General features: G+C 44.3%; 2 protein-coding genes across 2 annotated transcripts; both read left to right on the top strand.

Moving 5' to 3' along the window:
• The first annotated feature begins 7,833 nt into the window (after positions 1 to 7,833).
• EPCAM (epithelial cell adhesion molecule) lies at positions 7,834 to 19,340 on the top strand. Its single transcript, XM_035111065.2, has 9 exons — positions 7,834 to 8,217; positions 13,461 to 13,565; positions 13,702 to 13,945; positions 14,587 to 14,652; positions 15,086 to 15,146; positions 15,856 to 15,957; positions 16,282 to 16,476; positions 17,749 to 17,790; positions 18,882 to 19,340. Exons 1-9 carry the CDS (start codon positions 8,148 to 8,150, stop codon positions 18,921 to 18,923), a joined length of 927 nt encoding a protein of 308 aa, XP_034966956.1. The 5' UTR covers positions 7,834 to 8,147; the 3' UTR covers positions 18,924 to 19,340.
• Positions 19,341 to 19,479: 139 nt separating this feature from the next.
• Positions 19,480 to 74,310, top strand: MSH2 (mutS homolog 2). Its single transcript, XM_035111064.2, has 16 exons — positions 19,480 to 22,318; positions 27,012 to 27,166; positions 28,674 to 28,952; positions 30,761 to 30,907; positions 35,100 to 35,249; positions 37,358 to 37,491; positions 51,401 to 51,597; positions 53,011 to 53,120; positions 61,763 to 61,886; positions 63,130 to 63,280; positions 63,426 to 63,523; positions 68,933 to 69,178; positions 69,845 to 70,049; positions 70,658 to 70,905; positions 71,942 to 72,114; positions 73,855 to 74,310. Exons 1-16 carry the CDS (start codon positions 22,048 to 22,050, stop codon positions 74,014 to 74,016), a joined length of 2,850 nt encoding a protein of 949 aa, XP_034966955.1. The 5' UTR covers positions 19,480 to 22,047; the 3' UTR covers positions 74,017 to 74,310.
• The last annotated feature ends 55,754 nt before the right edge of the window (positions 74,311 to 130,064 follow it).

Below are 130,064 nucleotides of genomic sequence, written 5' to 3' on the forward strand. Positions count from 1 at the left end.
AGCTTATTAGTTTTGGTTCAAGAAAATTGTGTAAATCTCCTAGTAAAAATTTCAGAGCAACATCCAACCAATGTGTATGTCATTCCAACTAGTAGCCCATCAGATTATTTTTTTTAATTAGAATCTTTACGAGATAGGTTATTTTCAGAAAATTGTTCTTTGTATTTAGTCCTCCTCAGTTTTAGTACAATGAAGGGATTACCCAGAACCTGAAGTGAGATGAAAAAGCAAGGACATGGGGTTATTGCTTCTGTCAGTAAGCGGTTGAAATATTCACAGCAAACTTGAATTACAGCCACAGACTTGTGTATTGACAGGCCCTCCATCTCTCACACACAATTTTATGACTTTACTAAAGCTTTGGTTTTCCCAGTAGTGATGTATGGAAGTGAGAGCTGGACCATAAAGAAGGCTGATCGCCAAAGAATTGATGCTTTTGAATTATGGTCCCATGGACTGCAAGAAGATCAAACCTATTCATTCTGAAGGAAATCAGCCCTGAGTGCTCCCTGGAAGGACAGATCGTGAAGCTGAGGCTCCAATACTTTGGCCACCTCATGAGAAGAGAAGACTCCCTGGAAAAGACCCTGATGTTGGGAAAGATGGAGGGCACAAGGAGAAGGGGACGACAGAGGACGAGATGGTTGGACAGTGTTCTCGAAGCTACGAACATGAGTTTGACCAAACTGTGGGAGGCAGTGGAAGACAGGAGTGCCTGGCGTGCTATGGTCCATGGAGTCATGAAGAGTCGGACACGACTAAACGACTAAACAACAACAACAAGATGCAACTTTGAAGGTAGTTCTTCTTCTAAGTATGTCATTTTGCAGCACATTTGGTTATGCCTATGTGGAATGTTTACTCTTATGAAAAATGTTCCTTGTCTGCTTTTGAGAAGACAATGCTTAAGTAAGTCAATGTGAACTTTCATACTGGACATTTTAGGAAGCGGTAGGTTTGCACTTCTTAACAGGTCACAAAGTGATTTTAATGACTCATACCGTATCACGAGAGGAAACAGAAAAGATTGCTATCACAAAAGTTCTGTACACTCAGGAGCATGAATAGAGCTGGTGGCTGTGTTTCAACTTGTTAAGCTACCATGTTGAAATGCAACATGTTCTGTATATACGTCTTGTTGATAATAACATGCAAGCAATGAGTTCTGCTGCTTGTTTTAGTGCTAAATTGCCAAAGCATGAGTAAGACGTTGCCATGAGAATATATGTGCAGTTCCTTTTATATCAGGAGTCAGCAAACTTTTTCAGCAGGGGGCCAGTCCATTGTCCCTCAGACTTTGTGGGGGGCTGGACTATCTTTTTTTGGGGGGGGGAATGAACAAATTCCCAAGCCCCACAAATAACCCAGAGATGCATTTTAAATAAAAGCACACATTCTACTCATGTAAAAACACCAGGCAGGCCCCACAAATAACCAAGAGATGCATTTTTAACAAAAGGACACATTCTACTCATGTAAAAACATGCTGATTCCCGGACCGTCCGCAGGCCGGATTGAGAAGGCGATTGGCCAGATCTGGCCCCCGGGCCTTAGTTTGCCTACCCATGTTTTAGATCAAGACCCAAGTTGTGCATTCAGGGCCCAATCCACTGAAAAGTCCTTTGCGAACTCCATTGGAATTAATAGGAGTGCAACTGTGCTCTTGCACTTGCCCCCACTCAGTTCCAAAGGAGTTGTGAAGGAGAACGTCCCACTTAATGGTGCCATGAGGCAAGAGCAGGTCAGCTGGAATACAGAAGGAATGGATAAATTCCAGACTAGAAATTAAGAAGCCCATAAAACTGGATGGAAGCAAGTGACAAGCAAAAAAGTAAAGCATTAGCTAGCTCAGAGGTTTGAATTTGGGAAGTGTAGCCTCAAGGCCAGGCTGGAGGATCAGATCAAGAAGCAGAACAGACCACATGCTAACTGGGTTGATTCAATATGAGGAAATTTTATAAGTTCACTTGATGGGAGCAACACACATGAAACCATACAGGTGTCCTAATAAGGGAGTCAGAGTTTTGCCCATTCCCAGTAATCAAGGCAGCCCAAACTCATTTTTATAATGACGAGGATGACATTGGGCCCTCATTATTAATTATTATTTACATCAGGCACTGATTATGATTTATGGTATACTGGGGCCCTGATTAATTTTCTATGGCATTTTGGGGCATTGATTATTGGGCATAGCAAATTTTGCTATGGGGCCCTCTGATTTCTAATTACGTCCCTGTTTTGCGGCTCCCAGTTTATTTTTTTTCTTCGGAAACGGGTCCAAGTGGCTCTTTTTGTCTTAAAGGTTGCAGACCCCTGTTCTAGAAAAAAAGAAGCAATGGGTATTAGGAGCACCATGGGCTGCCTAGCCATGACCTATGTGCACTCCATGCTCTTGGTCTGGAAGCAGGCAGAGAGATCTACATCACACAGGTGATGTCTGTCTGTCTGCTCACAACCCTTTCTCCCCAGTTGCTGTGATGGTCACAGCCACATGTCAGTGAGGAGATGCAGCTCCAGTATGAATTGACCCTGGGATATTTTACATCCAGTATATTTCTTTTACATCCAGTATACTTAGGAAGACTGGTTATCGGAAACCACTGGAGTTCTCTCCTGCATGGGGCTGACTGGCAGTTTCCCACAGGCATTTAGCTGACCACTGTGAGAACAGGATGCTGGACTCGATTGGGCCATTGACCTGATCCAGCAGGCTCTTGTTCAGTTTTTACGAGAAAATGTGTCATGAAAAAGTGAGTGTTGTTTCTGTGTGACCAAATAGAATACGAGTGAGTAATGGTTTCTTGTCTAGCAGACAATGATCGTGCTTTGCTTACACTGATGACGAACTCAAGAATCCACCCCTTGCCCTTTGCTTCTCCTTTTAATTTCTCTCTTATATTCCTGATGGTTTCCATTTGCCTGTTACTCCTCCTCGCCTAGTGCTCTCTCTCTCTCTCTCTCTCTCTCCCCCCTGTTCAGATTGCCCTCGGGCATTGTATAAAAATAGCTTGCTGAGCTCATGGAAAGTTGTACCTGGTTCTCAGCACTTGGGTGCCTCTGCCTGTTCTTCTTGGGTTCTATGCACAAGTATATAAGCAGTACCTTACCTTTTGAAGGGGGCAGATCGTACACTTGTACAAATAATCCGTTTACATATGGAGCAGATAGAGAAACTCACTTCATAAAGATTGCTTAACAAACATACTCTTGTGTTCCCCATCACCGTGACTTAAAGAGTGGTAAAAAAAATGTGATTGGGGCTTTAGGGAGCTGTCAATTAATTTTAAAAGTGTATTGGTTTTCCAAGGCTTCTGTTAACAGCAATTATACTTTCTGATACACACACAACTCCGTGTGCTCTCTTTCTATTCTCACACACATGTACACACAAGAAACAATAAAAGGAGAATAAATCAACAAATCAATAAATCAAATAAAACAGGTAAAAGGGGGGAGCGAGAAAAGGCAGAAAGCGCCTGCTGTTTCTTGTTCCGATTCATTTGTAAGGTACTTGTCACCAGATAGCATGGGTGGCAACAGTATGGAAGTTTTCCGTGACTCTTTCATTGAATACTTGTGGGCGGAACGGGGATTTTTATGTTTTTGTTTTCCTGAGGGCTGAATCCATGGGAAGTAGCCATGGAATGCTATTATCAGTATTTAGTATAACCGGTTGCCATTTCTGTAATGCTTTGGTGTAGAATATGTTTTATAATTCTTGGCTCATTTGTGTATCACAAATTTGTTTGTTCCTGGAGTATTTATACTTATTGGGTCTCTGTAGAATTTGAAGCAAGAAGGAAAGGAAGGAATGCTTGTCTCCCAGGGATTGCAGAAATGAGGGGAATAACTTTATGGCTTTTGTCACTGCCCAGAGGAACAAGGGACCCTGGGAGGTTGAATCCCTTCCCTTCCATCTAGGAAGAACACATGCTAAGTGAAACACCAACCTGGCCCCAGGCACCAACCAGAGAACAAGCAGCAGTGGGGAGCTTGCCTTACCCCACCAGAAAAATTACTGTTCTAACTCCCAGTTACCCTAGGACTGTAAAAGCAAGGACACAGTGGCCGGAGGAACAAGGACCACTTGCTTTTGTACTTCTGTCAAAGAAAACACACTTGTGAGGCAGATCAGCCTAGCTCAACTTAGCAATAAATGCCTGCTTACAACTCAGCATTACCAAATCAATCATTACCAAATCAATCTTCCTCCTCTAACTTTTCCCATCTACTCCACCTTACTTTGTGCATCTTGTCTTTTTTGTTCGTATGCCCGAGATCCTGTGCCCCCTTTTTTATAGACAGTATCTGCCACAAGTATCTTATTTTATTTTTGACTGGTGTGAGCCACCCTGGAAGACAATTTTTGTCTGAAAAGCAAGCAAGCAAACAAACCAAAAACAAATAAGGAATTCCTAGAGGGGGAGTTATAGGCTATCAGTATTTAATTTAAAGTTTAGAATGGATATTTTTGATTATTAAAGGGAGGTATTAGTTTAATGGTAAATATTGTAAGGTGGAAGATGAGAAATGAAACTGCTAAAGATGATATAAAGTGAAACTCAGAAGGAAGAGATTGAGGGAAGTCATTTAATATTGTTAAAGAAAGTTAGAAGAGAAATAATATTTTTATGTTTTAATTTTTGGTTTTTATTATGTGTGTATTGTGTATTTTTGCTGGACTGTTGTTTATCTGAAAATGAATAAAAATCAATTAAAAAAATTGGGGGAGAGGATTCATGTATTCAAATACCAATGATTTCAGGCATATTCCTTGCAGTTCTCTGGGTCTGGTATATGCTCACTGCTCCGTATTATTGTTACGGCAGTATTGCCAGTAGTATGTTTGTGTGAAGGGCAATCCCATGTCACAAAATGTACTTATTTAAAGTATTTTTACGCTGTTCCTTCAGCCAAAAAGGCTTTCGGATCTGCTCAATAAAAAGGAAAGACAGTACCTCAAGCTAAACATTGATGGTCATGTGTCAGAGAGCCCTGATTCATCTGTAGTGCTTGTACTACACGTTTATGGTAGTGGAGGGAAACCTGTAGTCCTCTGGGAGTTGTTGGACTCCAACTCCCACCAGGCCCAGCCAACATGGCCAGTGGTCAGGTATGGTGGGCACTGCAGAACAGCAACATGTGGAAGACCACAAGGTATTCACCCCTGTTTCTTGAAGGACAGCTCTGTCCCTTTTAAAAATCCACATGGTCTTTGTGGTTGAAACTTGGCAACAAGGGTATGTTCTGTGTACTAAGAACAGGCAGAAGTCATTTCTTGTGCTGGGAGAGGCCAGAGATTAGACCTGGGAGAGGCATAAAGAGCACATCTCTTTCACTGAACTATGGCCCTGCTCCATGTTTTATGGTACCTGAAAGACCGACAATTTGATTGTAGCACAACTTTTATTGTTGCCAAAGCTCCTCCCACAATAATTCTGTTTGTCTTAAAAATGACACAAAGCTCTTTTGGTGTTTGTTCCTTTTCCTTTTCCAGTTTGCTGGACATTCATAGACTCACAGAACTGTCGAGTTAGAACTTAATATTTCTTGAATATCTGCTTTTCCCCAGTTCCTCTGACTGTGAATAAAAAAACCCAAGGAAAATGCAAATAAGGAACTGGGAACCAACTTCACTCTCCTGTAAAACAGGATAGTTAAAGAGCGTTAGGAGCAGATCTTGACTATGCCCAACTCTGAATACAAAAGAGCGATTAAGGGGTGCAGAATCATTTTCTGCGGCTCTCAAAGCAGATTATGGATGTGTGAGCGAATCTCAAGTTTCCTCCATAAAGTAAGGTTATTAAGAAAAGCATGAACATACCAATGTAAAGCAGCTTCTTGCAGGCTGATCCATCAACAGGGTGGGCATACAACAGGAATAGCTTGGTATTAATACCGTAAGTATAATATTATCTCTTTATCTGTGAACCAGGGGTGGAGTACTTAGTCAGCTTTCTATGCTTCAGTAGGTTCTGTTGTCAGGTCAGCACTCAGTAGAGACAGGTCGACATATAAGCAGCTTCCTTTTTAATAGGGACAATATATGACAACATAAATTTATTGCAGCTAAGCTGAACAGCTAATGCAGCTTTTTACTAACTCCAACATTATAGAAGGGAGAGAGATGGGACTACAAGGTTGAAAGACCAGCAACTTTATTTTCCTTCTCTCCTTAAAACCTTTCTATTCCTGCTACTCAATACAGAATGCTATAACTAAGAAAAAAATGCCTGTTTGCTTTTTTCTCCTCCCTCCCAATTCATTTTTCTTTTTGTGTTGTGCTCTTTTAGATTGTACTGTATGCTTGATGGCAAGGACTGTCTTATGACAGACCTTTGTAAGTCGATCTGGGCCATTTTTGGCTAAAGAGTGGGATTTATGCTTTTAAAAAATAAACATATACAGTATGCAGAGAGACAGAACAAGAGCCATACCTAGTGAGACTAAACTATAAAAGGGAAGCTCTGGGCCCAATTCAAACTGCTGGTTTTGACCTGTAAAGCCTTAAACAGTCAGGTATTGCTTAAACAGCAATCCCTCAAAGACCACCTCTCCCATGCCCCAAAGGTCCATCTCTCCCATAGGAACCAACTCAGACCTTGTGACCCCCTTATGAACCTACCTGGACCCTGTAATCATCATCCAAGGCCCTTCTTCGTGTCCCCCCTTCACAAGATGTCATGGAAACACCAAAATGAGCCTTTTCTGTTGTGGTTCCCCATTTGTGCAATGCTCTCTCCAGGGAAGCTCATCTGGCACCTTCAGTACCTATCTTTAGGCGCCAGGCGACAATGGTTCTCTTTAACCAGGCCTTTGGCTGATTAATATTCCATAGCCTTCAAGTGTTTTCATGGGCGTGGGGTTATTGGTTTTTGTTCTATTCTGTATTCTGTGTTCTCATTTTGTATTTTTAGGTTGGGAACTACCCTTCAGATGAAGGGTGGTATACAAATTTAATAAATAATAACAGAAGAATAGAATGTTAGAGTTGGAAGGTACCACGAGGATCAGTTATGTAGTTTTATTAGTGGACATTAGAAACCCCAGTTCCATTAGAGGTCCTTGAAGATACATTTATTACAGCACAAGGAAGAAGCTTTTGATATATGCAGCTCACGATCCATTAACTTTATAAACTCTGAGGGCATCCCGTATCCTTTCTGACTTTCCCTACAGGTGCCCTGAATTCCCCCTCTTGTCCCTGTGTTTGCCACAGATTTCACCAGTGCCACCAATTATTTTGGGCACAATTGCATAGCTGCCAAGTTTTCGCTTTTCTCTCGAGGAAGCCTATTCAGCATAAGGGAAAATCCCTGTAAAAAAGGGATAACTTGGCAGCTATGCAATTGTGACAGTTACCAGAAGGCAGGAAGGCTGTCAAAACTTATTTGTTGAACTTTAAATTCTTGCCGGCTAACTTCTTGGTTTCTTGTTGGGGTGTGGGGAGAAAAGAGAGCAAGAGTTTTCAGTTTGCGCACTGCGCTGCCATCCACCTGGCGAGCCCCAGCCTTCCCCAGTCGGACCAGCACACAGGTAAATTGTGTAAACACCACCGACACCCATTTTCAAAGGTACATTCAGACGGTGCTCCAGGAGGATCCACCTGCATTCCCTCAGACAGCAGGTGCCAAGCGACTCTTACCTCAGCACCCATCCCGCCCCGCCCCTCAAAGGTGTCTCGCGCCGGAGAAGTCCATATATGGCCCACCGGGCGGGCAGGTGAGCCTCTCTCGCCTTGGCCGCCGGACTCGCCCCGCCCCGCCGGCCGCTCCCAGTTTCGCTCAGGTGGCGCTGCGGGCTATAAGCGCTCGCGGGAGCCCCGAGAGACTCATTTGTCCTTCGCGGGAGGAGAAGGAGGAAGCAGCTGCAGCAGGAGGTGGAGGCGGGCGCGAGAAAGCGAGCGACCCAGGTGCCAGGAGAGGCGGCGTTTGAGAGGAGGCCCCAGGTGCAACCTGAGACGTCGGGCGCGGCCGGGCGAGAGGGGGCTTGGTCTACCTGCGGAACCTGCTGATCAGCTTGAGAGTCTTCGCGAGGGGAGAAAGGGCGCCGCGGAGCCTCGAGGAGAAGGCGCGTCGAAGCAGCGCTCCTCTTTATTACTCTTTTGCCTCCTTTGCCTACCTGTTCCTTCGACTTGTCCGGCGATGGAGCTGCCCCGCGGGACCGTCTACCTGGCGCTGGCGATGCTGGCGCTCGCCGCCACCGTAAACGGCAGTACGTATCCGTCGAGGAAGGCTCCTTCTCTTTTCCCCTTTCCTTCTCCGATGCTGCTTCTTCCTTTCTTCTTCCTCCTCCTCCGACTTATCCTCTCCTGTGAGGGGGTTTAATGGCGCCTTGCCTGGAGAGAGCCCCTTCAGGAGCGAGGCGAGCTGCGCCCGCTCGCCACAAAATGGCGCCCCGTCGGGGCGGGGAGGGAAGGGGCGAGGCGCTTCTTCTCACCGGGGCAGAAAGAGCTTAGGCTGGCCTTCAGTGGGTGGCGAGGTGGGTGGGGGTTAGGGGACGGGGGCTGGGGGTGCCCCCCCATCGAGGATCCTGCTGCTTGGGAAAGAGCTCCCTGGAGATAGGGTGAGGGCCTCCGAGGAAAGTTGCGGGTGGCGGCCCGACCCAAGCGCGGTCCTTGGAGTTTTTCTTCAGATTTTGACCCTACTGAAGTGTTATGACTACTCACCGAGAGTAGATCCGTCGAAGTCAATGGACGGATTTGGATCCTCTTAAAATCTAACTTGGCTACAACCCCGCGCCTCGAAGACTTCCCGTCCTGGAAACTAACTTTAAAAAAAATATGCTTGCATATTCAGAACTTAGATTGAGGTTATTATTTTTAAAAAGGTGTGCTGAGATGTGGACAGCTAAGCACACTTGTTTGCCTTCTAGTATATAGTATTTGTGTGTCCCGGGTGAAGCAGCGCTTCAATATGGTATGGCGAAATTCACCATTTCTCACTTGTCTGAAGAAATGGGAGGCAAGGCCAACTTGGACTCAGCAGCTACAGGGTTCCTTTCTTGAATGTTGTCTCTCAAGTTAAGGAATTCCCTGTGCAGAAGAATCCCCCCCCTACATCTAAGCATCGCCAGAGGTACTTTTCTTTCCTGGGATCGTTGCTTTTCAAACGTTGACTCCCCCCCCCCTCAAAAGAACTGGAATGAGGCTCAGTCTGTGACATCACAAAGAGGAAGTAGTTTTAAAATACAGTATAGCCGTTGAACTGCTGGTGTTGTGCAGAGCTGGCCTCACCACTAGGCGGAGTGAGGCGGCTGCCTCGGGCAGCAGGTGCTATAGGGCAGGTGAGATGTTTGAGGGTAGAACTGTGTTTACTATACAACCTGTCCTGCAACTCCCTACGGTTGTGGCTCATGGGTGTGTTGGAGGACACTGACCCATTACCAATGCTAGGTCCAGTTGGTCACTATGTAGAATGATGATGTCATCTTATCCTTCGCTTCGGGCAGTACAATTTCCTGGGGCAGCCCTGGTGTCGGAACCTTCTAGGATTGTGATATTAACGGATCAATCACCTGATTAACCAAACCAGCCTTTTTCCTCTCCTGCTGCTGTGTCTTCTATGGGTGACTGAGCTGACCTGTGAATAGAGCTCATCAGTGTTGGTTATATCTGCTGTCTGATGGGAGTGCCTGGAAGGACAGGAATATGATTATTTTGTACAGTTTACAAACCCATGGGGTTAAATGGGCTGCAAGGAGCACAAGAGCTGTTGCAGCTGTTGCTGGGCACCCCTCCCATCAGGAAGAGAAGAGGCTTCATTGTTATAGAGTGGTACCTCGGTTTAAGTACACAATTGATTCTGGAAGTCTGTACTTAACCTGAAGCGTACTTAACCTGAAGCGAACTTTCACATTGAAAGTAATGGAAAGTAGATTAATCCGTTCCAGACGGTCCGCGGAATACTCTACCTGAAGCGTACTTAACCCGAAGTATGAGTGTAATTGGTTCTGGAGGTCCGTACTTATCCTGAAGCGTACTTAACCTGAAGCGAACTTTCCCATTGAAAGTAATGGAAAGTGGATTAATCTGTTCCAGACAGTTCCGCAGAGTACTTAAACTGAAAGTACTCAAACCGAAGCGTACTTAAACCGAGGTATGACTGTAGTTCTAAGAGCCCTGGAAAGAACAGGCTAGTAACCTTTTCTTTCCTTTTTAATCTGTGTCAGCTCCTATGTGACTCCTGTTGGTAAATGGAAGCCCACCCCAGAGGCCTTGAGCTGTTTTCAGATTTCGCGTTTCCTGGTAGGAGAAATAGAGCAGAGATGAGATGTGACTGGCTCCTTTCTGCAATTGAGACTACACCCAGGGTTAGGGGAGGTGCCTTAGAGGAAATCTGGGCTTCTACTAGAGGAGCGATAATATTTGTAAAATTTATCTTGAAAATGCCCATGTGTTGTGACTCTTGCGGAAGGAGTGCTTCTTAGTATGTCCCAAGTAGGTTTCTTTTATATAAGCATCTGTCACAAATTTTCAAACCCTCGCTTAAAATTTGAAAATTGGTAGCATAAATTATTAAAAATCTAGCATCTCATCTGCAGCTAGTACAGCATCTCACACTTTATTTATATTTTTTTAAATAGTCAGTGGATATTTCCTTCCTGGAGAGAGAACCAAATCCTTTAAATGTGTGTATTCAAATTATTCAACATGCAAGTCTTAAATTTCTTGTTTTACTTTTAGATTAGTAACTTCCTCCACTGAGTTCTTGAGAATCTTTTTTCTTTAGACTTTGCGAGGAAGCTGCCTTACACAAAACCAAGCCATTGAAGCATTAAGCTGTGTACAGTCATACCTCATGTTACGTTTGCTTCATGTTACGTTTTTTCAGGTTGCGTCCCGCAGTGACCCGGAAGTATCAAAGGGTTACTTCCAGGTTTTGCTGCTTGCGCATGCGCAGTAGCACTAAATTGTGCTTTGTGCATGTGCACAAGTGCCAAATCACGCCGTGCACCTGCACAGATACGGCACTTCGCTTTTCACGTTGTGAACGGGCCTCCGGAATAGACACTATACTTCTGTTGATGCAGCCTAGAATAGCATGAGCTGTTTTTGTTCCTGCATCACACTGTTGAGTCAGGTTAAGCTTATGGTCCACCAAGACTTCTAGATCATTTTCACATGTACTGCTAGTAAGCCAGGTGCCCCATCCTATATTTTTGCATCTGGTTCTTCCTGCCTAGGTGCAAAACCTTACATTTATCCCTATTGGAATTCATTTTGTTAGCGTGCGCCCAGTTCTCCAATCTGTTAAGGTCATTTTGAATTCCAATTCTGTCTTCTGCAGCATTAGGTAACCCTTCCTGTTTGGTGTCATCCGCAAATTTTTATGAGCATCCCCTCAATTCCTTCATCCAAATCATTTACAAAGACGTTGAACAACAGTGGGGCCAGGACAGAACCCTGTGGTACCCCACTTCTCTCTCCTTTCCAGGATGACAAGGAGCCATTAATGAGTACTTTTGGGGTTTGGTCAGTCAACCAGCTACAAATCCACCTAATGATTATCTCGTTCATTCCACATTTTACCAGCTTCATGAGAATATCATGGGGGTCTTTGTCAAAAACCTTCCTGAAATCAAGATACACTATGTCCACAGCATTTCCCTGATCCACCAAGTTTGTAATTCCATCAAAAAAAGAAATCAGATTGGTCTGGCATGACTTATTTTGAGAAGCCCATGCTGGGTCTTGGTAATCACAGCATCCTTTTCTGAATGCTCACAGACCAACTGTTGAATTTTCTGTTCTAGGATCTTCCCTAGTATCTATGTCAAGCTCACTGATCAGTAGTTACCTGGGTCTTCCTCCCCCCCCCCTTTTTGAGGATGGGGATGACATCTTCAAAAGCAGAAGGCTCCCACTTTGCTACTCCTATCTAGCCAGTGGGAGCAACACACTGTAATTTCTTAGTTATTTCCAAACCAGGGTGGATTTGATTTAAATCAAATTGATTTAAATCACAATTTAAATCACTAGTCGGTAAGACTTGATTTAAATCCCTTTTTTTACAGAAAGACTCAATCTTGCTGGTATAATCTTAATATTTAAAATCAGATGAAGGCTTCATTTTTGAAATGTTAGTTTTTACAGGTATATCAAAAATTACTGATTTTATGAAATATGAAATTATTGTGAGGTTTAATAAGTTAACTGTTTATATTTGCACAACTTTTCTGCTGTACTTTATTGGAAGGAGAAAAATAATCATTTCCTTAATGACAATTTAAACAATTTATTTAACTAAAACAATAACATAGCATATGTATCCATGTTTGTATACTGATGTGATTAGAGACTTTATTGTTTGGACAATGTCAGGTGAGCCCTGGGGAAAAGGGCCTGGAACCAGTGAACTCTTTTTTAGTTGACTGGCAAGCACTTCAAGGTCTCGCCAAGGACTTACAGATCCCAGTTTCTATTTCCACCACCACCACTACCCTTTTGGATTTGCTTCTACATTCAGGTGCCTATTCTGTACAGTTAAGAGTTAGTGCAGTTGTTGGAACCCAGTGGGATTGGGAAGAGGTTGCCAGCCCTGAAGTGCCTTCAGCACTTGCCTCAAGTCTGAGCTGCACAGGCATGTAACTGACTTGCACAATTATTACACAAAGATCCCAAGACTTGTGGAGTATTCTGCTCACAAGGTTGCACTTTCATTTTTACTGCTTCACACTTAGCTACTTGTGCAGATCTATTCCACTCCAAACAATCTGTTCATTGAATCTCTTTGAACTTAGCATTTTAGAGGTATGGGGTTGATTCTATGTATATAAATTTGCAAAGGAACAATGGGATTAAGGTTTTTTCCTTAAGTTAAATAGAAAACTATCTTTAGAAAGATTTTTCCTCCAAAAGCATTTTATTTTAGAAAATCCAATTTAAATTTTTTAAAAATCCATTAAAAAAACATTGATTTTTTTTTTTATCCACCCTGATCCAAACTAGAGATTGTGGTTCGTCCGTGATGTTGTTTGAGCTAAACAAAACTCCTCTCTGGCTTGGATGTAGCATTGTTGTTCCTGCTTGCTAGAAGGGAATAGTAAAGCAGGAGTCTCCTGTGTGCTGATGGTAAAGGTAAAGGGGCCCCTGACCATCAGGTCCAGTTGTGTCCGATTCTGGGGTTGCGGCGCTCATCTCGCTTTATAGGCCGAGGGAGCCGGCGTTTGTCCGCAGACAGCTTCCGGGTCATGTGGCCAGCATGACAAAGCTGCTTCTGGCGAACCAGAGCAGCGCACGGAAATGCCGTTTACCTTCCCGCCGGAGCGGTCCCTATTTATCTACTTGCACTTTGATGTGCTTTCGAACTGCTAAGTGGGCAGGAGCTGGGACCGAGCAACGGGAGCTCACCCCGTTGCAGGGATTCGAACCGCCGACCTTCTGATCATTTACTTGCCTATTTGGTGCATGGTACCTGACTGATTTCCTTTCTAACTGATACATTTAATTATTACAGGTTGCTTATGCCTGAACAACAAGCGCACAGTAAACTGTACTTCAATGGGCAATACATGCAGATGCACAAGTTTTGGGTCCAATGTCACAGTGGACTGTGGAACACGTGAGTACAACAACTCCTTGATAACTTGCTTCACAGTTTCAAATATGAGCTGGGAAGGCCGTGCATTCCAACACAATCAGACATTTGAAACTGAAATGGTAACTTTAAATGTGGTTCTTTATGATCTTATTTTCAGTGTCGTCAAAATGCCTGCTGATGAAAGCAGAAATATTCTCTACAAAGACTGGCAAAAGTAACAGACCACAACATGCTATTAGAGACAATGATGGCATATATGATCCAGAATGTGATGACAATGGTAACTTCAAAGCTAAGCAGTGCAATGGTACAAGCACTTGCTGGTGTGTGAACTCAGCTGGAATACGAAGAACTGACAAGGGGGATAAAGACATTAAATGCAATGAAGTAGTAAGGACAAGGTAAGCCTCCAGTGAAACTGCATGTACCTTGAAATATATAGATTTGGTGCCATACTATCTTAAGGCAAATATATAAACATGCAGGTATAAAACATTAATGTTTTACATCACAGGTGGGCAACCAGCAGGCAACATATGACCCTCAGTAGTGCTCTCTGCAGCTTGCCATGACCCACTCACTCACTTCCCTTGTTGCCCGGCTGATCAGCCATCAGTGCAGAAATAGATTTCTCCTGCATAATAGGCTGGGTGGGAGTGTGGTTTAATTTCCTCCCCACACTACAAGGCACTCCTAATGCAGCCAATATCACTGTCCCCACACTGCTAATAGTAACCTAAGGCACTTTGTCTACTTCAGAGCATGGGAATTAAATAGTGAATATGTGTATATACAGCCCTGTGCACTGCCTGCCACACAATTTGCTGACTACACCCAGTGGTATGTGTCTCCAAATGTCTAGCAACTGCAGATGTAGCTCTAGGAGTGGTGGTGTTTGAGGTTGCCCACTCCTTATATTGTCAAGTTTGTTCCCATTGTAATTTTACAAATAAAAGATTATTTGAAATCCTATTTCTTAAGCTTGTATTTAATGTGTGGAATTGGCCAGCTAAATTCCTGAGGGCAATACTTTATTTTTCAGCTGGATTTCGATGGAAATGAAACACTCTGAGACAGAAACTGATTTGGACAAACATAGCCTTGAGAGGTACGTCTTCACTCTGTTTGAAGTAATTAGGACTGCAAAACATACAATTTCTAGAGATGGGGGTGTTCTTCAGAATATAGTTCAAAAGGAAGTGATTTGTATACTAATGCAGTGTTAACTTCCTCCAAAGCCATTGTTCTTGCTATACTGGATCTACACTTTGCTTGTTTAACTGATGTTGGTAGCAAAATATAACTGGACAGGAGGGCTGGTTTAAGCCAGCTTTGCCTCTGTTTCTGCTAGTGCCAAGTATTGGGAAAGGTGTAAATACAGTTGCAGAAGTTGCAGTTGACAGGAAGGAACCAATAGAAGTTGCTGATATGTCCCTTAGGGGTGAATGCAAAGATGTTAGATTGTTGTTAGAGGATGACACAAGATTCAGTTCTAAATCACATGTTCAAGTACTAACAGTTTCTAATTCTTGTCTTTGTAGTGAAATCAGAGATGAACTTTCTCAGCGTTACAAATTGAATAAAAATCACATAACTGCTACGGTATGAATAGCAATTTTTGCAGTTTTTCTGTCATATTTGGATTCCTACAATTTTGTGCTAGTATTCACATATTTCTGAAAATGGCTTTTAAACTTTCAAGATACAGGAGATATACTTGAACCCCAACGTTAAATATTAAATTTTACTATATAAAGCACTTTGCTGCAAGTGTTTTGTATTAATCTAAAAAGCCAAGCTAAAAGCAAAAATATATAATCGGCTACTGAAGGGAAAACAAAAAAGAATTGAGAAGGTTCAAGATGGAGTCACACAGAATTCCCAAGAACAAGTTTTAGGAATGGAACGTATTAGGGCTTCCCAAAAAATGTGCCTCTTGGTAGTTTCCACATGTAATTCTATAGCCTGCTAATTCAAGATGTTTTGTCAGTGTATCATACAGCTGTGATATTTGAACTGCTATATTAACCTCTTTTAATACAAGTTCTTGAAACAAATCACTTGTATCAAAGCGTATGTTTCATATATTCTGTAAGCTGCCCAGAGTGGCTGAGGAAACCCAGCCAATTGGGCAGGGTATAAATAATAAAATTATTAATACCATTTTATTGTTATACTGCTATTCAAAAGGAACATGATTTTTAAACTCTCAAGAGACTTCTAAAAACCTAACAAGTCATATTCTGTTCATATATTTATTTATTTATTTATTGGTTATGTGGATCTAACTGCTGTGTTTTACTTCATCCAGTATGAAAAGCCTTTCGTTTTTATCGAACTGAAACAAAATGCCACAGAGAAATCTGCCACAGATGTAGATATAGTTGATGTGGCGTACTATTTTGAAAAAGATGTAAGTATACCAATCCCCTTGTGCAAGGTAGAATACGTAGAATGGTTCATGTAAACTCAGTGCTTTACAGGCAACAGCTGATTTATGCATGTCCAATTTATATGCAATTGAGCACATGTGCAGTTGGTGACCCGGAAGTGGCCAGAAAAGGGGGTGGAACAGGGTGGGGACATAATAGGCTTGTGTGCACGCCACCAATGTGCACGGGGGTCAGAAACGTAACCCCACACAAATCAGTAGTTGCCTGTATTTCAATGACTGGATATTGCTTGGACTGCTTATTCCGAAAGAGGAAATGAGTAACTAGTGCTTCTACTCTTTCAGATCAAAGGAGACTCTCTGATTTTAGGACCAAGTCTTACCCTTGACAGTTCAACAGGATCTCTTCGATCTAATGATGTTATAATCTACTATATTGACGACAAGGCACCAGAGTTCACAATGCAACGTTTGACGCCTGGTATTATCGCTGTGATTGTGATTATAATACTGGCAATAGTTGCTGGTATTCTTGTACTGGTATGTTTTTCTAACTTTATAAAACATTTTAACCCCATTCTTCAGGTTAAAAATGTTTCAGGGTTATGTAATAAGGCAACAGCCACAGTAGCAGCAGAAATAAAATAGCCAGTTATAATATAATGGAACTTGGTATCTGAAGTCTCTATTTCAGCAGAGACTTTTGTACTAGATGAACCTCCTTGGGCGAGTATTCTGAAGGTTGGGGGACCTGATCTTTAAGGTTGAATAGCTTCATGTATTGTGTCCAAGGTAGTAATATTTTATGTGGAAATAGGATAAGAATAAGCGAGGTAAATACTTGACCGTCATACATGCTATAGGCTGAATTTAGGTAATAGGAAGCTATCATAGTGAGAACAAATGCACAGTTTGTTAAAGAAGTGGCATGCAAACCTTTTTGGAGACCATATTGTAAGTCTCTGTAATAGGCAGACACTGGTGTGGGTGGCTGCTGCTGTGAAATATGCTCATTCCAGTCCAGTTTTCATACCTTGGTCCAGATTACACAAATGGTAAAAGGTGCTTAACAGAGTTGGATCACTGGATCATTATTCTCACAATTGACTATATTGATTGACAGTGGCTTTCCGGGCTTTCATTCCAGGGGGGTCTTTCCCTGTCCTACCTGGTTATGCCAGAGACTAAATCTTCAACCTTCTGTATGCAGAGCATGTGCTCTACCACTGAGCTACTGTGCTTCCCACAGTGACCTGCATTGCAGTGATTAACAAAAAATTATTATGGTAGATAATGACAAACTTAGTTGGTCTCTAAGGTGCTGCTGGAAGGAATTTTTTTATTTTGTTTCGACTACGTCAGACCAACACGTCTACCTACCTGTAACTTATAGTAGATAAGACTTGGTCCTGTGTGCACATGAAGGCAGAACCAAGCCCACCCATGAGACGGTGCAGCACCCACCTCACAACACTGCTTCCAGTGTGCGGCGTTGCCAGTCATCTTTCTTGCCCCACTTGTGAAACACCTGAGTTTGATGGGAAGCTGGAGCAATCTGGTGGGACACTGGCAGGGTGTGGGGGCAGGAGGTGGCAATTCCTGTTTTGTCTTAGGTGGTGAAACAGGCTGGGGCGCCCCCTTCTTGCAGGTCTCATAGGCAACATGGACATGACTGGCCAGAAGGTTTTATTGTTTAGGGGGGACCTCAGTGAATGGGACCTGGGAAGTCGTCGATGTTGCATGAGTGTTCTGTGGATCCTTGAACTGCTAAGCTTTGCAAAAACTTGGTATAACCTGTTGCTCTCCCTGCAGGTCTTTACTAGAAGAAAGACGGGGAAATATGAAAAAGCTGAGGTGAGTTTTAAAAAATCAAAATCAAAGGAACTGTTAAGAATTTAAACAATAGCATAAAACAGTACTGTACTATAAAAATTCCTTTGACCTTGTAACATCTGAGGTGCATATTTTATGACTTACTCTAGTTTCTCATGGTTTTTGTTGTTAATTTTTAAAATTGTTTTTAATGTATGTAAAATTGTTTTGACCTGCCCTGTGACCTTAGTGTGAAGAGTTAATGAATCAAAATAATAATGAAAACTATATTCTAGTAAGAAAGTGAACAGGAAGAATTCTCAGATTCTTACAGTATCTATTTACTTAACTGCCATGCAATAAGCTGCTGAAAGGTTCATATGCCATGTTTATAACAAGTATGGCCAACATTTTGTGTGTGAGAGAGGGGATGTGTTTTGACATCTAACAGTTTGGGTATTCACTTAAATCAGGCGTCGGCAATGTTTTCGGCCTATGGGCCGGAAGATTCCCATGGACTATTGTCCATGGGCTGAACATGGGCTGCGCAGGCGCAAAAGCGATTTCCGGTGCTGCGCTGCCCGTGTCCGGAACACCGGACATGGCTTCTGCGCATGTCTGTGGCTGCGCGGAAGCGATTTCCGGTGCTGGCTGCCCATTTCCAAAATTGTAGGCGCGATTTCCAGCACCGCTTGGCGAGTCCCGGTGCTGCATTGTGCCGGTTTACCGCAGCGCACAGGGGACTTGCCAAGCAGGTGGCTCGGTTCACGGGTGGCCCGTGGGCCGGATAAACGGCCTCCATGGGCTGGAGGTTGCCGATGCCTGACTTAAATGCTGCACACAGAAAATATTTTCTATAGAGCTTAGGATCTGATACATACATTGGCCCAGGGAAGAGGTTTTTTATGTAGTAAAACAAAACTGCAAATTACAGCTTTGTAGATTCTTCTGTAGACTAATTCAGCCAAAAAGCTGAACATACAACATTATTGGGGACAGGGGGAGTTACATTATAGCAAAAATTAATTTCTAGGCTGGTGATTGGTGTCCATTCTATTGGTAATATTAATAGATGAACATGTTCTAAAGGCATCAGAACTGAAAAGGAATAAAACTTTTTTTTTTGTCTTCAGGTAAAGGAAATGAACGAAATGCACAGAGAACTAAACTCGTAACTGGTGTAACATGAAATAAGGATAAGCATGGCAAAAGCATGTAAACTGAAGATTTCCTGTAGAGACTTTTTTTGTTTAAATATTTCCTTATAGTTTAATAGGAGGATTACTTCAAATTTTGACACTATGCATTTTGCTGCGCTGTAATCCATTTTTAAAACATTTTTACTAGTTGGGCAAGATGAATGTACTTTGTGTAAAATTACTGATGCCTTTTTGTTGAATGTATGTTAAATAACTGTTTTGTATAAACTTTTTTGAGGTGTCTAATAAGTTACTAAATGAATTTGGCCACCTTGCATCTCTTGCAGATCATGGAATATAGTGTGTGTGGTTTTTTTTAAAATGCTTGTAAATATTTTCCTTCAAATTTGCTCTTTTTTTACATGTAATAATTTTAATAAATTCTGAATCTTTTCGGCTCTTTTGTGGTATTTCTAATAATGACTTAATGGGACACTTCCCGATATCTTCATTCTAGTTTCATAGATGGATAACTCTAATTATATTAGCATTTAGGAAAAAGGTATTTTGATATCATAGAATTGTAGAATTGGAAGAGAGCCCAAGGGTCATCTAGTCCAACCCCCTGCAATACAGGAATCTCAACTAGGTCATCCATGACAGATGACCAACAACCTCTACTTTAAAACCTCCAATGAAGGAGACCACCATCTCCCGAGGGAGTCTATTCCACTGTTGAACAGCACTTAGTGTCAAAAAGTTATTTCTGATATTGATCGGAATCTCCTTTTTTTTGTAACTTGAATCCATTGGTTCGGGTGTCATGCTACTTATTTGGCAGTAAGTTCCATTGAACAGAGAACGTTTGAGTAAACAGGTATAGGACTGGGCTGTAGGGAGGAAAACCTGAAGAGTAACAGAAGTGCAAAGAAGTAGTACAGTGGAACCTCAGGTTACAGACGCTTCAGGTTACAAACTCTGTTAACCCAGAAATAGTACCTTGGGTTAAGAGCTTTGCTTCAGGATGAGAACAGAAATCGTGTGGTGGCGGCGGGAGGCCCCATTAGCTAAAGTGGTACCTCAGGTGAAGAACAGTTTCAGGTTAAGAATGGACCTCCAGAACGAATTAAGTTCTTAACTTGAGGTACCACTGTACTTGGCTGGAGGACAGCAGAGCTATCATTTGTTGCACATTTCCTTAGGAATAAATTCCACTGAAGACTGCATGCCTAGGTTTTCTTAATTTTAGTTATGTTCCCACCTTTTGCTGTACCTGTCTAAAAGGCAACATTTGGCCCTCCAGATGTTGCTGAACTGCAGCTCGCCATTCTCCCTTGCCATTGGCAATTCTTGCTGTAGCTGATGGGAGTCATAGTTGAGCAATATCTGGGGGAAGAAATATGTCTCCCTCCATCTGAAGTGTGTTATGGCAAGTTATCTCCAACCTTTTCTGACTCTGGACTCACTTTTCATCCAAACAAACCTGAGGAGAGGACTCATTTTTTTAACCACTTATCATATATCTGCATGGTGGTACTGCTGCTGTTGTGACCCAGTTTGGATCAGGCCATGAGCACCAGTTGAAAATCAGTGTATTATGGGGCCTGCTATACTAGCTCGATGAAGGTACTTGTGTACAGAGGCCGTGAAAAATAAATTCCATGCTAGGGATCATTGGGAAAGGAGCTGAAAATAAAACTGCCAGAATCACAATGCTGTTATATAAATCTATGGTGTGATCACATTTGGAGAACTGTGCATGGTTCTGGTGACCTCGTCTCAAAAATATTGTAGAGTTGAAAAAGAGGCAGAAACTGAAAATGAAATTGCTGGACTGTGGAAAACATCAGGGAAAAATATTTCATACAGAACTAAGGCAAAAGTTGAACAGACCAGTGGTTGTGAAAGTAAATGAAAATTATGTGAAGGAATAACATTGGAATGGCTTATTGATTAAGAAATGCAATATTAGATGATCAACATTTTGCGAAATTCAGAGCATGGGAAGTCACCCAAAGATATAAAATTTGGCATTTATATTTGGCTTTTTATTGTATTGCAATTTGGAATGTTTTAATGTGCTTCATTGGATTATTAAATTGGAAAACTTAATAAATATTATATTATTAAAAACAACAGAAAAGGGGCACCAAAATTATCAAGGTTATGGAGTGACTCCCCTAATGAAAGGTTGCACCATTTGTGGCTTTTTAGTTTAGAGAATAGGCAAGTAAGAAGTGACATGATAGAAATGTATAAATCGTTCGTTCTCAAATGGTGTGGTGTGTCACACTAGTGTTGGAGGAGAGGATGGCAGTGGTGGGAAAATACAGGTGAGTATCTTTTCAAAATGAGAAGAATATCACCAGGTGATACTGAGGACAATCCCAGTTGTTTTTCAATGCATTTCCCCCCCTGAAAATGCAGCCTGCAAAGTCAAGAAAGTCAAGACTATGGAACTCCCTCCCACAAGGATGGCCAAGTTCACGGAGGAGAGGGCTACCGAGGGCTACTAGCCATAATGCATATACTGTATGCTCTGCCTCCACAGGCAGCAACTCTTCTAAACACCAGTTGCCAAATGCTGCAGGGGGGGGAGGGTGCTCTTAGGCTCATGCTCTGCTCCCTGGTTTTCTGGCTGTGCCCTCTTTCAGAGCAGGATGCTAGACTACCTGGGTCATAGTTCTGATCCAGCAGGGCACTTCTTTTTATATTTTTAATAAGCACATTTTAGCAGCGCAGTCCTACGCCTGTCTGCTCAGAAGCCAGTCCCACGATTCGAAGTTCAGCGAGGATTGCTGGAGGTAGGATACACAAGGACCACTAAGCAGTGACCCCCGCAGAGCTCAGCAGGGCGGGACTTCCGAGTAAACACGGCAGGTGGGGGCGGAGCATAGCTAAGACCCTCATTCATTCAATAGAGAGAGACAGACAGGCGAGCTCAAAAGCCCGCCCACCATTTCCAGAGCATGCGCAGAACGGGCCCTGAAAATCTCACCAGCTGCCGCGGGCGCGCGCATCCGTTGCCATGGCATGCGGCAAGGGCGGGCGCCGAGGTGCACGTGACTCGCTACGGAGGCCGAGAGGGCGGCGTGGCAGTCGGCATCGGCGGGACCAGTAAGCTGGGCGGTTGTTTGGGTTGGCGGGAGATTCCTGCAGCATGGCGTCCGACTTCAACGCGGCCTTGGCGGTCTCTGTGGACATCGCCGTCGGCGGCTCCCCCTCGACTTCGGCGCGCGAAGCGTGCTGGCCGGACGGGCCGAACAACGAGAGCAGCTTCGTGCGCGCCATCCTGGCGCTCCCCGAGAAGCCGGACACCACGGTGCGCTTCTTCGAGCGCGGCGACTACTACACGGTGCATGGAAGGGACGCGCTGCTGGCCGCGGCCGACGTTTTCAAGACGCGGTCGGTCATTCGAGTGCTGGCGCAAGGTAAGGGCTCGGTTGGGTCCGGTGGCTGCCGGCTCTCGGAAGGGACAGGGGGTCGGGTCCCGCCCACCCCGGTTCATAACATGCTTTCATAATAACAGCTCCTCTAGGAAGCTTGCTTTCTTGGTTTCTGTGCCGCCCTTCAGCGGAGGACCGTAGGAAGCTACAGTATAAAATGGGAACAAACAGCAACCCCTTCTCCAACACGCGCATTTTGTTCTTTTCGTTTGGAAGCTGGAAAATAATTCTTTTTCTAACACAAAAGTTGCAGCAAGTCTTGAACAACAGGAACTGAAATGAATTGGGGGGCGGGGAAGAAGTGGGAGTCAGCCGCCTGCAGCCGAGGTAGGGTGGAGGGGAGTCTGCATGTGGTCAAGTTAACTACAGTACCGTATCAAGTTTTGATTGTGCACTCGTGGTTTTCAGAATCGGCAAGAGTCAGGGTTTGCTTTAGTTGAGATTCCTAAAAATAACACTCACCTATACAATTAATGCTATTCAAACAGTTCTGCCAGATCAACAGCTAATGAAGTTATAATGCAAGCGGAGCCTGTAATTAGAACACAGAAGTAAAGGCAGGAAATTATGTTAACTTCTGAACTTAAAGCATTAAAAAAATATTATATGTGTATCATTTATTTCAGCTTTTTCTCCAAGGAGCTCACGGTGGCATGTATGGTCCTCCCTCTCCCTTATTTAATCCTCACAACAACCCTGTGAAGTAGGTTATATCCGAGTTTTGTGCCAAAGTTGGGATTTGAACCCTGTTCTCCAGTGTCCTAGTCCGACACTAAGCATCACATTGCAGTAAATATATACACAAGAGCAAAAAACAAAAAACCAGTTCCATTAAAATGGACTTTTGCTTCAAAAGTCTTGATCACCAATGGCTCTCCAGTGCCTGAGAACCTGGGAAAGGGCCGTAGTTCAATGCTAGAGCACTCTGCTTTGCATACAAAAAAGTCAGTTTCCAAACCCTGGGATCTCCAAGTAAGGCTGGGTGAGAGCTCAGTCAAAAATCCTGGAGAGCTTGCTGACAGTTAGTGTAAAAGGTACTGAGCTGCCTGGATGGACCAAGTGGCCTGACTTGGTATAAGGCAGCTTCCTGTGCTTGTGTGGTGTCCCATGCAGCACCTTAGTTTTCTCTTTTAGATTTGGGGAGAGCTGTAAGTTCAGTGGTTGAGCAAATGCCTTGCCTGTAGAAGGTCTCAGGTTCAACCCTTGGGCATCTAGTGCTGGGTTAGTCCCACTGAACTGAGCAAGGTTTAATCCCAACTGTATGGTTTCAGTAATTTTGCAGGTGGATTAGGACACGGCCACCATTGATGCTAACATACTCCAGGTGGAAAATGTGTGTACAGTACTATTTCACCATGTGTATAAGTTGGTTAGCACCGTCTGTCTATCTATCTGTGGTGTAGCTGCTGTTGTAAATGAGTCTGTCATGTGAAACTGTCAATATGCGAGACAGAGCATTACCGGTACTTGCAGTGATTTTGATGGTATCTTGGCTGTCTCTTGAGTGCAGATCCAGGTCACTGAGCTTGAGCCACTACCCAGTAGATATGTTCTATGTTTATGTTAATATTTAATTATCTTTCTAACTATGCTGTTCTAAATGTGCATTTTATACTTTACTTCCTTTAATAATGGTTAGAGGTAGGTAGCCGTGTTGGTCTGGGTCGAAGTAAAATAAAAAAATTCCTTCAGTAGCACCTTAAAGACCAACTAAGTTTTTATTTTGGTATAAGCTTTCATGTGCATGCACACTTCTTCAGATACGCTGAAATAGGAGTCCCCAGGCGCTTATGTAGAGAAGGGGTGGGGAGGGGGTGGGGAGGGGAGGGGGTATCACTCAGAAGGGTGGTGGAAGTGGGTGATTGACTGACTGATAGCTGTTGATGACCGAAAACGACTGCAAATGGTTTTGCATGAAAAAGCAAGGGTTGAGACAATGAGATGGCTGAAGATCGCTTTATCATGTATAATGAGATAAGAATCCAGTGTCTCTGTTCAAACCAGGTCCCTCCATGGTTTTGAGCTTGGTGATAAGTTGTAATTCAGCAACTTCTCTTTCCAGTCTATTTCTGAATTTTTTTTGTAGTAAGACAGCTACTTTGAGATCTTGTATAGAATGTCCTGGGAGATTGAAGTGTTCTCCTACTGGTTTTTCTGTCTTCTGGTTCCTGATGTCAGATTTATGTCCATTTATCCTTTGGTGTAGGAGGGTTTGGCCTGTTTGTCCAATATAGAGAGCTGAAGGGCACTGTTGGCATTTGATGGCATACACAATGTTAGAAGATGAGCAATTAAATAGTCCTGAGATGGTATGTTGGATGTTGTTGGGGCCAGTAATGGTGTTGTCTGGGTGTATGTGGCAGCAAAGTTGGCATCTGGGTTTATTGCAGGCTCTGGTACCAGTGTCCATGTTAAGTCTGGTGGTTGTATTATTGTGGGTGAGGAGTTTAAGATTGGGTGGCTGTCTGTAGGCAATGAAAGGTCTTCCTCCCAGAGCTTGAGAAAGGGAGCTGTCATTGTCCAGGAGAGGCTGTAGATCTCTGATGATGCGTTGTACTGTTTTAACTTGGGAGCTGTATGTGATGACTAGTGGTGTTCTGTTATTTTCTTTTTGGGGTCTGTCTTGCAGCAGGTTCTCTCCAGGTATCAGTCTGGCTCTGTTGATCTGTTGTTTAACTTCATCAGGTGGATATTTTAGTTCTAAAAAGGTTTGCTGTAGATCTCTTAGGTGAGATTCTCTGTCTGTAGAGTTGGAACAGATGCGGTTGTAACGTAGGGCCTGGCTGTATACGATGGATTGTTTGGTATGTTTGGGATGGTAGCTAGAGGCATGTAGATATGTTTGTCGGTCAGTTGGTTTTCTGTATAAGGTGGTGTCTATACGTCCATCCTGTATTTTTATAGTAGTGTCCAAAAAATGTATTTCTTGCATAGATTGGTTCATTGTTAGGTTGATGGTGGGGTGAAAGTCATTGAATGTCTGGTGGAAGGTTTCCAGGGTCTGTTGTCCATGTGTCCAGATAATAAAAATATCGTCAATGTATCGCAGGTACAAGAGAGGTTTGAGTGGGTAGGAGTTTAGGAAACGTTCTAAATCTGCCATGAAGATGTTGGCATACTGTGGGGCCATGCGGGTGCCCATGGCTGTGCCGCTGGTCTGGAGGAACAGGTCATCACCAAATTTGAAGTGGTTGTGGGTAAGGACAAAGTGGCAGAGTTTGGTAGCAAAGTCCGCTGTGGTTTTATCTGAAATGGTGTTCCTTATCGCTTGTAAACCATCATTGTGTGGGATGTTGGTGTATAGAGATTCCACATCCATAGTGGCTAGTATAGTATTGTTAGGAAAATTGTTCAAAGATTGTATTTTCCTCAGAAAATCTGTGGTGTCACGTACGTAGCTGGGAGCACTGATAGCATATGGTTTCAGAACAGAGTCCATATAGCCGGAAACACCCACTGTAATGGTGCCAATACCTGAGATGATGGGGCGTCCTGGATTTCCTGGTTTGTGTATTTTGGGTAGAAGATAGAAAGTTCCTGGCCGAGGTTCCGCTGGTGTGTTTGTGAGGATCTGTTCTTGGATGTTTAGGGGTAGCTCCTTAACAATCTTGTTCAGTTCTTTTTTGTATGCTTGTGTGGGGTCTGAGTCCAATTTCATGTAAAAGGCAGTATTGGAAAGTTGTCTGTGGGCCTCCTGGATGTAATCAGTTTTGTTCATGATGATGACAGCTCCACCCTTGTCCGCCTCTTTAATTATAATGTTTGGGTTGTTCCTGAGATTTTCTATGGCTCTCCTTTCAGCATGGTTTAGATTTTGTTGTAAACGATGGTGTTTTCTGGTCACATCCGTTTGGATTCTGTGGTGGAAGCTTAGTTGGTCTTTAAGGTGCTACTGAAGGAATTTTTTCCTTTAATAATGTTTTCTTTTGATTTTTTGTGTTAACTTTGCTGTGTTAAATGTGCTTTCTGTAGTTGGCCTCCTTTGCAATGTTTTATTTTGAAATCTTTAAGATAATATTTTAGTTTCCTGTTAATTATGTTGCCTTGAATGTATACAGTGGTACCTCGGTTTAGGAACAGTCAGGTTTAAGAACGATTCGGTTTACAAACTCCGCAAATCCAGAAATAGTGTCCCAGTTTGAGAACTTTATCTCTATCTAAGAATGGAATCCAAATGGTGGAAGGTCACCAGCGGCGGAAGGCCTCATTAGGAAAGTGCGCCTCAGTTTAAGAATGGTTTTGGTTTAAGAATGGACGTCAGGAACGGATTAAGTTCTTAGGGAGGTGACCCCTGGGGGAATCAAGCCCCCCTTCAAGTTTTCACCTATGGTTTAGAGATGCAATAATGTATTTTAGAGCTCTCATCTTACTGTCTTGTTTCAGTATGTAAGCCCTTTGTTTATATGCAACAGGAAAGGTATATTTCATGTGATTTCTTGTTTGCTTTTTGCTTTGTCACATTTACCTTCTAAGCTGTTTAATCTTTTTTTAAAAACAATTTTTCACAGTAAGTGTGGGAGCTATCATGAACGTAATCTACACCAATTTGAGCATGTTTGATTTCAACAGGAGCAAATTAACTTTCCCAGCAAAATCAAATGTGTTGCACTTCAGTGGATCAAATTTTCTGTGAGTAGTATGTCAGCCACTTTTCTCACGCTGCTTTCTCATCTCTTAGGAAACCGGAAACTTGAAAGTGTTGCGCTTAGCAAGATGAACTTTGAATCCTTTTTGAGGAATCTGCTTTTGATTCGTCGCTACAGGGCTGAGGTGTATAAGAATAAGGCGGGAAATAAATCCACCAAGGAGGGAGAGTGGTATTTGGCATATAAGGTAAGTCTTCATCACAAACAGTTGCAGTAAATAAAATACTTACTGCTCTGATTGCAAATCTGTGTGTGCTTTTCATCAGATATCTAGTAAGATGCATTTTCTACTGCCTTTCTGCTATCCATTAGGATTTTGGGTTCTATTCTTTAGCAGTTGGAGGCATCTCGCAGCACTCAAAAAGCATCACAAAGCACCAGTCATGTTGAGAGCTGAATAATTATTTGGGTGAATAACAGACCAGTGCCTAGATCCTGAGATAATAAGTCTGTGTCTGCAATTCTGTGCCTCACATGTTTAAATTGTCATTGTTACATACAGGTGAAACTTGGAAAATTAGAATATCGTCAAAAAGTGCATTTATTTCAGTAATGCAACTTTTTATTTTTTATTTTAATTTTTACAAATGCTTTCTTTTGGAAAATCCACAGTAATAAAATAAATAGTTAAAATAGTTACAATAATACAAAAATAAACATTGCTATTATAGAATCATAGAATAATAGAGTTGGAAGAGACCACAAGGGCCATCCAGTCCAACCCCCTGCCATTACATTTCATTATTTACATTCCATTTATAATTGACCTGCCTAACGACAAATAATTACAATTACAACAAATAAAGGCTTGACTTATCTTGCTTTGCATGTCATGCATCTATCTCATATATTGGTTTCACCTTTTAAATTGCGTTACTGAAATAAATGCACTTTTCAAAGATATTCTAATTTTCTGAGTTTCACCTGTACAGTTACCGATTCACACTTGCATGCACAAAAGGGTTAATCTGAGCCCAGAGCTCAAGTTGCCAGAGTGGGTGTTGCTTAGCAGTTTAGTACGAATCTCTTCCAAACCTCTCTCTCCAACATTGGTTTATGGGCCCAGACAGCACCAAGATTGTTGAGAAAAGTTTTTTCTTTTTGAGCCTTTTGTTTTTTTGTTCTCTTGTTTTTGCTAATGGGGATAGTAAGCCCCCTGCCAATGTCCTCTTTTCTTTTCCCCATCCACCGATTTTGTTTCTCTGTTTAGGCTAATCTAATCTTGGCTAATCTAATCACTTTTTGAATGATTTTGTTGTTGCAATTTTGGTGGTTTTGCTTTTGTGCATTTTGGGGAAACTTACTTTTTAACCATGGCAGCCCAGGATCCAATGAGTGGCCATAGCTTTACCCTTGCAAAGCTTACTGACTCCACATTTGCCCAGTGGAAAATGAGATTGGAGATCCTTTTAAGGGCATAAGGGGCATTAAATTGCATTAAGAATTCTACACCCACAACAATGATGAGGAAGCTGACCCATGTTAAACCGTGTGAATCTGCAGTCGAAACTTTAGAGTTTGCATTTGGATCTGTTAGCAAGAGGCCTCAGGCGAGATGAAGAAACTATTCAGGCTAAGACTACCCAAATAGGTGTTTCAAAAGTTCTGTCTAATGCAGGGAGAGGGAGGCAGGTGGACCAGATACATAAGTGAAGAAACTCTCAAACTGTGATTTTTTTTTCTTTCTTAAATAGGGCTCTCCAGGGAACCTTGCCAATTTTGAAGATGTTCTGTTTTCTAACCACGATATGTCATCTTCTGTTGGTGTTGTGGGCATTCGGATATCCTCAGCTGAAGGGCAAAAACTTGTTGGAGTTGCGTTTGTGGATACTTTAATGAGGAAGCTGGAAGTGTGTGAGTTTCCAGATAATGACCAGTTTTCAAACCTTGAAGCTCTGCTAGTTCAGATGGGCCCCAAGGAATGTATTCTACCTATTGGAGAGGCTGCTGGAGAGATGGAAAAGCTGAAACAGGTAAGCCATGGAAATGTTATGGGCTGTAGGCTTTGTTTACATAAATTTGGAGCAGAGGGGGGAGCAGATCATTGAAGATTACTTTTGAAACAGGTCTTCAAGCCTTAATTTGCTTTAGGAGTTAAGTTTACATTGAGTTTTTGGTGGGGGTCAATGCTTCTGATTCCAGTTTCTGACTTCTATATCAGGCCGATTAAGTTTGCTGAGATGGCGATACTTTTGTTAATGGCTGCTTTTCAAGGACCTGGCCCAAACAATGATTCTCAGGGTCATGTGCTCCTCCCTTCACATTCTCAGATTCCCTCGCTCACTTCCTGGTTTGCATTATGTTTGAATTAGGCTAGCTGTGGTTACTGTCCGGCGCCTACAAACACGAGCCATGATTACTAGCCAAGCCTCTGTCCTTCTGCCAGTTCTACCCCCACTCCTCTTAAATTTGGTAGAAGACTTACAGAAGTGGACAGGGTTTGGCCTTCAAGTTAATTTGTGCTGCAGGTATAGAAAAGCTAAGAAAAAGTAGGATTCTCTTCTCCCTTTTCTTTTAACATTCTTCAGTGGTTCCCAACCTTCTTGGTATGGCAACTGACAAGTCCAAACTTACTTGGGATAGTGACACATCAATTTATTGTCACGTGTATTTTTGGAGCATAGGTATTTGGCTTTCATTAGTTTCATGAAATATTTATAATATGTACAAAGTTATTAGTAGCTTAGTTTATAGGAATGTAGAAGCTTCAACCATCTTTTCCACCATATAAGGGGAATTGTAAGGAGCAGGGAGTGTATATTTCTCACCCAGAGGGGAAAATAATGAGCTTTTATGGAGAAATCGGTGCTTTTTTAATAGTTTCTAGACTCTAGTGGGATACATGTCTAACAAGCATGTTCATCTTTCCTAGTGCTTATCTTTTGTTAATAATGAGTAGTTCATGTTCTAAAATGGACACAATCCATCCAAAGTGAAACATGTTACAGCTGCAATCCCAGGCTCACTTACCTGGGAGTAAGTCCAATGGAACACAATGGGATCTTCTGTTTCTGATTTAAAGTGGCTCCATATCCTATAGATTTTAATGGGAAAGATTTCATGTATGTAAAGTACCTTCTCCTCTGGACTCCATAGGAATGCTAAGTTTTTGGCAGAATCTCACTCTATATTAATTGCTAATACAGTATTACAAATGATTAAGGAGAATGCATTATTGTGTCATTAAATAATTCACTTTGATTAATAGTTTATCAGTAGTTACATTGATTCAAACATTTTGGGTAAAACGTTATGGTAAGATCCATTTTGAATGAATTCACTGAGAGAGATACATGCATATTTACGTGGAAGTTAGTAAATTTGTGGTAAAACTGCGGTTCTGTACACCTGGGAGTGAGCAGCCATTGAGTTCAGTCAATTTTGGAGCAGACATGCATAAGGTTAGTCTGATGAGGGTGCACATAATAACAAAAGAAGAGGCTGTTGGATGAAGTCAGTGGCCCATCTGGTCCAGCTTCCTGTTCTCACACTGGCCAGCCAGATGCCCGTGGGAAACCTGCAAGCAGACCCTGAGAACAAGAGCCCTCTCCCCTCCTGCAGTTTCCAGCAACTGGTATTCAGAAGCATACTCCGACCATGGAGAACCTGCAGCTCTAGATGTTGTTGGACTCCCCATTAGCCTTGCCCGCTTGGCCAATGGCCAGCGTACAAGAGGAGTTGGCGTCCCGTAATATCTGGAGTGCCACAAGTTCCCCATCTCTGCTCTAATGGAAGAGAACATTCTTAATTTTTATATCTATCTATCTATATATTTATGCAGGTTGTTCAGAGAGGAGGGATTCTGATTACAGAGAGGAAAAAGACCGAGTTTGTAACAAAGGACATTGTTCAAGATCTCAATCGCTTGCTGAGAACGAAAGGGAAAGAGAAGGTGTCTAGTGCAACATTACCCGAAATGGACCTAAAGGTGGGTAACCAGGCTTGAGGGTGGGGGGACATGAATCATAAAAGTGTCTTAGCCTGGTAACTTTTGGCTTCAGTGACATTTTGCACCAGTGCCTCCTCTTTGGCCACTTGCATGTAAATTCTTTTTGAAAGGGAGAGGAAATGGCCGAACCTGTTTGACGGCTTTGTTCTTTGCACAGGTTCGGAGTGCTGTTTTGAACCTGTAGACCAGAATTCAATGCTTCCCAGTGCTTTGTGCCCTATGGAGCAATCCACTGGTATGAGTGGAATTTGGAATAGACTGGTCTCCAACTGAGCCTGGGCTCTGCCAGGGTTCTGCCGGCTGAAGTGCCTCTTTCCAGCACAGCCAAAGATACACTGGTAGAAGTCGTCTGTTGTGGCTATGACAGGGCTTAGCTGGCTGATCTGAGTCCCTAAAGAGAGGCATTCCCGGTGTGTGTGTGTGTGTGTGTGTGTGTGTGTGTGTGTGTGCATGTGTGCATGATGGGGCAGGGAGAGGTTTATTCCCATCCAAACTGGCTTGTGCTAGTCTTCCTGATGAATTGGAGTGGTGTCTCAATGAGGGTCTGAACCAGGCCAAATTGCAATGGCTGGTATTTTGATTTAGTTTGGTAATTTTGTTTATACATGCTTGTGTTCTTACATGTTTGTATTTTATACTCAAATTGGAAAGGCCAGTGGTTGATGCAGATATCTATCTATCTATCTATCTATCTATCTATCTATCTATCTATCTATCTATCTATCATCTATTCAGACCATAGTATAAAGGTACACTGGTTTGTTTCTAGGGAATGACACTTGATTAAAGGAATATCAGTTGGCTTAGCATGTCAATTAAATGTGCATGTGGGTAAAACAGTACAGTAGTTCCGAAACAAGAAGAATATCTCTCAGCGGCTTTTGACACCATCGACCATAACATCCTTCTGGACGGTCTAAAGGGGTTGGGAGCCGGGGGCACTGTCATACAATGGTTCTGCTCCTTCCTCCTGGGCCGTGTTCAGAAACTGGTGGTGGGGGATGAGTGCTCAGACCCCTGGGCTCTCACTTGTGGGGTGCCTCAGGGCTCTGTCCTCTTTCCCCATGCTTTTTAACATCTACATGCAGCCGCTGGGAGAGATCATCAGGGGGTTTGGGCTGGGTGTCCATCAGTATGCTGATGATACCCAGCTCTACCTCTCTTTCAAATCAGAACCAGTGAAGGCGGTGAAGGTCCTGTGTGAGTGCCTGGAGGCGGTTGGAGGTTGGATGGCAGCTAACAGATTGAAGTTGAATCCTGACAAGACAGAAGTACTGTTTGTGGGGGACAGGAGGCAGGCAGGTGTGAAGGACTCCCTGGTCCTGAATGGGGTAACTGTACCCCTGAAGGACCAGGTGCGCAGCCTGGGAGTAATTTTGAACTCACAGCTATCCATGGAGGTACAGGTCAATTCTGTGTCCAGGACAGTTGTCTATCAGCTCCATCTGGTACGCAGGCTGAGACCCTACCTGCCTGCAGACTGCCTCACCAGAGTGGTGCATGCTCTACTTATCTCTTGCTTGGACTACTGCAATGCGCTCTATGTGGGGCTACCTTTGAAGGTGACTCGGAAACTACAACTAATCCAGAATGCGGCAGCTAGACTGGTGACTGGGAGCGGCCGCCAAGACCACATAACACCGGTCTTGAAAGATCTACATTGGCTCCCAGTACGTTTCCGAGCACAATTCAAAGTGTTGGTGCTGACCTTTAAAGCCCTAAATGGCCTCGGTCCAGTATACCTGAAGGAGCGTCTCCACCCCCATTGTTCTGCCTGGACACTGAGGTCCAGCACTGAGGGCCTTCTGGTGGTTCCCTCGTTGCGAGAAGCCAAGTTGCAGGGAACTAGGCAGAGGGCCTTCTCGGTAGTGGCAACGCACCCACCCTGTGGAATGCCCTCCCATCAGAAGTCAAAGAGGAAAACAGCTACCAGACTTTTAGAAGACATCTGAAGGCAGCCCTGTTTAGGGAGTAGTTTTAATGTTTAATAGATTACTGTATTTTATTTTTCTGTTGGAAGCTGCCCAGAGTGGCTGGGGAAACCCAGCCAGATGGGCGGGGTATAAATAATAAATATTATTATTATTTTGCTTTCTCAATTAGTTAAAGTGTGGTGCTGATAATGCCCAAGCTTGCAGGTTTGATTCGCGTATGGGACAGCTGCATATTTCTGCATTGCAACTGTACAATTCTCTGATGCAAGCGTGTCATGATGGGTATCATTTTAGAAAAGGCATGCCCTGTTGTGTGAAGGAGAGGAGAGAAATGCCCATTTTTACTCAACTAAAAGTTGTTCATTGATCTCACTGCAGCTCATTTGCTGGCAGCCTAGATTGGACAGTTGTCTTTTGCTGGCTGCTATGATGTCTGATTGCCGCCAGGGGTCAGCCTAGCATAAGGGCCTGCAAACAAAATGGTTAATCTGGATGATACTGGAGGAATCGGTATCATCCAGATTAGCCATTTTATTTGCAGGCCCTTGTGCTAGATTGTCCCGCCCCCGCCACAAATGCCATTCCGTGCTTATAGCAGCTTCTACAATCCTGATTCTAAATAAAACAATTCCTTCCAGTAGCACCTTAGAGACCAACTACTAAGTTTGTCATTGGTATGAGCTTTTGTGTGCATGCACACTTCTTCAGATACACATCTTTTGTAAACCTCTGTGAGGTATTTTTTTTACAATCAAACGGTGTATAAATTTTATGGAATAATAAGAACTAGCAAAAAATCTGTGAGAGATAGATTAGACCTCTTGCATTCATTCTACACAGGATAAGTGACTGTTCAGCAAGATCTATGGCATCTTTTAAAATTACATTTTTTAAACACTCTCCTCCCTCGCCCACTTAAAATTACACACAGCCAACTCAGTGCGTGGGCAATTTTAAATTAACACACATGAGCTATGGCTAGCACTTCCTCCTCCTGCTGGGGAGACTGCCTGCAACTTTTAATAACATTCTGAAAACATGTATGAAGCTTGCTTTTAAACTAATGCTCTCCCAAAGATTTTCCTTGAACCACACTTGTGGTTTTGTTGTTTATGACAACCTTTATTTGAATGGTGGAAGGCTTGTGCAGTAGCTAAGTGTGCGTTCAAAGTTCTTTGTTCAATTCTCATATCTGCCACAAACTTGAATGTAGCCTTAGTCTCCCTTCCGTGCTCTCTGTACTTGAACTACGCTTTGCAAATGTTTATTGGTGATGTTTAGCATGCAGTTTCAAGTGAGAGAAGTAGCACTATGAGCTGCTAAAAAGAAAAAGGAGTTTTGCAAAAGAAAATGGGCATCAATGCCACTTTTTAACAGAGGATCTGTTTGTAGCTAGCTTTTCAAACAACTGCAGTTTACGTTTGCATTTCAGCACCAAAGTACTTTTGTTATATTTGCATCGTCATTTCAGTGTGGAATAAATGGCTGCTTCTGTTCTTTCTTTACTCTCCTGCCGCAGATAGTGACTATTGCAGTTCTCTGAACACTAATTTAAAGCTGTGTGAAGGATAAAGCCTTGGACTGGGACAGTCCAGGATAGGGCTCTTAATGCTTCCTGCCCTACCTTGGCTGTTCACCTTGTCTTTTTCTAGCATAGAGATACAGACCTAGTTCACATATAACTTAGAGTCAGCCATGGCTTTGTGCAAACACATGTGTTCATTGAGTGAAGATTGCAACTCCTTGTTGGTTTGCTACCTGGGGGGCTAAGCCATGGTTTGGCTAAGTGTTGCATCTAACCTGGGCTCATAGTTTTCTTCTTCCAGATGAAGCACAAGCTATAACCATGGTTTGTTCTGTGGCTTACTGTCATTATCCCAGCTTTGGATATAATGCTCTGCCAAACCATTGCTTAAGTCTGGGTAACATGGCAGCAGTAGGACCGGGGGGCAGGGGGAGATACAGTGGCTTTGCAGTCTTTGCTCCCAGAACCCATGTGCTAACTCATTGTCGCTAAACCATGGTTTGGCTTATCGTTGCATCTTCGAAACTAGATTGCTATCAAATTTCTAGCAATATCACTTGGAATTATTTAAATGCTGATTCTGCTGTTCATTTGGGAACTCTTCCTTAGTTGGAGGGCACCCAGCTCTGTACCTAACAGTACACCAGTGACAAGCTGCCTGTCTTACTGCATGTGGAGTAAACCCCCTTTTTTTGCACTCCCCCCCTCCCAGATCGCCACCTCTTCCTTGGCTGCAGTGATTAAGTATTTAGAACTCTTAACTGACGTGTGTAATTTTGGGCAATTCGAACTCTCCACCCTGAACCTCAATCAATATGTCACACTGGACCATTCCGCTGTCAGGGCACTTAACCTTTTCCAGGTAAGCCGGGCCATTGCTATGTACGTAAGACTCTGGGCACAGACCTGCAACACAAACTTGCCTAAAATAGGGACACATGCCGTTTTTTCCCCGCAAAATCTGTTTTAACTTGGACACAGTTTTTTGGGGGGAAGTGGCATCCAGATAAGCATGTAAATGAAATGTGAACACAGGCTCATGCCAGAAGCAAATCTTAGTTGAATTAAGAGAACAGTATTCTCAGGAGTTGGCCCAGGTTAAGGATTTTCGAATCGGAACTTATTTTGATCAAGGCATACTCAAAGTAGACCCACTGATACCAGTAGATTGCATCCAATGCTGTGTGAGAGGACTTCTGCTTGCACAAAGACTTCCTCCCCTCCCTCCTGCAGCTCCCTGCACACTCCTCAGATCTGCTCCAGAGGGTCCCCCAAACACCTGGAGCAGATTTTGATGGCCTAATGCAGTGGTTCCCAACCTTTTTTTGGCCGTATCCCACCTAAGCATCTTTATAACTTATTATTCAAAAAGTGAACTATTCACGTGGAAGAAGCCTAAAAGGCCATTAATTTGGTCTAACTCATTCTTGAATTGCCCCCCCCCCAAAAAAATCAAATTGCCTGGGTTAGTCATGTCCATTAATTCCAGTTGGTCTGTTCTGAGCATGGCTTAAGTGGATATAATCCACTTATTAAATAAATCGTAATAAACTATGCATTGTAATTGATTAAAATCTGCATACAAATAAAACAATAAATTGGAAGAGAGAAGGCACACATACATCTCAAAGGAGGCTCAGGGTCAAGGCTCAGGGACAATAGGAGTTATAGTCCAGTAAGTCCTGGAGGCTACTACTTCCTCATCCCTGATCTTATAGATGAGATAGACTACATGTTGCAGCCCTTGTTTTGACAGGTGTGCGCATGCAAATATATGCAGATGCCCTGCAGCTAGTATTCCCCACTCCTGCATAGCATATTAGGCTGGCAAAGCTTAGATAAATAAAATATGTGCTGAAAGCTTTAAGAGAATGTATTTTGTATTGCATCGATGGAACAGGCAGCATTTGGGAAGGAAAATGTTGGAGAAGTAAACCTTTAATCCACACAATGTGGCAGAATCTGCCTTGACATAAAGAAAGACTTACATAAGCCACGACGTGAAGCTAGCCAGGGACACTTTAAAGTTGTATTGATCTTGGTATATAGCCCTGTAAAGCCCGGTATTTTATTTCGGAGCTCTACGTGGCTTTATTGTTTTTAAAAACGGGCTGCGCTCTGATACCGCTCCACAGCTGAGTTCCTGGTTCCTCATCTTCACAGATCTAGTACATTTGTGTACATCCACATAGAAGGGAAAGACCCTCACCCCCATTTTTTTCTCCCCTCTTCTCATCTCTCAATTCAGCTAGTTTGCCTTTGTTACTGGAAGGATGGCCTTGAACTCTGTTGCAGCATGCTAAGTTAACTCAAGCGTAAAGGAAATAATCTTATTTATCTATTATTACATTTATACCCCACATAAATCAAGTTGGTTTATGTTGCCCTGGAGAAGAAGGGGATGCCTTTTCCAAAGCTATGCTCACCGGAGGACGCTCTGAGATCCAGAGGGGCTGCAGATACCCAGAGCGCTCTCCCAACACTGCCTTCCAAGGAGCTCACACTCTCATACGTGGCTCTCTGCATCCCATGCTCAAAATAACCCTGCAAGGTTGAGAGAAAGTGATTGGCTTAAAGTGACCTAGTGAGCTCCATGAACAAGTGGGGATTTGAACTCTGGCCTTCCAAGTCATACAGTTGTACCTCGGGTTACGAACACCTCGGTTTGCGAACAGTTCGGGTTACGAACTGCGCAAACCCGGAAGTGTTTTTGCCGCGTGTGTGTGCGCAGAAGCGGCGTGCGCGGTCTGTGCATGCGCAAACGCGTTCGTAACCCGAGGTATTACTGTAGTCCAACACTCTAACCACTATGGAGCACCACCTCTTAATTCAGAAGAAAAGCACTATAATGCAAAACACATACATATTCTCACTTGCCACTATTCTGCTTTTAGAGAGGTTTCACTCACTTTTGCACAAATGTTTTTTTTTTAAATTGACTTTCTACCACAATGTGTTATTTCCCCTCAGCGTTCTTCAGAAAATGCTCAAGCTACGCACTGTTTGGCTGGCCTGTTAAATAAGTGCAGAACGGCCCAAGGACAGAGGTTGGTGAACCAGTGGATCAAACAGCCCCTAGTGGACAAGAACAAAATAGAGGAAAGGTAAATACCGGTTTTCTCTCCTTCAGCGCTGATGCTTGGAGTGCCCTAAATGAGAAAACGCCCCACTACTTTCCTACAATTTTGGATCACAATTTTTATTGGGGTTTAAGCGAGTAAATTGAGTTGTTTGCCTTTTGGAGGATGGTTGTTTAGATTGCTCCAAAAAGGCAGGGTTGCTTTTCAGTAGCTGGAAGGAAACTAGTCCAGGGAGTTCTGGTAAGGCTGGAAAACTTGCTGAGTGTACGTAAGCAGTGGTAGTTCTAGTGTTTAGAACCACCCTTAATAGGTTTTCTCTGCTGCAAGTCATGAGTTTATTTATGATAGGAGGAATTGGGCTTTAATTAGTTGGACTTATGAGCCATTGAAATCAGTGGGAACCAAGTGCGGCTAATTTAGTCTCGTGTCCAACTCACTGAGTTTTCTGCTGCTTCTGTTACAGTGAAACATCAGTACTGTGCTAGACATGCCAATTACTTGTTTTATCTTAACATTTGTATTAGCTGTTGCTCTCATACTTCCGATTCTGTTTGTCTTAAGCCACTAAAATGATTCTTTGCTTCATGGCACCAGGCTTGGTATTACGTTGGTCATGCAATCTGGGGCATCAGAGTGCAGCAGCTAAAGCTGAGCATCTGACCTTTTAAAGAAGTGATGTTGATTTGCATCCTTGATCTTGCAAACAACAAAAGCTCCCAATTCAGCTCAGGGCTGTGTGATTCACTTGTGGGTCAACAGAGAGGGAAAAGAGGATTGCAAATGACAGTCGGTGCCCCTGCTGTGCTTGCATGGCAAAGGGGCTTCAGCTTGGTCTTACAGCTCCAAAAATACCTGTCACAGTTTGTCTGGTGAAGGTCTGGAAGGCTGATTTATAGTGTATGTTAGTGGACTACCTGAATTTAACTAGGATAGGCGTAATGGATTTGTATGATTAAAGTGGACTCTTCAGGCTTAATGAATCCAATACATTGAATAGTTTGGCACCAGTAGCTTCTGGCTTTAATACTGCGCTGTACAATTTTTTTAGTCCTTTAGTCCTTTAGTTCTGAAAGGGAAGAAGCTGGATAATGAATGGACATGGAAAGAATAGCCAGGGGCAGCATCAGCCAAGTAGTTTTTTCATCACAAGGGCTTCTGGCTATGCAGCTGAACCAAACCTCCCTCTCCTCTCCCTGCACCCTGCCCAGATCTGCTCTGCAGGATTGGAGGAACCCCCAGAACAGATTTAGTGGGCACCTGAGGAGAAGGGAGGAGGGGTTCCCTTGCGTAGCCAGAAATCCTTGTGCTATCACACTATTTCTCAACCATGGGTTCCCAGCTGCTGTTGGACTACAACTCCCATCATCCCTGACCACTGGCCCTGCTAGCTTGGGATGGTGGGAGTTGTAGTCCATCAACAACTGGGGACCCAAGGTTGAGAGACATTGCTAATAGAACTGCTTCAAGCGATACTGCCCCAGGATACAGCGTGGCCAGAGCAGAAAGTGCTTCCAGGTATGTGCCTGTCTGGGGTGGGTTTAGAGGTCACCTAGTTCTCACAATGATCGCACACCTCAGTGCACTGCATGCAACCCCAGGGAGGTTGCCGGGCATTCAGGAGCAGCTTTGAGAGGTGGGAAAGGGTTGCAGCAGAGAAATCCATGGAGACTCTGTGTGTGCATGTGGGTGACAGCACAGCCTTAAGCAGGCAGCATTCCCTGTCTCTGTTCTGCACCCATCTCAGGTTTGCTACATAAGAAGAGCTGGCTGGCTGGCTGGACAATCCAGTCCAGCCTCCTGTTCTCAGTCGCCAACCAGATGCCTGCAGGAAACCCCTCAAGGCAGGATCTGAGGACAAGAGCAGCCTCCCATTCTGTGGTTTCCAACTGGAGGCAGAGCATAACCAGAGAATCATAGAACTGTAGAGTTGGAAGGGACCACGCAGGTCATCTAACTCCTTGCAATGCTGGACGGGTTTTGCCCAAGGTGGGGCTCAAATCCACAACCCTGAGATCAAGCGTTTCATGCTCCACCAACTGAGCTATCCCACATCATGGCTACCAGGCATTGATAACCCTCCGTGAGAATCTCCTCCATTGCAGATCTATAGAAGTTGGGATGGTAGTAGTGTTATCCTCCTAAAAAAGAAGCAGCTCTTATTCAGAAGGTATCTTTCTTTCGGCTTGTCAACAGCGACCAATGACTTCAGCAGACAGCATGTGGGCTTATAAGAAGACTTTGTGTGGGAAGAACTATGAATGTCTTCTAAAGCCCGAGGGGAAAACACATCAAGTACTGTTCAACAAAGCCTGACAGACTCCCTGTGGAGGATTGACTTAGACCAGAACCCTGCATGAAAACCTTTTTGTGGTGTTCGTTGGCACAGGTGCCTAGATCCTTGCTCGGCTAGGGTGGGGCAAAAACTTAGGGGGCTTCTCTCTCAGGGCTGTTGTGAAGGTTGTAAAGGAAGCAAAGTGCTTGCAGTGGTATATAAATTACTTAACGTAACCCCCCCCCCCGGGCTGGTTATTATAGTAGCAGAAGTAATGTTTATTTATTATAAAAAGTTATATCACGCTTTCCCAAAGGAAATACACAAGGCAGCTAACAATAAAACCACAAGTTTACATTAAAACAAGAGAAGATTAAACCAGCTACAAGCTAAAAATGAACACTTTCAGTGGATCATATGATTTAGAACAGGCATAGGCAGCCTTGGCTCTCCAGATGTTTTGGAACTACAACTCCCATGATCCCTGACCACTGGCCCTGTTAGCTAGGGATCATGGGAGTTGTAGTTCCAAAACATCTGGGGAGCCAAGGTTGCCTATGCCTGATTTAGAATGTGAATTGTAGCGTTGGAAGGGACCATGATGGTAATCTACTCCAACCCTTGCAATGCAGGAATCTTTTTGCCCAACATGGGGCTCAAATCCACGGCCCTGAAATTAAGAGTCTCATGCTCTGCCAACTGAGCAACTCTTCCTCTCCCCTCTCCTGTACCCTCCAAAAACTCTCCAGAGAATTGGGGGACCCTCCTGAACAGTTGACATTGAGGGTCCCGTGGGGCTTGCTGCAAGGGGGGAATTTCCCCTTGCACTTCAGCCCTCTGTGATACAGACCCCACCGGCAGGTGCCCATCACTGTCCGCATCATCTTAGGGAAACAGTTTTTATATTTGTATAAGCCAATTTGGGCATTAAGTGGTACAGTACATAACTTTTTAGAAAAGAAATATTGCATTAATAAGTAGTATTAGTAATAATACCAGTAATATCATTATCTTCCTCTTTCCAAATGTGATGCGCTGACAGAATGTCGCTTTCCTAAGACTACAGAGTTCATGGTAGATGTGAGTCCTGGTCCATAGGCTTCTGTCTTGTGGGCTTCGTTCTTCTGAGGAGCAGCTGCAGAGGTGTTTGTGGCAATGTGGGTTGGAGCCTTCCTTCCCTTGGGAATCTCCATTCCTTGTAGAGAAGTTCCATAACTCAGTGGTAGAAAGTCCGTTTTGCATGCGGAAATTCCCAGGTTTGGTTCCCGGCATCTCCTGGGAGGACTGGGAGAGACCCTCTCTTTGGAATCCCTGACATGCTGCCAGCCAGTGAGTTAGGTTGGCCAAGGTAGCTTGCCACAAGGTAGCTTCCCACTTTCCTATGTTTGGTGGCTTTTGGACGTCAAGCAAGGGCAATCTTTTCCCGCAAGGACCTATTAAAATAAATAAATACAAACTGCTGTTGATTATAATCTCAGGTATGGCTTTCTGTTGATTTACGTTCTGTTTATACAGTGCACTAATTACTTTTAGTTCTTTTTGCAAGCTGCTTTGGTTTTCTTTTTTTAATGAACCTGTGTTGTCAACAATTTAATGAATGAAGAAATGTAAAAATGCTGTATTTGGCCAGTGCCGCTTCAGACTGGTGTGTGTGTGTGTGTGTGTGTGTGTGTGTGTGTGCGTGCGTGCGTGTGTCATGTGATCAAATGTTTCTTCATGCAGCCCCCACCATATTTTTTTTATTTTAAAAAACAGCTTAGATCAGGCATCCCCAAACTGCGGCCCTCCAGATGTTTTGGCCTACAACTCCCATGATCCCTAGCTAACAGGACCAGTGGTCGGGGAAGATGGGTATTGTTAGGGCAAAATTCTGGGTGCGAGAATGCTCAGCCACCCAGCTCATCAGGCAAGGGCCTGTGGTCATTGCGGAGTATAAAAGGAAGGAGTCCAGCCACGATCCGGAGCAAACAGCAAGGTTTATTACTGCGCAGCAGGTTCAATGCCAGACTGAACACCGTGAACAGGGCTGCAAGAACTTTTAAAAGTTCCCACCACCATCCCATAATGCACATCGAAAGCATCATACATACATCACTTGTGACAGGGTAAAAGGGGAAGGTGCAAGGGGCATTAGCATACAGGTAAACAGGAGGTAAGCAGGATTAGCATAAGGTAACAATGCACGATGTCCCAGGACATTGTTAAGCAAGTACCAGTAAGTATCTGGGAGGGGATCCTTGAGTACCTGGTGGGGAAAAACAATGGGTCCAGGTGTGAGTATTGCCTCTGGCTTCGGAGGGTTGGGAATGGCAGGAGATGGTACCCGAATGGATTATGGATATGCAGAGGAGCACCACCCTGGCTACCTGACCTCTTGCTTAAGGGATTATGGCTGTTCCCTGCATCCCTGAGAGCCCTTGGCCAGAGTAGAAAAAGGGGGTTTCATTTAGAAATAAAGATACACTGTATTCATTCATAAAGAAATATGGTTACATAGAGTCTCAGGCAACAGAGAAAGGGTAGGAAAGGGAGCCTTTATTACTCAGGGCTTGATCTTGAGGGGGTTCGTGTTGGTGCGATACTAGAGTGGTGTTGTAGGATCAAATGGGGTCCCCTTGAGGGCATTAGTGCCAATCTTGATTCCCAAATGAAGCCTCGTTTGGGTGCCTCCCCCCTATAAAATTCCCTAACAGGTATTGTAGTCCAAAACATCTGGAGGGCCGGAGTCTGGGGATGCCTGGCTTAGATGCTCCATTGCAACTAAAACTTCTCCAAACAAACTTCCATTTGGATATTTTTTGAGAACAAAGCTGTCTCTGCTTCTCATCCATAAAATCACAGTTGTGGGCTAATGACCAATTTCTTCAGGCAATTCAACTCTGTGGTGCCCAGATCCAAAGTCTGAGGAGCATAAATCCCTAGACGTTGGATTAAGACCACCAAGTGATACTTCGGTGCTCCCAGCAGCAGCAGCAAGTTTTTAAGTACAGTACACAGATGCAGTTTCTAGCTGGCACTTAACCACCCACTCCCAGTCGCTAAAACTCACCAACTTAAAATGAATGTGAAATGGCATTCACATTCTTGTCTTGCAAGTTAATGAACACCAGGTCAGTTGTGTGATCTTCACTTTCCCTTCTCCTTTCCTGTTTTGGCAGAATAGTAGCACAGTTGAAGCTTAATCAGAAGAAAGGCCCATAACACTAACTTGTCTCCTGCCAAATTAGAACAATAGAGTGGTATGCAACTGCTCTTTACTCAGGAGGAGACCCGTTGAAATGAACGTATGTGACTAAGCCAGGTCAATTAATTTCAGTGGGTCTCCTCTGAATAAAACTTGGTTAAATGTTAACCATGGACTTCCATAGAGACGGGTGTATGTGCAGAAAGCAACCTACTGCACAAATGTACAGTTTTGCCTCTGGCTCCAGCAGCCTCTGGCACAGGGCCGGCTCTAGGTAGAGCCCCGGTGCGCTAGGGCGCTGGGCCGGTAGGCAGGGCGCCGCGCGGAAACCATGCTGTGCCCTGTGAGGGCGGGTGCGCCGGAGCGATCTTCGCCCCTCAGCACCAGGGCGCCCGACCTGCTCGAGACTGCCCTGCTCTGGCATGTGGCCCCTGGAAGGTTGCTCAGTGGGGAATGTGGCCCTTGAGCTGACAAAGGTCCCCCCCCCCGGTTTAGCAGATACCAGTGAGCCTATCTTTATCCTGGGCTTGCTCAGTTCCCTCCTCCCCTTTCTTCCATCCAGGTGTCTGGGAGGAGGCGTTCGGAAGCGTCTGCTGTGTGTTAGCACCTGCCTCCTGTGCTGTCAGCACTGCGGTTAACACTTTACTATGGATGCTTTCAACAAGCGAGTGTCAAAAACCTTAATACGACGATGGCGGGTTTGAAATGAACCATAATTAATGTCTGTTGTTTCCAGGCATCTGCATGTGTCTTCCAGGGAAACCTACCCAATACCCAGTTGAGTATAAAGGTCTTAAGGGCTTGTTTAAATGCTAGGCATGTCATTTAAAGGGGTGGCTTCCATTCAGCATGAAGCGTGAGCCACTTTTGCTGCTAGGAAACTTGATTTCTTTTTAAAAATATTCTGTTATTGTAAAATTATTTCATTTCTGTTTACTTGGGAAATGCATCCTCCGTACTGTTCCTGTGTTTCGCAACTTTATGTTGGCATATATTTTTTTCATTTGACTGCACTTTTGATTTAGAAAAAAGCAGGAAAACACACCCTGAAAGCCAAATTTAGCAATTTGGTGGGTGAGTTTGACATGTAAGAAATGAAATCCCACCAAACGGCATGGAAATGTTCTGGGTCTTTGGTTCTCTGAGCTAGTCCTAGTCTTCTCGTGGAAGAAGTGGACGCTTGTAGTTTCTCTACCACTAACCCAAAGTGTGCAGTTTAGTTTGATGCTGCTCCATTCATTTTTCTAAGTGTGACTCTTCCACTGCATTTCAAATGGCACCTGTTAAAGCCCTGATGGGAGTTGTTCAAAACATCTGGAGGGCACCAGGTTGGGGAAGGCTGGTTCATGCTGTTGAGTTACATTTTTATAGTCTCTTTTAAAGCTGTAAAGGTCTGGGCAAGCTCAAAGTGAGGAATTATTTGATTGACCAACATGAAATTGTTCTGGGACTGAGTGGAATTGTGCCAGCATAGCAAAATAAGCGTTGAAAAGGCATTTAAACTGGTAGTGGTCATTCTGGCTGTGATTAGATAACAGGTATGAACATTGCTTGTGAGACCTCTTGTCTTGCTGCTGTAGATAAAACGCTATTAGAATTCTCTAAGAGTTCAGAGATGGGCCGTTAATTTTGGATGGCCTTGGTAGCCTGCCAGGATTTGGGAACATCAGTGATCCTATCTCTCTCCCTCCCACCACCCCCTCAACCAAAAGAAAATCCTTTGGCCGGTGCTTTGGAAACATTCTGACTTTCAAGGCCCTTCCAGAGTGCAGCGCAGGTTCAGAGACCAGAACTTCTTATCTTGCCTGAATTCCAGTCCTGAGGAAGATTTAGGATTGACAGCTGATTTTTTTACACTCACTCTTTGGAGGCATTCTGGGTGCATCTTAAATGCTGCATAAAGTCAGAGGCAAGGGAGAGAGGTGAAGAGAGAGGGCAGTGACCGTGACGATTTTAAAATAGTCGTCCAGAAGTAGCCTTCTTTCAAAAACCCATCCATTCATTCATTGCATTTCTATTCCACCTTTTCTTCCAAAGAGCTCAAGGTACATCGTTCTCCCCCTCATCATTTAATCCCCACAACATCCCTGTGAGCGTAGGCTAGACTGAGAGGCAGGGACTGGCCCAAGGTCACTCAGTGTGCTTCATGACTGAGTGGGGATTTGAACCCTGGTCTCCCAGGTTCTAGTCTTAACACTCTAACCACTACACCAGCCCAGCAGAAATTAAACTAGAGAAGAAGAAGAGGAGTTTGGATTTGATATCCCGCTTTATCACTACCCGAAGGAGTCTCAAAGCGGCTAACATTCTCCTTTCCCTTCCTCCCCCACAACAAACACTCTGTGAGGTGAGTGGGGCTGAGAGACTTCAGAGAAGTGTGACTAGCCCAAGGTCACCCAGCAGCTGCAAGTGGAGGAGTGGAGACACGAAGCCGGTTCCCCAGATTACGAGTCTACCGCTCTTAACCACTACACCACACTGGCTCTCACCACATTTTGCATGCAATGTATGTCCTTTACCACTGAGCTATAGCCTTTCCCTTTCTGGCAGAAAGATCAAGTCACACACGATAATGTTCAGAAGTACGACCAGTGCTGCTGTAGCCTCGGCTATACATTTCAGTAGTCCTTCATCCTCAAAATACCAAATGTATTCTCCGAGGTGATCAATCTCAACCCTGGCTCGTGATATCCAAAGCAGACCTTGTGACTGAAGGAGCTGCTACCCTCCAAAAGGGAACCAGATATCATTAAAACCCTGACCCAGGCACATCAAAACCTTGGCGGGGCAAGATAAAGGTTAGGGAACAGTCGTGCCAACATGCTTATTATAGCATATCATCCCTGCAGTTGTTGGAAACTAGGGGTCTCCCACCATGCAGTCGCTTCTAATGGCTTGTGAAAAGGCTGTCAAGTGGGCTGCAGTGTAATCTATTGCTTTATTTTTTGGGGCAGCAGGGACAGTCCAAGTGCCATGGGCTCTCCTGTGCATCTGAGATACCTGGTGTTTGCAGGAACGCCTACCGTCAAGTTTCCTTGTTAATTTCTCCAGAGTCCTGCATTATTATGCATACCAAACACCTGCCTTTAGCAGGTGCAAAGGTGCAAAATTACAGCAAGGGGAATCGTGTGCATGCGATTCCCCAACATCTCCGGTACATCTCTGTTGGCATGAGCCACAGCTGGGTCCCCATTTGTAGTTGATCTAGATTCCTCTCCCCTCCCTTTCCTTGCTCTTCCACCTGCGTCTATCTTTAGCGGCTTACACTGTTTTCAGGTTGTACTGAGGACCACATTGGCTGCTGAGTAGGAGCTAGAAGCATTGTAGCCAGCTAAGTTGTACTCAAGAGTTGACATATTAAAAAGAATAGTCGTGCCTGTGAACATCAATGGGTCAACTCTTGAATAGGACTAGCACTGGATACAGCCCAATGTCTGTACCTCTTTATAAATAAGCTACATTTGTGTTGCGTCTTATACAACCCCAATAAATTTTGAGGACTTGTAACTTGAAATTTTATTCTGTTCAAAAGTTTGTGCGCACTGTGAGAGGAAAGTATTCTCTGAGTGGAGGAGATGCTGTTTATACTTACAACAGAAAGAACCACATAGGTTTTTTATATATCCCTGGTGGCACATTTTAAGTGGTCTCGAATTTGGATTATCACCAAAGAGAAAATTTATGCACCTCTACACGTTTCACAGGGAAACTGCTTCTTTCCTAATTGTTCTGCATGTTCAGGGCAGCATCATTCTGACTAGATAAGCCATATATATATATATATATATATATATATATATATATATATATATATATATATATATATATATATCCTGGGACAGAGAAGTAATACAGATGAACGTTTGGGTAATCTGAAGCAGCATGTAAAAACAAATACAGATCCAGCAGATTTGCTCTGCTCTAGCAGAAAGGATTCATGTGAAATAATTTTGTTGTTGTTGTTTAGTCGTTTAGTCGTGTCCGACTCTTCGTGATCCCATGGACCAGAGCACGCCAGGCACTCCTGTCTTCCACTGCCTCCCGCAGTTTGGTCAGACTCATGTTCGTAGCTTCGAGAACACTGTCCATCTTTCCCAACATCAGGGTCTTTTCCAGGGAGTCTTCTCTTCTCATAAGGTGGCCAAAGTATTGGAGCCTCAGCTTCAGGATCTGTCCTTCCAGTGAGCACTCAGGGCTGATTTCCTTAAGAATGGATAGGTTTGACATGAAATAATAGCTATGGGAAAATATTTATTACCAGTTTAATAACTTGTAAGTGTTTAAGAATAGGACTTGGGTCTCAGATCTGACATAAAAATTAGCAGGCACCTGGGAAGCTGTAATGCATTACAGAGTGTTCTGCAGCTGACTTCAAAGTCACTATACTTGCAACAAAAAGACTTCACAGGAAGCTCTAGCATAAAGCTACAGAACCAGCAAGTTCTGTTTCACTCGGTGTTATGTATTGGTTTAATATGTGTACATGAGTTTCACTGCTAGTTCTGTAACTACCTTTCCCGCTCCAGGGTGATTCAAATGGGTGCGATGACAGTTGCTATTGGTTAACTTGTTAGCACAATTTGGATCCTTACTCTGGTTGGGTCCCGCCAAAATCTGAATGTATCCTTCCCCCAACTCCCGTTCCTGAGAGTATAAAAGGAGCTCGCCCTTTCCTTCCAGTCAGTCAAGTTCCTACTGCAATAAAGGAGATTGTTCTTGTTAGACTTGACTCCTAGCATATCCTTGCTAGCATGCTGAATCACTACCCAGAGCTGATTACACGAAGGGCTGAAATCTCATAGGCACTGCACCCACGACATAACACTCAGTTTGGACTAAATCAGGACATTAGTTTGCTCTTTCCCTGTAGTTGTTAACAGAATCTTATTGTGATCCTTCCCCCCCAACTATAACTGCTCTTTTGAATGGGCCCCTCTGTTCTGCTCTTGCATACCTATATTTGTGACTTGCATAGAAATGCCACAGACCCACTGCCATCCTTTTAATCTGTGATCCTCTGTTTGCAATTTCTTCCTCTTCTCCTGTGAATGGGTATCTTATCTGCCCCTGCCATTTGGGGATGGCACTTTCAATGAAGGATGTGAAATTTATACCGTGATAAATCTGTTTTGTAAGAGGCTACAGGACTACCTGATGTGTTTGCTGCAACACACTGCTACCTCTCTGGGAAGCCTCAAAATTGCAGCAGTGGATTCTGCTGAGTACTAGCAAAAGATATGTAGTCCGCATGGAAAAAGAATAAATTTAGAAGTGCTAAGCAGTTCTCTGCAAACAGACCAGGTTTGCCTAATCTTCATTGTAAAATTTGATAATATTTGCATGGGTGCGTTTTCGTTGAACATACAGTACTTCATGCTTGTTTGTTAATTTCTTCCAGTACTCACGTTCAGCATTAACACGTTTCAGAGAAGCATTGTTTGGTACTAAGACATATACAGTCGTACCTCGGGTTGCGAACACCTCGGCTTACGAACTGCGCAAACCCGGAAGTATTTTCCGCGTGCGTGCGCAGAAGTGCCGCGTGCATTTGCGCATGCGCAAAGCGCCGTTTTCGGGTTACGAACTTTTCAGGTTACGAACTGCGATCCGGAACGGATCGCGTTCGTAACCCGAGGTACCACTGTAATAGTCATTCACACACCAAAACCATTACCCATTGAAGGTGGCATCTGCATGCAGACAAACAAACAAACAAACAAACAAACATGACAGGTTATTTGCTGCACATTTTGAGATTTTATTTGCTTCTAAAAGACCCTCATTCCACTCTAAGGCAAATTCTCCAGTTCCTTCCTTGTATTTTGGAGTCCTGCTTATTTCCCTTCGTGCCTTTGTGCTATAGTTTGAATTCTCCATAAGAGCATGGTACCTATAGTTTCTTCAGCCAAAGCCTGACGGTTGCTCAACAACTGCTGGATAAGTCATGCAATAAGATGCTTCAGCTCATGAATCTGAAATGTCATTTCCCTTTTTTAGCACCACCATGGTGTTTGTGCCACATTTAGTTGTGATTGATTCACAATCACCTCCTGGATCTCCTTCCTCGTTCTCAGCAGTGCTGCTGTCTGGCCAGTGTCCCTCAATTTGAGTTCATACATTTATTCCCCTTTCTTTATTCTGGGCTTATTTTTTCAGCAAGAAACTGCTTTGCGAATATCTGTTTTCTAGTGATATGGAAGGAAGGCAGAGCCTTCATTTCCGACATTCCTTTCTCCCTCCTCCCTTTCATTTCCAAACTTCCAGGAAGCATAGGGCGTAAGGGGTGGTGATGAGCTACTTGGAAACTGGCAGATACATTTGTCAGGACCAGACTTGCCCCTGGCTCCACCAGCTTCTGATACCTAACCTTATTTCCCCCAAAGCCACAGTTGGGTCTACGAAGAAGAAAAGCGTAACGCTGGTTATGCTAGCGAGGCTATTAGCAAGATGTCGCTGAAGACTTTCTACTTAATTCCAGAAGCATTTAACGGAGAGTTAGCCTGCCTGCTTATATGTGAGCGTAAATTAACAAGTCAGCTGTGCACTGAACTGATGGCAGATCTCAGCCCTCTGTGCTTTGACGGCTATCAAAGCTTGCATTAATTTGTTCTTCCTAGTACAATAATGCTGGAGTGCAGGAACGTAAGGGATCGTTCCCTTTATGGAGAAAGAAGCAATAAAAATATCCCGAGCGCTCTGCTTTGCCGCAGAAGCAGAAAGAGATAGAATTCTAACACCATGGAATTATTGCAGGAGTAAAAGAAAAATCTTCCTTCAGAGGGTGCATTGAGTTTTGCAGAAAATAAAACCCACTACTTGCAGGTCTCATTTGTCATACAGCTGTGGGAAAGGCTCCTTGCTTTATGGCCCTTTTTAAAGGTGGGATCCCCCCCCATATAGCCTCAACAATGAAAAAAAAGGGGAAGAAAAGAGAATTACGCGGGTAATGTTCTCTAGAATTCATTCTTTCTGATCCCTGCTCTGGATTTAATGGAGGAGGGTGGGATGTATACTTTGACTCCAGGTGTTTCTCTGGAGGTGGCATTTTGGCACCTGAACTGAAAAACAGAAGCGTTCTCCAATCTCCTCCTGCACATGTACCCGTCTCCCCCTTGCTGGCTGTGCTGCTCTTGAGAAGCCTTCTGCAAAAAAATTTTTAAAAAAAGCAGAGAAAGTTGATTGTCTTAGTGGTTCTTGTTTGTGGTGGATGGAAGTACTAATTAAAAGACAAAGCTGGTAAGCTTATTTAGCTTACAATATTTGGAACCTCAGACTGCATTTCTGCTAGTGAGCCTGCGTCCCCTCCTGTCTCCACTTTCAGGTTTTGCTTTGTAATGAGGATGGGAAGCAATTTTGTCTTTGAATGGACTAGGTGGGGCCAAGAGTGCAATATCTTGTTTCTCTATAGAGAAGCACGTTGGGGCATACATGTCAATGTTTGGCCCCCAAAGAACGAAGCTTAGCCGGGGAAGGGGGTAAATGCTGTTGTGGCTTCTCCTTGTATATTTTTCCTTGGAGAAGGAGAGAGTGCCGTATAGGCTGCATACAAAGGTCCTATGGGCCAGTTCGAACCAACCGTGGTCCACCCTGTTTCATTTGGGTGGTCCATGGCTTGTCTATAAAAAAAGCAGGACACTTGCTTTCCATCTCTGTTTTAAAGATTCGTCTTTTAAGCATTACTGTGTGTGGGGGGGGCATACTTTGAGCATCCTAGGCCTAGCCTACCTCACAGGATTGTTGAGAGGATAAAATCCAGGTGGGAGAACCATGTACACCACCTAGAGCAGGCATCCCCAAACTGCGGCCGTCCAGATGTTTTGGCCTACAACTCCCATGATCCCTAGCTAGCAGGACCAGTGGTCGGGGAAGATGGGATTTGTAGTCCAAAACATCTGGAGGGCCGAAGTTTGGGGACGCCTGACCTAGAGCTTCTTGGAAGAAAGGTGGGATCTAAATGTCATGATGTTGTTTTAATGTTTGAAGTTTTATTCTGTTTTTAGTCCTCTGTTGGGAGCCGCCCAGAGTGGCTGGGGAAACCCAGCCAGATGGACAGGGTAATAATAATAATAATAATAATAATAATAATAATAATAATAATAAGTGTTCTGATTAAAGGGAAGGTGTTGCTGAGCTTTTTAAAGATAACAGTTTCCCATCCCCATTTAATTCTCGTTGACATCTGAAACCTTGACCAGACATTTATCATGAACATTATTGATGACAGCGAAGCAAACTGCCAAGTGACTGGCTTCAAGCTGTCAAGATTTTCAGTTGTTTGGCTCTTCTCACTATGATTTTCAGCCATCGTCAGGGAGAGGGCTGTTGGTGCAAGCTGAATCTTCTGTGCTGCCATTAATAAATAAAAGAGGGAGTGTGGGAACAGAAAGCGATTGTAGTTGCCTCCGGAGGCTACGAAAGCCCTGTGTGCACAAACTGATTTTTTGGTCTCTTTTTGTTTCATCTTGTCCCACCCTCAGGCTAAACTTGGTGGAGGCCTTTGTGGAAGACGCAGAGCTGAGGCAGTCTCTTCAAGAAGAAGTGCTCCGTCGCTTTCCGGACTTCAACCGGATAGCGAAAAAATTCCCCAAGAAAGCCACACTCCAGGACTGTTACAAAATATACCAGGCTGTTAATCAGATACCGAATGTGATAGAAGCACTGGACAAAGTTGACGGTGATGTATTTTCCCTGTTGTGCTAGATCTGGAATCGCCATTTTCTTAAGCCGGCGAGAGGCAGCGAGGACTTGAACACAGTTTTTTGCTTGCGTAATATGGATTCCATTGGGACAAGGGTGGGGTGGCTTTCGCCCTCCAGATATTGCCGACCTGCAACTCCCACTGTCCCTGGCTGTGCTTGCTGGGATAATGGGAGTTGTAGTTCCAACAGTACCTAGAGGGCCAAAGCCTCTCCTTGCTTTCAGACCTTGGGCTGCAGGGTTTGTGTGTGGGCTGCCCATCTAGGCTAGGAGCGCTAGAGGAGGAAATTGCCCCCAATCTCATTCTTTTACTTCTTTTACTCATTCTTTTACTTCTTTTACTCATTCTTTTACTTCTCTAACGCAAGCAGGAGAAAACAAGAGTCGAAGATTCTGCTTCTTGAGTGGGCCTGGGATCAGGTTTCTGCCGTCCAGGGCTGCAGCCCACAACTTTCAGGCGCTGTCATAAAAGGGGAGGCATAAAGCCATCAAGCACAAAGCAAGAAAAACAGTAGAGGCAATAAAAGCTCAGTGTAAAACCGGCTGTAAAAGCTATAAAACCAGTGCAAGGGCCGGGGGAAAAAACACTGGCAATTAAAAGCAGCTAGGTTACGTGCTGAGAAGCCTTGGCAAATGAAAACTTCTTTACGTTTTCAAAAAAAAAAAAAAAGACAACACGTTCTTTCCTTCCTTTTTCACATAGAAAGTGTTGCTTTTGCAGGACTAATTTGTGAAGTGCATGGCTAATTTTTCCTCCAGTTTTAAATTTTTTTAGAGCAGCGTTTGCCAAGCCAGTGCCCTCCAGAGCTGGTTGGGGGTTGATGGGAATCGTAGTCCAAAATCCTCTGGAGGGGAAGAGGCTTAGCAGAACGACCAGGCTGTTTCCACCTCCCCCCCCAACAACTCCTGGTTTCAATATTAAATTGTATCTTCTCAGTCAGGGCAATTTAAAGCAGAAGGTTGGATTTTTTAAAAAAGCAAAATGGTGAACTTAAGAGAGCTGTCTTGCTCATTAAGAGAAGAAAAAGGATGGACTATGCTGACCTCTGCAGATGTACTTTTCTGATTTTGAATGTGCCAGTAGCTAAGAAAATGAAATGGAATGTCTGAAATATATATTAAAAACCCTCTTTAATTTGGCAGCCTGAGGAATACATTGTGCCTGTTGTCTTTTTTAAAAATTAAATTGTCTCTGCAGTGTTTGCCACCTTTCCCTGAAAATTGGCTTCTGTATTGTTCTTTATAGAGCAATTCTTGCTTTAAACATATTTGCTGTTTTGAACTGTTTTTAATTATCTTATACGTAGATTGCCATGAGATGCTAGTTTACAAGGCAAGGAATAAATTGATGGTGATTATGATACATGTTTGTGTTTTTCCTTTTTTTCAGAAAACAGCAAAACATTAGTACAAGCAGTGTTCACAGGACCTCTGAAGGAGCTGTTGTCTGACTTCTCCAATTTCCAAAATATGATTGATGAAACGTTGGACATGAACACGGTAATCTGAAGGAAGAATAATAATGTGGCTTGATTTTGTCAAAGATGTGCTGCGTGGATGATGCCCCAGTGGCATTAGTATCATGCACAACTTTTCTACATTTTAACTTTTCAGCCTGCCTTCCTAAAAACTTACTCAAGGCTGTTCTGCCAAAATTACTAAAAACAACCATAGGGCAATAATAGAAACCTAGTGTCAGCACAATTTAAAAATCACCAAGGACTAGCATTAATGGAGGAATCAGATTATAACTTAAATCTGTCCCGTCAGTACTGAATGGCACGTGTTGAAGCTAACTGTATGATGTGCTTCAGACACATAGGGAGTAACGGACACAGAGTTTCTTAGCGAGGGAGTTCCAGAGATTTTATGCCACCACAGAGAAGGCCCTGCTACAGACAGCCATAGGGCTCTTCCCTTATATATTAGATGTGGTGGGTCCTCTTCTGAAGAGAGACATTCCTTCAGTGATGTGCTGTGATCATTTCGCCATATTGACATGGCAGATACAGGTACCTATTTACATTTGGGCATCTCTTGAACACCGATTTGAAGGCTGGCAAGCCTGTGCAGCTGCTTAAACTTTCTAGATTAGCCCGTCATTTAAACGATTATTTTACACTGGTTTTATGGTGTGTTGGCTTTTATTATACGTGTATATATTGTTGTACATCGACTTGATATATTTTGAGTTGTCGGTATATAAATAGCTTTTTAAATAAATAAAATCATTGGGCTGGGACGAAAGGCCAACCAGTCAGAAGGCTGTCAACACGAAACTTGCCTCTCCAAGGCGAGAGCATCAACATCCAGGAATCGCGTACCATAACTAACGCAGCTGAGCGCCTCTACCATAGAACGATGTGCACAGCACCATGATGCTGGCGTACCCAAGACATGAGTCTTAACTAATTCTTGAAATGCAGTTACATGCTACAGGAACAGGGGTTTTTTTGTGTGTGGGGTGTGTGTGTGTGTGTGTGTGTGTGTGTGTAAAATAGTAGTGCTAGTGGGGAATCCTTTTGAACAGGAGTTGCCCCTACCACAAAGAGTTGCTTTTACTTTTCATGTATTTAAGTTAAAGTTTGTTGGGCTGCCTGGGTCAAGTTATGACTGGAGGGTTGTAGGTCAGTGTTAGAGCACGTTCTGCAAAAGTTCTCACCCATTGGTGCCTTCCGGGTAGGGCTAGGAAAGACTCCCTTCCTGAAATCCCAGAGGGCTGCTGCCAGTCGGTGTCTGCATTAGTGAGATAAATGGACCGTTGGTCTGACTTGGTTGTAAAGCTTCTGATATTCCTAGATATTCAACCCACTTGAAAATAGGAGAAAATAGGGTGACCTGGCTCAGGAAAATACAGTGGAGGCAAGATTTCACACATACTCCTGGATCCAGCTTCAAAGTAAAACCAATTAAGCCAGGAACTCCAAAGTTCATTTCCTGTGAAGTAAGAGACACAGGGTCATAACCAAATCTTCAAACATGAGAAAACCATACCATACCATTTGGTCATACCCTCTACCGATGGGTGCATATCTCTTATCACACCCAGCTGTCAAGAAACCAACAAGGAACATCTAAAGCAGGCACCCCCAAACTTCGGCCCTCCAGATGTTTTGGACCACAATTCCCATCATCCCTAACCACTGGTCCTCTTAGCTAGGGATCATGGGAGCTGTAGGCCAAAACATCTGGAGGGCCGCAGTTTGGGGGTGCCTGATCTAAAGGGTTCATGGAAGAATCTATTTTCCTTATGTTAATCTTCCCTTCCCACCTTGTTCTGTATCATTGACTTGAATGTAAAACGAAGGGTATAAAAGATAGGGCTTCCTTTTGTGCTGGGTCCCCACTCTGCTCTCTGCACATGAGCCGGGGATCCTGTTGCAACAGCTCTCTGTCCTTTTTAATAAAGATCAAGCTTACTAGCTGCTTTGCTTCTCAATTTTCTCTGGTTGGCCTCTGTTATTTCCTCCCACCGATGGAGAACCTACAAAGGACTCTGCAAGGGCTCTTATGTACCCCATAAATCAGGCATCCCCAAGCTTCAGCCCTCCAAATGTTTTGGACTACAATTCCAATCATCCCTGACCACTGGTCCTGTTAGCTAGGGATCATGGGAGTTGTAGGTAAAAACGTCTGGAGGGCCGCAGTTTGGGGGTGCCTGCCATAAAGGAATAAGGCCAGATTTTGCTTATAACAATAGTCTGCAGAGAATGCAATGCTAGACTCCTGGTAGAGAATAAAAGGCTAGTACGGAACTCATGTTCTTTCCAGTTGGAGTTTACAGCCCCTTAAGAATCTTATTCGTCCTCCCTGGTTGGCACAGGAAGGGAGAATGTTCTTGAGCTCTGGTCCTGCTTGGAAGTTTCCCACAGGCATTTGGGTGGTACTGGAATTGAATGCTGGACTAGGTGGGCTATTGACCCAGCAGGCTCTTCTTAAGCTCTTAAGCTCAGACTATAAAGCAACCAGTGGGCCAGAGTCTGAACTATAATAATAATAATGTTATTATTTATACCCCTCCCATCCGGCTGGGTTTCCCCAGCCACTCTGTGCGGCTTACAGCATATCTAAAAACAATAAAAAACACCAAGCTTTAAAAAAAACTCCCAGTACAGGGCTGTCTTCAGGTGTCTTCTAAATTCTTTATCTCCTTGACATCTGAAGGGAGGGTGTTCCACAGGGAGGGCACCACTACTGAGACTGCCTCCTGCCTCCGAACTAGTGATTTTAAAAAAATCAAAGCTAAAATGCTTGCACGTTGGACTTCTTGCTTGTGTGCATCATTTCCTGCTCCCCAGGTTTACTTTTGCAAAGGAAAAATGGGAAGCTAAAATTTACTTTGTAAAGAGATCAACCAATTCATTCTACTTTCAGCCCTCTTCTTGATGCCCTTCTGTGTCTACTTAATAGCCAGCTTCCTGCTTTGGCCTTCAGATGCTTCCAGGTGCTTGGCTTCTTCATGCACACCAATTGTTTCGCTCTTTATTTTTAAAGGGAAAAACAAACAACAAAGTAGATAAGTTTAAATGAAGCCAAGTAAGACACATGACCCCAAGTTTTGTTTGCATTTCCTAAATCCAGGGAAGTTAATTAAGGCCGATGTTGGAGGGGCAGCTGTGGTTGCTGGAACAGCAAACCGTCCACAGTGGGCGAGAAAGGGGAAAATTTCACAGGTTCTGATTTTGCAGCCTTGTGTTTAAGAAGGCCTTGTGTTTAAGAAGGCATTAAGACCTGTAAGAATCTATCATTCTCTTTAATAGAGTACTGTAAAGCTGCAGGTTGGCATAGCAACCAAATTATATTGCTCGGCCTGCGCTGAGCAAACTTCCAGCTTCACGGACTTAGGTTTATAGAGCCGCAGATACATTGCATGAGGTAGTGTGTATATATTATGGCAGTTTATATAGTGGCACTTGTGTACATTGCACTTCACAGAATAATGTCACAAGCCTCCTGTGACAAGGAGCTTAAAGTATCTTCCAAGCCTTGTTGGGTGTCCAGGGGGAGATATTTCCAAGGTTGAGATTTTATTTATTATTTGAGAAATTTTTACAAACTGCTCAACCAATAAGCTCTCCAAGTGGCGTGCAAAATAAAATTACAGCTGGGGCAAAGGAAGTTGCTTAGCTTGTGTTGTACTGAGCCAGACTGTTGATCTGTTTAGCTCACATTGACTGTCAGAGACCTTCTGCATGCATAGTAGCTGGTCTACCACTGCCGCATCCCCTGAACAGAACTAAAACCCACAAGCCAGTTAAAAGTAATGGCTTGTCCAAACAGGAAAGCTTTCAGCTAGTGTCTAAAACAATAAAGTGTGAGTGCTTGCCCCATGTCAGTAGGCAGCCCCACCCCCCACCCCCTGAGCATAGGAGCTACCCCAATGAAGGGAAATTTCCTTGCAAATGCAGAATGGGCATTGTGGGGCACTTTGAAAAGTAGGAATTGGGAGTCCAACAACATCTGGAGGGCCACAGGTTGCCTACCCCGGTTTACTAGATAAAATCCTGGAACTGGTAGCACCATCTATGTGTTTTGGATGTTACACCTGGAGGTCAGAGGTGAAGTGTCTCTTGGTTGATGTCAGCGGTGGAAAGGTGGGATCCCATCCCATACTATTTTGCATGTGGACCAGGTCATAGACAGCTGAATTTGGTTGGGCCAGAGTGGCCTCATCCTTGATCTGCTCCATACATGCTTTGGAGTAATTCTGACCGGCTTACAATACCAGTACTGTATTATCTCTTGACTGGGCTGCAGTTTGTTTTATGTATTTTATTTACATGCCTATCTTAACAGCTTAATGTTTAAAACTCTTAGGCAGTGTGCACTATGTACAGGGTAAAAACAATATCCCTTTATGACAAAAATACAACTGTGTGTGTGTATAATAAAACAGATTCAGGGAAATCATATAAAGCAGGGTTCAGTCTTATGACTCAGGGAAAGTGTATATTTTTACAAGACATCTGAAGCAACTGATGGCAGAAGGAAGGGTATTATTCCGCAGTAGAGGGCATAAGAAAATGTTTCCTATATTCTGTAGGGTACAGTGCCACGAGTAGAATTTACCCATCTGATCCAAGCGATCTTACAGGTCCATAGAGGGGCAGGCGGTCTTTCAGGTTTGGCCCTCATCCACTCCACTCACTGACCCCCAAGCACTGATTCAGCACTTCCACCCTTCGCCAGAATCTAACGGAAAGGAGAAATATTGCCAGGTGTCACCAGCATACTGATGGCCCCCTTGCTCCAGATATTGAGCTGAGGGATCGCAAGTTACTCAGGGCCTAGGCCCTAAGTTTGTAAAGGCCAAGTGAATGCAGTGGTTCAGATCTGCAAAAGGGAGATCAGCTGGGGATGTGTAGCACTGGGATGGTAGACAGATGCTGTTTGCAGTTGAGCTAACACGTTCTCTGACTGGGCATTCCAAGGTAGCATCCTCTGGAATGCCAACAGCATGAGCTGGGAGATACTCCCTGGCTGAAACCCTGGTGAGTTACTGCCAGACGGCACTAAGCCAGACCCCGAGGGTCTGACTTGGTTCAAAGCTAGCTTCCTGCATCCCTAAAATTTTAGCTGGCGGCGGTAGAGACTGAGCCAGGAGTGCCTGCATGCAGAGAAAGTGCTTTGCCATTGAGCTATAGCGCAAAAGAGGAATGGAGAGAAAGAACTGGTGTGTCCCTGAATGATAGCTGCCAGGAGATGTAGGGAAAGATAATTGCACTTCCCCTGTTTTCTCTTCGGGGAGGTAACTACTCTGCACTTTTCTGAGAATATTTTGACTTCTGCGGTGGTGGCATTCAGCTGTTCTTGGTCCGCAAGCAAGCATAGGGCTTCTTTGTAGTTGCTGATAGTACAGTGTGATCACAAAGCTCCATCGCTCCTCCCGTTCCCTGCAGGCTCTAGATGGCTTTACAATTTGATGTGCAGAAAGCACACAAGTCCTTTCCAGCATTTTGTAATGAATTTTTCATCATCCTTACAAGTTTGAGAGTGAAGGGGGATATAAGGCTTTCACCTCTTTTGTTATTTTCCCCAAAGCTTCTGGTAAAAGCGAGGTTCCCTCGTCCCATTTTGAGTAGTGTGACCTACGAGAAACCCGTTTCCCGGATGAAATAACTTTTCAACAGAGAACATGTGAGCAGTGTAAGGACGTGGCAGCTTAAAGTTAAAAGGATTTTTTTCTCTCCTAAAAATGCTAGGGATAGATTTAATAGAAGATAGTTATTGAATTTTGCTTTCAGAAACCCATTCTATGGATTCCTCAAATAGGCAGAAAAGTGCAGAGTTGATAATTTGAAGTTAACATGTGAGGGCAAATGAATGGGAGGGACCAGTCTCTGGATATTGAAAACCATCTTGTTTGTTAACTGATGAATCAAAGTGTGAAAAAGCTTTAATAACATATTATGAGGGGAAAACAAAAAACAAAGCAATTTGCATTTCTGAGGATGTTCTGGTACAAGGTGAAAAGAAAGAAAAGTACTTTTGAGAGAGGCAGTGACTCACCTTGAGGACTAGAATGTTGTTGTTTTTTTGGGAAAAAGCATAGATCCTCAGGAATGTTATCTTAGGTGAGGTGAGTTTTCAAAAATCAATTCCTGGTAAGTTAGGAAGTGTTTTTTATATATATATAGCTGAACCTTCAGTGCACAAAAGTCGTCCCCCGCCCCCTTAACATCCAGAAGTTTAAAACAGCAACAATAGAACTTCTGTCCTCAAAGTTAAAATATTACCATAGCAATCATGAGATTTTGCTTGCCTTTTGGGTTTTCATCCGACTGTTTGTGGCTGCTAGAAGTTTGTAGACCTTGAACCTAGAGCTCCATAGCCCTGTTTCAGATATTTCTGCATGCTGCTATATATCTAATACAGGGGTCAGCAAACTTTTTCATCATGGGGCTGGTCCACTGTCCCTCAGACCTTTGGGGCGGACGGCGGACTATATTTTTTTGGGGGGGGGGGAAATGAACGAATTCCTATGCCTCACAAATAACCCAGAGATGCATTTTAAGTAAAAGGACACATTCTACTCATGTAAAAGCACCAGGCAGGCCCTACAAATAACCCAGAGATGCATTTTAAATAAAAGGACACATTCTACTCATGTAAAAACATGCTGATTCCCGGACCATCCATGGGCCAGATTTAAAAGGTGATTGGGCTGCATCCGGGGCCCCGGGCCTTAGTTTGGGAACCCCTGATCTAATACCTAGTCAGACCCCGTGGTTCTTATTTATTGACCTTTTTGCCATTGATGACTTGCTGCTATTTGAGATTTGTTCAGCAAGGCTGGCTCACCTTTGCCTCCCCTTCCTCCCAACCCAGCTGTCCCAGTCTCCCAAACCCAAAAGGGAGTGTCTTAACGCTCATCACCTGCAAAGAAGCAGCCCAGAGGGGTCGCCCCGTCAAGTCATCTAGTCTAGTGGCCCTCAAAACACCTGCTGGCAGCGGATTCCATACACAAATGGTGCATTGTATGAACTGGTAGCATCTCTTGAGTCTGTTCTTCCTACCACATCTGCATGATTTATTTAGCATAAACACCGTTCTTGACACACTATGCACAAATTGTTCCTTTGGACCTGACCCTACTTGAGCCAAGGCTGCCGTGATTCAAACCTGAGAAAATGTGTGTGAATTAGTTTCACATCGCAATATATTATTGCCTAAGATCTGTTCACTGGATTTCTGCAGTGTTCATAGAAGTGTTATTCTGGCATTCTGTTTTAGGGGTCTCGAAGGCAGGCTGACTAAACTCTTCGTTCTTTCTTTAAAATTCATACTGTGCTTTGTAGCCCCAAAAGATCATTGCTCCTGAGGAGCTTGTGGAGAAGATTTAGATTTAAGTGTGACTGGAGTGTGAAGTTCATCTGCATTCCAGGTGATCTGCCATTTTGGGTTGGTGGAAAAGACAGCGTTACACCTCTGAATACCAGTTGCCGGGAATCTCGGGTGGACAGAGTGCTGTTGTGCTCATGTCGAGCTTGCAGGCTTCACCTGGTCCTTTAAGCTCATCTTTTTCAATCTGAGCTTACCTGTTCAACAGGATCTCCGTGTAGAGTATTCCGGCACCCTTCAGGTGTTTTGGATAAATGCTCCCAGCAGCTTCGCTTCAGCTGACATTTTCTGGCCAGGAGTTTTAGTCTAAAACACCTTGAGGCACCAGATGGGCAAAGGCCGAGTCTTTCCTGAGCTAGGCAGTTTCAGGCTGCAGGTGAGGAATTGTCACACTGGTGGAGAGAGGTTCTAGCCAAGCCTACTGATGTGATACTCTTTTTTTTTTTTAAAAAAAGGTTGTTTTGTATTTTCAAAACTCAGTAATAAAAAATGAACAATAAAAACAGCTAACCTGTTTCTCAAGAAAGATCAGACAGTGACTGCACTTTCTGATCTTTCTGGAGAAATGCTTGTTAGCTGCTTTTGAATTTTATTGCAGACATGCAGAATACAGAAGGTACATGAAAACCAACCAACATCTCTCCACAGATTGCCATGTGTCTTGGGCGGTATTCTTGCATGGTCCTCACATTGCATATATGAAGTAAATGGTTGCTAAGTTACATGAAAAGACAATGGGTTCGTTTTACCCCTGGCCACTCAGATTTGGCATGCCGCTTTTTCTGCCTGAGCAACTGCCCAAACTCAAGTACTGTACACCAAATCAAGGGACAAATCTGTTACGGAATGCCGACATCTAGCTATCTCTAAATGAGGAGCTACTGTAGAAAAGTTTTAACATCCATCCATGACATAAACGTTTATTAGAATCATCCCAAATCCTGTTGTGCAAATTTTTGATATGCTTAGAGTTCACGCGATTGAACTTTTTTTAAAAATAAAAAAGGTAAAAGTCCTCACCATGTGATTCATTCATTTATTTTTATTTTATGTAAGGTGTTGATCAGCCCTTAGGCTGCAAACCCCAGAATGTTCTGTGAGCTTAACATATCTTTTGATAAATACTTGTTTTGACACTTAGACTGATCTAATCGAGAGTTTTAATCTCCCACATTTGTTACTTAGTTTATGTGGTCACAGAAGTTGCTTTAGATGGGTTTTAAATGTTTCGTAATATGACCGAAGCGTCTTGGCGGCTGCTTTTAACTCTTCTGTGGACAATTTCTCTCTCCATATCCCAGGTGGAGAGCCACGAATACCTCTTGAAACCCTCCATTGAGCCGAGCCTCACTGAGCTGAGAGAGAATATGGATAAGCTAGAGGAAAAAATGCAGGGTGTGCTGAAGGCGGCTGCAAAGGAGCTAAGTATGTTGGCATGACCTTCATTTTATCCACAAAGTGATTTAGAGTATTTCCTCCAAAGCCACTTCCAGTCCGTGTTCTGATGCTGAAGAATCAGCATTCTCACTGTTTAAAATACAGTTGTGCACTTGCTTTTTTAAAAAGCAAAACAAAAACAAACAAACCTGTTGTTGGAAACTTCCCCCACAGTACATGGTCAAAAGAAGAGAACTGGATATCTTCTAAGGTCCACTATTAGTCGCTTCATGCCTGCATGAAGCACAGCAAACTTGGCCAGCACCTTGTCTCTGTTCAGTGAACACCTCTTCTCCTGCAATCAGAATCCCCCACAGTGCACAGGTTTTCTTTGGCAGACACACAGAGACACGTCGGCAAACGAGGCGATGTGGAATGAGTGCTTTTAAAGGTGCCAGCAAACGCTATCATTGCAACTATGTGCTGTGTGAAGAAGTGCTCTTTCTTTGTATGTCCTGAAATCTCTCACCATTCAGCTTTTGTTGGATAACGTTGGGAGTCTAGCACAATATTGCTAGGGATCACGAGGGTCATCTAGTCCAACCCCTGGCAATGCAGGAATCTTTTGCCCAGCGTGGGGCTCAAACCCATGACCCTGAGTCTCGTGAGAAAGAGAGAAACTTCTACCTATATACCTTCTCCACACCATGCACAACAGTGGAAATCTCAGTCATTCTCCCCACTTGCCCTTTTTCTAAACTAAATAGTCCCAACCCATATTAGTTTTTCCTAGTAGGGGAAGCATTTCAGACCCTTGATAACTTCAGGTTGCTCTTTTCTGCACCTTCTTGAGCTCTACAATGTCCTTTTGGAGGTGCAGCAGCCAGAACCGTTGAAGTACAGGCATGTGTTTATCCTTTGTGATGATCTTGTCAATCCAGTGTCAATAAATAAAGCCTTCCTCCTGTAAGAGCTCCCTCCTTCCCTGCCAATTTGGATAATCTTAGGTTCGCGTGGCATTACAGTAGAGGGATTTCTAAAGTGTGAGTAGAACCGCAGTTTGAAACTCCTCTAACTGTTAGCGAGCTTAGGTGTTAGGACTTGTTCCAAGCCCTGTGACTATGAGTTAATTTCTCAGCAGGTGGCCTGGTACAATATCAAGCAGCAAAACTCAGCCAAGAGAGAAATTTGTCTCATTGAGTGGGGAGAATGAAAATGTGATTTGTGTGTTTATAAAGTCACAGTCAGTCATGGATTTTATTCTCCCCCCCAATCCCTTCCCATGAAACAGGTCTGGAAGCCGGCAAGAGCATCAAATTAGAATGCAACTCCCAGTTTGGGCATTTTTTCCGAGTCACCTACAGGGAAGAGAAGGTTCTGCGAAACAACCTGAAGTATAAGGTCTTGGAAACCCAGAAGAACGGGGTGAAGTTCTCTAACGTGTGCGTGAAACGCATATCCCTGCCTTTGCCTCACAACGCCAATGGAAGTGTCCTCTAAACTTCCCGTGGGGTGGGTGCGAGTCAGTGAAGTGTTCTGCCAGGTTGCGGAAGTTTGCTAACATTTTCCTTTTTCGTTCCTGCGCAGTCAACTGAAAAGCATTAATGAAGAATACATAAATATCAGAAAAGAGTATGAAAAAAGCCAGGACATCGTTGTTAAGGAAATCATCAGCGTTGCCGCAGGTAAGGAACACTGTGTGCTTATACATGGAGTCACCAGATATGTTCTGAGGATATATGTTTTAATCAGGTGTAAAACACCCACACACCATTTGTGGAGTGGGTACAAAAGTAATTGGTCTGCTCTCAGCCTGTGCCCTCTGTGAAACAGAAATATAACCCATCTTGTGGCGAGGACAAACTACGTTAACTGTGGAAAACAATTTGCCAACATGGCCTGCAGCTGTACGTCTGCTTAGAGGTGCCAAGAAGGACTGAGTTGGGGTTTCCTCTGGCTATTATATAGCACTCAGCTACGGATGTCAGTACAACTGCTAATGAAACAGAAGGCACTTCAGAACCTTAGCCTTCCTTCCACCTTGGTTTCCTGTCCCTGTTCTGGTTTTCCATGAACATTCCCTGACATCACAGCCGTTCAGCCAGTGGCAGGTTGGGTGGTCTCGCTTCTAGAAACAAAAGTGAGCACTCTAGCAACTCTGAGCATCAGTTGTCTGAGGTCACAGCATCTCAGCCAAAGTCTAGAGAGGGCTTTAAAACTGGCAGGAATTGCCAGACTTCTGGTTTTTATATCCAAATACTTTGCTTTAAAACATACTGGTGACAGTTTGCATCTCTGCACCCCTAAGTGTCCTAAAGCAGTGCCATCGCAGAGATCTCCGTGTTCATGAATTAGATGTAGATTCAAGCAACGGGAACCCTCAGATCCTGTTCTGACAGGGCACTGGTGTGCAGGCAGCATAAGCATGAGTAAGATTGTGATACAAATGAGAAAGGCTTGTGGTTTTCTCTTGTGCAAGCTGTTCCAGATTGCGCAAATGCACGGGAGCAGCGGGCGCCCAAGCACTTGGGCACGGCAGCTAAAGGAACTTGCTGTTCCAAACAGTTAGCCTCATTTAGGCCTCGTAGCGTTTTGCCTTTGTGCACTGCGTTTGCATTTTGCTGTCGGCTGTTTTGAGTGAAATGAAAGTGTTGATTATAACACCGCCTGCTTTAGGTGTTAAAACGTGCTGAGAGGTAAGGATAGTGCACCACTTAGGTAAAAATGGCTGGAAATAAATAAATGAATAAGAAAATAAATATATTGTCAGCTAGGATTGTCATTTTTTAAAAGGTTTTATAAATTTGTTTAATGGTGCATTCATACAACCAATCCCCTCTCCCCACCTCCCTTTGTGCTGGCTGCTGTATTTGCCATGTGATTGGATTAAAGCTGAATTAGATGGCCTCTGAAGGGGTCCAACTTACTAAGACATATGCAGCCAAGGCTTGATTTATATCACAGGACACATCCAAACCATACATTTAAACTGCTGTGATACCACAGTCATGGCTTCCTCCTAAAGGATTCTGGTTGTTGAGTGCGCTGAGAGTTGCTGTGAGACCCCTATTCCCCCTCACAGAACTACAGTTCCCAGAATGGTTTAACAATCAGTCCTTCTTCACAGGGAACTCAGGGAATTGTAGCTCTGTGACAAACTACAGATCCCAGAATTCTTTGAGAGAAGCCATGACTGTCTAAGGAAGCACCCCAGTGCTTTAAATGTGTAAACATGGTCATAGTTTGTCCATTTTAGCCCAGTCTTCAGCTTGCAAAAGGAAGGAACCTGACGTGGCCTCTGTGGTGACTGTTTTGCATTGAGCTGGCAAAAAGACACAGGCAATTTAGTCAGTGCTGAATCAATTTTGCCAAGGACAGCTCTAATAAAAAGCCTGCATAAAATTCATATTTTTTAATTTGCTTGATGAACGAACAAGTAGATTGCACCATTTAATCTTTTCATTCTTCATTTGTGGGTGCTCTGGTGTTTAGTTTAGCTGTGGAATTGTCTGGCTTCTTTGTTTGACATCTTGTGTTTATCCCTTGACGTGAAATGTACAAAGCACTTTACAGAATTACATAAGCAAAATACAGTTCCCTACCCCAAAGGATCTTACAATCAAAACGTCTGTAGTAGAGGTAACACTAAGGGAAGTTGTGGGAAGAAGGGGCTGGGAGGAACCCCCCCCCCCCGCGAGCAGTTTTTTTGAGGGTGCGTGGGGAGTTGCTCAGGTAAGGGGAGGTAGGGGGGAGATTAGTTGAGCAGTCGAAAGTTCATTGCGCAAGCGGAATGGCAGCATTCTGTACAATCTCCAGAGAGTCTCTGCCTGTCAGTTTGTAGGCTGTACATAGTAAGATTGACCAGTGGTTTGACTTTATACGGCAGCTTCCTGTGCCCCTTTCCTGCCTGTTATGGGAAAATTAAAAGCACCCCACCACCATGCTTAAAAAACGAACAAAAACTAGAATCAGGAAATCTATGACTGAATCTCCATCTCATCTGGTTTGACCCAAAGCTGAAGTGGCTCTACTGGAGCACGCTAGCATGCTCAGCAGCAGTTTCAGGAAAAGCTGCTCGGGTGAATGCGTCCTAGCTTTGTGGGGTGGGTGCATGGGAGCAGAATTGCAAACGTCTCAGTGAATACATTAGTGGTGGTTTTCTTAACTGCATTAGCTAACACCACCCACCTTCCCTAAATTCTCCTTCCAGTGCAATTATCTATAATTGTTTCCCCAGTAGCCTTTTGTGGGTAGAAACTGGTCTCTGAACATCTGGCCAGACATCTTTGCGTGGTAGTTATAAGATCTTTTGGGGCAATAAAACACACAGTTGGGAGGCGTTGTAAAAGTGAATTGGGGTGTTTGGTTGAGTGGGGCAGGTGGGGGAGAGAAAGATACTGTCAAGAAGAGCAAATGCTGTCCCTGTGGAAGGTTTTATGTATAATAGAGAGAGAGAGAAGATCTGTCTTGTCATCCAATTTATGCATTCGGTGTTAACAGCTAGTGATATGCTTTTTCAAAGTCAGGGTTGTTCGCAGCGGTTTAATTAGCCCTTGCTCTTTACCAGTTCAATGAGACGGCGAAGGTTTGCGCTGGAAAACTTTCCAGAGAGAATACTTAAATGTGCAAGAGTGATTTCCCTGGTGTGCACTTGCAGAATGAGCTTTCTGAGAGCTAAAATGTTGTCACCTGACATCGCTTACATACTTTAAGACTTGGCAAATAAGCAGCAGGATCCTTCCTGAGTGATGTCAACAGGCTCTGAGTGTAGTTGGTTTCAAATGCTTAATCGGAGCTTAATGATACTTTGGCACAGCCCACAACTTGTGCTTTATAGTACTCAGTGATTCGGTTCAGGCGTAGTCCCATATCTTGGTTTGGTGCTACAACAGGGGTGGGGACTAGGCAGCACCCCAACTTCCCAGGCAGCACCCCAACATCCCCTGCTTTACCCTGTCTTTGAGTGCTTTATCCTGGCTGAAATGTGTCATTGAGCTCTGATAGTGTCACTTTCCAGGATGGAGGGGAGAGAGAGAAAGAGAGAGCATAGAAACAGCCTACCACACAAAAGCCAAATTTACATTCATTGCTCTTTAGCCTCAGTCCCACTGCCTCACAGCTCTCCATCTAGGCAAGCAACAGGTATGATCAGTTCATGAACCCAATTAAAGGACAGTTTGGGTGTGGAACGTGGCCTAGGGTGTAGAGGGCTGCGTCAAGGCCCTGGCCTGAGGTTCCCCAGCTCTGATGCAGACTTTAAAAGATCAGCAGCAGCAGCCATTTGAACTGGGCCTGGAAGCAACCAGGCCAGGCAGCCACTGCAGATGAACTAGATCTGGAATATTTTACTTGAGGCTTCTCCTGTGATCACATGAGCTGCAGCATTCTGTGCTAGCTGCTTCTTCGAAAACATAATACAGTAGGTCGTGTTTCAGTCACTTGTGTGGGAGGTTACTACAGCACGGGGGGCTGAGTTCAACTCTATCTGAAAAGAGCATCACATTGGCTCACTAGCTTAAGCCAGCAAAATGCACGCCTAGGCTCTGCAGCCACCTGAGAATCCCGCAGAAGTTCAGCATTTAGGAGCAACCCCTGGTTGAAATCTCATCCTTAGTGGGGATTCCAACCCTACTAGGATAGTTTGGGGGTGTCCCATCATTGGGCTGTCCCACTTCTTTACTGCCTGGATTAAGCTTCCATTTGTTATCCCTTATGCAGTCAGTAACTTCCTTCAGGCATATTTTTAGGGAATGCAGTGCTGCACCTGAAGTTGAGAGAAGGTGGGTGGGTGGGGAACGGAGTTGGGTGTCGTTATTAGGGGCAGAACGCTTTTTATGGCCCAGACATCCTCAGCGACTTAAGTTGTGGTTTGGGGGTAGTTTGCTTCACTTTGAGTACTGGTGGTTGAGGATCTCAAGAGGCTTCATGGCTGAGGGTTGCTCTTAAGTGTCTATATGTCAGGAGAGGATGAAGGGTTGGGGGAAGATACTGTTCCTGGTGAGCACTGCAGTTGTGGTGGTGTATGTTTAAGACTTTACTACCCCCTGCATGCGAAGCCAGGCTCCTGTGGATTGAGCGGACTAGGCCAGTAGCGGGCCCAACAGTCAAGAAAACTGTTTCTGCATGTGCTGTAGAGGGAAGTGAGGGGCTCATGGGGATTGTCAACATGGGAAGGTAGCCCATCAAGGAGAAGGAAAACCTTGATCCTAAACCTCTGCTGCCTCGCGGCTAGACTCATTCCTGAGAAAGGCTTTGGGAGCAAACCCTGAGGAACAACCCGTACCTGCTAGCTTGTGGGACATCTTTGGGAGAAGAAAAGGTTAAGGAGTAAGCCCTGCACAAACCCAAAGTGGAGTCCCTACAATGGTTGGATGGTACCTAGTGCGCCTCCTTCCGGCAACTCCTGCAGCCAAGCTGCTCCAAACATATTGCTCTGCTTTCATTTGGACCACACCAGCGAAGTATGTCTTGTCGTCTGGACTTCCATACACACTACCTAGACTTGTGCCTTGGTGTGTCCTTTTTTAATGTAGTGAAATAGGTGTGGCTATTTAGACTGGCTGTTTTTTTTTCTAAAAGTGAAATGAAAGTGGTAAGGGAGTGGTATAGCATCTGCTTTGCATGCAGAAGGTCTCAGATTCAGACCCCAGCATCTCCAGCTAGGACAGGGAATGTCCCCTGTCTGAAACCCTGGAGAGCAGCTGCCAGCCAGTATGAACAGTACTCAGCTAGATGGACCGTTGATAGGACTTAGTATAATGCAGATTCCTGTGTGGACACTGAGCCTGCAGGGAGAGGGACCACTCAGCCAGGGGGGACATCAACACAGTTCACTGAGGTGCAAGTTCACCTGCAACCATGAAGCCAGGACCCCCCGGTGGGATATTCAAATGCAAAAAAAGAGAAAAGTGTTCTATATACTTACCTGCAAGTTGGCTTATCATGTCACCCGCTAGAATTCTCACTGTGTGCTAGGATGGTAGAAGTTGATAGAAGCGGGTGGCGGTGCCAGATAGAAGCGGGTGGCGGTGTCTGGATTCCTTTTAGATTTCTGCAAAGCAGGAAGCTGCATTGAGCCTGTGCTTTTCCAACAGGGTATAAGGAGCCCATACAGTTCCTGAGTGATGTCATAGCCCACCTGGATGCTATTGTCAGTTTTGCTCATGCGTCAAATGCAGCGCCGACCCCATACGTACGCCCAACAATTCTGGAAAAGGGGGCAGGGAGGATTGTGCTGAAAGCCTCAAGACACCCCTGCATTGAAGTTCAAGATGACGTTTCCTTCATCCCGAACGATGTGACCTTTGAGAAGGACAAGCAGATGTTCCATATCATTACCGGTAAAGACTTCGTTTATATGCCATGCCTGTTTCCCCTCTTGCCTCCATCTTCTGTGTTGTAGGTGTGCTTGCGTTTTATTTATGAGGATGCTTTCAAAATAAGTCTGTATCCTAGCCTCAAAACGGAGAAGTGAGCCTATAATGATTACTGCAGACGAGCGTTCTGCATTTAGGTGGGTGTTTTGATTTGAAATGGGGAAGCAATCTTCAGGCAAGCCTTAACGTTCCAGCTTTCAAGTTTGAAGTCTGACAACCAGTGCAAAACTGACCAAACATGCAAATCAGTGGAAGTGATTTTCATGATATGCAGATGGAACAGCCATGGTTGCATTGGTGGTGGTGTCGCTCACTGACATGGTAGAACAGCTTATGAATATGATAATTAATCAGAAGTTAATAAAAAAGGACATTGAAGAATAGCTGTATTTAATCAGAATTAATGTTGTTTAGTTGGTTTTAGGTAGCATTTTGCTTCAATAGATAGTGTTTTTATATCATGTACACTGTAAGCCACATACAGATTTTTGAAATACTAAGCGGTTTAAAATAAAAAAACAGCACAGTATGTTAAACTGAAGTTGCATATTAGGTTGCCAAGAAGACCTTTACTCCTCCTGCTTGAAATGCTGCTTAATTTCCTGCTGCTACTTGCTTCTTGCTCTGCAGGACCAAACATGGGAGGGAAATCCACCTACATCCGCCAGACAGGGATGGTTGTTCTCATGGCCCAGATTGGCTGTTTTGTGCCATGTGACTCTGCAGAGATAAGCATTGTCGATTGCATCCTGGCTCGGGTAGGAGCTGGAGACAGCCAGCTGAAAGGCGTGTCTACCTTCATGGCGGAAATGTTGGAGACGTCTGCCATCCTTAGGTAAGACCTCCGTTTGCAAACCTTGCTCACCAGAAGCCCCAAGTGTTTATGCAAGCTTAGCGACGCCACTCCCCAATATGCTTGTGATCTGTTTTGTGCACAGGACAGATACTCTCTGAGACTGGCCATAGCCACTGGAATCTCAGAAGTCTCCAAACATATAGGAAGAAAACAATGGGCTCATTTTGCTTCCAAGTTGATTGCTGTTTTAGTTCATTATTATTGGGAACAAATGGGACCTACAGCAAAATGTTTCAGTGTCCTGTGTTCCTGTTCAGTCTCATAGTCAGATATCAGTACCCTTCTCCAGTACACTCCATTCCACACGAAGGTTCATCACCCTCCTTCCCATGAAATTCAGACATTTACATTCTTTGGCTACGGAGCACCCTCGGTCCCTGAAGTACTTTTGGAGTGTTTGGGCTACACAGGAGTCCACACACTCCTCTGAACTTTGGAAATAGAGGGAATGTTATCTGGAGGAGGCTCTTAAAAGAGAGGAATGTAGCATTTGTGTATCCTTGCTTGTTCAGGGGCCAGTGGTGTAGTTTGCCTGTTTAGTTTTGAAGCTGTACCACTTTTGACAACTTTATTGCCTTTGATTTTAGGATTGCAACAGATAACTCATTGGTGATCATTGACGAGCTTGGGAGAGGAACATCTACCTATGATGGATTTGGATTGGCCTGGGCAATCTCGGAATATATTGCCAGCAAAATTGGAGCGTTTTGTATGTTTGCCACTCATTTTCATGAACTGACCGCACTTGCTGATGAGATTCCCACCGTGAATAACTTGCACGTCACAGCGCTAACAACAGAGGACACACTGACAATGCTCTATCGTGTGAAAAATGGTGAGGCTCGCTTCAGATCCTTGGAACAAATCCGCCTTGTTTACTGTAGAGCAGCCTTCACCAGCCTGATGTCCTCCAGATGTTTGGGACTACAACTCCCATCATCCCTGCCCATTGGCCATGCTGGCTGGAGCTGATGGAAGTTGGATGGGGGAAGGTTGTGCTGAAACATGGTTTGGCGTTGTGAGAAACCTATGGCCTTCCATACATTGTTGGACTCCAACTCACTTAGCTAGTGGTCAGGGATTATGGGAATTGGAGTTCAACAACACCTGGTGAGCCATAGATTCCCTGGCCCTAGTTCAGTGTTTTGTGAACAACCATAGCCACCTCCTGGACTCATGTGCTCCCCCACCCCTCCACCAAGCCAGGAAGAGGAGTTTGGAAGCTTTCACTTTTAGTTAGCAGCCTGTCATGTCACCTGGAGGGCAAACTGTGGTTAACCCACACTAGCTGGTTGGTTTCAAACAAGCCTGCTTTAAACTACTTTGAGAAACTGGCTTGTTGAAGTAGCCATGGTTAATGTTAGCCACCGTTCCTGTTTTGAATGACACAGGAAGCCACCGTTAACTTAAATGGGTTTCCAGGCTCCTCCTCTTTTGGGGGTGTCTCAAAATTGCTTGGCTCTGGGCTGGATGTGTACATATTGCGGTACCCTTTTCCATTCCTGTCCTCTGACTCCTTTCCCATTCGTGGCCCCCGCAAATTACTTTTAATGGTTGACACATGGTGCTTTTGCAACCCCAAATGGACATTTTCCTTTTGTACTCTTGTCCCATTTTGATAACTTACTGCTTCTTAGTGATGTTCACTTTTATGGTGTTTGAAACCCCCACCCCCACCCCGACCCAGGCTGAGTTTCAGATTTCCCCAGCTCAAGCAGGATTATGTTTAACTGCTAGAAATTGGGGTCGAGTTTGACCTGGACATCACTTTTCAGACACTCCCTTCTCTTTCTGAAATAAGCAGCATGGAATCAGATGCACAGGTTGTCCTTTCACCTTTTGAGGACTGACCCCAGTGATTCTTCTTCCAGGGGCTTGCGACCAGAGCTTTGGCATCCACGTCGCAGAGCTAGCTGCTTTTCCCAAGCATGTGATAGAGAATGCCAAGGCAAAGGCCTTGGAGTTGGGGGAGTTCCAGACTTTTGGAAATCCACAGGCCGAGGAGGAAGAGCCACCAGCCAGGAACTCCTACAAAGAGAAGCAGGTTTGCTAACTGTCATACGCTTGTTGAAATCATTTCTTTCCCACTTTCCTATAATGTATCTACAAGATTTAGATGCAGCTTAGTCAACAAGAACCTCTTTAGTGATACTACTACCCCTGGAATGTTGCCCACAAAAGAACATGGCTTTATAGGGTTCATAGTATACTCTGCCTGCCTTCCTGTCTCTTGAATCCACGTGACGGGGTGAGCTCCCGTTGCTCTGTCTCAGCTTCTGCCAACCTAGCAGTTGGAAAGCACACCAGTGCAAGTAGATAAATAGGTATCGCTGCGGCGGGAAGGTAAACGGTGTTTCTGTGCGCTCTAGCTTCCGTCACGGTGTCCCATTGTGCCAGAAACGGTTTAGTCATGCTGGCCACATGACCCAGAAAGCTGTCTGTGGACAAACGCTGACTCCCTTGGCCTGAAAAATGAGATGAATGCCGTACCCCATAGTTGCCTTTGACTGGACTTAACCATCCAGGGGTCCTTTGCCTTTACTTAGCTTACCTGTCTCTCTATGTCATTTATCAGAAGACTGATACCACTTTGAGCTCCCTGAGGCATCTCCGCCAAAACCAGGAAGTTTAGCTTATTGCATCACTTGAGAGTTTTGCATTCTGCAGGCTCTGCTTTATGATGATGATTTGTGGGTGAGCAACAGCTGCTGCATTTACAACTGCTTAAATGATACTTTCTGTGTTTTTGTACCACTGGCTTGCAACAGCTCACTCACCAACGTGTGTTGAATGCTTAATCATTTTGAGCCTGCAAACTTCTTCCCTGATTTCTTCAGTTAGACTGATGCTGTCCAGACATGTTTGCTGAATGGCATAAACAGAACTGCAAAGAACGCTTTGTGAACTGATTTCGAGGAGTAGCCATGTCAGTTTGCTGCAGCAAGGAAACTAGTTGCACCTTAAGATGATGAACCGGATTATTGTAGCCTGGGGTTTTGCAGACTAAAGCCCATCTCATCAGTTACGTACAGTATTGGGAATTAAACGCTATCAGGACTTGTATAAGTCACTTGGGTGCAGCAGCCAAAGCAGATACGTAGATTCTGTGATAACCATCAATATTCACACACACACACACACACACACACACACACACAGAGAGAGAGAGAGAGAGAGAGAGAGAGAGAGAGAGAGAGAGAGAGAGAGAGAGAAATAAAAACATTCCTTCCAGTTGCACCTTATAGACCAACTAAGTTTGTCATTGGTATGAGCTTTCATGTGCATGCACACTTCTTCAGATACACTGAAACAGAAGTCACCAGATATATAAGGGTCTGGTGACTTCTGTTTCAGTGTATCTGAAGAAGTGTGCATGCACATGAAAGCTCTTACCATTGACAAACTTTGTTGGTCTCTAAGGTGCTATTGGAAGGAATTTTTTTATTTTGTTTCGACTACGGCAGACCAACACGGCTACCTACCTGTAACGAGAGAGAGAGAGTTAGTGAGTGAGTGAGTGAGTGAGTGAGTGAGAGTGAGTGAGTCTGAATCTAGGTCTTCTGTGTATCACATCTGCTTAATTTGCCATTTTCCTGCCATTTTAAGTCATTGATCCACAAATCCTGGGTTGTTGAAATGGCTGTTATTCTCAGTGCCAGGCGAATGCATTCGTAGGGGCTTAGAAATGGTGCAGCAGAAGCCTCTGAGGCTCCTCACCCATGCTGCAGAGGAATCCAGGAAGACACAAATCAGAGGCTGAACATCATTTTCTTTTCCTTTCTAGGAAGGTGAAAAATTAATCAAGGATTTCCTTTCTAATGTGAAAGCATTGCCATTGGCAGACATGTCTGAGGAGGACATCAGAACCAAACTGAAGCAGCTGAAAGATGAAGTCGCGGCAAAAAACAACAGCTATGTGAACGAAATCCTTTCCCAAACAAAGTAGTTGCGTGACATGAGAAAATCTAAACAAGGAGTCATTTGAACTCAAGTTGGAAGTGCAGAGTTGCACTCAGACATAGGCCATTGCCAAAGGGGGTGATGCCACATCCTGTTTCTCACAATGGCAGGTGCCATGTTAAATAGTGGAGACCAGAACAAAATGCTATTTCCCAGCAAGGACTAACTTGCATGTTATTGTTTTGTTTTCTCCTATGACGGGTGGTGGATATGTTGAAAATTTTCTATGGTATTCCAATTTTGAAATGGTTGCCCTTAAATAAATGCAGTGCATCATGGTTTGAATTGTTACCCCTTATTTTATTTCCGCTGCATACAGAAATATTTAAATAAGCAACAGCAGGAAAACAAAATTGGACATGGTGCTCACTATTGCTAGAAATGGTCTCCCATGCCTTATTTCATCTGTGTTGAGACTCTGTTAGTTCAGCAGTTTACGATGGGGGTGGGAAAGCCTTTTTAGCTTGGAGGGCCGCATTTCCTCCTGGGAAACCTTCCGGGGGCCAGAGGAAAAAATAGGTAGAGCGACAGCTGAGGTCCCTGCAGTAGGCAAGGGGAATAACCACAGTTAGAGAACGCTCTCTAGCTATAAGCAGAAGCACTCAAGAGAGCAGTGAGGGGCATGGCCTGGGGTGGAACATGACTAGAGAAGGTTCTGAGGGCCAGATACAGTGGCCTGGAGGACTGCTTTTGGCCCCCTGGCCTGGGGGAGATTTCCCCACCCAGCCCTGATTACAATATTGACTGAGTGAGAACTACAGGTGGGTAAAGGAAAGGGGGAAATTACAGTGCAGTCAATACACTGGTACCTCTAGGTAGTTACAAACTTAATTCGTTCCGGAGGTCTGTTCTTAACCTGAAAATGTTCTTAAATTAGAAGCGTGCATTTGCTAGTGGGGCCTCTTGCTGCTGCGCCACCGGCACACAATTTCCATTCTCATCCTAGGGCAAAGTTCTCAACTCGAGGTAACTCTTCCAGGTTAGCGGGGTTTGTAACTTGAAGCGTTTGTAACCTCTGGCGTTTGTAACCCGAGGTACCACTGTATTGCAAATCAAGTAAAAGTAGCTTTCTAAGAAGGAAGAATCGGGCCTGGAAGGTGGAGCTGTTTTGAGCACCAGAATGGAATGGAGCTCACAGTTCTTTTGCATAAATATACACTCCTGGTTGTCACCGGGAGTTTTCTTCGTCATTTTAGCTGAATTATTTCGGGAAAGGCCAACACTTCACTGGTAGAGCATGCAGGAGCTCCTAGGTTTGATCCCCGGCATCTCCCAAGGATGGAGAGACCTCCATCTGAATCCTGTAGAACCGCTGCTAGTCAGGGTAGATGGACCAATTGGTCGGACTCAGTATAAGATGGCTTTCTATGACCCCAACTATACGCCGAGTACATTAGTACTGTCCTCAACCTACGATAATGTTGGGAGACTCAAAAGGAGTATAGCATCTAGATCAAGGGAAGTAATAGTACCACTGTATTCTGCTCTGGTCAGACCTCACCTAGAGTACTGTGTCCAGTTCTGGGCACCACAGTTCAAGAAGGATACTGACAAGCTGGAACGTGTCCAGAGGAGGGCAACCAAAATGGTCAAAGGCCTGGAAATGATGCCTTATGAGAAACGGCTTAGGGAGCTGGGTATGTTTAGCCTGGAGAAGAGAAGGTTAAGGGGTGATATGATAGCCATGTTCAAATATATAAAAGGATGTCATATAGAGGAGGGAGAAAGGTTGTTTTCTGCTGCTCCAGAGAAGCGGACATGGAGCAATGGATTCAAACTACAAGAAAGAAGATTCCACCTAAACATTAGGAAGAACTTCCTGGCAGTAAGAGCTGTTCGGCAGTGGAATTTGCTTCCAAGGAGTGTGGTGTAGTCTCCTTCTTTGGAGGTCTTTAAGCAGAGGCTTGACAGGCATATGTCAATAATGCTTTGATGGTGTTTCCTGCTTGGCAAGGGGTTGGACTGGATGGCCCTTGTGGTCTCTTCCAACTCTGTGCTTCTATGAAATTTCTGGTGGCATCAAAATGTGCACACACGCTACGCTAGACATCTTATTTTGTGTGGGGAAATATAACATCAAAGGTGGCTCTTGCAGCCCAATCCTGTGCATGTCAACATCAGAATAAATCTCACTAATTTCCATGAAAACCTGCTCATGAGTTGGATCGCAGCCTTAGTTTGGATTGATTCCAAGGGTAAAATCCCTTCTTATGCAAAGGGAGAGCCCAACTCTTCCACAAGGTCCAAGGTAAGAAATCATCCATCATATAGGCTGTTCCTTGCTGTTTTCTTCAAGCAGAGAGAAGGAAAAGCTACTTGTTCTAATTTCTGGGTTTCTCCCCGACTTTCTGGAGTACGTTTGCACTGAATGCAGAGCCATTAAAGCCTCACAGCTGAAATTGTGCTGCTGTTGAGAGTGCCCAAGTGTCACTTGACTGTCAGCCCTGTGTGCCGATGAGGTTTTCTTCCTTTGGTGTGCTTATTTACACTGGTAATTCATCCAAACAAGGTACAGTACTGAGTACTGAAGGCACCGGCAATATTAGCAATGCATTCAGTGGCTTTTTAGTTACGGAGGAAAATTGCAGTGAAATACCTTTTTTTTTGGCCCACGGTATATTTCAGAGGTGCTGTCATCTTTGAAAAGGATGGTTTCTGCTTCTGTTCAGCAGCGGAAATTGGGATATTATATGGTAGAGTTGTGAGCATTAGGCAGGCAAATGCACTTGCAGTGTTTCATTTTCGGGGGTGCGATGCAGGATGCAGAATGCCCATTTTTTTACTTGGTGTTTGAAAGCACCACCCCGGGCCCTCATTTCTGAGTTTTTCCATTGGTGAGACTCAGCCACTGCCTGAAATAAGAAAGTTTGCATTTAATAATAATAAATGTGCAGGAAGCCAGCCGCTCAGCGCATACAAAACCACAATGCTTTTTGGCTTCCGATTCGTCGCGCTGGTGAAGTTGGACGCAGGGACTTCGTGCTCCGAAGTCCCTGGCTTCGTGGAGGGGGGGGGGAAGTCCGCAGAGCGAGCGGACTCCCCGAAAAACACCGGGTAGAGAGTCCCGGTGACATAGTGCCCAGCTGTTTGCTCCGGACGCGAATCCTCTGCTGCCCGAGAGCTCAGTAGAGCAATCGAGAGCCAGCGGAGTGGAGTCGCGGGAGCCATTTTTGGGTTTCATCTTACCTCCTTGAAGTGAAGCTCCGAGTCCTCAGCCTGCAAGCGGCGGATTCTTCCAAGGAAATAAAAGACTTCTTCAAAGTAAGTCAAATCTCCATTTGGATCTTTAAAAATTTAAATTTGAAGATAGGAAGAGATTCTAAAGTAACGGAAGCCGATCTCTTCCAAATGGACAATCGGGAGGCGCATTAAATATTCCCAAGCCGAAAAGGGAAAACTTCTTTCAAGATTGCGGACCCGAGAGAAAGAAAGACTTTTCCAAACCTCCCCAGCCCCCGGTGTCGTTGCCCCTTGAGGTTCAGCAGCAACAAGGGGGAGGACGCTTTGACAGCTGTCAAAAGCTGTCAAATTGTTAAAGGACTAAGAAAGATGATTTTATTCCTGTGAATTGGAAAAATTGATTCAAAAGGTTTTAAAAGGATTTAAGTGGACTGTAAATTTGAAATCTGATGAGGTTAAAGACAAAGGATAAGAACAGCCAAGATGGAGCCGACAACGTGGTAGAGAGGAATTTTCCAGTACCCTTCTGCCCTTATCTCTGGTCTGCCTGTGGTCAAGTGAACTATGAAAACAAAATTCTCTCGAGCTTTCCAGGAGGCTGTGCTGGGCTATCTACAAACATGGGAAGATATCTACAAGGAAAGGCAATGCTTCAATCCAACAGAAAAGGAGAATGAGGTGCAAGAGCAAGATTTAGAGGACAATTTTGATTATGAGATTGTGTGTGAGGAGCAACAATTTGAGGACAATTTGGAGACTGATTCAGACCATAAAAAATATGTGTTAGATGATGAAAAACAAAGATCAGAACAAAGAGATGAGGCCGACAAGGAGAAGCAAAGTGAAGAGAAGATTGATGGAAGTGAAAATCCTGGAGAGACTGAAATGTTGAATGGTGTTAGTGAAGGGAGGGAAAGGCAGAAAGAGGGAGGAGCAGAGGTCTGGAAGTGGATGTGGGAAAGAATTGGTGTGGGGTAAAAATTTTAGTTTAAGGTACTTTTTTTGGTTTATGAACAACGGTGTCGGAATCTTGGCCTGTTAAAGGATATGCTGATCCAATTGGGAGGAGGGACATTGGGGGGGGGAGGAGAGATTTTTATAGTTTAAGGTTAAGAGCTTTCTGGAGGGAGTAAAAAGAATGGCTGAGGAAATATGCTTAGAGTCTGTTTTTGAATAATTTTGGTGATCAGGTGTTTGGGTGGAAAACTGCCTGTCTCCCCCTTCTTACTCTTGGTACCCAGTGGCAGGGGGTGCCTTGAGGGGAGAGGGAAGGGTGGAGGGAAACCCAGACACAAAAATGGAACCTTTTGACTGCTGGACTCCTCGGGCTACCCCAGTGGCAGGGGGGGGGGGCTCAGAGGGGGACAGCATGAAGAAGGAGGAGGATTGTGTTAATATTATAAGAATAAGATTCTGAATTGGATTAGAAAACCCGCCATAACTATGTAAAGAGGTTGGGAAATCCAGGAGGAGGAGAGTCGTGGAAGCCATTAATATTTTTCCTTTTTCCTTTTTTTTCCTTTCCTTTTTTTCCCCCCTTTTCATTTTTGCTTCCCCCCCCTTTTTTCCTTGTTTTTCTTTTTTCCAGTACAGTGAAGAAATAGCTGGGGGATAAGCCAATCCCCAGAGATCCTCCGCCTTTGTCCTCTCAGTGGCAGGGGGGGGGATGAGGGGGGAGGAAGGAGGGGGAGGTCAAACCCAGCTTAAAATGGACCCCTTTGTTCCCCAATACCCATGGGTCTCACTGGTGGCAGAGGTGGGCTTGTGGGTGGAGGGAAAATAAAGGGACAGAGTTTATGTTGTATACTTTGTATGTGTTTTCTTTTTCTAAAAATTAATAAAAATTATTTTTTTTTAAAAAAAACCCACAATGCTTTATGCCAGCCCCAAATGTTGGCAGACCCCAACTTCACATCGGCTCTCGCCAACACAGCCAGTGATCGGGGAAGATGGGACTGGTAGTCCATCTGCATCTAGAAGGCCGCAGGTTTGCCATACCTGCTTTTATCAACCTATACCCTCCATCCAGTGGTGTCTACATCAGGTGGGGGCGTTTCCATATCTGCTCCTTGACACTCTCATAGATGCCAAGGATTGAACCTGCAACTTCCTTAGTAAGAAAGCATTAGCTTTTACTGCTGGGCTAGGCTTCCCTGCCTTGGATTATGAAAAATAAAAAAACGACGACAGTGGAGGTGAACCCTATTTGCCCCATGGGCCAGGTCCTTGCCTCTATCCTTCACAGGCCAAATTTGGCAGGTGGCGGGTGTTGACATCACAAAGACTCCAGGTGATCATAAAAAGAGCCTCCTGGATCAAGCCAATAGTACATTGTAAGTCCTGCATCCCGTTCCCAAAGTGGCCAACCAAATGCATGTACCCATCAAGCAGGACTTGAATACAAGAGCACTTTCTCCCCTCCTGTGCTTTCCAGCAACTGGCCTTCAGAAGCACTGCAGCCTCTGACCATGGAAGAAGAGCAGAGCCATCGTGGCTACTAGCCTTTGATAGCCCTGTCCTCCGTGAATTTGTCTAATCCTCTCTTAAAACCATGCAAGTTGGTGTGTTCATCTCTTGACACCTGGAGGAGCAAGTTCCGTAGTTTTAACTGTGTGCTGAAGTAGTACTTTGTTTTATCTGCCCCGAATCTTCCAACATTCAGCTTCATGTCCACGAGTTCTAGAATAATGAGACAGGGAGAAAACCTTTCCCCTGCTTAACTCTGCGCAGGCCATGCATAATCTTATATTCATTAACATTTGATGATCGCCAAAACGTCAGAGCACCACACGGGGCTTGCAAAGCATCCTTCGAAGTTTCCACAGTCTTTCCACTGATGGGCAGTGACTCCAAACCTCCTTTCAGCACGGTCTGGCTGTGTGATTGAGTTCCACCACAGGGAACTTGGGTTATGCAGCCAATTCAGCAGCATCTCAATTTTATTGCTGCACCTCCAGGGCGTCGTCCTGGCAATGCAGCAATAAAACTGCCAGGGCATTTGCAAAGCTAACCAATTGGGGGGCCACGTGTTGAGATTCCTACTTTGCAGGGGGTTGGACTAGATGACCCTCAGGATCCCTTCCGACTCTACAATTCTACGTTTCTATCTGCCTCACATATGACTTAAGGTGAGGGATAGATGGGCATGGTTTGGGAGAAGTTGCCTCAGGCTAATCAGGACATATGCTAGGCCAAATTTGATTTGCAAAATGGAGGTTCCCCATCCCTAGCCAGCAACATGATTGGCCACTTGGTGCTTCAAAGCATAATGGCATTGGGAATGGTTTAAAAGTGAATGATACCATTACGCTGCAATAAGCCTCTCAACAGAACACTGCCTGGTTGTCCTGTATATCCTTCTTGGGCATGTGATAGGTGAATATGTAATTCTGCCTTGCATGTGCTAATCTAGATAATTACCATCATAACAAGATTTTGTTTCTGAAGATCTACAGTAAACAACTTGCTCTTACATTTCTCTTAGCCTCCCCCACAACAACCAGCCTTAAAAAATAAAAAATAAAAAAGCTGTATTGCTAAAAGTCCGATTTCTAAATATATTCTCTCATCTGTTTATTCAGCTTGGCATTTATCTTCAGGGGGGGGGGGGAATGGTGAGATGCGCTTGGAGTGCATTCTGACAAGTCATCACTGTGATGAAAATAAATGACATTTAAAGCAAGAAATAAAAATAAAATCTTCGGTTTTTGCCCATGCACATTCAAAAGTTGCTTATTAAAGAGAATATCCTTTCCAGCAAGGTGGCACAAATGTTTCTAACATTAGAATTTAACATTTTCTGTGTTGATTAACAGAATAGTTGTTCTCCCACATTGTTTGCTGATTCTTCTTTCTAGCAACGGAGAGGGGTTGTCACGCACCGTAATAAGCCGGATATTGTTTTGTACAAGATGTCAGATATATTCATGGCACATGCCCATATAATGAGTGTTTTCAACTCAGGTTTACTTAGTTGAAGTCCTGTTGAAATCAATGTACCCAAGTTAATAATGTTTTCTATTTTCAGTGGTTCTACTCTGAGTAAAACTTAGCTAATAATACTATTTTTACTGTACTAGTTCCCATTTAGAAATGCACTAGATATCTATGTGCAGATAGATATTAATTTGCATCACCCCCCACCAGCATGAGAAATGGTCAGGGATTATGGTAGTTGTAGTCCAGAAATATCTGGAGGGAAATGTGTGGGTGTGGAGAGAGAGAGAGAGAGAGCCCTCCAAATGCAGTGTAATGCGGAATATCCAAAAAGGATCCTATGGTAAAATTTTACTCAAAGAAATTATTGCTCGCAATCACATTATTGGCCCTTGCATAGTTTCTTCTTCACTATAAATCTTCTTTTGCGATCACTCGTAAGATTGTCCTCCATAAACACGGTCTTAACAGTGAATCCGTAAGTGACTGTGGAGGCCAATTCTGGATCCACATGTCCTTCCACAGTGGGGACATTGGTTTCCAGATGGGAGTTGATGATGGTGAGAGTTTGCCAAGCGTGCTTGTTTCTCCCTTTCATCCTCAGTTCAAGTGTCTTCAAAGTCCACAACACCTTTGGTAAAGGCTGTTCTCCAACTGGAGCGCGCACAGGCCAGTGTTTCCCAGTTGTCGGTGTTTATACTACATTTTTAAAGATTTGCCTTGAGAGAGTCTTTAAACCTCTTTTGTTGACCACCAGGATTACGCTTTCCATTTTAAAGTTTGGAATAGAGTAGTTGCTTTGTAAGACGATAATCAGGCACCTGCACAACATGACCAGTCCAACGAAGTTGATGTTGAAGAATCATTGCTTCGACACTGGTGATCTTTGCTTCTTCCAGTCCACTGACATTAGTTCCTATGGTAATCCTATGGTAAGGATCCTATGGTAAGATTTTATTCAAAGAAATGATTGCTCACAATCACATTATTGGCCCTTGCATAGTTTCTTCTTCTTCACTATAAATAGTATGAACAGTGTGTGTGTGTGTGTGTGTCTGTCTGTCTGTCTCTCTGTGTGTGTCTGTCTGTCTGTCTGTCTGTGTGTGTGTGTAATATGGATTAATGCCATGTTCATGGGTAAAGTGAACCATGGTCTCACACCAGATAAAGAAAAAACAAACATTCATGGTTTAACATCATGGTCTCATTTGGTCCTGAATGGGTAGATTCACCCAAGTTAGCTCTGGCTACTGAGTGGGGGTCCCCTTCATGGATCAATGCCTTGTCGTGGCGAAGGGGCTTGAATAACTCAGAGAAGCTATGAGCTATGCCATGCAGGGCCACCCAAGATGGACAGGTCATAGTGGAGAGTTTTGACTAAACGTGATCCACCTGGAGAAGGAACTGGCAAGCCACTCCAGTATCCCTGCCAAGAAAACTCCATGGACAAAGACAACAGGCATATAAAAGTTATGACGCTGGAAGATGAGCCCCTCAGGTCGGAAGGTGTCCAACATGCTACTGAGGAAGAGCGGAGGACAAGTACAAGTAGATTCAGAGCTGATGAAGCGGCTGGGCCAAAGCCGAAAGGACGCTCAGTTGCGGATATGCCTGGAAGCGAAAGGAAAGTCCGATGCTGTAAAGAAAAATATTGCATAGGAACCTGGAATGTAAGAACCATGAGTTGAGGTAAGCTGGATGTGGTCAAAAATGAGATGACAAGAATAAATATCGACATCCTGGGCATCAGTGAACTAAAATGGAAGGGAATGGGCGAATTCAGTTCGGGTGACTATCATATCTACTACTGTGGGCAAGAATCCTGTAGCAGAAATGGAGTGGCCCTCATAGTCAACAAAAGAGTGGCAAAAGCTGTAATGGGATGCAATCTCAAAAATGACAGAATGATCTCGATACGAATCCAAGGCAGACCTTTTAACATCACAGTAATCCAAGTTTATGCACCAACTACCGGTGCTGAAGAAAGTGAAATTGACCAATTCTATGAAGACCTACAACAACTTCTAGAAATGACACCAAAGAAGGATGTTCTTCTCATTACAGGGGATTGGAATGCTAAAGTAGGGAATCAAGAGATAAAAGGAACAACTGGCAAGTTTGGCCTTGGAGTTCAAAATGAAGCAGGGCAAAGGCTAATAGAGTTCTGTCAAGAGAACAAGCTGGTCATCACAAACACTCTCTTCCAACAACACAAGAGACGACTCTACACATGGATATCACCAAATGGGCAGCATCGAAATCAGATTGATTATATTCTCTGCAGCCAAAGATGGAGAAGCTCTATACAGTCAGCAAAAACAAGACCTGGAGCTGACTGTAACTCAGATCATCAGCTTCTTATAGCAAAATTCCAGCTTAAACTGAAGAAAGTAGGAAAAACCACTGGGCCAGTAAGATACAATCTGAATCAAATCCCTTATGAATACACAGTGGAAGTGAGGAACAGGTTTAAGGATTTAGATTTGGTGGACAGAGTGCCTGAAGAACTATGGATGGAGGCTCGTAACATTATACAGGAGGCAGCAACGAAAACCATCCCAAGGAAAAGGAAATGCAAGAAAGCAAAATGGCTATCCAACGAGGCCTTACAAATAGCGGAGGAGAGGAGGCAAGCAAAATGCAAGGGAGATAGGGAAAGATACAGGAAACTGAATGCAGATTTCCAAAAAACAGCAAGGAGAGACAAGAGGGTCTTCTTAAATGAGCAATGCAAAGAAATAGAGGAAAACAATAGAATGGGGAAAACCAGAGATCTGTTCAAGAAAATTGGAGATATGAAAGGAACATTTCGTACAAAGATTACCATAATCAAGGACAAAAGTGGTAAGGACCTAACAGAAGCAGAAGACATCAAGAAGAGGTGGCAAGAATACACAGAGGAATTATACCAGAAAGATATGGAGGTCTCATACACCCCAGGTAGTGTGGTTGCTGACCTTGAGCCAGACATCTTGGAGAGTGAAGTCAAATGGGCCTTAGAAAGCATTGCTAATAACAAGGCCAGTGGAAGTGATGATATTCCAGCTGAACTATTTAAAATTTTAAAAGATGATGCTGTTAAGGTGCTACACCCAATATGCCAGCAAGTTTGGAAAACTCAGCAATGGCCAGAGGATTGGAAAAGATCAGTCTACATCCCAATTCCAAAGAAGGGCAGTGCCAAAGAATGCTCTAACTACCGCACAATTGCGCTCATTTCACACGCTAGCAAGGTTATGCTTAAAATTCTACAAGGCAGGCTTAGGCAGTATGTGGACCGAGAACTCCCAGAAGTGCAAGCTGGATTTCGAAAGGGCAGAGGAACCAGAGACCAAATAGCAAACATGCGCTGGATTATGGAGAAAGCTAGAGAGTTCCAGAAAAACGTCTACTTCTGCTTCATTGACTATGCAAAAGCCTTTGACTGTGTCGACCACAGCAAACTATGGCAAGTTCTTAAAGAAATGGGAGTGCCTGATCACCTCATCTGTCTCCTGAGAAATCTCTATGTGGGACAAGAAGCTACAGTTAGAACTGGATATGGAACAACTGATTGGTTCAAAATTGGGAAAGGAGTACGACAAGGTTGTATATTGTCTCCCTGCTTATTTAACTTATATGCAGAATTCATCATGCGAAAGGCTGGACTAGATGAATCCCAAGCCGGAATTAAGATTGCCGGAAGAAATATCAACAACCTCAGATATGCAGATGACACAACCTTGATGGCAGAATGTGAGGAGGAATTAAAGAACCTTTTAATGAGGGTGAAAGAGGAGAGCGCAAAATATGGTCTGAAGCTCAACATCAAAAAAACCAAGATCATGGCCACTGGTCCCATCACCTCCTGGCAAATAGAAGGGGAAGAAATGGAGGCAGTGAGAGATTTTACTTTCTTGGGCTCCTTGATCACTGCAGATGGTGACAGCAGTCACGAAATTAAAAGACGCCTGCTTCTTGGGAGAAAAGCAATGACAAACCTAGACAGCATCTTAAAAAGCAGAGACATCACTTTGCCGACAAAGGTCCGTATAGTTAAAGCTATGGTTTTCCCAGTAGTGATGTATGGAAGTGAGAGCTGGACCATAAAGAAGGCTGATCGTCGAAGAATTGATGCCTTTGAATTATGGTGCTGGAGGAGACTCTTGAGAGTCCCATGGACTGCTAGAAGATCAAACCTATCCATTCTTAAGGAAATCAGCCCTGAGTGCTCCCTGGAAGGACAGATCGTGAAGCTGAGGCTCCAATACTTTGGCCACCTCATGAGAAGAGAAGAATCCTTGGAAAAGACCCTGATGTTGGGAAAGATTGAGGGCACTAGGAGAAGGGGACGACAGAGGACAAGATGGTTGGACAGTGTTCTCGAAGCTACGAACATGAGTTTGACCAAAATGCGGGAGGCAGTGCAAGACAGGAGTGCCTGGCGTGCTATGGTCCATGGGGTCACGAAGAGTCGGACACGACTAAACGACTAAACAACAACAACAACTGAGTGGGGGTATATGGTCCTTCCCCATTCACTGAGATCAAGGGGAAGACGTTGCACATGGGGACACTTTCTGAGCATGGGCCCGTAAGAAGAGTCTGTGGGATCAGGTCAATGACCCATCTAGTCCAGCATCCTGTTCTCACATAGGCCAACTAGTGGCATTGTTACCGTATTAGAGCGGGAGAAAATAATGCATTCCCTTCATGCCATGTATAATTTTATAAACTTATGTCACCTCTTACTTTTTCTCTAAACTAAATAGCCCTATACTGGTGTCCAAGTAAATACTCTTTTGCTTTAAACTTAAGGATCTACATTGGCTCCCAGTACGTTTCCGAGCAAGAAGTCATGTCTGCCGTGTGGAACACCCTCCCATCACATGTCAAGGAAATAAACAACTACCTGAGGTTCAGAAGGCATCAGGGAAGTTTTTAATGCTTGATGTTTTATTGTGATTTTAATATTCTGTTGGGAGCTGCCCAGAGTGGCTGGGGCAAGCCAGTCAGATGGGCGGCATATAAATAATGAAATGGTTGTTGTTGTTGTACTCTTGAGTACTTGGAAGGGAAGCATTTCATGACCCACTTTTGTTCTGTGGTTATATTAAAAAAGCTGCTATTATTCTGAAGTTAGTAGCGTTCAGCTGGCTGGCTGAATAATCCACTGTGGATCTTTGCTTATAATTGGCCATCACAGGATCATAACATATTGGTCACCAGATACTTCCTCAATCTCAGCCATTTCAACATTTTCCTTGGAACTTGTTTGAAGAGGCAGCCCAGGATCTGATGGGTTTCCAGCGCTGGATGCCAAGGTGGTTTTAATGATGGCAAAGGGTTCCCAGCAGCAAAATAGGGAGTGTAATGCCTCAGATGCTATCGGTTTTCAGTTTTGATGCTCCACATGTGAAAAGACTGATAAAAGAATTAGCATTCTGTGCACCTTTTTCCAGTTTCAAGAGTGAAATGCTGGTTTTGCTTTGACTGCTCTCAATCAAGGAAATCGATACAATGGAAAAAAGAACCTCCCTCCCTAATGTTCTGAAAACATAAAAAATGAATTTCTCCCGAGGTTTAAAGGCACTCCCCCCATCTTATCTGGTTATTTATAGCTTGTTCTTGCTATAACAGGCAACCTTGAATTAACATCTCCAAGTTTGTGCCTTCCTGTTCTATTGCTCTGATCACTGCTATGCCAGGTACCAATCTTGGCTTTTATTTGCTTAATTTTTAAAAAATGGCCATGGCAGCAATTACAATAACAAATTGAGCGGGGAAGCGATCATGCACAAACACCTCTTGGCGGCCAGCTCTGCAAAGAGAAGAGAAACACAAATAATTTTGTCGCTAATAAGGCAGCGTGCCCGAAAGTAGCGAGTGTGGCGTCTCCCACACACAAAAACATGGCCAGCTTTGGCATAAAGCAGCTAATGAGAAAGGAAAATTAAAATGACGCCATCAGACCTCTTGCCATGTCTCCCCTGGAGAAGAAAAATGCCCATCAAGTACTGTAATGCCATGTTGCTCTTTAAAGGGATTAACAATCCTTTCCTCCTGGAGGCAATGAGCCCTGCCTTAAACTTAGCCTTGGAGCTCCAAAGCAGGTGTCTTTTTCCAAAGAGCAGGACTGAAGGTTCCCCCCTCCCCCCAGCTGGGTAAATGGGACATTTGCCCTTGGTGCTGCTCTGGAAGGATGTTCTGAACAGCCAGCCATGGAGAGTCTCCTCTCATGCTGTGTTGCAAAGAACCACTGTTTGCTGCCACTCTTCTTCATGCAGCCTTGGCCTCCCGCAATGAAAGCTGTGATTATTATTCTGGGATTCTATTCTTAAGTATAATTGTTTAATTGACACTGAAATGGGAGGAATGCCTAAATGTGTATTGTTGTTGTTGTTGTTGTTTAGTTGTTTAGTTGTTTAGTCGTGTCCGATTCTTCGTGACCCCATGGACCATAGCACGCCAGGCACTCCTGTCTTCCATTGCCTCCCGCAGTTTGGTCAAACTCATGTTCGTAGCTTCGAGAACACTGTCCAACCAAATGTGTATTACTGAAGGCTTTAATGTGGGGAAATTCCACTGATGTATACTGTGGTCTCTGAGCTCCTAGATGGGTTGATAAGTAACTATTGCCGCTTTCTGCTAGCTAACATGTGAGTGTTTAACTTTAGATCAAGTGGCAAATGGAGATCAGGTTTCAAAATGGAGATTTGCAGCCAAATACCTTTGTCACCTGATCTAGAGTTAAACATTATGTCAGAGTGTTTTTTGCTTTTTGTGTTTGATGTATTTCGCTTGTGTGGGCTTTAAGCCGCAATAAAGAATCTATCTATCTATGTCAGAGCTAGCAGAGAACAATAACAAATAGCAACCCATCTAGGAGCCCAGAGAGCTTAATATAGCCTCATGGAAAATCCCCACAATAAAGCCTTCAGTACCGTAATACACATTTAGGCATTCTCCATTTCAGTGAGAATTAAACAAGTATACTTAACACCCTCCTCTCTCCTGCATCTCCCTGTACACCCTTGACATCAGCTCCAGAGGATTAGAAGACCACCTGGACAAGATTTGGTGGGCAGGCAAAGGATGAAACAGAAGTTCTGCTGTGCACTGCTTTGGAAACAACCCCAAGTAGCCAATGTGTTGCTCTCCAGATGTTGCTGGACTAGAGCTGCCATCATCCTTGATCATTGGGCCATGATGACTGGGGTGGATGGGAGCTGGAATTTAAGAACATCTGGAGAGCAGAATATTGGCTACCCCTGAACTAGTAAGTCTATCTGCGGTTGTCCTTCATGAATTCATCTAATCCCCTTTCGATGCCACCAAAACCACTGCCCATTGCTGTGTTCTGTGGCAGCGACTTCCACAAAGTTGTTAGCCACCGCATGAAGAAGTCCTTCACTTTTGTCTGGCTCTCCTCAGGAGAGTCTCCTGCCAATCAGTTAAATCGGCTGACTCCGGATCCTAGCGGTATGAGTGAGAAAAGAAGTAGGTTTCTGCCACAAACCTGAAAATGTGGAAACATTTATTTATCTTTAATGGAGGAAGCTTGGGCCTTTTGCTGAGGAGGCTGAGAGTAAAAAACGACTGTCCCTCAAGTAACAACATAAATATTTATCTTATTATGGATTGAAATAAAACACGGCGTGCCTGGAGATTCTAAGATAAATTTGTATTTTTAACCTTGTAAGGAAAGAGTCTAGAGGTTTGAGCTTAATTAAATTATAAATTGATCCCTCTAACCTTTTCCTCTATATAAAAAAAATGCATGGCAAGCTTCATCCCGGGATGCTGGTAACCAACGGTATTATTTTCTGCATCCTGTCGGAGATAAAGGGGAGGCTGCTGACGCCCTCTGAGGTGATTTTCAGCGCACACTGAATTGCATAGAGTGCTATTCTTCACACACTGTTGTGTTAATGATCCAGTTAGCGATGAAAAATTGTGTCGGCTTGTAAACACAACTGCCCTGTGGGGCCTCAATTAATGCAGGGTGCTTTGTGGAGGTAAGCCTGGGGTAAGAAGCTGGCTCAGTTTTATTTCACTTATTTGTTTAATTTGAAAATTTATAATCTGCTTTTCGATTCATGGGAGCTCTGAAAAATGGTGAAAAACAGTTTAAAAAATCACTGGGGAAAAAAACCCCAATTCAAAGATAAGAGCTTTTATTTTCTTGTTTTACCACCAGCAGGGAAACACCGATCAAGTACCAGTAAACTCTCACTGAAGATGAAAGGCTTGAGTTAATAATAATAATAATAATAATAATAATAATAATAATAATAATAATGTTTCAACAGCATGCCTGAAAGGGCGTCAGGGTTTGGGACTATGTGAATCTTAGCAACAGATTGCACAGATGTGGAGTCACCACTAAAAATGTCCCGTAACCTCAGTAAGTGTGCAGTCATTGGGGGAGGTAATTTGTCAGATTATTTGTTCAAGTAGGTGTTAAATAGAACGGAGAACCAAACCAGACCCCTTTGGACAGTTGCTTCTGCATAAGCTTCTTAAATTGGCAGTTTAAATCAGAACAGAACCATGTTAACATGAGCCATAGATCGGGGCCACAGCATGGATTGGGAGGTCCGCACACAGCTTTGTTTTTAATATAAAAAGGAATTCCATCTCCAGCTTTAAAGCCTAAATGACAAATATGTGGGTGGTAAGAACATCCTTTATTCTTGTAGTTGGGGGTGTTCCTCATTGTCTGCTTAGATGTCTAGCCCCTAAAGTATGTTGGAATGTAGAGGGTTGGTACAATCAACCATTAATCATTTAGCTGGGAAAGGTTTTCTTTTTACTCTCCCAGTTTGTGATTTGGCTGCCTTGTGTTGCTTTGCTTGCTGGTTGATTTATGGGATTTTATTACACTCTGTACGGTACTACAAACTATGCTAGAGTTTGGAGGCCTTTGGGACAGAAAACCACTTCCGCTTCCCCACGGTGGTGGTGTTGTGGGCTGGCCCCGAGCGAACTCTCGCGATGGGGGCTGAGAGCTCAGCCCCCTCGCGAGGTGGGAGTTCCCGCCTCCGTTAGACCCGGGCCGGCAAATAGGGTCGGCCGGGAGGCGGGGCCTTTTTCTTTTAAACCGGCCGGAGGCGGGAACTCGGCCTTTCCTGCCCCGGCTCCCAACCCGAACGGATCACCCGCCCACCCACCCTTTAGGCTAGGCAGGTTAGGCCGACGCTGCTATGGACTTTGGTTGGTCACCCTGGTAGGACTTTTCCCACTTGGGCTAACCAAGCTGGTTTTTTCGCCTACCTCATAGCAATTTGTCACAACTTGGTTTTGCGGTTAGGCATTGGAAATTTGCATAAAAGAAGAAAGGGGGGCGTCATCCTCTGCCCAGAAATTGGAGAAGTAACTCCGTTAAAGGCCTACAGAGGACAGGGCCTTATGGCACCCCCCCCCCAACGGTGGCCACAGGAGGTGTTCCAGTAGATGTACATCACTGGGCTCCTTTCTGGTGGTTAATTTCTCCCAGACTGTAACACACGGGTTACAGTTGGATATAGCCGGTTAGGTTCCAATGCCTAAGCCAATACCGCTCATCATTCGTAACCAATAAAGTTGTGGCCTTTTCGCCCACTTAAATTTATTCACTGTGTCTCGTATCTTATTTCACATGGAGGGAGGGGCATTGCCACATAAAAGAAGCAGTGTATGAACGAATCATTATCATAATATCTAGCGGCAGCTAGACTGGTGACTGGGAGTGGCCACAGACCATATTCCACCAGTCCTGAGAGATCTACATTGGCTCCCAGTACGTTTCTGAGCACAATTCAAAGTGTTGGTGCTGACCTTTAAAGCCCTAAATGGCCTAGGCCTGAAGGAGCATCTCCACCCCCATCATTCTGCCCGGACACTGAGGTCCAGCGCCGAGGGCCTTCTGGTGGTTCCCTCGTTGTGAGAAGCCAAGTTACAGGGAACCAGGCAGAGGGCCTTCTCGGTGGAATGCCCTCCCATCAGATGTCTAGGAAATAAACAACTATCTGACTTTCAGAAGATATCTGAAGGCAGCCCTGTTTAGGGAAGTTTTTAATGTTTGAAGTTGTTGTTGTTGTTATTATTATTATTATTATTATTATTATTATTATTACCTATGTAGCCAAATAGGTGGCCCCACTGCCCAGTTCAGAATTGTGTATTGTATGCTTTTCTCTGTATTCCTGAATTCTTTTGCTTTTCAGTTAACCAAAAATGCGCCATGATTAGCAGGTGATGAGAGCCCGCACAGCCCCCTGCCCCATTAACAGAGTTTAGGAATGCATAGCAGTATAGGAGAGGCTGGTACAAATTCAATTAGGCTGACCAGAGCCAGCTGGGAGATGATTGAGGATGACACCTTGATAAAGATAATGGGAGTTTTTAGGTAGGAAACAACTCCAAATATGGAATGTCTATTTTGAAGGCCAGACAAGAACTGTTCATGTGTTGCTGTAACCCAGACGTTTTCAACCTTTTTGAGTCCACAGCTCCCTTAACCAACTACATTCTTTCTGCAGCACCTCTGTGGGGCTCAAGACCCCAGTTATGTCACCTTCTCACCCTTTTTTTGAACACTCCCTTGTGGAGTGTTCCCTCAGCCTCGGCACACCGGTTGAAAACCACTGCTGTAACCAATAATATTGCAGAGATGCTATGGGCATGAGGGCTTCATGCATTCAGAATGCTATATAGATGCCTTGAACTCTTGTATCTGCTGCCCAGCTTTTGGAATTATCCACTGGGACCACCTTTGTTCTTACGGCAGTAAACAACAAAGCTGACCTTTCCATGACGCTACTGTCTATTTTGGCTAAAGAGGACCGGCATATTTCCAGACCCCCATTGTAGGGCAACACCTTCTTTTGAGATTCTCATGTGCATTGGCTGGCCAGTGGGCAAAATAAGACGTTGGACTAGGCAGGCGTTTGCTCTGACACAGGGGTGGCGATTTCTCACTATTATTTATTGGAAAAGCAAAAAACTGTGTGTGACTTCGCTAATGTACCCTTCCCTCTTGGGGTTAGTTTCGTGCCGCTGGACTCTGCTATTTGGGATGCATCCTGGCCGTCCTTGTGAGCTGCTTGCTGTGTTGAACAAGGCTTACCCGACAGCAATCCAGTCGCGATTTCCCACGAGCTTAGCGGCTTGAAAAGGCACAGCTGCAACTCTGGCAATTGCTGCCAGGTAATTGCTACAGCTGCAGCGCTGTCAGTGTTATGTGCTACGTTGCTCATTTAATTGCAAGCACACGATGCTCAGGAGATTTTTTTGAGTCAGCCCTGTAGCATAAGGCTGCCAACTTTGATATTTTTAAAGCTCTGCTACATGGTTGGAGTTTAGAGCAGGGGTGGGTAACCTGTAGCCCTCCAGGTGTTGCTGAACTACAGCTCTCATCACCCCTGACCATTGGTCATGTTGGCTGGGGCTGATGGGAGTTGGAGTCCAACAATGACTGGAGGACCACAGATTTCCCACTGCTGGTTAAGGCAACGGAAGGACGGGGCTTTCAGGGGACTCCATCACATCAGAAGGTAAAAGGTAAAGGACCCCTGACAGTTAAGTCCAGTCACAGATGACTTTGGGGATGTGGTGCTCATCTCGCTTTATGGGCCAAAGGAGCCGATGTTTGTCCACAGACAGTTTTCCCGGGTCATGTGGCCAGCATGACTAAGCCACTTCTGGAAAAACCAGAGCAGCGCATGGAAACGCTGTTTACCGTCCCGCCGGAGCGGTACCTATTTATCTACTTGCACTTTGGTGTGCTAGGTTGCACTGCTAGGTTGGCAGAAGCTGGGACCGAGCAATGGGAGCTCACCCCGTCGCGGGGATTCGAACCACCGACCTTCTGACCGGCAAGCCCAAGGCTCAGTGGTTTCGGCCACCCATATCCCCTTTCACATCAGAATGTGGAGCGAAATCCAAAGTTTTATCACTTGACAGATAAATGTCACATAGGGAGAAAGATGTTTTTCTTCCTTTTATCTGTTTTTCTATCCCTTGATATTATATGATATAAATGTGATAAAGGGTTGTTGTTTTTTAGTCCCCCCTCTCTTTCTCTTTTTCTTTACTATAAAATTGTGTTTTGCAAGGATTATGAGTATTCTGAAATCATAGAATTGTAGAGCTGTAAGGTACCCCCAAGGGTCATCTAGTCCAACCCCCTGCAAGGCAGGAATCTCAGCTAAAATATCCATGACATTTGGCCCTCCAACCTCTGCTTAAAACTTCCAGGAAGGCGAGTCCACCACCTGTTTCATTGTTGAATAGCTCTTACTGTCAGAAAATTCTTCCTGATGTTGAGTCTGAATCTCCTTTCTTGTAACTTGAAGCCATTGGTTTGAATCCTACCCTCCAGAGCAGGAGAAAATAAGATTGCTCCATCTTCCATGGGACAGCCCTTGAGATATTTGAAGATGGCTATCATATCTCCTCTTTCCCAGGCTAAACATATCCAGCTCCTTCAACCGTTCCTCATAAGGCTTGGTTTCCAGACCCTTGATCACCTTGGTTGCCCTCCTCTGCACACGTTCTATTTAATATTATCTTACTGGGTTGCCCCAGCCATTCTGGGCAGCTTCCAACATATACAAAAAAACATAATAAAACATTAATCATTTCTAAAAACTTCCCTATACAGGGTTGCCTTTAGACGGCCCGGGGGTCAGATAAGTCCCCTTCAACATTTATCTGATGAAAATAGATCCTAAAGAAAAGTGGGACATTCCGGGATCAAATCAGAAACCGGGACGGCTTCTCTAAATCAGGGACGTCCCCGGAATAATTGGGACACTTGGAAGGTCTGCAATCAATCCTAGCCAGCATGGGGTCAGGGATATTGAGAGTTGTAGTAAAACAACATCTACAGGGCACCAGATTAGGCATAGCTGCCAAGTTTTCCCTTTTCTCGTGAGGAAGCCTATTCAGCATAATGGAATTTCCCTTTAAAAAAGGGAGAACTTGTCAGCTATGCAGATTAGGGGAGGCTAGATTTGTGTGTTGGGCTAGGCTAGGGCTTCATTCATTTTCTCATTGACTGTATAACCTCGGGGCATTTGCCATCTCTTAGCCTAAATCAGCCTTTCTCAACCTTGGGTCCCCAGATGTTGTTGGACTTCAACTCCCATCATCCCTGACAGTTGGTCCTGCTAGCTGGGGATGATGGGTGTTGTAGTCCAACAACATCTGGGGACCCAAGGTTGAGAAAGTTGTGAGGCTAAAATGGAGCAGGGTGGGGGAGAGAGAGAATAGGCCTTGAACTGCTTGGAGGAAGGGTGGGATAAATACAGACCCTCCAAGTTTTTTTAAAAAAAACATTTAATGTTTTATTATGTTTTTTATATATGTTTGAACTGGGGCAACTCAATAAGATGAGTGGGTATAAATAGTAAAAAAAAATCATTATGCAAAGAGATGTCCCCATTTTCATCAGAGAAATGTTGGAGGATGTGGAAATACATAACAAATGCATATCCGCCCCTCCCCCCCCCCAATCCAGCACTTGTACCAGTGAGTGGTCCCATTGAACTCAGTGGAACTTACTTCCATGTAAACATGCATAATCTCAGGCTGCCGGGCTCATCTAATTGGGCCATAAGGAGTTCTGCTGGATGTTTCCAGAGACGGAGTATAATTAGCACTGATTGCTTTCTGTATGCTTATTTTTGTCCTTAATTGGACATTCATTGGAGGAGAGGCATTATTAGGGAGAGCATTCTTCTCTCTCCAATTTTTATTCTTAAATAAAATTAGTTAGCTGCCACGCAGCATTTCGCCCTCCCCCTCTTTATAAAAACGCCAACTTTTTAAACTTGTATTTTGACTAGTCTGCCTCTCTGCCTTTGCTTTCTGCATCCAAGTATCTATCAATAAAATATTATGGCTCCAATGACTCTATTCATTGAACAGCAGGGGGAGAAAAATCTTCTGGGATCTGTCACCTGATTCTCGGGGGGGGGGGGCGGTCCAGCAAGTTGTCTTCTCACATGGCACTGTTTTAAGTGTAATGAAATTCTTCGGTGCTTTCAACTAAATTGAGAAATCTGTTTGAAAAGGCGATGCTCTCCATGGGCCTTGACTCCAGTCAGATTTATCTTTCATGTCCCATTTTCAACTGATGTACAGCACAAACTCCTCACCTCAAGCAAACGTTTGTGTAGCATACTTGAAAGCAAGGATGGAAGCCGTTTGTTGTTCCTTATTGATTAAAAGTTGTGTCTGCAGCACTCGCTGCTGACGAGGATTTCATAGGCGAGTAAAGCAAACCGCAATCAAACAATGAAGTAATAAAACACAAATGAAAAACAAGAACCGTAAGACGTAGTAGCACGGCAATGAAATGAAAATCAATATAGAGCAAACATAACAATAGCAGGACCTCAAAACTAGGCCAGGAATGGTTTTTTTTTACCTGCCTTCAGAAAGCCAGCAGGGAGGAGTCTGTGCAAATGTCTCTTGGGAAAATGGTCCTTGATATTGGTAATTTTGGGGTTACCACAAAAAAGACTCTGCTCATATATATAGCATAATCCAGCCAAATGTTAAGGACTCTAAGCTCCAGGGATTTAGGAACACAGGAAGCAACCTTCCTTCCTTCCTTCCTTCCTTCCTTCCTTCCTTCCTTCCTTCCTTCCTTCCTTCCTTCCTTCCTTCCTTTGTATACTTAGGGTTGCCATACATCTGGAATTTCCCAGACATTGCCAGATTCAACCGTCGGAAACAGTGTCCGGGCAGAAATAGCTTAAACGTCTGGGGAAAATTCGGATGTATGGCAACCCATGTCGGAAGTGGGAAGTGTAGATTTTGGCGAATTTCCTTAAAAATAGCTTAAAACTTCTTTTTTTGAGATCTTGCAAAAAAAAAAGCTGAACAACTTTGCCAAAAAAAGCTGAACAACTTTCACCTTTTGAAATATGGCAACCCTGGTATGCTACCTTTATCTTCCAAGGAATTCAAGGTGATATACATGGTTCTCCCCTGTTTCATCCTCACAACAACCCTGTAAGGTAGGATAGGCTCAAACCCTGTAAGGTAGGATAGGCTCAGAGATGATGGCTGGCCCAAGGTCACCCAGTGAGCCTCATTGCTGAGTCAGGATTTGAGTCCTGCTCTCCCTGGTCCTAGTCTAACACTCTAACCCAGGCATCCCCAAACTGCGGCCCTCCAGATGTTTTGGCCTACAACTCCCATGATCCCTGGCTAACAGGACCAGTGGTCGGGGAAGATGGGAATTGTAGTCCAAAACATCTGGAGGGCCGAAGTTTGGGGATGCCTGCTCTAACCATTACACCACACGGGCTTAAAAACACACACCCAATAATAGAAAGATAAAGTCATAGGGACCCTAATGACAATAAAATGAAGATTATTATTGAAAGTTGAATGCAAACATATTCTAGCGTATGTGAATAAAATACAGAATTACAAATACAAGTTATCCAAACTAGTCACCGTATATATATAAAATGCAGTTCTTCAAATAGTACAGATAATAATAACAAGATCTCCAGGATTATATTTCATACTTTATTTCATTACTTTCATACCATTAATTCCCTTTCCATTTTTCTTTCCGTTTTTTCCTTCCTTTCAGGAATATGTCTGGCGCTTCTCAAGTGAGGATTCTAAGAGAACAGTTTCATGGTGAGTCCCAAAACTTCTTTTTCTCGAAAAATAGCATGGGTTATTCCCACAAATCTTGAAAACATAAGACAAAAATATAAAAATGGTTACCCATTAAATATAAGAATATGCATATGTATGAAACATGGTAAATAATTAAAATAACTACTACACGCAGTTGGGCATTTGAGTTCATCCTAAAGAGGCTGCAATATAAACAGGTATTTTTAAAAATAAAATACTCTACTTGGAAATGCCAGGGATTGAACATAGAACTTTCTGCATGCAGAGCAAAAGCACTATAGCTCTTCAGTGGGTGTGTTTCAGATCTTTTAAATCAATGGAAATTAAAAGGGCTTAACCTTTGCTGGCTCATGCCCCCTAGTTCTCTGCATGGACATTTGTAAAGATAGAAAGAAAATAACATTTGGATCCCTACCTGAAGATTTTTGCTGACCCCAGGTTACTAAATTCCTTACCAGAGGAATGATTAGCAAATCTATTGCCTGTTACAGCAGTTAACTTGAAGGTCAAGACTCTTTCGCCAAGATCTTGTTGCTTCATCACACAAGTTCAATTTCTGCAAAGATCTTTTATCACATTTTTAATCTTTCTTATTGAACAGTTCTACGTTTTGGGCATTAATGGGAAGCTCTTGACCAGGCAAGGTCATTGCCTAGTTCCTGGCAGACGTGAGTCCTGTCTAAAATGGAATAAATAACTGCAGGGATAACTATGAGCATAGGGGTGTCATGATATTAACCTGTTAGCAAGCCTCTTCAGCGGACATCCGTTTCACAAACTGTTGCACAGTCACTCCAGTTTCTGAGTGCTGCGAGATTCCAGTGGTTACCTAGGTTTTGTGTTTCCTTTGAGGCAGCAGAGATTGAGGTGTCTTTATGATTTGTTGTTGTTTAGTCGTTTAGTCGTGTCTGACTCTTCGTGACCCCATGGACCATAGCCCGCCAGGCACTCCTGTCTTGCACTGCCTCCCGCAGTTTGGTCAAACTCATGTTCGTAGCTTCGAGAACATTGTCCAACCATCTTGTCCTCTGTCGTCCCCTTCTCCTAGTGCCCTCAATCTTTCCCAACATCAGGGTCTTTTCCAAGGATTCTTCTCTTCTCATGAGGTGGCCAAAGTATTGGAGCCTCAGCTTCACGATCTGTCCTTCCAGGGAGCACTCAGGGCTGATTTCCTTAAGAATGGATAGGTTTGATCTTCTTGCAGTCCATGGGACTCTCAAGAGTCTCCTCCAGCACCATAATTCAAAAGCATCAATTCTTCGGCGATCGGCCTTCTTTATGGTCCAGCTCTCACTTCCATACATCGCTACTGGGAAAACCATAGCTTTAACGGAGCTATGTTTAGGTGGAATGTTTAGGTGGAATCTTCTTTCTTGTAGTTTGAATCCGTTGCTCCGTGTCCGCTTCTCTGGAGCAGCAGAAAACAACCTTTCTCCCTCCTCCATATGACACCCTTTCATATATTTGAACATGGCTATCATATCACCCCTTAACCTTCTCTTCTCCAGGCTAAACATACCCAGCTCCCTAAGCTGTTCCTCATAAGGCATCGTTTCCAGGCCTTTGACCATTCTGGTTGCCCTCTTCTGGACACGTTCCAGCTTGTCAGTATCCTTCTTGAACTGTGGTGCCCAGAACTGGACACAGTACTCCAGGTGAGGTCTGACCAGAGCAGAATACAGTGGTACTATTACTTCCCTAGATCTAGACGCTATACTCCTATTGATGCAGCCCAGAATTGCATTGGCTTTTTTAGCTGCTGCATCACACTGCTGACTCATGTCAAGTTTGTGGTCTACCAAGACTCCTAGATCCTTTTCACATGTACTGCTCTCAAGCCAGGTGTCACCCATCCTGTATTTGTGCCTTTCAATTTTTTTTGCCCAAGTGTAGTACCTTACATTTCTCCTTGTTAATATTCATCTTGTTTGCTCCTAACAATGCAAACAATTGAGGAGTCTTTAGAGATTGGCAAGAGTGTGTCTTGGGAGATTTATCCAGTCACTTCACAGGTCTTAAAAATTGGGATATTTACTGAGCACATGTGGTGTTGGAAGACAGGGGGTGTTGGTCAGTTGCCTTGAGAATAGAATCTATCCCCTACTCTCCAGGAGGGCGATTTACTACATTTTGTAGTGAAACTGATTGGTTGCATACCACTGTGATGTCGCCTTCCTTGGTTTGTGCTCCCTGGTTGGCTTGAATAACACAGTAAGGGAGCAGGAGGGAATGAGTAAAGGTAAAAAGGTAAAGGACCCCTGGATGGTTAAGTCCAGGCAAAGGCGATTATAGAGTTGCTGTGCTCATCTCACTTTCAGGCCGAGGGAGCCGGCGTTTGTCCACAGACAGTTTTCCGGTTCATGTGGCCAGCATGACTAAACCGCTACTGGCGCACGGAGGACCGTGACGAGTGCCAGAGTGCACGGAAATACATAAATAAATAGATGCAACTGGTTAAAAGAGGCACATTTAGATTTTTGTTTTTCTAGGGCAGGAGTTAGCAAACTTTTTCAGCAGGGGACCGGTCCACTGTCCCTCAGACCTTGGGGGCGGGGCAGACTATATTTTGAAAAAATAATAATGAATGAATTCCTATGCCACACAAATAACCCAGAGATGCATTTTAAATAAAAGCACACATTCTACTCATGTAAAAACACCAGGCAGCCCCCACAAATAACCCAGAGATGCATTCTAAATAAAAGGGCACATTCTACTCAAGTAAACTGTGCATGCACACGAAAGCTCATACCAAAATTAAAGCTTAGTTGGTCTTTAAGGTGCTGCTGGAAGGAATTTTTTTATTTTGTTTTGACTACGTCAGACCAACACGGCTACCTACCTGTAACTAAAAACACACTGATACTTGGACCGTCCGCGAGCTGGATTTAGAAGGCGATTGGGCCGGATCCAGCCCCCGGGCCTTAGGTTGCCTACCCCTGGTCTAGGGATACTGGTGCTCCCTCCTCTTATTGCTCCCATTATTCTTTTGGCAGCTGAGATTTTGGGCCAGCATTATTTGAAACCTCACTGACAATAATTCCCACCCTTGAAATCTTCTTTGCTGAAAGGTGAAATAATGCCCCCCTGGCCCTTGCTGTATTTAACATCCTTTCCCTCTCACCGGCTTGTAATGACTTGTACAAAGCGGTCATTTTGCTGAAATCACAGTGTTGACATGGTTTTCAATCAATACCTTGTAAAAACACTATTCTCCCTCCCCGCTTGCGTCTTTGATATTGCAATGTGCGCTTATACCTGTTGGCTGTATGAGGTATTGGCTTTCGTCTTTCGACTTGCCTGTTATCACCTTCCACTTTTCTGTGCTGTTGCTGGGGGTCTTGTTTGAGGAGCTTAATGTTCAGTCAAATAAAGCAGCAGCAGCAGCTGCCTTAGGGCTATTGTAGTGTGCGTTTATCACAGGATGTTTCCCGCCAAAGAGGAAATCCAACTGGGCTCTCTCATGAGTACACAATGCCTCCATCTGCTCTCACCGAAATCAATGGGAACATTTCCGAGAGTGAAAGATGGGTTACAGAGAAATATTACAGAGGCGGGTCTGGACGGAACAAAGATTTTGTTTCTCTTGGTTGTTAGAACGCTCGCTGAAAGTAAGGATGAACCTGACCTGGGGAAAGTTCACAAACACAGCCTTGTGGAAGACACCTATTGCTCAGCACCACTGACGTCACTAACTTCTCAGTTCCCTGGCACAGTTTTGTAGCTGCATTTGTGAAAACCAAGCCTTATGAGGAACAGTTGAAGGAGCTAACTATGTTTAGCCTGGAAAAGAGAAGACTGAGAGGAGATATGGTAGCCATCTTCAAATATCTCAAGGGCTGTCATGTGGAAGAGGGAACAAGCTTGTTTTCTCCTGCTCTGGAGGGTAGGACTCAAACCAATGGATTCAAGTTCAGGGCCATCTTAACCATATCTGGCGCCCTGGTGCCAAGATCCCTCCAGCGCCCCCCCCCCCCGTGAGTGAGGCGGGCAGGAGGGGCGCACGGGGAGCTGAGAGGCGCGGAGGAGGCAGCACCAGGCTCGCGCTCCCTGCGTGCCTCCGGAGCTTTGCGCGGGGAGCGGGAGCCTGGGGCCTCCTCCTCTGCGCCTCTCAGTTTTTGAGTGGCTTCAGGCCGCTCTCCGGAGCTTTGTGGGGGGAGCGCAAGCCTGGGGCCGCCTCACCATGCCTCCCAGCTGTTCAGGCGGCCCCAGGCCAGTGCTATCCGCACGCCTCTGGAGAGCGGCCTGAAGCCGCTCAACAGCTGAGACAGAGGCGCGGCAGAGGCGGCCCCAGGCAGACACCAGTGTTCGGCGCCCCTTCCGCGCCCCTGATGGCCAGGCACCCTGGCGCCTTGCGCCACCCAGCCTGGGCCTATGGACGGCCCTGTTCAAGTTACAAGAAAGGAGATTCCAACTCAACATCAGGAAGGACTTTCTGACAGTGGGATGGACTCATTTGAGAGATTGTGGACTCTCCTTCCTTGGAGGTTTTTAAGCAGAGTTTGGACGACCATCTGTCATGGATGCTTTAGTTGAAATCCCCGCAATACAGGGGGTTGGATTAGAGGATCCTTGGGGTCCCTTCCTACTCTACAGTTCTGTGATCCTAAATGTTGTGGTTGGGAAGCAAGATGGAGGATGAATCGGTCAGTATACATATAGATGCATGCATGCTGTGCTTTAGAAAGGTGAGAAGCCCACCTGTTCAAAGTGTGGCACGTTGTCTCCCTAAACTAATGTTCTTCAGCCTGGAGTCCCCAGATGTTATTGAACTACAATGCCCATCATCCACAGCCAGCTTAGCTGATGGCCAGAGTTGGTGCGAATTGTAGGGCAGCAGCATCTGAGGACTCAAGGTTAGCAAGCTTCCCTCTTTCTGAGTCAGACCATTGGTCCATAGAGCCCAGCTTCATCTACACTGATTGGTAGTGGCTCCACAGGATTTCAGACTGGAGTGTTTTACCAGCTGTACCTGGAGATGCCAGGGACTGAACCCGGGGCCTTCAAGCATGTGAAAACAGGGGACTTTCAGACTGTCCCTTCTGCACGCAAAGCAGATGCTCTGCCACTGAGCTACAGGCCTTTTTCCAAAGGTTGAAAATGCTGGAATCTGTTGCACTGTGTTCCAGGACTCCAGACAAAGACCAGAAGAAAACTTCAGGCAGAAAAGTTTCAAAGTTCTAAGAACAATTTTATTGTTTTGTCAGACAAAAGCAATAAGATGCAACAGGTTAATCGGCAGACTGCACACAGCAGTTACTTGTGCAGTGGGTTAAATACATTTTCCAAACAGCAAAGCCCACCCTCTTGCATTTCTCTTAAGCCTATCAGAGTCATTCCTATATTTGCATGCTCCAATCAGAGAAGCTTTTAGCTCCTCGGTTGCCTTATTCCAGGCATCCCCAAACTTCGGCCCTCCAGATGTTTTGGCCTACAATTCCCATCATCCCTGACCACTGGTCCTGTTAGCTAGGGATCATGGGAGTTGTAGGCCAAAACATCTGGAGGGCCGCAGTTTGGGGATGCCTGCCTTATTCTGTTTCAAGCTGCATTGCTGTTTTGCTCCCCCAGGGGGTGCTGAATAACTATTATTGCATCTAAGTAGCTGGCAGTTGCCCCTTCCGCCCAGGTGCAAGGTACTTATCTAGCTGGATTTAGATCTTTGCGGTCAGCCAGTTTCAGTTTCTGGTTAAGGAGTTTCCAGCAGTCAACGTCTAACGCAGGCATCCCCAAACTGCGGCCCTCCAGATGTTTTGGCCTACAACTCCCATGATCCCTAGCTAACAGGACCAGTGATCAGGGAAGATGGGAATTGTAGTCCAAAACATCTGGAGGGCCGAAGTTTGGGGATGCCTGGTCTAACGGAAAGTCCTAGCAGGTGTTCGGTTTGTGCACAACGAGAGCTTCTCATGCATGAAGAACAAAGCTATTTCTGAACCAAGATGAGAGATGCACAGCAAAAGAGGTTTTCAGCTAAAATGAAGTTTTTACCAAACTTTGGTCAGTACAGTTAAAACTTTGGTCAAGGCCCTAGTCACTGTCCAGGAGTCCAGGGCTGGTCAGATGCCTCAAATCCATGGTCTACATGCAGCTTAGCAAGTGAGCAATTAGTTTCTCCACAGCCTGGGAAGACAGAGCACGAAAAGAATCTGCTTAGAGATAAGGAGACCCGGCAACAGCTCAGTGATTGGCTGAGGTCCCTCATATAAGAAGCATGACCTATGACACTGGTTGTTGGTTAGTGCTGAGGTGTTGAGGAGTTGCTGAGAGTGAATAAATCGTGTTGTATATAGTAACTTGTAGAAAGCTTGTATGTTTACTGCTGTATATAATAAACTACAAGAATCAAGTTACTAGTCGTCAGCTTTGTTCCTGATTGCCGTCCTGCCTGGGCAATCTCAAGTGTTGCCTAAGAAACACTGCAGTACTCTGCTATACTTTGCTAAGCTGTACAACAAGTGAATGCACTTCAAAAGTTCACCAGCTTCAAAGTTTTAACTGGAAAACATTTCCTTAAATCAGCCTATGCCCTCTGGCATAGTAGAGGACACTGTCCTATTGCCAGTGTTGAAGTAAGATTCAATCGCTAGTCTGGTTGGTTTCTGTCTGTGGAATGAGGCAGGGGACGACTTGTCCTTTGAGTCAGGCATCAAGATGTCATTGACTGGGCCTCGTTTATTGCTCCAGGAGATTTGTGTTAACAGCCCCTATCCAGATTTAAGAATCCAAAGGACTGTGTTGGGAAATGAAAATAAATTACGCACTGACGCACCCTGGTTACACACATGAGGTTCCTAAACCAGGAATTCTGGATTATTGTTCTAGAAGTGCCTACCCCACCCGGGCCGGGCCACCTGCTTTCAGGTCTGCTATTGGAATTGGGGATCTTGGATCATAAGGGATTTGTCTGTCTCTTTGGATCCTCCTGTCTCTGCTTCCATGTGATCTCTAACACAAGCCTTCAGAGTGGCTTTGGTGTAGCAACAAAAACACAGGGGACAATATGTGCTTCCAGGAAGATACATGTTTTGACAGTGAAAGCTAAGAGGATGAATGGACACAGGTGCCTCATTTGCTTTCAGCAAGCATATTTTGTTCAGCCAATATCATTTTGCCATAGTAGAAGATGAAAGGGGTAGGGGGTGTCATAATATAAGTGCCTCAGTAAAGGCACAGTAAGCTAAACAGCTCTTTTATTTAAACAGCTACAGTATTTCTTTAGTATACCCTGAAAATAGTGACAGTCCGGAAGACCCTCTAGGAAAGTGACACAGGGGACTTCCAGACTATCACCAGGCCTCTTTGTTTGATCCATGAGGTCAGATTGCACAAATACATACTCCTCAACCATCCCAATTTAAGGAGGACACCTTGAAAATTACAGAAGCCATCCTTCCGGCCGGCCGCACAGCAATGGCGGGTGCCGTTCTCCTCAGTTGAGGAGAACGTGGTGCCTCCAAGGCAAGGGGGGACTGCTCCAGCGCAGCGGCCTCCCAGAAGAAACCCCGAATTGAGCATTTCGGAGACTGTTTTTGGGTCTGCCCCCCCCCGGTGCAAGTCAGCTGGCTTGTGCCAGAGCACTGGACCAAAAGATGCTCAGGTTGTGGTTTTCTTTTGGGGGTGTGTGTGTGTCTTGCACTCTCGCATAAATCATGTGGCTCACCCCAGAGCGCTGGTCTAAAAGAAGTTCATTTTTTGGTCTTGCGCGCTCTTACAAGTCACCTGGCACCTATGATGAGCTAGGGACCAAAATGCGAGCATCCCAGTTTTGATCAGTGGGATGTTGGAGAGTATGCAAATACAGTTGATTGGGAGGCATTGTGCAACAAGCCCACTTCCTGGAATTATCAGACTTTTTGCGATAAAGAACATGGTGGGAAAATGCACTAGTAAGTATGGGATGACACTTGATACATTGTCTAACTTCCCCACCAACAAATCATGTTGAATGCTAAGTAAATAGCTGGCATAATCTAATCTCCTTGCTAGCATATCAGGCTGAATGCTCAATAAACAGGTCATCTGGAATTGCCCATATTGTATGTATCAGAACATTAACAGTACTTCACTAGGGCATGTCTCCCCCCACCACCACAATGGACATACTTTGTTCCATATTGGAAAGGAATGCTGCAGTTTAATATGAAATACGAACCAGTCAGCAAGCTTAGTAAATATCAGCATTCATGCACAGGGCTTTGCTGATTTTACTATCCTTGGAAGCAAGTGTTGCAACTAAGATGCTTATTGCACTTCATCCTCTTGTATGGCTTGGTGATCAGGGCCTCATTAGAAAGAAGATAGTTTAAATAATGAAATGAGATCAATGAAACTACATGAAAAATGGTTTGGTGTAAAAGTAGTGCAATGCATGCTGGGCATTATTGGAGATCTGTGCATTGGCTATTTTGGGCATCATTAATCCAAATGCTCTCTTCTGTGTTGAAATAGGAGTCATTATGAAACTTAAACGAATGGCAGCCACAGTGCAATAGTCTATCCATGCTAGAAGCAGTGTTCTTAACTGCTGAAGGAGATGTGTATATTTCATTTAAATTGTGCGCTGCAGGTAGTTGGTGTCATTTTTTCTTCCTTTGTATCGTTGCTTAGGGTGCCTCTGGACTATCAATATTTTGCAATATTATGATATTACTACCATTCATTTCAATGCAAAGGAAACACAATGCAAATTGGGGGACGGGCATAATTAGGGCTGATAATTACATTGTCAGCTTGCAAATGCTGACAATATTCACTGGATTGATTTTGCATTGCAAAATTCAGAGAAATGCAAATTTCAAAGGATACTTCTGTTTCAGTTTGCATATTGTTTAGGAAATTGCAAATTAGGCAGGTTAGCCTTTAAATATGCACTGCATCAAATTCCCCCTTATAAAAATTCTAAGCTGCCATAAATGACATGCACATATGCACACAAACCACATGTCTGACATAGTATGGAGAGCAAGACCAAAGCCACTTTTAGCCTGCCGTTGTACTCTGAAACCACCTCCAAAACAGGTAGCTGAAAGTTCTGGATAAAACCTTTCCTGATAGACTTGAGTTCCTTCCACTTGCTAATCCCTCAAATCCTGTAAATAAATTAACTTCCCACCACCCCTCTGTGAAACCTGTCTGACAAGTATCTGTTGAAAGTGGAGCAGACTTGTCAAAAGAGCATCTTCTGTGTATAAGCAGGGATAGGTATGATAATGGATTCAAGAACCATTCCTAAAGAATGGCCCACACTGGCCAGGAAAAGGCAATCAGCAAGCATGATCAGGTATCTTGACAGACAGCAGGTAAGTCATTCATATTTCTGCCTCTTTTCCGTGATGTTTGTATGATGGTTGTCTTGGGCACTTTCTAAAGCCTTTAAAAGCTGCTACACACCTTTTTTTCTGGGTCCCCTCACCTCCTTGCAAAGGGGGGCAGACTCAGTTTCAACAGAAAATAAAGTTTTGCCTTGCTTTCTTCAACAGTTTCCTGCCTCCACTCATTCTTCTCTGACCGATAAAGAACTTGGGGGATACTGGGTCCCTTGATGGGGAGTTGGGCTGTAAAAGCCAACACCATATTTCCTTATAACACCCCACCCCTATTACCAGACTCTCCAAGTGTCCCTACTTTCCAGGGACAGTCCAAGATTTACAGAAGCTGTACTAGTTTCTGATTTGATCCTGGAATGTCCCACTTTTCCTTAGGTCGTCCCCATTTTCCTTGGAGAAATGTTAGAGGGCATGGAGTTATGTAATCTCCGAGCCAAGGAGATAAGTAACCAAATAATCTTTAGAACACATCTGAAGGCAGCCCTGTATAGGGAAGTTTTTTGAAAAAATGTTTAATGTTTTATTATGTTTTTATATATTTTGGAAGCTGCCTAGAGTGGCTGGGGTAACCCAGTCAGATGGGCGGGGTATTAATAATAATAATAATGTTGCTGTTTAGTCATTTAGTCGTGTCCGACTCTTCGTGACCCCATGGACCAGACCATGCCAGGCACTCCTGTCTTCCACTGCCTCCCGCAGTTTGGTCAGACTCATGTTGATAGCTTCGAGAACACTGTCCAACCATCTCATCCTCTGTCGTCCCCTTCTCCTAGTGCCCTCAATCTTTCCCAACATCAGGGACTTTTCCAGGGAGTCTTCTCTTCTCACGAGGTGGCCAAAGTATTGGAGCCTCAGCTTCAGGATCTGTCCTTCCAGTGAGCACTCAGGGCTGATTTCCTTCAGAATGGATAGGTTTGATCTTCTTGCAGTCCATGGGACTCTCAAGAGTCTCCTCCAGCACCATAATTCAAAAGCATCAATTCTTCGGCGATCAGCCTTCTTGATGGTTCAGCTCTCACTTCCATATATCACTACTGGGGGGAAACGGATACTGGAATGGCTTGCTGTTTCCTGCTCCAGGTGGATCACGTTTGGTCAGAACTTTCCACTATTATTATTATTAAACTCCGCCCATCTGGCTGGGTTTCCCCCGCCACTCTGGGCGGCTTCCAACAAATACCAAAATACATTAAAATATCACAGACTTCCCTAAACAGGGCTGCCTTTAGGTGTTTTCTAAATGTCAGGTAGTTGTTTATCTCCTTGACCTCCGATGGAAGGGCGTTCCACAGGGCGGGCGCCGCTACCGAGAAGGCCCTCTGCCTGGTTCCTTGTAGCTTTGCTTCTCGCAGTGAGGGAACCGCCAGAAGGCCCTCAGCGCTGGATCTCAGTGTCCGGGCTGAGCAATGGGGGTGGAGACGCTCCTTCAGGTATACTGGACCGAGGCCATTTAGGGCTTTAAAGGTCAGCACCAACACTTTGAATTGTGCTCGGAAATGTGCTGGGAGCCACTATGACCTGTCCGTCTTGCGTGGCCCCGCACGGCATAGCTCATAGCTTCTCTGAGTTATTCAAGCCCCTTCGCCACGATAAGCCAGTGATCCATGAAGGATAATAATAATAATAATAATAATAATAATAATAATAATAATAATAATAATACAATAGGATGTCCCGGCTTTCATTGGAGAAATGTTGGAGGGTATGTATTACTATTCCAGGGTGTTTTCAACAGCAGCCTGAGAAATTAAGCAGGTCAAGTTATCTCCACGCCAGGAAAGGCTTTGCCTGCCACACTTCTGCCTGTAAAGGTGTTGTTAAACTCACAGACGCAGAAAAAGCTGCCAGGCCTCTTGACAATTCACCCCCACCCGCTTTTCTCGCAGTCTTCTTCGGGCAGTGAAAGCAAGAAGTTTATTTTCCTTTGGCAAAGAAACCTGTTCTTCCCGCCCAATTAAGTTGTCTCAGCTTGTTTTTCTGCTGTTAGAAAAAATGCAGATTGCTCCACAAGCTCCTCACAGATGAGTGGATCCCTTTGCTGGCTCCACAGGTAGAGCATGTTTGGAAATGCTCCCGTCAAAGGTCAAATTGACAAACTGCACGCAAATTGGCACAAAATGGGGGCATTGAAGTCGGTTGCAGGCAAGGTCCTGAAATATACGATGCTTAGACTCTGAAAGGCAAACTCAGGCTGTTGGATCGTGCCTGCTTGCGCAACTTTCCAATAAAAAAACGTGGGGTTGCTTGGAATTCTGAGCCAGTTCCAAGAAGGTGAAGTGTGTCTGCAGCTGAAATGCAAATGACACCTCAAAAGGCAAATATTTAATCTCAGCTTTTCTTCCAAGTGTGTTCAACGCCGTTGTTTAGAAAGCAGATATGGGGCTGGGCTTTTAAATATTATTATTATTCTCAGAGAAAGCAAGCATAAATAGCACTGTGAGAGGAGAGTTTCAAGAGATCATTCAGACAGCTGAGTTGCCCTTGTTGTCGCATGTGAACCGAAATAGCACTTTGAGGCTGCCTCTCATTACTCAGGTGTGGAATGCAGGATGCAAAATTGAAGGCTCTGTTTAAATTAATTGATTGATTGATTAATTAATTCTCCCTAAGCTTAGCCAGACTTTAAAACAGAGGTGCCAAACTAGCACTCACCGAAACAGATTTGGCCTTGGGAACGGCTGTAAGGGCACTTCCAGAAATCCTTTTTTTTATTGCGCACTGACAACAATTTATGCTCAGGGTAGTTATGTGTGATTCAGCTTTCAATACTGTTCACATCTGCAAAAGCTTTTGGACAGACATACGACTTTGTTTCCAGTCGTTCCATGCCCCATAACTTCCTGATGAAATCCGGCGACCGTTCTGTACTACAAATTTCCCCCTTTATTTTTAATTCTGCTTTCGTTGAGCTATAGCACAAGATTGCCCCTCCAGATGGCAATGATGTAGTAACACTGGGGAAGTACTGCAGTCGCAGAACAACCGAATGATGATGATGATGATGATGATATTGAATGCTGCCCATCTAACTGGGTTTCCCCAGCCACTCTGGGTGGCTTCCAGCAAAATATAAAAACACAAAGAAACATCAAAAATTAAAAAAATCTTTAATGGCTTTTATACCTCCTCACAACACACAACACATAGACATCTCTTCTCCTCAGACTGTTTACACCCTACAATGACAGACAGCTCCTTGCTGATCAGGCCTGCCCTTGGCCGTATCTCTGACAACATCAATATTAACACTGTTTGAGGTGAACCTCTTGAGTAAAACTGCCCTTGAAGAGTTTGCATTGACTTCTCGATCTACGTACTTTAGAAGCCACATCTTCCTCTCTTGTTTTTGCTACGTGTAACTTTAAAGCTGACAGTTGAGCCAAATGTCTCCCTCTCAGTAGTCTAAAAATCTTATGGGGATATTGATCCTATCTACTTCCTCTGAGGTAGGCAAGTGGAATTTGGGTGGTGAGGAAGGGATGCCAGACCAAACACCAGGAGGGAAAAATCAAGCGGGCCCATGCCTCAAAACACTACAGGAAAAAAAAGAATTTCTTCAAAATAATAAAACGTGCTTACAAAAGGCCCAACACATTTTGGCAAAACCATAGCTCAGTGGTAGAGCACCTGATTTTCATGCAGAAGGACCCAGGCTCACCCCCCCCCCAAGCCTGAAACCCTGGAGAGATACTGCCAGTTCGTGTAGACAGGTACTGAGACAGGTACGGGGTTACTCTCATATTCACATGTGGCATTGTGTCAGAATTTGAACGCAATCGGTCAAGCGGTTTTGGTGAAACGTGGATACTAACGGACATGGCCAGTTTATATATATATATATATATAGAGAGAGAGAGAGAGAGAGAGAGAGAGAGAGAGAGAGAGAGAGAGAGAGAGGGAGAGAGTGTGTTAGTTTTGCCTCCTTTCATAGAATTATAGAATTCCCTTTCCTGTTCTGGAGAAGATGGTGCCTGACACTTTTTTCTTTTTTTCAAGAAGGTTTGGTTAAGGGCACTTTAATTAGCACTCTGCAGAAAATGCAGCGTTTGGCTTTGTTAGTGCCACATGATGACTCTGGACAAGCTGGGCCTTTCTAGATGATAAAAGCTCAATCCAGGCAAAGATAAGTGCTTTTAATTTCAAGAGATGCACGTGAGTTCTACACTAGCTGCATTCTGGAGTACTGTTTTTGGGTGCAGCCAATGGACATTGAGGCCCAGTGCGATGTCCTGACGTTGCTCCACACCCGCCTTGATAATGGGGGCCCTGAACCCCTAAAAAACAGATTGAGGAGGCCCAAAGAGCCTTGGCCCCCTGGAGCCAGCACCGATGCTAACAGAATTTTCAGACTTCTCTCAAAACCATTCCTACCTCCCTAAAAGGCTTATTGAGAACAGGCTGGGAATGAAATAACTGTGTACAGCTGAAAACGCTGGCAGCATTAAGATAAATTCAACAGTGTAAATAAGTTTTGATGGATGCAGTAATGGAATATTTTTGTAAAATATGCAGGGATTTATGATATGTAAAATGAACTATGGAAAGAGAAGGAGGGAAGTCACTGATATCTTAAAGATGTAAAAATGAGTACTTTAAATTGTAAAACAGGCATTTTATCACTAAATACATATTTGAATACATATTTTAGTTCGAGATACACATTTCTATTATTGTTAGCATTACTATTATATTTATTAATATCCCGCCTTTTCCCCAGACAGGGACTCTCTTCCCCTCTTGGAACATGGGATCTCTGAGACAAGGTACGAAGCTGTGTTGGTAGGAATCTGAACTATCCCAACTGAGATCAAGAGAACGCATTAAATACTTGTGCTTAATTGGCTTTGAGAGCTTATTAGGGGCTGAAGGAGTCTTGGGAATTGCTGAGAACACTCACGCTTGCACTTACAGTGCATAGCTGCCAAGTTATCCCTTTTTTTCAGGGATTTTCCATTATGCTGAATAGGCTTCCTCACGAGAAAAGGGAAAACTTGGCAGCTATGTTACAGTGGGAGAGGTAAAGTGGCAAAGCATCACTTCCCAGGAGCTACTGTCTTGGGATCAATTATAAGTGTAATGGCCACCATCATACGGGGTGGGGGTGGGGAATATCACAGTACAAAAGTGCCTATAAAGGAAGATGGGAGAGGGAATCTCTAAAGCACACATTCCTCCTGAATACTACTGTTGAGAAGGAAAGTAAAGCAATATTTGAATGCCATGTTGGATTTCAAAATAAGACAGAGAGGCGGGTTTTTTTCTGATTTAAGTTTCTGGGACAATAATGCAGCTATTTTTCAGTTGTTTCTGGGTAGGTTCTGTCCAGACACAGTTTTTTCAAGATAAAGCTTTCTGTTGCAGGGAAATAAGATTTCCCTAGCACATAAAAAGGCTATTTTATGTCCATCAGGGCCAAAAACTATTGGGTATCCGAGTTGCTTTAACAGAGGGGTGGGATGGGTAGTGTATGGTTTGTCAAGCTGGAAGGAGGCAACCCACCTTGGGCTCCCCAGTTATCAGCTTTTCCCTAACCTCTTCCCAAATCTGGTTCTTGAAAGTGAAATAAATGGTGCAGAAAAAGCAGGTGACAATTTGCCTTGATCAGATTTTGGCTTTGTTTTTTCTTTAGAAAATACATACCATTGCAGATTTGATCTTTAAACTTCTAGCCAACTTGTCCCTTATGACTACAGGTAGGTAGCCGTGTTGGTCTGGATCGAAGTAAAATAAAAAAATTCCTTCAGTAGCACCTTAAAGACCAACTAAGTTTTTATTTTGGTATGAGCTTTCGTGTGCATGCACACTTCTTCAGATACAGTGAAATGGAAGTTTCCAGGCACTTATGTAGAGAAGGGGTGGGGAGGGGTGGGGATGGGGAGGGGGGATCACTCAGAAGGGTGGTGGAAATGGGTGATTGACTGACTGATAGCTGATGATGACCGCAAACGACTGCAAATGGTTTTGCATGAAAAAGCAAGGGTTGAGATGGCTGAAGATCGCTTATCATGTATAATGAGATAAGAACCCGATATCTCTGTTCAAACCAGGTCCCTCCATGGTTTTGAGCTTGGTGATAAATTGCAATTCAGCAACTTCTCTTTCCAATCTATTTCTGAAATTCTTTTGTAGTAAGACAGCTACTTTGAGATCTTGTATAGAATGTCCTGGGAGATTGAAGTGTTCTCCTACTGGTTTTTCTGTCTTCTGGTTCCTGATGTCAGATTTATGTCCATTTATCCTTTGGCGTAGGGTTTGGCCTGTTTGTCCAATATAGAGAGCTGAAGGGCACTGTTGGCATTTGATGGCATACACAATGTTAGAGTACACATACACATACTCTAACATTGTGTATGCCATCAAATGCCAACAGTGCCCTTCAGCCTTTTCTCAACCTTGACTCCCCAGACTCCCCAGATGGTATCTGAAGAAGTGTGCATGCACACGAAAGCTCATACCAAAATATAAACTTAGTTGGTCTTTAAGGTGCTACTGAAGGAATTTTTTTATTTCCCCAGATGTTGTTGGACTACAACTCCCATCACCCCTGACCACTGATCCAGCTAGCCTGGGATGATGGGAGTTGTAGTCTAACAACATACAGGGGCCTAAAGTTGAGAAAGGCTGGTCCAATGCATGCAAGTTAATTGCAGCAACCTTCCTTCCATGGAAGGCTTCCTTCCCGTTGCTCGGTCTCAGCTCCTGCCAACCTAGCAGTTCGAAAGCACGTCAAAGTGCTAGTAGATAAATAGGTACCAATACAGCGGGAAGGTAAACGCCGTTTTCGTGCACTGCTCTGGTTCGCCAGAAGCGGCTTAGTCATGCTGGCCACATGACCCAGAAGCTGTCTGCGGACAAATGCCGGCTCCCTCGGCCTATAGAGCGAAATGAGAGCCGCAACCCCAGAGTCGTCCGCGACTGGATCAAACGGTCAGGGGTACCTTTACCTTTTTTTTTCCTCCATGGAGTGTCTTCTTGGTATACTGACAGCATCCCACGCACTCAGATTTGCATACTAGCGTTTTATTTCCGCATTGGGCTTTATTCCCTCTCCTGTTGATTTTAAAGACGTTAAATTATCAAGATCATAAATTAAATCCACTGCTGATAGCATGGGAAAAATAAAATGTTCTGTACCTGGTGCTGAAAAGTCAATAAAGTTGGTGCAGTGTCTCTCCAGCTTGTAACCTAGCAGCCTTAGTGCCAATGCATTGCTAGTGTAAATGGAAAATCGGGCAATCAGCAGAAGGAACATCAACTGCTGCTCAGAACCAGCAATGGGAGCTCCTAACATGGGCTTAACAAATGCCTTTAAAAAAACAACAACAAAAAACCCAGAGAACTAAAAGTAATTTCCTGTTTGGCTTCTGTGTTTGGGAGGGAATTACCCGTTTTGCTTCTGAGTTTGGGAGCAAACTACCATGGCAGGGGAATGCAGTAGTCCTTATAGTCCTTAGGAGCCCCCACATGGCATAATTTGCTGCTACTTCAGACTTAGGATAGGAGGTGTGAGTGTGCCCCTTATGCAAGATCCAGGGGTAAGGAAAAAATGCTCCTTATTTAGATCGGTTTACTGAGCTCATTTTTTTGGGGGGGGGGGCGAATCTGTGTGTGCAGTGCAGTGAAGCACACCAGAAGCTGTAAAGACCATGGAAGCAAACTCTTGGCTTCTGCTGATGTATTTAAGATACAGTACATCTTTTTAAAACAGATTTTAGACTCTTGAGTCTTGCCTGTTGGGGCAAATTTAAGCACATCATTTTCCAGAGATGCCTTTGTGCCGATCTTATTTTTTAAATAATTCAGACTTCCTCCGTTTTAAGTGTTAAAGGTGCACGATCCTATTATGAACCCAATGCGGAGACCCAATTTTACATCTCTCCTGCCTAACCTCCCTCACAGGATTGTTTTGAGGGGGAAGTAACCTAAAATGTGCATTATCTCTCCAGCCAGTATTTTGTTTCTGTAATATTCCTATTAATGCTCATTCCGTTCCATATGAATAATAAAAGCTCTATGCAAGTATTTCCTCCCGGTCCAGTGTTTTTAAAAGCTAGGGTTATTTCCCCCCCCCCTCCCGTAGGAAAATCATCACACTCTAAGAATGAGTCAGCAACTGCTTCTGTGCTCTCCCAAGTCCTCCTGCAGAGATGTTTTAGAAGGCCAAAAAAACAAAAACAGGAGAGAAAATGAATCAGCGTGTGTTTGTGTGTGTGACCTGAAAATGGCTTAGGACGGCAACTGGTGTGAAATTGCAGAATGGAAGGTGCTTTTATTTACAGTGCCACGGGGAGTGTTTATGTAACCATCTTTTCACATCACGGTCCGTTTGGTACTAGCTCCCTGGACACTGAGGGGGATTCTAGAAGTGGGTGCTTTAGCACGGGGCCAGCCCAAGACATTTTGCCGCTTGAGGCAAACCAGGAAAAGCCACCTGAGGTCAGCCACCTGAGGAGACGGAAGGAGAGAAAAAGAGGAGCAGCTGGAGGCAGCGGTGGTTCTGCTCTTCCCAGGTGGTCCCTGTGGGTGACAAAAATGCACACATTTCAGGAGCCCAGATTTGCCATCCCTCCCAGGTGTCCCCAGCTTGCTTGCCGCCTGAGGCCACTGCGTCACTGAGGCTAATGGTTGGGCTGCCTCTGCTTTAGCAGCTTCCAGTTGTTACTTTTCCCGCTTTAAGCTGGAAGTGATGTAGCAACTCCGCTTCCAGACTTGGGAATCAAAATAAAATTCTGGAGCCAAGTTGGCTCTCCCCCTCGCCAAATATTTGATGGGGACATTTTCACTGATTGATATGGGAGGAAAGGGTTAATGATTTCCACCCCAACCTCCCACTGCAATCTCCTCAGGATTGCCATCTCCACAGCAATTTGGGTTTTCCCCACTCCTCCCCTGGAAGAATCCACCTTCTTTAAGCGAACGAACAGAAAGATGCACTGACAAATTTGCATCCTTTCATGTATCTATATAATGAACAGGCAGGCAAGCTGTGATCCACTTCATGGGCCCGGGTGAAGCCAAAAAGGGTTCACCCAAGCCAAGAAAAACCCCTCACCTCCAGCACGACTGTCAGATCCAGGGGAGGCATTGTTGCCGTCCCACAATGGCGCCAGACCTGGTGGTAAGAGTCATTACAGAAGAGGTGAAATATGTTTTTCAAAATTCTCTTCTTTATGTTTCCACCACCGCCCCCTTATTTTATTCAACACCCCTTAACGGTACCCGAGGTTACAACAACAACAACAAAACAATTTATTATTTATACACTGCCCACCTGGCTGGGTTTCCCCAGCCACTCTGGGCGGCTCCCTACTCAATATTAAAAACACGATAAAAGATCAAACATTAAAAACTTTCCCAAACAGGGCTGCCTTCAGATGTCTTCTAAAAGTCAGATAGTTGTTTATTTCCTTGACATCTGATGGGAGGGTGTTCCACAGGGAGGGTGCCACTACCGAGAAGGCCCTCTGCCTGGTTCCCTGTAACCTCACATCTCGTAGTGAGGGAACCGCCAGAAGGCCCTCGGAGCTGGACCTCAGTGTCCGGGCTGAAGGGTGGGGGTGGAGACGCTCCTTCAGGTATACAGGACCGAGGCCATTTAGGGCTTTAAAGGTCAGCACCAACACTTTGAATTGTGCTCGGAAACGTACTAGGAGCCAATGTAGGTCTTTCAGGACTGGTGTCATGCGGTCTCCCAGTTGCCAGTCTAGCTGCCGCATTGTGAATTAGTTGTAGTTTCCAGGTCACCTTCAAAGGTAGCCCCACGTAGAGTGCATTGCAGTAGTCCAGTCATTCCAGTGGCCCTCAGGGGGCGGTGTCACCCACTTTGGAACACTGATCTAATCCAGCATCTGATTCTCAAAGGGGTCAAGTAGATGCCTGTGGGACACTGAAAACAATCTCTGAGCACCACAGCGTTCTCCCCACTTGCGATTCCTAGCAACTGCCATTAAGAAGTGTATTCCCTCCGGCAGTGGCTGTAGAACATAGCCATAGGGGCTAGTAGCCTCTGATAGCCATCTCCTTCATGAAGATGTCTAATTCTTTTTTTTTTTTTGTGAAGCCATCCCCTTTGGTAGGAGTGAACTCCATAGTTTACTGTAACTAGGGGCTATGTGGAAAAACTACCTCAGAACTGAATCTTCTGGCATTCAGCTTCATTGGATGAAGGTCCATGAGCTGATGGTCCAAGCTGGTCCACAGTGAAATAGACTTCCTTGGAAGCTGCTTGACTCTCCTTTGTTTTTCAGTGAAGGATTAAAAGGGTCTATCAAGGAGTGCCGTATCCAGAGATGCTGTAGTCCAGGCATCCCCTAACTGCGGCCCTCCAGATGTTTTGGCCTACAATTCCCATGATCCTTAGCTAACAGGACCAGTGGTCAGGGAAGATGGGAATTGTAGTCCAAAAGATCTGGAGGGCCGAAGTTTGGGGATGCCTGCTGTAGTCGCAAGTTTCCTGCACTGGCTGCATTGGACTGTAGCTGCACTGAATAATGAGGTCAGCTTCATTATTCGAGCCTTACACCGCTCTGCTTATGACAGCCACTGTGGAATCAATATGGGAAATGGATTCACTTGGGCAAAGCCTCAGCTTTCACTTGCAACAAAACACCCAAAGATGGCTATAATGGATTTCCAATAATAATATAAAAACCAGATACATGGCTGTGTCACCTACCGTCATCTCTATGGTGATAATACGGCCATTGTTGCATAAATTGCACCTCCTGTTCAGCTGTGCTTGAAATGTCAACCTGGATCTCAGGAATCCTGGATTAGAAAGAGCTGGCTTATACTGAACCACAACAGTGGTCCATCTGGCCTCGAACTGTCAACTCATCTCAAACTAAGCTGTCTAGTTTCTCAAAATGAGATCTGTTGCGGCCCTGTTTTCCCAATTTGGAAACACTAGAGATTGAGTCTTAAAGACCTCCTACATTAAGATTTCTTTTCTTTTCTTTTCAAAATCACATTGCTTGGGTGTCAGTTCCATAATTCATTTCAGTAGGACTTTCTCCCAAGTTATATGGTTAAGATGAGGCTGCAGGCATCCTTAAATATGAAGATTACCTTCCTCTATAAAGCAATGTTTTGATTAAAGTCAGCCAAGCTTTATCAAATCACCTAGAGGCTGTGCCACAGGGTCCTTGTCTGCATGGTGTCCTTTCTTAAGGAGGGAACCCTGTGGCTGTGAGTCAGAAAGCCTGAGAAGCCCAGGCAGCAAAGGACACACCCCCTTTTACTTTTCCGACAAGGGACAAAAGTCACAAGAAATATAAATGAAAAGCTCAAGAGTCTCAGGCATGCATGGCCATCACTTGAGGACTGCAGCATCAAATTATGGCTTGTGTACTTCTGGAACTCCCTGCTTTGATATCAGGACTCTCAGATCTCCACTTTTATACACCCCTATCATATTCAGTCCCCACTTTTCTGCCATTTCAGACCCTCCCAAGTGTCACGATTTCCCAGGGGCAGCCACCGGAGGTACAAAATGTGTCCCGGTTTCTGATTTGATCCCGGACTGTCCTGCTTTCTCTTTGGACGGCCCTGTTTTCAACAGAGAAATGTTGGAGGGGACAAAATAGGATGTCCCTCTTTTCATTGGAGAAATGTTGGAGGGGATGCTGTTTCTCTAAACTAAAAAGTCCCAAATGCTGTAAGCCTTTCCTCACAGGAGAGTTGCACCCCTTCCTTGATCATTTTTGTTGCCCTTTTCTGAAACTGCCCCAGGCCTGCAATTCCCCATTCTGTTCCCTAGAGCCCATGACTCCCAGAGCAGCATTTCAAGGACTGCAGTAGGTGGGTGGGATTGCCAAAAATTGGGGGCTCAGCCCTGCATAAGTAGCAGAGCTTTCCAGCACAAAGTCCCACCAATAGCTTCAGGCTATTGCGTTTTATTGAGACAGGCTTTGTTTTAAGGATCTGAAATTCACCTTGGGAAGGAACGCCTAACATTAGTAATAATAAATAATGATGATGAGTCATCACAGGTGAAGCACCACAGACAAATTTGCCACCTCCACGGCAATGTGGAATTGGTTCACTTGTCCCTTTGCATGCCATCAAGTAATGGAATAAATCAAGTGATGTGCAAGGAATCAGATAAGTATGGGACAGACCCCTCTTCTGCTGGAGATTCTGGGAAGCTGCTGCCTGTCAGAAAGGACAATACTCGCCTAAATGAATGGTTCAACTTCCTACGTAAAAGATACTGACTGCTGCATGTTAATGAGTCTGTAGGCCAGTTGGTAGAGCGCATGCTTTTCACGAAAGGATGCCAGGTTCAAACCCCAAGCTGTAGCGTCCTAAAAATTTTATGATGAGAAATCATGAACTAATCTGGTCAAATGCTGGTTGAGTCGGATGTTCCCGGACTCCTGTTCGGTTGAGTAGTAGATTCCTAAGCTGGGCCACCTTGGAAAATGATTTCTGACATGAATTACACTGGCTGCACAGTTTTGCTGCTTTCATTCTCCATTTTCTAGAAGCGGAAAGTCACGTCTGCTCTGAGGTCTGATAAACACAGATGCTGCCTAAGCTCACAATTGGCATTTACAATTGGGTGCTAATTGCTTCCTTTGATACATAGCTAGGTGTCTAACCTTCCTGACATAAGGCAGTCTCCTATCAAGATGTTGACCAGGATGTGGTTTCTATCTCTCTTCCTAATCTCTTCTTTGATATGCATGACCTTTGAAGCTTAGGAATGCAAGAAGTCTGTGCCTGGGAAAGTTACAAGCAGGTAGCCATGTTGGTCTGGTTTGTCTTTGGTATGAGCTTTCGTGTGTATCTGAAGAAGTGTGTATGGACACGAAAGCTCATACCAATGACAAACTTAGTTGGTCTCTGAGGTGCTACTGGAAGGATTTTTTTTATTTTGTGCCTGGGAAAGTTTGTTTATCCCTTTCTTCAAAGCCTTCTTTGTTACTTCACTCTCTGTCCCGTGGGAATTTGGGGGAATTACTTGGGCTGCAATGGATGAATCTGATTGGTGCTTTTGAATTCTGTGATGCCATTCTTCTGTGTAATAAAAAAACGACCTGGCACAGGGAGAGGAGACACACTCCACCCTCCGCATACACTCCTGATGTGCTCAGAGTCTTTGCTGGCAAAACTCTGGCTGCCTTCTTTTCCCTTTCCCCATTCTTCCCTGAACTCATGCAAACCCTACACCAAGCTGCTGTCAATCAATGTTTACAATACTAAGTTAGATCAACAAATGGCCTGACAACATAAGGAGCTTCCTGTGTTTCTATTTAAATACTGTAGTCTCACAGCTCCCACTTATCTAGCATTCATCCTGATTTCCTTGCACAAAGTTTAAACAGAGGGGGTTAGATTGTATTTGGCTTTATTGAGCATTCATGCTGATTTGCTTGTGGGGAGGGTATTATATGACAATAGGTATTCATAGAATCGTAGAATGGGAAGGGACCACTAGGGTCATCTAGTCCAATCCCCTGCAATGCAGGAATCTTTTTACCCAACGTGGGGCTCAAACCCACAACCCTGAGATTAATAATCCCATTCTCTTACCAACTGAGCCAAACTTGGTACAAGAAGTTTGCCCCATTCATCTTGATCTGCTTGCAGGGTGTTTATACATCTTCTTGTTAATCATTCGTTTACTCCACATTTTTCAAATGCATTTTCCCTGTCACTTTCCTAACTGCAAAAAGTCAGTTTCGTTCTAAAAGTGGATTTGTTCTGCTAGGACAGCAGAGCGCTTTACTGCACTTCAGTTGCACGAACCCACATTTTCTGGTAAGCTCTTGAATCCCTCCCAGAAAACTCTGACAGTGTGGAGGCACCCCTATTAGAACTGCATTATATTACAAGGAGCTGTGTAGCTTTCTAACTCTTGATAGGGTCGATGTGCTTTAAGCAGACCTTGATTAATCCAATTGACACTAATCAAAACTAGGCTTTATAGAGATCAAAAATGCAATGCCTTGAATACAACCAAGGCAGCAAAGTCCAGAACCAATAAAATAAAAGGAACCGAGGACTTCAGGAAACAGCTGCTCCAGCTGTTCTGGAAGTAATTGACTAGTTCTGGGTTATATGGCAAGAAAAGGCTGCTTGGTGCAATTAATTTTGCTTTCCAGTTTTGTAGCTTCCCCTTTGCTCTCTTTATGCTTCTTGTTCATCACCCAGTGTGTGAAATATGCCTCGGACAGCTGAACCTCCCCACTGCTGTCAAAGGAAAAACCCGTCGCAATCAGTATCGCCAATACAGGCGGTTAATGAAGCCAGCGGGGAATTGGATCTGTCACTTTAGCAGGCAATCCACAGGATGCAGGACCGCAGGCTGCAGATGGAGAGAAGAAAGGCTCTTGCAAGCTAATCTGCAAAGGCATGATTTGAAAGACCCTGTTGTTTCATGGGGAACCAAAATGAGACGGCAAAGCGAGACAAGAGTAAGGGGAAAGGGCACACTGGGGTCCTGTCAGCATCAGATCCTGTTCCCATGGCCAAAGAGGGGGCGCAACTCCCCTAGAAGGAAAAGCTACAACGTTTGGGCCTTTTTAGTTTAGAGAAGAGGCAACTAAAGGGGGAGGATAAAGGTAAAGAGTAAAGAGACCCCTGACCATGAGGTCCAGTTGTGATCGACTCTGGGGTTGCGGAGCTCATCTCGCGTTATTGGCCAAGGGAGCCAGCATACAGCTTCCAGGTCATGTGGCCAGCATGAAAAAGCCACTTCTGATGAACCAGAGCAGCACATGGAAGTGCCGTTTACCTTCCCGCTGTGTTGTAGTTTAGTCGTTTAGTCGTGTCCGACTCTTCGTGACCCCATGGACCATAGCACGCCAGGCACTCCTGTCTTGCACTGCCTCCCGCAGTTTGGTCAAACTCATGTTCGTAGCTTCGAGAACACTGTCCAACCATCTTGTCCTCTGTCGTCCCCTTCTCCTAGTGCCCTCAATCTTTCCCAACATCAGGGTCTTTTCCAAGGATTCTTCTCTTCTCATGAGGTGGCCAAAGTATTGGGGCCTCAGCTTCACGATCTGTCCTTCCAGGGAGCACTCAGGGCTGATTTCCTTAAGAATGGATAGGTTTGATCTTCTTGCAGTCCATGGGACTCTCAAGAGTCTCCTCCAGCACCATAATTCAAAAGCATCAATTCTTCGGCGATCAGCCTTCTTTATGGTCCAGCTCTCACTTCCATACATCACTACTGGGAAAACCATAGCTTTAACTATACGGACCTTTGTCGGCAAGGTGATGTCTCTGCTTTTTAAGATGCTGTCTAGGTTTGTCATTGCTTTTTTCCCAAGAAGCAGGCGTCTTTTAATTTCGTGACTGCTGTCACCATCTGCAGTGATCAAGGAGCCCAAGAAAGTAAAATCTCTCACTGCCTCCATTTCTTCCCCTTCTATTTGCCAGGAGGTGATGGGACCAGTGGCCATGATCTTGGTTTTTTTGATGTTCAGCTTCAGACCATATTTTGCGCTCTCCTCTTTCACCCTCATTAAAAGGTTCTTTAATTCCTCCTCGCTTTCTGCCATCAAGGTTGTGTCATCTGCATATCTGAGGTTGTTGATATTTCTTCCAGCAATCTTAATTCCGGCTTGGGATTCATCTAGTCCAGCCTTTCGCATGATGAATTCTGCATATAAGTTAAATAAGCAGGGAGACAATATACAACCTTGTCGTACTCCTTTCCCAATTTTGAACCACTCAGTTGTTCCATATCCAGTTCTAACTGTAGCTTCTTGTCCCACATAGAGATTTCTCAGGAGACAGATGAGGTGATCAGGCACTCCCATTTCTTTAAGAACTTGCCATAGTTTGCTGTGGTCGACACAGTCAAAGGCTTTTGCATAGTCAATGAAGCAGAAGTAGACGTTTTTCTGGAACTCTCTAGCTTTCTCCATAATCCAGCGCATGTTTGCTATTTGGTCTCTGGTTCCTCTGCCCTTTCGAAATCCAGCTTGCACTTCTGGGAGTTCTCGGTCCACATACTGCCTAAGCCTGCCTTGTAGAATTTTAAGCATAACCTTGCTAGCGTGTGAAATGAGCGCAATTGTGTGGTAGTTGCAGCATTCTTTGGCACTGCCCTTCTTTGGAATTGGGATGTAGACTGATCTTCTCCAATCCTCTGGCCATTGCTGAGTTTTCCAAACTTGCTGGCATATTGGTTGTAGCACCTTAACAGCATCATCTTTTAAAATTTTAAACAGTTCAGCTGGAATATCATCACTTCCACTGGCCTTGTTATTAGCAGTGCTTTCTAAGGCCCATTTGACTTCACTCTCCAAGATGTCTGGCTCAAGGTCAGCAACCACACTACCTGAGGTGTACGAGACCTCCATATCTTTCTGGTATAATTCCTCTGTGTATTCTTGCCACCTCTTCTTGATGTCTTCTGCTTCTGTTAGGTCCTTACCACTTTTGTCCTTGATTATGGTAATCTTTGTACGAAATGTTCCTTTCATATCTCCAATTTTCTTGAACAGATCTCTGGTTTTCCCCATTCTATTGTTTTCCTCTATTTCTTTGCATTGCTCATTTAAGAACACCCTCTTGTCTCTCCTTGCTGTTTTTTGGAAATCTGCATTCAGTTTCCTGTATCGTTCCCTATCTCCCTTGCATTTTGCTTGCCTCCTCTCCTCCGCTATTTGTAAGGCCTCGTTGGACAGCCATTTTGCTTTCTTGCATTTCCTTTTCCTTGGGATGGTTTTCGTTGCTGCCTCCTGTATAATGTTACGAGCCTCCATCCATAGTTCTTCAGTCCACCAAATCTAAATCCTTAAACCTGTTCCTCACTTCCACTGTGTATTCATAAGGGATTTGATTCAGATTGTATCTTACTGGCCCAGTGGTTTTTCCTACTTTCTTCAGTTTAAGCTGGAATTTTGCTATAAGAAGCTGATGATCTGAGTTACAGTCAGCTCCAGGTCTTGTTTTTGCTGACTGTATAGAGCTTCTCCATCTTTGGCTGCAGAGAATATAATCAATCTGATTTCGATGCTGTCCATTTGGTGATATCCATGTGTAGAGTCGTCTCTTGTGTTGTTGGAAGAGAGTGATGACCAGCTTGTTCTCTTGACAGAACTCTAGTTACAGGTAGGTAGCCGTGTTGGTCTGAGTCGAAGCAAAATAAAAAAATTCCTTCAGTAGCACCTTAAAGACCAACTAAGTTTATATTTTGGTATGAGCTTTCGTGTGCATGCACACTTCTTCAGATACACTAGAAACAGAAGTGTCAGACCCTATATATATACAGAGGGTGGTGGGGGTGGGTGGGAATGGGAGATGGGCTGATGGGAGTGGTAAACCTGTAGATGGGTGTTAATGGCTGCTGATGGCTGCAATTAGTCCTGGGCTGAGGTGCTAAAGAAAGCTTGATCATGCATAATGAGATAAGAATCCGATATCTCTATTCATCCCAGGTGCTTCCATGGTTTTAAGCTTGGTAATGATTTCCAATTCAGCAACTTCCCTTTCCAGTCTGTTCAGGATTTCAGGAACAGACTGGAAAGGGAAGTTGCTGAATTGGAAATCATTACCAAGCTTAAAACCATGGAAGCACCTGGGATGAATAGAGATATCGGATTCTTATCTCATTATGCATGATCAAGCTTTCTTTAGCACCTCAGCCCAGGACTAATTGCAGCCATCAGCAGCCATTAACACCCATCTACAGGTTTACCACTCCCATCAGCCCATCTCCCATTCCCACCCACCCCCACCACCCTCTGTATATATATAGGGTCTGACACTTCTGTTTCTAGTGTATCTGAAGAAGTGTGCATGCACACGAAAGCTCATACCAAAATATAAACTTAGTTGGTCTTTAAGGTGCTACTGAAGGAATTTTTTTATTTTGCTTTGACAGAACTCTATTAGCCTTTGCCCTGCTTCATTTTGAACTCCAAGGCCAAACTTGCCAGTTGTTCCTTTTATCTCTTGATTCCCTACTTTAGCATTCCAGTCCCCTGTAATGAGAAGAACATCCTTCTTTGGTGTCATTTCTAGAAGGTGTTGTAGGTCTTCATAGAATTGGTCAATTTCACTTTCTTCAGCACCGGTAGTTGGTAGCACCGGTAGTAGTTCCCGCTGTAGCGGTACCTATTTATCTACTTGCCCTTTGACGTGCTTTTGAACTGCCAGGTTGGCAGGAGCTGGGACCAAACAACGGGAGCTCACCCCATCGTGGGGATTCGAACCACTGACCTTCTGATCGGCAAGCCCTAGGCTCTGTGGTTTAACCCACAGTGCCACCCGCTGTTCCAAAGGGGGGGGGATAGAGGTGTACAAGATTGTGCATGGTGTGAAGAAAGTGGGCAGAGATTTTCTCCCTCTCTCGTAACATTGGAGCTTGGCCACCAATGAAGCTGAAAGTTGGGGGACTGAGGAGAGAGAGGAGAAAGGACTTCTTCATGCAGCGCACAGCTAAAATACGGAACTCGCTCCCCCAGGAGGCAGCGATGACCATCAACTTAGATGGCTTTAAAAGAGGATTAGACAAATTCATGGAGGAGAGGACTGTCAATGGCATCTAGCCATGATGGCCTTGCTCTGCCTCCACAGTTGGAGGCAACAATGCTTCTGATGACCAGTTGCTGGAAACCACAGGAGAGCTCTTGTGCTCATGTTCTGCTCCTGGTTTCCTGCAGGCATCTGGTTGGTCAATTTGAGAACACGGTGAGAACATGTGTCATTGGCCCTCAGCCTAATAGTTATCCTGAGAATCATAGAATCATAGAATCATAGAGTTGGAAGAGACCACAAGGGCCATCCAGTCCAACCCCCTGCCAAGCAGGAAACACCATCAAAGCATCCCTGACAGATGGCTGTCAAGCCTCTGCTTAAAGACCTTCAAAGAAGAAGACTCCACCACACTCCTTGGCAGCAAATTCCACTGCCAAACAGCTCTTACTGTCAGGAAGTTCTTCCTAATGTTTAGGTGGAATTTTCTTTCTTGTAGTTTGAACATTTCTTGGAATTTGTTCCACTAAAGGAGACTTCGGGTGCCTTCATGACATAAACTCTTCTTGGACAGCTTGACCAAATGGGATTACCAATTGAGAATCTGTAGGGTCAAGGTTATGATAATCGGAGTAACATCAAAGGCAAAGAAAATGGCGTACAAAAGAGTACTGTGCATAAACCCACATGCCTTTTTGTGTCCTTCGACACACACTCTTTAAACTTGGTAGTCAATGATGCTGCTTAGTATTGTCTGGAAGCAACTAGTTTCTTCAAATCTATATACAGTACAGTTCAACAGATCTGTAATTATTTATCTGCATTGACCCAGCATTGATAAAATCTAGCCAGCCATGTATCAGACTTAGGCATAACTGTTAAGCCACTGAATGAAACAAGATGGGAGAGTTGGAGCAATGCTTTGAAACAACGGAAATATCATCTTGGTAGTATATAGGACTGCAAGAAGATCAAACCTATCCATTCTGAAGGAAATCAGCCCCGAGTGCTCACTGGAAGGACAGATCGTGAAGCTGAGGCTCCAATACTTTGGCCACCTCATGAGAAGAGAAGACTCCCTGGAAAAGACCCTGATGTTGGGAAAGATGGAGGGCACAAGGAGAAGGGGACGACAGAGGAAGAGATGGTTGGATGGTGTTCTTGAAGCTACCAACATGAGTCTGACCAAACTGCAGGAGGCAGTGGAAGACAGGAGTGCCTGGCATGCTCTGGTCCATGGGGTCTAAACAACAACAACAAGTATATAGGATGTTTTAATAGAGATCTTTGATGACACAGGCCTAAAAGGTTGATCTGGAAATACTTCCTGAGTTGAAGCAGAGGCCCTAGCTGTTGCAATTTGTGGCATCACTTGTTACAAGGTGCAACATCCTTTTTGAAGTCAATCTTATAAGCAAGCTCCTGCAAAATAAGGAAGTGGCTTAAATTCAGCTGCAAACCAATGGCAAGTGACCAATAATTACCTTGAGGGCAGCAGGTGTGATGATGGTTTGCAACAAGTTATGATAGCTGCTACTGAGATTGCAAAGAAGAAATACTACCAAACTTTGAGACATAATAAGTTAGAAAAAGGAGAAACAGCAGTTTGAGTATGAAGCTCAAGAAGAGGAACTGCAAGATCCAAACAGAAATTCAAAGTACTGTAGGTTTCTACTGTGCTGTCTTTGATATGGCCATACAATCTGTTGAAGAGAGATTCCAACAGCTACAAGAATATAATCCCATTTTTGGCTTCCAGTATGATATATGCAATAGCAACAAAAAAATCTAAGGAATATGTACTTAAGGCCTTCAAGAATCTGGAAAAACTGTTGATGTGCAATGGAAACAAAGATATTGATGCTGAAGGTCTGTGCTGTGGATTTATAGTGATAACTCAAAGATTTCCAAAGTCTATGTCACCCAAGTAGTATTTCTTTTCATACTACAATAAAAACTCCTAGATAATGTGCCTAATGTTTCTGTTGCTTTAAGGATCCTTCTCACATGCCCAGCATCAGTGGCAAGTGATGAGCGTAATTTCTCAAAGCTCGGATGTATAAAAAATTTACATACTCTCAGCTATGTTGCAAAAGAGACTAGTTGGTTTGGCAACTATTTCAATTGAACATGCCCAAGCACCAGCTCTTGACCCGATTGAATTGGTGAGAAAATGTGCAACAGAAGAGGCATGCAAAGTGAGATGTTAGTGTGCCTGTAATTCAGACTTAAATTTTAACACCACAATTCACAGGATTATTAAAAGTGATTTGTGTGCTACAACATTTTCTCTTATATTTGAGAAAAGTAATCAAAGTTTGCTGTGTTACTTATTCTTGCAATTATTATTTTTTAATCTCGCAGTTTCAAGTTTTGTGCTTTTTGTTTTCTCCACAAGACACCTGTTTTTGAAAACTGAAGTTAGCAATTTTTGGGAGGCGGGGAGGGGGGCGGTTTGCAAACAGTTAGCCTTGTCTAGGGAGCTGGGAGGGGCAAAGTAAAAGGTAAAGGACCCCTGGACGGTAGTTGCTTACTCATTTTTTAAAGATCTAGCGTGCCCAGCACAATTGCTAGCCACACACTAGGTGAAATAGAAGAGGTATTGTATGCCTCTGCAAGGACTTATTCTCTTGCTTCCACTTGTTTTTCTTGCCCCACTTTAAATGCTTCCCTTCCCAGCTCCAGAGGTGAGAGGACTCTCGGCAAGGTGCTTGCCTGATGGGCCCTTGGAATCTGTCATTGCAGTCACCACCTATAGGAGGAATGCAACACTACAAAGGTAAAGGTAAAGGACCCCCTGGACAGTTAAGTCCAGTCAAAGGCAACTATGGGGTTGCAGCACTCATCTCGCTTTCAGGCTGAGGGAGCTGGCGTTTGTCCACAGACAGCTTTCCGGGTCATGTGGCCAGCATGACTAAACCGCTTCTGCCGCAGTGGGACACTGTGACGGAAACCAGAGCGCACAGAAACTCAGTTTACCTTCCTGTTGCAGTGGTGCCTATTTATCTACTTGCAGTGGCGTGCTTTCAAACTGCTAGGTTGGCAGGAGCTGGGACAGAGCAACGGGAGCTCACCCTGTCGCGGGGATTCGAACCGCCAACCTGATCGGCAAGCCCAAGAGGCTCAGTAGTTTAGACCACAGCGCCACTTGTGTCCCATAATGCAACACTGCAACTCTCCCAGTCATCATGGTCAGCTCAAGCATTTCAACAAGAAGGGCCAGTAGCATACGCCACTGTGATGCTAGGTCTGGGCATTGATGCTGATCCTGAATCCAGCAACGACAGACGTGTTGGAGCTGGGAATGTATCCCGTCTGAAACCCTGGAGAGCCACTGCCAATTAGTGTGGACAACACTGAGCTACGTTGACCAGTGGTCTGACCTAGTATATGGTGGGTTCTTATGGCCTGATGATCAAGGCTTGAAGGGATAGGCAGATGGTCGCTGCAAACTGAAAAGCCCAGCTTGGGCAGCTTGTGGAGATCTGGGAAACATCTGATACTGGAGACAAATGTTTGCTCATTTCAATATTTGCTTTGGATTTGGCATTTTCAGTACAGCCAAACTAATTACCATGAGGACGGTCAACAATGCTCACATTGTTTCAATGCTGTTCAGTGCCTTCTCATTTCCAACGCTACCATTTTGTGATTCTGTAATTCCCTGGTTGCTGCTCCTTCTTGGAGTCATTTTCTTCTTCTTCTTTACCCTCACTTTTTGCACCTTCATTTACCTTCACTGCCTTTAAATTGACGGCCTGAGATGACCCCCATAGGATGACTTGATTCTTGCAGCATCCACAATGTCATCATGACAGATGCAGCATTGTGAGGTCATTGGCTAAATCACAGGGGTTGCCGCAGCCAGGCTAAGGGCAGTGAGGGCAAATTAAGTAAAGGACAGTAAAGGCAAAGAGGAAGGAAGTGTGGCAGTCAGAAGCAGCACCAGCTAGGGGGATGAAAGAGCAACACTGCAACATAGAAGCAAATATAAATACATGAATTCAATATTGATGAAAAAGGTCAGGTGTTTCTTTGCCTACTGAACAGAAAACTCAAGCAGCTTCTTGCCCTTAGACATGTGTGTATTGAGAGAGAGAGAGAGAGAGAGAGAGAGAGAGACAGAGAGAGACAGAGAGAGACAGAGAGAGACAGAGAGAGACAGAGAGAGACAGAGAGAGACAGAGAGAGAGAGACCTTGCCCACACATGAGGTCTAGTGGACTTAGCTCTAAACATGAATTTGGGATACCTGAGTTCTAGTGCTACTTCACAAAATAAGCAATTATTTTGTGCCCTTGGGCAAATTCTCACCTATCAGCTGTAGGAATAAGAACAACCTGCCTTGCAGTTATTGTGTGACATTTACATTTTGGGGGGGAAACAAACCACGGTAAACAATTTTTGCAAAATTAAAAATTCTGTGTAACTGCTAAGTAGCAGCTGTAGTTTCATTCTGAGGTTTCGTTGTCGTGGATAGCACACAAAAAACTACCCCTTACAAAATCAGATATGTATGTTTTGGAATTGAAGCTAGGGCGTGGGAGGTTCGCAGTTGCAGTGTGTGTGTTTGTGTGTGTGTGACAGGGATGCTTGAGCTAGGTTTGCACCGACCCATCCTTCGCTGATTGTTTAGACCACATTCGCTCCTTGCATGGAGAAACTCTACCAGAAGTGAAGTTATCTGTGCTTTTGCAGAGTCCTTTCTCACAGCATCCAAATGCACAGGTGGCAGGGAAGGATGTCTGCCATTCACACTGGGGCTGGGAGATGGGGCTACAGCCTGTGTGTCAGCAGTAGGAGATGGGGCTGGCCCATGTGTCTCCATGAGCCCCTCTCCTCACCTGCTGCTTTGATTTGAAAAGCACCTCTGAGACTTTACATGCACTTGCATATCATTCATTAGCTTTCCACCAGATCAAAGTGTGTTATGATCCATTGCTGTTGTATTTTTATTTTATTATTTTATGATGATGATGATGTTTGCTAGCTTAATGTTATAGGGTGCTAGTTCTGCTAGGTCTAGGAGTATTTTTTTTAGCTGCACAATGTAACCCCCCTTGCCTAGTCCCCTCCCTATGTGACTGTGAATCTGCTCTGGAAGGTGTGGGGGACGACGACAGATATTGGGGTGCAGGTAAAAAGGGACCCCTGACCATTAGGTCCAGTTGTGACCGACTCTGGGGTTGCGACGCTCATCTTCCGTTATTGGCCAAGGGAGCCGGCGTACAGCTTCTGGGTCATGTGGCCAGCATGACAAAGCCGCTTCTGGCAAACCAGAGCAGCGCACGGAAACGCTGTTTACCTTCCCGCTTGGAGTGGTACCTATTTATCTACTTGCGCTTTGACGTGGTTTTGAACTGCTAGGTTGGCAGGAGCAGGGACCGAGCAACGGGAGCTCACCCCGTCGCGGGGATTCGAACCGCCGACCTTCTGATCGGCAAGCCCTAGACTCAGTGGTTTAACCCACAGCGTTACCTGCATCCCTGGGGTGCAGGTAGAGTGCAGGAAATGGTGAGGATGAG

The sequence above is a fragment of the Zootoca vivipara genome, chromosome 3, assembly GCF_963506605.1.
Source record: "Zootoca vivipara chromosome 3, rZooViv1.1, whole genome shotgun sequence".
Classification (NCBI taxonomy): Eukaryota; Metazoa; Chordata; class Lepidosauria; order Squamata; family Lacertidae; genus Zootoca; species Zootoca vivipara.

What these genes read in the sequence shown, in the direction of transcription:
- EPCAM (XM_035111065.2), top strand. Translation starts at nt 8,148, where the DNA reads ATGGAGCTGCCCCGCGGGACCGTCTACCTGGCGCTGGCGATGCTGGCG. An exon ending in AAAATCACATAACTGCTACG is followed by an intron (nt 15,147 to 15,855) that starts GTATGAATAGCA and finishes TACTTCATCCAG; the next exon opens with TATGAAAAGCCTTTCGTTTT. An exon ending in CGTACTATTTTGAAAAAGAT is followed by an intron (nt 15,958 to 16,281) that starts GTAAGTATACCA and finishes CTACTCTTTCAG; the next exon opens with ATCAAAGGAGACTCTCTGAT.
- MSH2 (XM_035111064.2), top strand. Translation starts at nt 22,048, where the DNA reads ATGGCGTCCGACTTCAACGCGGCCTTGGCGGTCTCTGTGGACATCGCC. An exon ending in GGGGTGAAGTTCTCTAACGT is followed by an intron (nt 63,281 to 63,425) that starts GTGCGTGAAACG and finishes GTTCCTGCGCAG; the next exon opens with TCAACTGAAAAGCATTAATG. An exon ending in AATCATCAGCGTTGCCGCAG is followed by an intron (nt 63,524 to 68,932) that starts GTAAGGAACACT and finishes CTTTTCCAACAG; the next exon opens with GGTATAAGGAGCCCATACAG.